Source organism: Phyllobates terribilis, unplaced genomic scaffold, assembly GCF_046119375.1.
Source record: "Phyllobates terribilis strain yellow unplaced genomic scaffold, ASM4611937v1 Scaffold_7__3_contigs__length_470593459, whole genome shotgun sequence".
NCBI classification, from domain to species: domain Eukaryota; kingdom Metazoa; phylum Chordata; class Amphibia; order Anura; family Dendrobatidae; genus Phyllobates; species Phyllobates terribilis.
The window spans coordinates 130,513,369-130,641,616 of record NW_027362767.1 but is presented as its reverse complement, the minus strand read 5'-3'; the positions used below and the strand labels follow the sequence as shown (position 1 = coordinate 130,641,616).

The 128,248-nt window shown below is 46.7% G+C and overlaps 1 protein-coding gene across 2 annotated transcripts; it reads right to left on the bottom strand.

The window, feature by feature from the left end:
- Positions 1–8,569: 8,569 nt before the first annotated feature.
- Positions 8,570–92,942, bottom strand: TEDC1 (tubulin epsilon and delta complex 1). 2 transcript variants are annotated; one of them, XM_073639148.1, is made up of 8 exons: positions 92,755–92,942; positions 88,515–88,611; positions 87,883–88,085; positions 62,922–63,080; positions 58,685–58,783; positions 48,190–48,276; positions 47,228–47,425; positions 8,570–8,931 (listed from the first exon to the last, which is right to left on the bottom strand). In XM_073639148.1, the coding sequence occupies exons 1-8, from the start codon at positions 92,872–92,874 to the stop codon at positions 8,593–8,595; spliced, it is 1,302 nt and encodes a 433-aa protein (XP_073495249.1). In that variant the 5' UTR covers positions 92,875–92,942; the 3' UTR covers positions 8,570–8,592. The 2 variants fall into 2 exon arrangements, with proteins under 2 accessions (XP_073495249.1, XP_073495250.1); XM_073639149.1 differs by having other exon boundaries at positions 92,727–92,858.
- Positions 92,943–128,248: the final 35,306 nt, after the last annotated feature.

The following is a 128,248-nucleotide window of genomic DNA, read 5'->3' as shown; positions in this document are numbered from 1 at the left end:
GGTCAGAGCGGAGCAAGGCTGCGGAGCAGTGAGCAAGGAGTCAGAGCAGGCTAGAACCGCCGGAGCGGTAAGCAAAGGAGTCAGAGCAGACTAGAACCGCCGGAGCGGTGAGCAAAGGAGTCAGAGCAGACTAGGCTGAGTAGGGGGGACAGGGCTCTGTTCACACGGAACAGACAGGAAGGGAAAGGCAGAGCCAGACACCCACAGGGTACTAGCAGAGAAGTAGCGAGTGGACCACAAACTCACAAACGGGAGTACAGAGACAACAAGCAGGAGTTAGGTACGAGTTCAGACTCTGCAGAAAAAGGAAGGGAACGGACATAGAGGCAAGACAGGTAAAGGATAGGAGAGAGTTCAGACTGGAACTGAGTGTACGGAGGAGACCGACACTGCAGCGGAATACAGGAGCGGGTCTGGGAATACGGCCCCCAGAGAGGCAGGACGAACAGGCAAGGAGCGTGTTCAGACAGGACAGACAAGATACAGGAGCGGGTCTAGGTAATCAGCCCCTAGAAGGCGGGAGGAACAGGCTAGGAGCGTGTTCAGACAGGTCAGACAAGATACAGGAACGGGTCTAGGTAATCGGCCCCTAGAAGGCAGGAGGAACAGGCTAGGAGCGTGTTCAGACAGGCCTGGAAATACAGCCTCCAGGATAGGCAGACAAGAGAACACAGAACGGGACCTGGCGCCTTCAGAGTGCAAGCACACACTGAATGAAACACTATGCTCAGGCAGGAATAGATGGGAGCAGCTGAGCTATATACCAGGTGACAGACAGCAATAGGCTGAGGACGCACAAGGGGTGTGACCCACAGCAGGTACAAAAAGCAGGAAGTGATCGGGCGCCGCCCTTAAGCAGCAGAAACAGACACAAACAGACAGCATGGAGGGAAGCCAGAGAGACATTCTGGACTGGAGATCAAGTGCGCGCTCTTGCACAGTGGGAGATGGACCACCATGCAAGGACGCCGCCAGGTATGTTACACAAATCAGTAGCAGGTGAAGAATTGGCTTTATTTATTTTTTACGCTGTTCCTCGAAAATTCCTGGTGATGAGATTACTTTATTCTTCGGGTGGGTGCGATTACAGAGATACCAGATTTATATCGTGTTTTTATGATTGACAGCTGTCACACACTAAAAGACGCTTTTTTTTGCAAAATCTAGTTTTTGCATCGCCATATTTTGAGAGCTATAATTTTTCCATATTTTGGCCGACAGTCATGTGAAGGCTTGTTTTTTGCGGGACGAGTTGATGTTTTTATTGGTAACATTTTTGGGTACGTGACATTTTTTGATCGCTTTCTATTCCGCTTTTTTGGGAGGTAAAATTAACAAAAGCCAACAATTCAGGAATTGTTTTTTGAGTTTTTTTTATGCCGTTCTGCGTGTGGTAAAAGTGATAAGGCAGCATTATTCTTCGGTTCAGTACGTTTACAGCGATACTACACTTACCGTATATTTTTTTTTAATGTTTTGGCGCTTTTACACAAAAAATTTTATAGAAAAAATATTTTTTTTTGCATCGCTTTATTCTGAAAGCTATAACTTTTTTATTTTTCGGCTGATGGAGCTGTATGGCGGCTATTTTTTTGCGGAACAAGATGACGTTTTCAGGGGTACCATTTTTATTTCCATTTTGCTTTTTGATTTTATTCCACTTTTTGTTTGGCAATATGATGAAAAAGCATAGTTTTTTGCTCCGTTTTTTATTTATTTTTATTACGGTGTGCACAGAAGGAGTTAATTAATGTGACAGTTTTATAGATCGGGTTGTTTCGGACGCGGCGATACCAAATATGTGTACTTTTTTTGTTTTTGCATAAATATACGGATTTATTGGTTTCATATTTTATTTATTTTGTGATTTATTTTTTTTTAACAGTTTGAAAACATTTTTTAGACTTTTTTTTTTTACTTAGTCCCTGTATGGGACATTAATTTTTATTTTTCTAATCACTGTTCTCATGCAATGCAATATACATGTATTGCATTGCATGTGAGCTTTGCTGACAGTTTCACACAGTCAGTGTCTCCTGCTAGACTTCAGCTGCAGGCTGTGCCTAGCAGGACACCTTACATGGCAGACCCGGAGGCGGCAGGTCCTCTCAGACATCAGGGGGCCGTCGGAGAGGTAAGTGGACGACCCCCTCTCCTCTCAATATCTTCTAAATGCCGCGATCGCTATAGATCGCGGCATCTAGAAGATAGTAAAGGGTTAACATCATTGGGACCTGATCCAATCAGGTCCCGATGATGTCCCCTGTCACTGCTACTTATCTGAACCGCAACCGCAGCGCCTGCAGGACCCTGGGGGTCCTGAGCGCTGCGGGACCACCGACCGGTTATAAACGTCGGCGCTGCACAGAGCCCAGGCAGCGCCGACGTTTATGTACAGTGGGCGGTCGGGAAGTGGTTAAATGACGAGACAGTGAATGCAAATAGAACCTAGAATAAGATATTGCATTAAGTGTCAAAGTACCATACTGCTTTTATTGTCATTACTTTTAAGATTGTGTTTACTTACATATCTTCATAACCATTTGTTCCTATAGTTAAGACTTTCTTTCTGTGGTAGAAAAATAAAATACCTTTGGTTGACAATCTCCGCATCCTCATTATCTGGGTTGCTACATCCTAGTAACCTGAAACTCAACCGAAAAAAATCAACTAGAGTGTAAGTTGGTATGCATGCCTAATAGGATCATGTTCACATTGGAAATTAAACAGACAAAACCCAAGACAGAAACAAAATGAACATATACCGTGCTGTATGTAAGTAAAAGCAATAGTGCATATAAATACATTGGGTATTTCAGAAACACAGTTTTTGATTAAAAAAAAAAAAAGAAACTTTAAAGCCATCCCACCAGTGTCAAGGTGTGTACACAAATTCTGGATGGCCCTAACCTCTAGTATTAAAACCTCACCATGCGTCATAGTGACATCAGTGTGAATAAGGGCTGAGCAGGACCAGGTCCCAAACATGAACACATAGCAAATCAATAATTAATAAAAAAAAAATAAAAATCATGGCACCTTCCCTTCAATAAGCCCCTGACCTGCTTTCAGACCATGTTTGCAACTTTGAGCTGGACATTACATTTAAGTAGCTTCCCATTTGCTGTGTGTCCATGTTCGGGATCCAGTCCTGCTCAGCCCTTATTCACACAGACATCACTAATACGCATGGTAAGGCTTTAATACTAGAGGTTAGGACCATCCCGAATTTGGGTACACCTTGACGCACGTGGGATGGCTTTATAAGGTTTTTTTTTTTTAAATCAGAAACAGTGTTTACTAAGTATCCAATGTATTTAGGTGCACTATTGCTTTTATTTATATGCTTACAGCAGGGTATATGTTAATTTTGTTTCTGTCTTAGGTTTTATCCTAGTAACCTGTTCACATTCACCAAACAGGGATAGGAGAGCAACATGCGAGGGGTCTGACAACTAATGCTAAAGTGTAAAGAGAGCCTGATGAGGAAAGGGCAAGCAGGTGGTCCTAAGTGTCAGCAGATTGTCACAAGTGGTTGTAAACTGTTGCAAGAGTCATTTTTACAACCTCTATTCAAGACATTCTGCCTTTTCATGTAAGGCTGTTGGAGCCTCCAGTCGAATTAACTTATGCAAGATTGTGTAACCATCAAGCTTGTTGCCTCCCGTGAAGGAAAAGTTCTTCATGTCACCTCTGTGTATGCCTTATATTTTTTCCCCCATCCATGAGTGGGCAAATAATAGTATTAGAGTGGCTCTCGGAAGAACAGTCTTAATTAAACCTTAAAGGGTTTATTCCAGCCTCAACAGAAACATGAATAATGTTGGACCCAGCGCAGGCCATTCTGATGTTCGGACACCCAGCAATTTAGAAGCTTTTCAAATTTGAGAATACCCCCTTAAAGTGCATGGTGGAATCCAAAGTAAAAAAACAAAACAAAACAGGTACTCATTGAATTTTTTTTCTAAGGAACCAACTTGACAATCCCATTTCTTTGAGAAAAATCATACTTTATCCTAACATCCTGACCTTTATGCATGACAATGAGTTGCTTCACCAAGGAAAATTGGAAGAGTAAATTAGGATGATTGTAGTTGATTGCGTTTTCTGCCAAGGAGTGGTGGGGGGATAAAGCCTTGGGCACTGTGCTATGTTGATGCCGCTTTCTTCATAATTTGTCGTCTGCTTATTTCTCAGAAGGAAATCTTGATGCGTTTGACCATGATAATCATACACTGAATTTTAATATAGATAAAAAAAAAAAAAAGAGCTGCGTTGTAAGTACCCAATTGAAAAGATTTTTTCATTAAAAATCACAATTACATTGCAAAATTAACACTTAAGCAAGTTACTACAGGGCAGAAAGAATACACAATCCGCTATGAAACAAGGCACGTTCTGTATAAAACAAATACATTGCATATATGTTGCAGATACTCATTAATTATTCATACATGCTAATTTCAAAGCTGAATATTTATGCAATGCGGGGTTGCTGTAGTCTTTTCAGTTTTTATTTTTTACTTCTTTTGTAAGATCAAAGCCTTTCATCGTAAATTATGTAAGACCAGCAGCAATTTATAAAGCCAGAAAATGCTGTTCCCACCGGACAATGTTTTTTGAAAACAAGTCTTTTTTCTCTTTGCTAAAATTCTTTATACTCCATAGTTTGGAAAAATCTAAAACGCAACTCAAAATTTGTACAGAATTGCAATAGGTATTAGGCTCCATTTTTCTGCTGTACAGCATCGATTCGCTTCTGAAAGCCGGAGGAGAAATAAAAATTAAAAAAAAGCAGTTTGCTATCTCTTCTGGGTAGTAGTATTATAATATTAATTTTCTAAAATTTCTCTAGTTAGGGTAAAAAGATATCATATAGCAGGTAAACGTGGAACGTAACACCTAGAAGAGGAAGTCGCTTCCATACTGTCACGGGTGTGTCAGGTGTGATAGACAGTCGTTCTGGATCCAGCTGTAGAAGGTCACTGTGCTTGGCATTGCAGACGCCTTCTTGATCCTCTCATCTATGTAGTATAGTTATATCCTTCTTCCTTTAGGACCCAGCAGCGACCTCCACCTTCTGCTGCTGAGTGACACACCCTTGCTTGGTAGTTAAAAACTCAGTCTCTCCAGAGAGTCGCCGCTGATAGTTCTATGTACCTCTGTGCAGGCTTGGAGTACTAGCAGTCGGCTAGTCTAATTTTTGGTGCCCTTGAAGGACAGTTGGCGTGATCTCTCTGGTGTCTGCTCAAGCTAAATGTATCCCCTTTGTTTTGTTTACCTGGTTTTCTTTACTTTGTAGTGGAGCCTGACTAGTGCTCACCCTGTCCGTCCCATCTAAGGGCTAGCTCTAGGGACATTCAGAGATTAGGTTCCTGCTCGGCGATAGGTGTGGAACCTATATAGGGACAATAGAGTAGGCAGGGTGATATTAGATCTGCCTAGGGGTTTCCACTCCCCCTTTCCCTAGTTGTTGGGCTCCCTTCCCCCTGTTGTACACTTGTCCCTTCCTTCACCTTGTGTGACACATACATTCCATAGTTCTAGAAAAAACAAAACCCTTGGTTCTAAAGTTAGAAGCCAAGATTTTATTAGACACCAAGGGCATGACTCCTCAAGACCGGCGTTGTTCATGCCGGTCTTGATGAGGATATAGGCTGGAATGAATCAGGACCGTCGGAGTAAAGGTGCGTACTTCTCTGTGCGCCTTGCCACAACTTACTGCAGTCCCTGCTGGTTTAAGATCTGTGGCCTAGCAAACCTCGCCACATGAATTTGATGAGTGGCGGTCACCACGCCACTGTCCCGCCTCCCCAGCTCACTTTGCCGGAGTGAAGTAAGAATGGCGTGTTGTACCAAAACTCTGAACTTTTCAAAGCTTTTTTTTTTTTTTTTTTTTTTTTGAGACCAGAATGCTGGCATAAAAGCTTTGATAAATTGGGCCCCAAATAAATAATGATCCATGCCACCAAGGTTTTTTTTTAATTTTTTTTAAATAAAAACAGGAATAGACTACCAATTATTTTTTCCATGTGCAACGGTTCAAAATAAATGTACAAGTGTGACATCTGTGTTGGTGTCTGTCCCCTCTATTCCTGCTTCAATTTTCGGCCGATGCATGGTGACTATTCAATAGACCTGTTTTGCTCCTGGGACCCGTGCCTCTGACCAGTCCAAACGTTTTGGGGTTAAATCCTTGTTAGTTTGTGCCACTTCCTGCTGGCTGTCAGTCCTGGGTGGGGCTGCTCGCTATTTAATCCCCTGAGAACCAGTTCCACTGCCAGTTATAATACAACTAGCTCTCGTGTTGTGTGCGTTTCACTTCCTGTGTCTTAGTGGATAATCTTGAATTTGACTTTGGCTTGTTACAGTCTTTTCTCCTGCATGACGATTTTGTACCTTTGATACCTCCTGGTTCTGACCTGGCTACCTGACTATTCTTCTTGCCAGCTTGCACTACCGAATTGCAGCTGACTCAATGGCCCCAGCCTAGAGGTCCTTGTGTAAGTCCAGATCCCTGTACAGGATTTAAAAGGTGAAGGCCCTGCTATCTGGAAAACAGAGTAGCCAGCATCTAGCCTGTTGGTGGCAGTCATTTTTTTTTTTTTTTAGAGCTGCCAGTTGACCACAAACACCAACACCTATCGAAAAAAATAAGCCAACAGTATAAAATGACATAGAAAAATATCTTTACTCTTATAGTAAAATTAGATCAAACCAAATATTAAAAAAAATGTTGAAAATTAGAAAAGTTTTTTTCTTGTGCAAAAAAAAAAAAAATTGTGACTTTTTGAAATGTTTAGCCACACTTACTACTGTATTTTAACTAAGTGGGTGTAACATGGGAGTGGGTGGATATGCTAATAACTTTAAAGACTTAAAATGTAATCTCACTCCAGCAAGGGGGTGCTGTCAATTTGCGTTTTCTGAGGCTGGTAACTCTAATGAACTTATCCTCTGCAGCAGAGGTAATTCTTGTGCTTTCATTTCTGGGGCAGTCATCATGAGAGCCAGTTTGAACACAGCGATTGATGGTTTTCATGACTGTACTTGAGTATACTTTGAAGGTTCTAGCATTTTTCAGGATTAATTCATCTTCATAAATCCAAAAACATACTGATAGGGTGTCACGCACGTGGATCCACTGTATCATGGTCTAGGCTTACCTTTGGAGGGGCTTGGCTGAGCAGCCACCTGGTTTTCGCTAGAGCTCCTGATGGTGGAGTTAGGTTTGAGCTGCAGGTGGCTGCCAGGTTCCACTCCAAGGGCAGTTTCCGGTATTGTGGCAGCTGACCTCAAAGGTCAGGATCGCAGACACGGACTCTGAGTCCAAAGCAGGACTGATTAGTGATGCAAGTTCAGACAGTGCGGCTAATGGAACACTTGACAGGTGGACACTGGTACTGGTTCTGGTACCACTGTATCAGCTGCAGGCTCAGGTACCGCCAGAGTGCATCAGATTCAGGTAACACAGATAACAGGAACAGGTTCACACTAGGTGGGTTCAGAAACAGGTTCAGGGACCTGACAATTAATTAGCAGGGACAAACTCAAACTAGCACTAAAGAGGGCGTTGTACGGGCACCTACCTACAGGACAGTATGCCTTAAGTACTATATGCCTCCCAGCTATTGGCTGGGGGCAGATTCAGAGTGTGCGCACTATCCGTCTAAGAGGCAGGGTGCTCGCACTAACTGCACTGCCGAGAAACCAGCGAGCCGTACACAGGACCAGGTGCAGGACAGAAAAAAGTAGCCAAGCAGCCGTGACGGTGAGTATGTTGGTGTTCCTGCTGGGAGGGAGAGTAACCGTGCAGGGACGCGGCATTAGCGTTACATAGGGAATATAGATTGTGAGCCCCAATGGGCTCAACGATACTGATATCTTTAAAGCACTGTGGAATATAATTTCGCAGTGGAATATAAGTGACTAAAATAAATAAATCTTAAAGTAATGATGTACTGTCATTCTATTTACTGAGTTAAGTGGTTCTTGTCATATTCTGGCTTAGAACAGGTGTGGAATAGGGTTCAGTACTGTATGGAACTGTGTACCAATCATGCCTGTGAAAAACACACCTGATGGTCAAATACTTTCTGATCAGGTGATTCCACATATGAACTCATGAACAGGCATACCCCTACATTGGAAGCCATTCAAGACGACTACCTGATTAAATTACTTGAGAGAAGGCCAAGTGGATGTGAAGCTGTCAGAGTAAAAGGGTAATACTTTGAGAAATCTAAGGCATAACACATATCCTGGTTTGCTTCAGATGTGTTTCTTTACTACTTGTTTCCCTATGTGTTCTTTTGTGGCTTTGCGGCCTTCAGACTGAATCTACTATGTGCACTTTACAATAAGAACAAGGAAAACCATTGCATGAACCATTATATTCACTCCAGATGGCCATTGGAGAGCAAATGTAGTATTAAAATGCGGCCAGTCAGATGGACGATAGTGAATGGAACTGATGGACTGCTCATAAAAAATAAAAGCCCCAAAAGAAATGGGAACACTTAAAAAACCATGGCAAAGAAACACAAATTCACACAACGAACTTTGCAATAGATGACAGAATTTATTATATAATTAACCTTTTCCTGGAGGAATACAAATAATACCTTCAAACTCTTCGGTAATGTCATCCAGCCATTTACGGCACTGACCTTGTAGTCCGTGATACTCTGCTTCCATTTTAAGTATTTCCTCTTGTAAACGTTTCGTCACTTCAGTGACATGGACGTTATTCGTAGAACAATCCTTATTTGTAGATGTCTGAAGCTTGGGTTCCTTAAGAAGAAGTCGATACGAGCCGTGGATATCTTTGGCTTCGGCACCCCGAGGTTTAATATGTTCCATTTTCTTTTTTACCTCTTGCTTTATTTTCGTCAGTTCCTTTTCACCAAATTCTGTTTCAGTTTCTTTAATCTGTCAAGTGCAGCATGGAGACAATACAGAAAGGAAAATTAAAAGTAATTCTAAAATAAAATATGAAAACAATGGGCTTTATGCCATGAAAACAACTTTCCGATGAATGGTAAACCTGCCTACGCCGGCAGCATTGTAAATACTCGAATGGAATGGAAATTATTAGTAAGAGAGATCATCTGTTTGATAAACAAAATGTCATTTACACTTTCTGAATGTAAATCCTCTACACTTCGGGCTAGAGGTGCGCTGCTACCAATATACATTTCCGTTCATTTCCCACTGAAAAATCAGGAAATGTCAAGTCTTTTATATAAATAAACTGAATTGCAATAAGGCATCTTTAAAATTGCTTTCTTGCTCTACTGGTCATTATTTTTAGATGTTCCCTTCTCAAAATCTTCCTCTATGTCTAAAGTTTAGCTAATTAATGGGTGACTTGTTAATAGGGGGGGGGGGGTGGCCTGTCTATGCCTACTGCTTTTCCTCAAAGGCTGTTCCCTTGTTTATGTGATCCAAAAGCTGCCCATACGCAAGCTCAAGTCCACTATTTTGGCAGGGTTGATGTGAAGGATCCCCACCTCGCCTCCCGCCTGATGTCGCTATTACGTCAGATGAGTCTGCACTTTGCACCAACTTGACAATCCGCACCCCTTGGGGACACGTAAGGTCAGATTGCTATAGTTTTACCCAGACACCCCCTGTCCGCACAGGTTCAGAAAGGTACTGAGAGTGAGAAAAAGTGGCCCATTCAGTCACTGACATGGCACCACACTCACTCACACCCCTGACAGGCTGAGAGGCCCCCCCATCACTGACCCCAGTGAAACAGAACCTTATCAGCCCGGTAGAGCCGCCACCAGTTCCTATTCGATATAAGCCCCAGTCTGTTAACGGGAATTATATTGGGCCAGAAACCAGCCCTGTTAGCATAAGAGTTAACCGAACAACAGATGTGTGGATTAATTGATGGAGATAAAAGAGCAGCCCCAGGTTAAATTATATATTTAATCGCCTTTAGGGCACACTAGGCAATACACTATATATACAATGGTTATACATATCTTTCCGCCATCTCATTCACCCCCCCAACTGACCTATCTATCAACATCAATGGCTGTCCATTCTCCCCAGTCCCTCAAGCTCGCTGCCTTGGAGTGACCCTGGACTCTGAACTCTCCTTCAAACCACATATCTAAGCCCTTTCCACTTCCTGAAGACTCCAACTCAAAAATATCTCCCGGATCTGCACATTCCTCAACCATGAATCTACAAAAACACTAGTGCACGCCCTCATCATCTCCCGCCTTGACTACTGCAACCTCCTGCTCTGTGGCCTCCCTTCCAACACTCTCACACCCCTCCAATCCATCCCAAACTCTGCTGCCCGACTAATCCACCTGTCCACCAGCCTCTCCTCTCTGTCAATCTCTTCACTGGCTCCCCATTGCTCAGAGACTCCAGTTCAAAACCCTAACCATGGCATACAAAGCAATTCACAACCTGTCTCCTCCATATATCTCTGACCTAGTCTCCCGTTACATACCCACACGCAACCTCCGATCCTCATAAGATCTCCTTCTCTACTCCCCTCTTATCTCCTCCTCCCACAATCGCATACAAGATTTCTCCTGTGCTTCCTCCCTACTCTGGAACTCTCTACCCCAACACAGACTCTCATCGACCGTGGAAACCTTCAAAAGGAGCCTGAAGACCCACCTCTTCCAACAAGCCTACAACCTGCAGTAACCACCGCTGCACGACCAGCTCTACCCTCACCTACTGTATCCTCACCCATCCCTTGTAGATTGTGAGCCCTCGCGGGCAGGGTCCTTGCTCCTCCTGTACCAGTCGCTGTCACATTGCGTTCAAGATTATTGTAATTGTTCTTGTATGTATATCCCTTTGTCACATGTAAAGTGCCATGGAATAAATGTCGCTATAATAATAATAATAATACATATATAATAGTCAGAGATGCAAATACAACAGTAATGGTACAAAAGTATGCAGATATTAAGAGTCAGTTACCAGTTAGATGAAAGGCCTGGCTTGCCGGGGAGGGGCTGCCACATGGGAGGCTTGTGGTCCCCTCTGTTGCATGACTTCTCCCCACACGATGTGTTGTTGCGGCCTCCCAGGAAAAAAAGCACTAGGTCAAGATCTGCATGAGCATTTAACTCCTCTAGGTCATTCCCCTCCTGTCCCCTGGGCTGAACCTGAATCCCCAGCAGATAATAGCTCCAAAACGTCAGATGGGTCATAACTCCTTAAAGGACTGTCCTATGGAGGCGGTTCTGGTGTCATCGGATCCAGCCGGGTCCCTGCTACGCATGGAGATTAAACACAGCCGTATTATTGGTTTCCGAATAGCTGGGCTATGTATCTCCCTAACCCTATGTGCTAGTGTCACGGTGTGTCAGATGTGACAGACAGTCGCCCTGCCGTTGGTTGCAGAAGATCTCTTCGTTTGGCATTACAGACATCTTTCTTGAATCTGTGTCACTTTAGGACCCAGCCGCTACCTCCCTCCAGCTCTGATTGACAACCTGGCCTGGGTGTTTAAATACTTTGTTTGCTGCAGGGAGGGGCCAGTGATATTCACATGTTTCCTTGTGAAGGCTTGGATCTGCTGCAGTCTGCTTACTTCCTTTCTGGTGCTAGGAGGCCATTCGGTATAATCTCTCTGAAGTCGACTCAAGCTAAGATGCTTTTCCCCGTGTGTGTCTCCCTTGTTGTCTTTAGTTGCTAGTGGGGACTGACTAGTGCTCACCCCCCCCCACTTCCCTACCCAGAGCCAAGCGCTAGGGAAATACAGGGCTTAGGTTCCTGTGCGGCAACTGGTCAGGAACCAATATAGGTACAATAAGGGAGTCAGGGTGATATCAGATCAGCCTAGGTGGTCTCCACTACCCCTTACCCCTAGTGTCTGGGCTCCCTTTCCCTCTTCCCTTTGTGTTGCACTTTGTCTTACCCACACCTTGCGTGACAGCTAGACTGAGTCGAGACCCATGCGGACATTCACCATGTCCTGGGGATCTCGGAAATCTACTTGATGTATGGCTAGGATGGATAGGATTTCCATAACTCGATATGGAATTATAGCGGCCTCAAACAAAGGAGAACGCATAACTTGGATCCACAGAGGGTCTTCCTGTAGTAGCTTACCAGCTAGCTGGTGAGGGTGTAACTCCTTTGTTTGAAGCTGGCCGGGTGTCTCTTTACAACTACATATGCTTACATGATGATTGTGAGCTGCTATTACATCCCACCACCCTTCAAAATTTGCCAGCAATTTTATTCCATGGGGTCCTCCTGACTCTTCTCCAATGGGAAATACCAAAATAGAGAGTGATCAGGATGTTGGCTTTCATTCTCAAGCATGCACACTGAGGGCAAAGCCATGAAAAATGTTCACCAACTTAACCTTCTTTGATTAAAAGCTCTGGCTTCTTTGAGCCAGAGAAGGGCGGAGAAAGATAGGAAACAAGTAGGTGGGAAGGTGCACTTAAGTGTTTAGCCACGACGAGGGTACACTGAGCGCCTGTGCTTGGTCTAAACAGTCATTGTGTGCTGACCGAGTCAATTTAACACTAGAACTACCGCATTTTTCATAATACCTATAACTACCATTAGGGGTCATTTTGACCCCCATTCAAAAGTACTGATTCTGGAGTAAAAATAACTTTTTTTTGCCAACAAATGAAAGAACATTTATTTTAACTTAGTAGGAACAGTGTTAAGATCAAGTACAGCAGTTTAAACGCATTTTCCTTTTACATGGTCATAGCATGCGGTGTCCAACAGTTAACACAAACAGTACTTTCTTCCACTTTCCCTGTGCATTTTCCACAAACTGGTTTGTTACAGCTTGCGCAAGTTTTAATTGTTTTGTTTTCGTTGCATCTTCCAACTCCACATTTTCGACGCTTGCGGATTTCTTGTCCTTTTGTTTGTGGTTCAGACATTGCGGATGATGGGCCACTTCTTGATTCCAAATAATTCTTGCGAAGGTCTAATGCCAGCTGAAGAATGAACTCCCGTCTGCTAATTTGACTCCCAGTTGCTGTTTTATAGAGTATTGTTGCGTTTATAGCTGCTAAATCAAGTACATTACAAAACACCTGAACAGGCCATCGGCGGCTTCCAGATTTTGTGGTGTACTTTCGAGCTATCTGGTCTACTGTGTCCACTCCAACCTTTGTTTTATTGTAAAATTTTACCGTTTCCGTTTTTTTTTTTTCTTGTCGTTTCCAACTGCTACATCTGGGTGAAGACTACTGAGCAAAATTACATTCTTATTTGGTTTACCTTGGTAAACTGTAAGAGTGATGTCACCATTCTTCATCAGAGTAGTCTCATATGTATTTGTTCGTAGGTTTTTTGCCAAAGATGGAATCTCTTTTCTTGCACGGTTCATCGTTCCCACAATGCTTGTTCTCTTGGCTTTCAGTGTATTGGCAAGTTTCAACGAAGTGAAAAAATTATCTGTAGTAACATTTCTTCCCTTGTTCAAAAATGGATCCATTAGTTTGAGAACAATGTGTTGTGCAAGAGACCGATCAGCCGGTCGTTGTTCATCTTTTCCCAAATATGGAAACCCATTGCAGAGGTATTTGGATTCTACGTCAGCTACCAGCCAGAATTTTATTCCAAATTTGTCCGGCTTATTGGCTATATATTGGGTGAAAGGACATCTTGATTTAGTTGGAAAAAGCTGTTCATCAACTGTCAGGTTTTGTCCAGGTTTGTAACACAGTATACAATTTCCAATGAAGCGATTCCACACTTCAGAAAATAAAGCAAACTTGTCATTCTTCAATGTATCAGATCGGGTGGATTTGATGTCAAATCGCATCAATTCTTCGAACCTACTTCTCAGCATAGTGTCTTGAAAGAAGCGAGGACCCCAAGTACTTGACCACAAGGTTTTTACAGAAAGACCATTTGCATTATATGCGCCCCTCGCATATAATATTGCAGTAAATGCATCAAGCTCGATTAGAGAAACTGTCCATTTATCATCTTCAAGTTTCTGACGAGCCTCCATTTCTATACACTTTTTTATGTGGCGAAGTATAGGTTCATCAATTAGCAACCTCCATGCACTTGATACGTTCCCATTGATGATCTCCCGTTTGGCATAAGGGGTGGGCCCAGCTGTTTCTCGTAGAATGTTTTGTTGGGACAGTCGGCCAGTAGATGCAGAAGCAATTGGGACAACTTCCCACACAGTTCCATCGCGACAAGTCTCTTTATGACCCACAGCAGGTGGAATGTCCAATGTACCTTTCTTTCTCCCTCCGTATCCAAAATATTGTGGTTGGGTCCCTCTTCCTCTACCTCTCCGCAATTGTGGTGTGGCCGTACATCTTGTTGACGTAGTAGGACGTCCATCATCCTCTCCAGAATCTTTGGTATCGTCAATTATATCACTGTTACGGCTTGAATCTGATTCTTCGGAAATATCATGAGGAAAATATTCTTCATCAGACTCTGAGTCTATTTGTTCCTGATTTTCTTCTTCTGACTCATTTTCAGATAAATTCTGAAGACATTTCAAAATTTCATCTCTTGTCAGACCTCTCTGCTTACTCATGGTTCAAATATACGTCGCAAAAAGGGACTTGTAAGATCGCAGAAGTAATAAAACGACACTGTACAAACATGCAGAGTTGTAGCTTCAACTGTAATGTTTGCTACTGAAGTGCAGACAGAAATCGCTAGAAGAGACATGGATCAAACATGTTCAGACAAGTTTAGACAAAACAAAATGCTGAATCATCCCTGATATGCAAAGACACAATTACACTCTACAACTAGGGAGAAGCACTGTGATTTTCTGTACTCTGTAATATTAGGTGACTTGCCTACTACTACTTTTATGTATGGGGTCAAATTGACCCCTTCAGTACTTCTAGGTATGAATTGTAAAATCCGGGCCCCTGAAAAAATTACAATTCATTTTTGTGTCTTAAAATATACACTACCATGAATAAATAAGTCACAAAAACTCAGAACTCATTTGTTAAAATTTTAGAAATTATAGGAAAAATAAATAGCAAAAGGGTCAAAATGACCCCTCCGGTAGTTCTAGAGTTAAAGCGTAGGCAGCTAGTGTTAATCAGTGGATGCCAGGTCCTCAGACCCACAATGACTCAAATCAAAGTGTATAAGCGCTCAAGAACCTCTGACAAGTTTTGCTGCTGATTGGGCTTCATCAGGAGAACAAAGGTTTACAGTGTGAAGTTAATATACCACTGATGAAGCCAGACTAGTAGCGAAACATGTCAAGGTGCTTGTGTGTTATGTGGCTGGCACAATAAAGGTGGGGAGTAGTGCAGACACCAAAACGTAACTCTAATTTCCACAACGGTTAAGACATAGTAATCTCAATTAGATAGCAAACGTCCACATTTTTTGGGACTGGGTATGGGTATATCACATTTAATTGAAATAATACCCAATAAAATGTGTTTTATAATGGCAGTGCATATGGTGGAAGAAGCAAATAAATTGTTCTGTCCATGCATATTGTATACTCTACCATGATTCTAAGATCTGAACCCTTTTTTTAATGAACGAGTGGTGTAGGAGCTCAATAGAAAGTTCCCTTCTTTTTAGGGATTAGTGTGTCTCAGGATTCGGACCTACACCAATGAACACTAATGACCAAGGACTACAAAATATTTAAATGTGATCTACTACGTTTGGGTAATGAGGGTTGGATATAATAGAAGTCTGAAATCTAAGACTAAACAGGGTCAAGGATAACATCTGCATGTAATTTGCATGTTCTCCATGTGTATCTGTGCTTTTCATTTGAATGTTCTAGTTTCCAAAACATTCTGGTAGGCGAGTCTTTAATTTTTTTGTGCCTTTTTCTCAATTCATTCTACCTTTTCTTTATGCAAGTTCATGCTCAGTGTTGGAAATATCTATTTGTGGAACATGAACATTAATTTGTTAATTTTCATATAAATTAGATTAATTTCGGCAATGATTTCCAGACGTTATTTTTAGCAGGCACGGTTTCAGAACGTTGAAGGTGCCAATCTGATTTTAGCTCCGTCATATTTATCACAGATATGGTAAATGTAAAAATAAACTATAATCGTCCCACAGATATGTAGCGCCCCGAGGGCTCGGCTGCTACAGGGGTATTGCACCTCTGCCAGAGGTGTGGTATTCCACTCCCAGGTAAGGATGGAGTATGGACCAGGGCTCAGTTAGCTGCATACAGGACACACACCCCATTTCCGAGGGACAGCTCAACGGTGCTCCCACTAGACAGAAGTGCAGGCACGACCGACTATGTCCCTGGCTGGAGTGGGGGGGGTGGAACACCCAGTGCTGTAGGGGCAGATAGGGGTTGGTTCCTGAGCGTAGGAAAGAGCTCATTGGTTGCTGGTCACCTGGGCTCATGGCTAGAGGGAAGTATAAAAGGGAGGAGCCATCTTAGAACAGTGTTCAGTTCAGTCTGTGAGGAGAGGAGAGCTGACAGGGAGCAGCAGCTCAGGCTGAGTGCTGCTCCAGAGGCAGGCCTAGAGAAGAGGCCGGAGCCTGAGAGGAGAAGGAGAAGTGGGCCTGGAGAAGAGGCCGAGGGAAGGAGGAGAAGACAGAACAGGAAAGAAGGAGAAGAGAGAGAGAAACAGAAGGGCTCAGGAACAAGAAGGTGGAAGGGACCCTAAGAACCCACGAGAATCCAGGGTGAAGGGTCAGGCAGATTAAGGGTACCGGATCCCAAGTTGGTGGAGGAGGAACAACCCTCAGCCAAAGACCGGTCGTCGTGATCATTTATTGGTGCGACACCTCATCAAACCTGCTAGGAAGGCACCATATAGGACAGCGGAGGACGGGGCCCACGTTTAACCGCACAAGTCCGCGGCAGCTGGACAAAAGTGGGTCACTGGTGAGGCAGGCCAGAGAAAGGATAAAAGGGGGTCCTGTGCCATGCTCCTGAACTGCCTGGGAGTTGACCGAGCCCCGCACCTGGTGGACGCAGCACGGCTCGGGCGGTCACTACCTGTACAGAAGTGACCTGGAGTACCTGAACTGTGAGTAAACGACATTGGACTGCAGTACGTTGTCTGTGTGCTCTTTCGCTCCTCCAGCACTATCAGCACGGCGACTCTCACCACCATCACTCCCACCATCCACTACACTGCCCTGGGGCCGCACTCTTCCCGTGGGGAGTCACACCATCCCAGCTGCCTTCATCATCGGCCCCAGCGGACTGCCTTGCAGCGGCGGTTCCTAATAACCGCAATCCACGGGTGGCGTAGTCGGACATTATCTGAAGCGCGTAACAGACTACCATTGGTCTGACCACCCTGAGCCACGGGATCGGGCCGCCAATACTACTCCCAGCGTCTCCCTATTGCCCGGTTCCGCGTGCCCCACGGCCCAGGGGGCGAGTCAGATACAAAATGCCACACACATAAGAAGTTAAAAAGATCTTCAAGCAACTGTCCAGTCCAGAATGGACAGTCATTGTGTGTCCTTTTGAGCTAAATTAAACATCAAAAGGATAGTCCAGGAGGAGTTCAACACTTGGTAAACCCACCAGAGCGCCAAACACTGTCAGTCTTGGGTATTGCAGTTTGGCTTCTATTCATGTAAAATTGTACTGAGCTGTAGTGTTTTGGCTTTGTATATTGTACACTTCTCCCAACTGCTGATCGGTGGGATGGTAAGAAATATTGTAGTCCTGGACAACCCCTTGAAGGGTACAGTGGATGGGCAGATGACATTATCAGCTGTGCCCACTCACTCCTTTCACATAGACTACATTGAAAATATCCAAGATGACTGTATAACTGGAAGATGCCTGAAGGGGGTTCTCCAAGAATGTAATAAAATAGCCCGTCACATAATTCAAATAACAGCCTGTCCTAGTCACGTATCAGAACAGGCTGCAGTCAGAAGAAACTCAGCTCGCTAGACCTGTGTCTCAACTGACAGAGGTGCTGTATTGTAAGCACATGTACCAGTGAGCTGCTGGAGAAGGGTTGTGACAAGAGAAAAAAAAAAAAACTTCTCTCCCCTCCTTAGCTGACTGCACATATATATATTTTTCTCCAGTCTTACTCCTCCATACTCAGTCAGCTGAGATTTATTTCTTCTCTTCTCCTGTCACAGCTCTTCTACAGCAGCTGACCAGTATATGTTTTTATGATACAGCTCCTCTGTCAGTTGAGATACAGGTCTCGGGAGAAGTGTTTCTTCAGACTGCAGGCCATCCTGACACATGACTAGGAATATCGGTCACTTGAATTTTGTGACTGGGACCATTTTATTACATTCTTAGAGAAGTTCTTTAAAATGATTGTACGAAGTTTAGATGTTATCCAGTATCCTTAGGATAGGGAATAACTTCATGATAGCTGTGGTTCTAACTTTTGGGACCACTACCAATCCCGAGAAAGGGGATCTGGAGAGCCCTGTTTGAATACAGCTGAGGTCGAGCATGCGCATATCTGCTCCACTCATTCTTAAAAAGAGTATCAAAGACCAGTTGAGCGCAGCACTCGGCCATTTTCATAAGTCCCATTAAGAATAAATTTAGCAAAGGTGCACATGCGCGACTTCTGTACACTGCTTTCTCTTCAGAGACCCGTTCTTAAGATTGATGTGGATCCCAGCAATTGAAAAGTTATTCACTATCATATGGATAGTGGAGAACTTCCAAACTTGGTTCAATCCCTTTAAATACAGCCCTGGGATCCTGGAATCAAATCTGACCAAGGACAACATCTGTCTGGAGTTTGTAAGCTCTCCCCACACTCATACTGATAAGGAATTTAGATTGTGAGCCTGAATGGGGACATCATGTGATGGACGTGTCTTGTGGCAGCTCTAAACTTTGCCTAATAGATGAGAGACCATTACAGGAGACCCTATATATTGTATCAAACATTCTTAAAAGAGAATATGTGAATGGGTTTTCTAAACTTGAAAACTTATTTCAAGAGGTACCTTAAAATTCACAATAGTACCTTCAGTTTTATGGTTTATTGATTATGATGATGTGATTAGAAGATTAGAAAGATTTCACAATAACAGTCACAGAAGGTCTTTAGGACGCCAGCCAAAAATGTCACATTGAATTCATCATACTGAATATATTAATAAGGTAGAGCTCGAATGGTATTGTCATCCTGCAACCCAAGCCATGTTTTAATTGGATGAATCCTGTACATGTTGGAGAAGATGTAGAAAAAAAAACTGTGAATGAACAAAGATAAAATTTCTTCCCAAAAAGATTGCATTTGTAGCGTACAGTCTTGTAAAAAAAAAATAAGATTCTATATAAGAATTACAATTATTATTAAATTCCAGCAGTAAATTAAATTTTCACTCATCATCACCACGGTAATCCCACGATCCCAACTGGGCGATTTTTTCCTACCCTCCAAGAGCCATACATTTGTTATTTTCCTTTTGATATAGCCATTTAAAAGGCTTGTTTTTTTTTTTTTGTTTTTTTTATATAAGATGGATGAGTTATGATTTTGAATAACACCATTTTCAACACATTGTCTGCAAATTGAGATTCTGGTTTGGCTTTTATCCTAAGTCATGTGGCAAGAAAAGTTAAAAGGTTGATATTGACTAAGATTGCTACTTCCAATAGGTGGCACTAGAGTCCTACTCCTCTTCCTCTCTGAAGAGACAATATTTGCATATTTCCCAGAGGATCATTGCAAGGCTTTAAAGTCTCCTCACCTTGGCATGTCAGGCTTGACATGTCACTCTCTGCAAGGAGAAACGTTACCCCATGGATAACATTTTATCATAAAATTGCTTTAAAACTGGAAAAAAATTCCAAGTGATGAAAGGAATAACAATAAAAAAGGAGATACCGATACGTTTTTTTTTTAGTGTTCACGGTGAAGTAAAAATAAGGTGGCAACATGATTTCCCAGAGCAGTGCGATTACATTGGTATCATACTTGTACATTATTTTTTATTTGAGAAGTAAAAAGAAAAATAATTGCAAATTTAAACAAACACTAATAGTTTGTGTCACTATTTTTGAGACGTGTAACATTTACATTTTTCTGTAATTGGGGCCGCGCGAAGACTTAGTTTAACGAAGTGAGCTGTAGATTTTATTGCTACCGCTTATGGATTAGGTGAATAAAAGACCAATATTCCTGCACAACTGCAAGACTCATCATCAATACAGAAATAATTACATTAGCTAAGGCTGTGTGCCCACGTAGCGTTTTTCAAGCGTATATGCTGCGGAATTTCCGCAGCGTAAACGCTTGAAAAACGCATGTATATCCGCACCCCATGGTCCCCAATGGCATTCCGCAATGTCAATGCCCATGCTGCAGATTTTTCCGCAGCGTATATGCTGCGGTCAAAAATCCGCAGCATGTTCATTAATTTTGCGGAAGCGCAGCGGAATCAATGTGCGGATGGTACCCAAGTCTGGATGAGAGGAGACTCTCATCCAGACCTGGGTACCAAAGAACCTGTAAAAAAAAGAATAAAATAAAGTTTATACTTATCTTCTGATGTTTTCCCTCCGTCGCGCTGTTGTCTGAAGGACCTGCCACGTCATTGAGTCATGTGACCCACCACATGACTCAATGACGTCACCGCAGGTCCTGCACACAACAGCGTGAGCCGCTCAAGCCTCCGGACGGGGCAGAGAATGCATCAGAAGGTGAGTATAAAGTTTATTTTTTTATTTTTTACCATTCTGAACAAGTTGTCAAGCACTTTTCCAAGTGATGCTTGGAGAAGTGCTTGATAACCCGCATGCGGAAATGCATGCAAAGACGCCTCACAAACGCTTCTACCTGGCGGGAAAACCGCATGTAATATCCGCATGCGATTTTCCGCCAGGGAGAAGCGTAAAAAATATGCTTCAGGTCCGCAACGTGGGCACATAGCCTAAGAGTGAACATCTACAGGAAAACAAAATGGTCTCTGTTTGCTTGCTCTATACCAAACAGGTGAATATATTTTCCCTTAAGCAGATTGGACATCTCCAGCCCACACCAGGGACATCACAATCCACAGATATGCCGTCAACCCTTGCTGCTCCAAACAGACCGCAATCTGGAAGAGTGACAGTAAAAGCTGGTTGTTTTACTCCGTGCATGCCGGAGTGCTAAAGCTGGGTGTGCGTGTGCACTAGTTTGATACAGGCGAGTGGAGGCAGCAAGAAGTGTGGTGTGGATGTGTAAACTGGCTGTGGGATGCACTTAGCTCATTGTTAAAGTCACCACGTTTGGCCGATATGAGATACGGCCACCACCTTTCAGCCCTCATATACAGTATTCTATAATGCTGTATATAAGCCCCGATCCGACCTGCAAGACAAGAAAAACGTATCTTACTTACCGGTAATGTGTTTTTTCGGAACCCATGTCGGCACCACGAGAGAGGGGATCCGCCCTTCAAGGACAGGAAACCTTCAAGATAAAAAGGGCAACGCCTCTCTCTGCCTCAGCGGATTACAGAGCATCAGAGGACACTCCAGTTAGAGTACATTAATCTTATTAAACTATATACAATTTTCACCCATGTGAACAACTCAGCACCCACCAACCGGAAGGTGATCACCATAGTAATAGCGAGGCAATATAAAGGTGCCATCATGGGTTCCGAAAAAGCACATTACGGGTAAGTAATACGAGTTTCCGTGTTTTCCTGTCACCCACGACGGCACAAGAGAATTAAAGAGAATTAAGTATGTAAGGGAGGGACCACAGCCTGCAGAACCCTTCTCCCAAACGTGACATCAGAGGAGGCGGAAAGGTCGAGTCTATAGTGATTATAGAAAGTGGACAGAGATGACCATGTGGCCGCCTTACATATTTGTTCAATGTGCACGTCCGCTCTTTCTGCCCAGGATGCAGCCATGGCTCTTGTAGAGTGAGCCTTCAGGTTGTCAGGAGGATCTCTGCCTAACCCCGTATAGGCCATCCTGATGGCTTCCTTGATCCACCTCGATAGAGTGGCTTTTGAGACCTTTGTCCCTTTTCGGGAGCCCTGAAAGGAGACAAATAGAGCCCTATCCTTCCTCCATGAGCTTGTGGATTCTAAATAGTGCATAAGGCATCTCCTAACCTCCAAGGTATGACATTTTTCATCCTTGCTATTTTTAGGTTTAGGACAGAAGAATGGTAGGGCTATCTCCTGAGACATGTGAAAGTTGGGTACAATTTTAGGTAAGAAAGCAGGGTCTGGTCTCAAAACTACTCTATACTCTAGAATGAAGGTAAAAGGTGGATCTGCAGACAGGGCCTATAACTCACTAACCCTCCGTGGTGTTGTCAAGGCCACGAGAAGTATTGTTTTATGGGTAAGTAACTTTATGGACCCTGAGCTAAGGGGCTCAAAGGGAGAGTCTGTTAATGCATTTAGCACTACGTTTAAATCCCAAGAAGGGACCCTTATTATAGGGGCTGGTGTGACTCTACCGCATGCCTTCACAAATCTAGATATCCATGTGTTACTGGCTAGATTACAATTATACAAGGCCCCTAGGGCAGAAATTTGGACCTTTAGGGTGCTAACCGCTAGGCCTTTTTCCAGCCCTTTCTGAAGAAATTCTAAAATGGTATTTACGGGAACTCTTTCCCTCCCCTCCCTCCCAGGGAGGATCTTGTAGATAAGAATTTCCTCCAGGTTCTACCATAAATCTTAGTAGTGATCAGTTTTCTACTTCCTAGAAGAGTAGTAACTAGATTTGACGAAAATCCCCGACCTTCTAGTAATGACCTCTCAAGTTCCAAGCTGCTAAGTGCAGTTCTTTCACCTGAGGATGGAATATAGGACCTTGAGCAAGGTCGGGGATCTCTGGAAGAATCCAGGGGTCCGTGATCAACATGCTTCTCAGCCAAAAGAACCATGGCCTCTTGGGCCAGAAGGGGGCTATAAGGATCACTCGTGCCTGGTCCTCCCAGACCTTCCTCAATACTGCTGGAATTAGACATGTTGTGGGGAAAGCATAAGCCAGTCTGAAATCCCATCTGCACTGGAAGGCATCTACTACCAGAGGATTTTCTGTGGGATTCAGAGAACAGAACTTTTTTAATTTGCAGTTCTGACAGGTCGCAAATAGGTCGACCGCTGGAGACCCCCACATGGCAAGTAGTTGACAGAAGACTGAATGATTTAGAGTCCATTCTCCCTGCAATAGTGGCCTGCGACTCAAAGTCTGCCTTAGTGTTGTCATCTCCTCTGATATGAAGAGCGTTTAACGAGAGGACTTTCCCTTCCACTACAGAAAATATTCTCCCCACTATCCGCATAAGGGATTTCGAGCGAGTTCCCCCCTGGTGATTCACATACGCTGTGATCTGGTTGTTGGACCATACTTTTATGTGACGTCCTTGTAAAAGGGGTAAAAAGCTGATCAGTGCATTCTCTACTGCCCGTAGTTCCCACATGTTTGAGGACTCTCCACCTCTGACCAAGTTCCCTGTATCAGGTGGTTGTCTAGGTGCGCCCCCCACCCCCAGGGGCTGGTGCCTGTGGTAATTACTCTGGTAAAAAGGGGAACCCAGGGGACACCAGCCTGGACAGTGTCCACCCTCAACCACGAATGTAGTGAACGTATTACATTGTGAGGGAGTGTCAATCCGCCCTCCAGATGACCCTGGAGGATGACTTCGTTCTTTAGGACGTTCCATTGTAACTCTCTTGCGTGAAATTGGGCCCAGCTTACTGCTGGAATGCAGGAGGTGAGAGACCCAGCAGAGACACTGCCCCCCTGAGAGTCATCACTGGATTTGTTATGGTCGCTGAAACCACATTCTTTATTTTTTCTGGTCGAGCAGGCGGCATTCTTGCTGAACTGAATCCAGAGTAAGGCCTAAAAAGATCTGAGTTGTCTGTGGAATCAATTTTGATTTTTCCAGGTTTGAACACCATTCCAAGTTTCATAAGATGGCGCACACCCGATCCACTTGAGCTAGGCAATGATCGTAAGTTCTTCCCACTATTAGGAAGTCGTCCAAGTACGGGATGATCAGTCTTCCTCCCTGAGATGAGCCGTAACCCCCGCTATAAGCTTTGTGAATATGCGGGGCACCACCGCTAGGTCGAAGGGAAGGGCTCCATATTGAAAGTGCCTGATGACTCCCTGTACAGTTACAGCCACTCTGAGGTATCTCTGAAAGTTGCGATGGATTGGCACATGATAATATGCATCCCTCATGTCCAGCACTGCCATGTAGCAACCAGGAAATAATAAACTTATCATTGATCTTATTGTTTCCATCTTAAATGATGGAATGTTCAAGAATTTATTCAGGCCCTTCAGGTTGATTATCACCCTGTATGTGTTGTCCGTTTTTTTCACAAGAAACAAGGGGGAATAGAATCCTCTCCTTTCCTCTTGTGGTGATACTTCCTGTAACACATTCTTTCTTAGGAGGTTTAATACCTCTTTCTCCAACGCCTGTTGTTCTGGCGGAGAGGATCTTATAGCAGTCAGGATTAATCTCTCTTGAAGCTGGAATTCCTGAAAAAAAAAACAACTCTGAATTTATCAATCTGAGGATTCAGTTGTTGGAAGAGATCCTTTCCCAGGCTGGGATAAAGAGTCATTTTGGGGGTTTTCGACTTTCTTGGGAGGGTCCGCCGAACAGAAAACCTTTCCCTTTCCTTGAACGATCGTCCCATCCAGGTTGTTCCGTAGATGTTCTTCTGCGGGTAAATTTCTTCCTCCAAAAAGACTTCTTGAAAGCAGAGAAGGAAGATTTGGAAAATCCCTTTTTGTTGTCCCCTGCCTTCTCAAGAATTGTGTCAAGAGTGGTACCGAAAAGGAAATCTCCTTCACACGGAAGAGAACATAATTTTCCTTTCGTCTGCATATCCCCTGGGCAACATTTTAGTCAGACTGCTCTACAGCCGGTATTAGACAGGGCCTCAGATCTAGCCGCTAATCTGGCGGAATCTGCAGAGGCATCAGCCAGGAAGGCCGTGGCTCCTTTCAATACTGGAAGAGAGGCCAAAACGGAATCCTGTGACGCGTTGTTTTTAACCAGGTCTTCTAACCTGTCTAGCCAAACCATGAGAGATCTGGAAGTACAGGTTGCGGCTATGGCTGGTTTAAACGCCCCTGTCAATGATTGCCAGGTACCCTTAAGGAAGGTATCTAGCTTTCAGTCCATAGGGTCCTTCAACATCCCAGTATCTTCTAAAGGGAGAGAAGATCTTCTAGAAGCTTTGGACACCGCAACATCCAGCTTTGGGGCTTTATTCCAGGATGAAGTGGCTTCCTCATCAAAAGGATATTTTCTTTTGAAGGAGGATGAAATGGGACCCTTCTTTTCCGGTCTATCCCACTCTTTCTTGATAAGCCCTTGCACCTAATCACTGATCGGGAAAACTATGTTTTTTCCGATCCAGAGTCCCGAACATTATGTCTTGGACCGATTTTTTTTGCCTTCTGGTCAACCAACCCATTGTGGACCTGACGGCTTTAACTGAGTTATCAACACTCTTCAGGGAAAAACAGTGACCTGCGCCTGACTCGCTATCCGAAGATGAAGAGTAGGTAGAGTCATCCAGCATTCCTTCATCAGATCCTGAATCTGAGAGGGTGGGTAGAGTTTTTGATCTACGGGTCTGGGAAGCTTCTTTTGGGTGAGAAAAGGATTTTAGTGATTTCTCGGCCTTAGTCCTAATAAGGGTTTTTAAATTCATAGCAAAGTTCGGAGTTCCCTTCGAAATGGTTTCTTCAATACACAGCTGACATTACTTTTTTTTGGCCAGTCCTTAGCCAGACCTAGTTCACACAGGGCACACACCCTGTATTTGGATTTCCTTGTACACTTTCTAGGGACATCCTGACACAGAGGGAAGAAAGAGAAAGAAGGAGAGGGAGAGAGAGACAAAAAAAGTCTACATTAATACGTAGACTTTCACGTCGCTCACTCACCACTCAGCAGATAAAAGCGGGGGGCCGGAACGGGAGGCAGGACGGTATCAAACACTTCTCCCCGGGAGACCATGGAATCGTCAATCCTGCTTGAGCTATGCCGGCTGGATCTTGAATCCTTGGTGCTGCGTGTCCCAGAACGCCCACCGCTCCTAGCCTGGGGTGGACGCTGCTCCTGGGTGAGATTCTGGCGACGAGGCTGCACCTGTGGCTGCTCTGTATCCTCCAGCTGCAGCAGCATAGTCTGCTGCTCTTGTTACTGATGCGGTGGGGAGGGCTGCTGGGAAGCCATTCTGCGGTGCACTGCACCCCTGCCTAGCCGGTGATCTACCCTTAAAGTACCATTGTGCCAGGGAGATCACCGGCCAGCGTCCCCGCAGCTTCTGGTACCTCCTCCGAATTTTACATCCGGGGATCAGAGGTCCCGGGACGCGACTTCCGGATTCGCCACTTCCGGTCGCGCCCCGCGATATCACATCCGGGATGCGGGGCTGCCGGCCACCATGCTGTGTGGGTGCTGCAAACCTCCGCCCGCACACGATACCCAGATTGTAAGCCCTCCGCGGCACTTCCAGCACGCACAGGGCCGGCCGCAGCAGAGACTGTGCCCTGCCACAACCGACCGGCCCCGGTAAGCTGCGTTCTTCTGCCGCTGTCGCCGCTGACGAGCTAGAAGGTCCCCCTCCCCATCAAGGACAGGAAACCACTGAGGCGGAGAGAGGCGCCGCCGTTTTTATTCTGAAGGGCGGATCCCCTCTCTCTCGTTGTACCGCCATGGGTGACAGAAAAAAAGAGCTTTTATTATACTAGCCTGTGGGGGGCGGTCCGAGGGGTAGCTCGCACTGGTCTGGTGCCTCACTTCTTTTGAGGCCGTCCTCCTTCTTGCTTAGTGTGGATGACGCGTCTCTAGGTCATGCACACAGGGTCCCTGGCATCGCGCTCCTACGCAAGCTACTACTTCTCTGCCCTGACTAGGGCACAGTAAAGTACTGCAGTTTACCTGTGCTGGGGCTCTTTGACCTTTCCCAGCGCCTGCGCACTGCAGTAGTTTGCTCTGCCCTCGTCAGGGCAGAGAAGTATGACTGCGCAGGACAACGATGCTGGGGACCCTGTGTGGATGACATAGGGATGCTTCATCCACACAAAGCAAGAAGAAGGACGGCATCACAAGAAGAAGGGAGGAGTCGGACGAAGATGAGAGACACCCCTCAGACTGGATCGCCCCCCCAGGCGAGTATAACAAAAGCTCTTTTTCTTGTTTTGCAGGTCAGATCAGGGGCTTATATACAGCATTATAGAATGCTGTATATGAGGGCTGAAAGGTGGTGGCCGTATCTCATACATGTTCCCTTTAAGACTACTGCAATAGGTAACTGGCTGAGAAGCAGAGTCCGATGAGAAGCAGAGTCCAATGAGAAGTCCAGAGTCCAGAAGTGTGAGAAGCAGAGTCCCCTTTTACAGTCACATCCAACTCACGAGCAGCGAGAGAGTGATTGCTCTTGACAGTAACAATTTGCGGTACAAAGTTTTGATTGCTTTTTTTTATTAAATTTTTTGGGGGATGTGAGAACAGAATCCATTTTGAGTATGTAGCTTCCATTTTGTCTTGTAACTTCTGTGTAATAGTGATAAAGTAACACTGATGGTCGGGTAAGTTTCATATTTCTATTCACGTCCCTAAAGTTACTATTGGCTCATAACTTTTCCTTTGTCTATGACACTATTTAAAGTGCCTACATGTGCAAATAAACCAGAAAACGTGGCTACACTGTATAAGGATGTGCTGTATTGATTTCCAGAGCGCTCGTAAAACAAATCGTATTAATTTGGAGTTCGAAAGGAATAGAAGAGAGTGTATTTCGCTCACAGAAATTGGTGCCGAAACCCGGGCCTAGACATTAGTGATGAGCGAGCACTAAAATGCTCGGGTCGAATATTATAAATATATAATAAATACAGTGGTGGCCAAAAGTATTGGCACCCCTGCAATTCTGTCAGATAATACTCAGTTTCTTCCTGAAAATGATTGCAATCAAAAATTCTTTGGTATAATTATCTACATTTAATTTGCTTGCAAGGAAAAAACAGAAAAGAGAATGAAGCAAAAATCAAATCATTGATCATTTCACACAAAAATCCAAAAATGGGCCAGACAAAAGTATTGGCACCCTCAGCCTAATACTTAGTTGCACAACCTTTAGCCAAAATAACTGCGAACAACCGCTACCGGTAACCATCAATGAGTTTCTTACAATGCTCTGCTGGAATTGTAGACCATTCTTCTTTGGCAAACTGCTCCAGGTCCCTGCTATTTGAAGGGTGCCTTCTCCAAAATGCCATTTTGAGATCTCTCCACAGGTGTTCTATGGGATTCAGGTCTGGACTCATTGCTGGCCACCTTAGAAGTCTCCAGTGCTTTCTCTCAAACCATTTTATAGTGCTTTTGGAAGTGTGTTTTGGGTCATTGTCCTGCTGGAAGACCCATGACCTCTGAGGGAGACCCAGCTTTTTCACACTGGGCCCTACATTATGCTGCAAAATTTGTTGGTAGTCTTCAGACTTCATAATGCCATGCACACGGTCAAGCAGTCCAGTGCCAGAGGCAGCAAAGCAACCCCAAAACATCAGGGAACCTCCGCCATGTTTGACTGTAGGGACCGTGTTCTTTTCTTTGAATGCCTCTTTTTTTTTCCTGTACACTCTATGTTGATGCTTTTTCCCAAAAAGCTCTACTTTTGTATCATCTGACCAGAGAACATTCTTCCAAAACGTTTTAGGCTTTCTCAGGTAAGTTTTAGCAAACTCCAGCCTGGCTTTTTTGTGTCTCGGGGTAAGAAGTGGGGTCTTCCTGGGTATCCTACCATACAGTCCCTTTTCATTCAGACGCCGACGGATAGTACGGGTTGACACGGTTGTACCCTCGGACTGCAGGGCAGCTTGAACTTGTTTGGATGTTAGTCGAGGTTCTTTATCCACCATCCGCACAATCTTTGCGTTGAAATCTCTCGTCAATTTTTCTTTTCCGTCCACATCTAGGGAGGTTAGCCACAGTGCCATAGCCTTTAAACTTCTTGATGACACTGCGCACGGAAGACACAGGAACATTCAGGTCTTTGGAGATGGACTTGTAGCCTTGAGATTGCTCAAGCTTCCTCACAATTTGGTTTCTCAAGTCCTCAGACAGTTCTTTGGTCTTCTTTCTTTTCTCCATGCTCAATGTGGTACACACAAGGACACAGGACAGAGGTTGAGTCAACTTTAATCCATGTTAACTGGCTGCAAGTGTGATTTAGTTATTGCCAACACCTGTTAGGTGCCACAGGTAAGTTACAGGTGCTGTTAATTACATGAATTAGAGAAGCATCACATGATTTTTCAAACAGTGCAAATACTTTTGTCCACCTCCTTTTTTAGGTTTGGTGTGGAATTGTATTCAATTTGGCTTTAGGACAATTCTTTTGTGTTTTTTCATTGAAGACAAATTAAATGAAGATAATACCAAAGAATTTGTGATTGCAAACATTTTCAGGAAGAAAATGAGTATTATCTGACAGAATTGCAGGGGTGCCAATACTTTTGGCCACCACTGTGTGTGTGTATATATATATATATATATATATATATATATATATATATATATATATATATATATATATATATATATATATATATATATATATATATATATAAATAATAATATATAAAAATTGGAATACTCGGGTGCTTGACCCGAGCAATGAGCCCAATGTAAGTCTATGGGAAACTCGAGCATTTTTCAGGCGGCTCCCCCCGACGGTCAGCAGAGGGCCTAAAAATTGCCCAAATCAATGGGAACAGTGCTCAAATAACATGTGAACAGCATGGGGAAGACCCCTGTAAGCATTTCTGACTCCCAGGTCACTGCGGTCAACAACGTTGTCAGAGTATTACGCCACTTTTACGGATTCACAATAAAACATACGAAAACAAAACCAAAATGGATTTTCCTGGGAAATATATTAAGAAACATCCTTTCCAGGGTAATGACTCGTATATAAGGCAAAATAAATCAATTCCAAAAATACTCCTCCACACCTTGAGCTATGTTCACACGTAGAGTTTTTGCACTTTTGCATTGCTCTCAAAGACAAACGCATTCACTGGGAAATGTCATTTTAACATTTTACAACCTTATCGGGCCATGTGGTGTGTGACACATCATCAGACACATGCATACAGTGCTGAAAATACATGGGAACAGCATGGGGAAGACCTCTGGAAGAATTTCTGACTCCCAGGTCACTGCCTAAAAGTGTGCCCATCATAAGTGATCCTTGGCGCATGCGAAGATGCCTCCTGCCATGCACCTGTCGTTGCAGACTTGCAACAATCACCGTCCACGTCCTTGTCCCAGTGCAGCGTTCAGTTGTCCCTACCCCATTTCTTGGAATGCAAGCGCAAGTATGCAGCCAGCCACCTACCCAACCACAGGCTGCAAAACTATACTGCCAAATTTTTGACAGCTGCTTGCACTTAAAATGTGGCCTTTTAGGCTCGTGGAAACGGAAACTTTTCATAACCTCATGCCGGCGGCGGCCGGGTGTCCATACTCTGTCCCCAGCCGCCACTATTTCTCCCGGTATCGTCTCCACCTTCCACAAGCACGGGTCCCACAACATTACCCGTGCCCTCCCCAGTGCACTTACTGGGAAGGACCGCCTAACCACAAACACGTGGACAGGTGAATGTGGCCAGGGACGGTACGGAGCCAATCCACAGCTTTTTTTTGCTGAGAGTTGTATTTAGCTCTGTGAAAGGACTGGCATATAGGGAAACCGTATCAACTCCAGCTGTCATTTCTCCGTCACCAGTTTCCACCCATTGTCACACACGACCATGCCTGGCTGTATGTTCAGCAGTGAGAGCCACAGATCAGGCTGCTGTGTTACAGCTTTCAACAACTCTGCAGCGCTGGGCGGTTTGTCAATTAAGCATGTTATCTTCAGCACAGCCTGTTGCAGCTTGGCCAATGCAGTGCTGCAGTGCATGATGTGGTCATTTCGGAGATGGAGGAGGAGGTGCATGAGCTGAACAATGTGATTACATTGAGGTTAAATTGGTGATGCTGTTTTTTTATACTAAAGAAAGATCCTATTGTTTTGTTTTTTTTACGTTATTTTTTAAGACAAATGCATTCACCGGGAAATGTCATTTTAACATTTTACAACCTCACCTGGCAATGTGGTGTGTGACACATCATCAGACACATCCGGTTTTATTTATGATGGAGGGACTCTGAAAGTCAGAAAGCCTATTTTTATAGGGACATCACACGGCCCTTACTAACAAGTGGGTCTCCTATACTGTTATTGCGTATACTGCAAGGGCTGCCAAAAATTTGGACGCAGCCCAATACCCCTTTGAAGAGACATAGAGGAGGGTCTCAGTTAAAAAAATGTTCTCATTATAAAGGAGCGGGTCTCCTATAGTGGTAATGCCCATGCTGTGACTGCAAGGGCTGCGAAAATTTGGGAAAAACCCCACTAAGAATTTAAAGACACATAGAGCAGGGTCACAGTAACAAGGTACAACATGTTCCCATTAGAAAGGAAAGGGTCTGCTATTCAGTTATAGGGTATGCAGTGAGTCCAACGGCTGACCAATTTTAGGAAAAAACCCACTAAGAATTTAAAGACACACAGAGCAGGGCCACAGTAACAAGTACAACATGTTCCTATTAGAAAGGAGAGGGTCTGCTATACAGTTATAGGGTATGCAATGAGTCCAACGGCTGACCAATTTTAGGAAAACCCCACTAAAAATTTAAAGACACTTAGAGCAGGGCCACAGTAATGACAAATTCCCATTAGAAAGGAGAGAGTCTCCCAAAGTGTTGGCCTATGCAGTGAATGCAAGGGCTGCCAAAAATTTGGAGGCACTTCAATGCCCCTTGGAAGAGATGTGGAGGAGGGCCTCATAAAAAAAAGTGTTCCCATTAGAAAGGAGCGGGCCTCCTATACTTGTAATGCCCATGTACTAAGTGTATGGGCTGACAAACATTTACCCCTGGGGGGTATACATGAACATACTGTATAAAAAATGTTTTTTTTACGGGCATCATAAACACCCTTTAAAAAATTATGTGGGTGTTGCATCACGGACCACGGTCACCCTGGTGATATGGTGGTGGAGGATGAGGAGAAGGAGGAGGACAAGAGCAAATAGCCAAAATCAGGAAGCGTATACCCATGTGTGGGTGTGAAAAGGTGCATGGGAATACACCTCCCAAGAAAAGACACTGGATTGGAGTTTATGTTACGCTGCTATCATTCGGTGGTGTTAAGAAGTCTGGCCCAATCCAGCCCTTGTTCATTTTTATAAGAGTCAGCCTGTCAGCATTTTCAGTTGACAGGCAGATGTGCTTATCAGTTATAATTCCACCAGCGGCACTAAAAACCCGCTCTGATATAACGCTGGCAGCAGGGCAGGCCAGGACCTCCAAGGCATAGAGAGACAGTTCATTCCACGTATCCAGCTTGGATACCCAATAATTATAAGGCATAGCGGAATCACGGAGGATGTTGGTACGGTAGGCAAGGTACTCCCTCAGCATCTTACCAAACTTTGCACTCCTTGTGAGAGTACGCTGCACCTCAGGACCTGTGCGATGGGAGGATCTGAGAAAACTCTCCCAGAACTTTGACAGTGTTCCCCTGCCTCTGCTGGATTGTGCGGTTTGTCACCTAAGAATATTAGCTTCAGCACAGCCTGTTGCCGCTTGGCCGAGGTAGTGCTGCAGTGCTTCCAGCTTGTGACTGATGTGGTCAATTCGGAGATGGAGGCTGAAGAGGAGGGGGAGGCTGAGGAGGATGAGGTGCAGGAGCTGTAGACCGTGGGGGCAACCCGGATTGACCTAGGGCCCGCAATCCTTGGAGTCGGGAAGACGTGTTCCGTCCCAAGGTCCGACTGGGTCCCGGCTTCCACTATGCTAACCCAGTGTGCTGTCAGCGAGATGTACCGTCCCTGCCCACAAGCACTTGTCCACGTGTCCGTGATTAGGTGGACTTTCCCGGTAACTGCATTGTTGAGGGCACGGGTAATGTTTTGGGACACGTGTGTAACGGGTCTGGGAGGCGGAACCTCTGAGCTACTATACAAGGGGGCAGTCCTTGTAAGGGAGCGGGTGGCGACCAGGGAAGACGGGCAGGAGGTCACAGCAGGTGACCGGGACAGTCTCTGAGTGAACGGGCTGGAGGTCACGGCAAGTGACCGGGGCAGTCTCTGGATGAACGGGCTGATGGTCACGGCAAGTGACCGGGGCAGTCTCTGAATAAACGGGCAGATGGTCACGGCAAGTGACCGGGGCAGTCTCTGGATGAACGGGCAGATGGTCACGGCAAGTGACCGGGGCAGTCTCTGGATGAACGGGCAGATGGTCACGGCAAGTGACTGGGGCAGTCTCTAGGTAAAGGGTTGGTACGACCTGTGGCGGCTGATGATAGACGTGAGCTCCCAGGTGAGCAGGCGAGAGTCTCTGGAAGAACGGGTGGTCACAGCGTGTGACGGCGGAGCCTCCAGGAAGACCAACAGACAGGCGGCAGATGAGCGCTCCCAGGTGAGCGGGCAGAAGACTCTGGACAGGCGGGTGGTCACGGCACGTGACGGCAGAGCCTCCAGGTAGGCTAGCGGACAGGCAGCAGATGAGCGCTCCCAGGTGAGCGAGCAGGAGTCACTGGACAGGCAGGTGGTCACAGCACGTGACGGCGGAGCCTCCAGGTAGACTAGCAGGCAGGTAGCAGGTGTGTGCTCCCAGGTGAGCGGGCAAGCTGGTCCATAGACAGACTGACAGGAGTTGGAAGGCAGACTGTCGGACCTCGGGCAAGCAGGCAGGTGGCTGATGTGCACTCCCAGGTGAGCGGGCAGACTGGTCCTTAGACAGACTGACAGGAGTAGTAAGGCAGACCGTCGGACCTCAGACTAGCAGGCAGGTAGCAGATAATCAGGCAGGAATCTGGCAGGTAACTGGCAGGCAACTGGCAGGCAACTGGCAGGTAACTGGCAACGGGACCTGAGGGCTGAAGCAGAGTAGTAAACAGTGCAACAACATTGCTCGGGCACCTCCATTTTGGAGGAGGTGCCTTATATATGGTGAAGTCCTCCGGCCATTGGCCGGGGACTCCTTAGGACGGCGCGCGCGGCCCCTTTAAGAGGGAGGGAGAGCGCGCGCGCGCCCTAAGCACAGTGGACGGGAAGGTGCGCGCGCTGCCAGCAGAGCGGGAGGAGGACGCCGGGCACGGAGCAGGGAGGTGAGGGGAACAGCGTCCCTGCCTAGCAGAGGGCAGGGACGCCGGCGCTACAACGTGCTTTTGTAATGCAGGGACGGCACACCGGGAGAAATAGTGGCGGCTGGGGATCGAGTACCGAGGGACGGCCGCCGCCATCTGGTTGCGGAATGCTTCCGTCTCCACGAGCCAAAAAGGCAACATAGTAGTCGTGAAATGTGAGAATTTAATAGTGTGGCCGGTGGGGCGTTGGCTGCATATTTGCGCTTGCGTACCAAGGAGTGGGGTATGGACAACTGACGCTGCGCTGGGACAAGGACATGGATGTGCTTCCTGATGCTGCTACTTGAGAGTGCGCAACGGCAGGTGCAGGGCAGGAGGCATCTTCGCATGCACCATGGACAGGGGAGTGGCTTGCATGCACAACAGCGGAAGAAGCAATGGTGCCACCTGCAGACACTGTTCCTGGACCCTGGGGTTCGGCCCACAAAGTCAGGTGCTTTGCTGCCATGTGCCTGATCATGCTGTTGGTGGTCAGGCTGGTCATTTTGCCACCCCTGCTGATGCTGGCCTGGCAGGTGGTGCAAATGGCCTTTTTGGGGTTTTCGGCAGAGTCTTTAAAAAACAACCAGACTCGGGAAGACCTAACAGTTGTACTGGCAACTTCCTTCGTGTTGGTGTTACGGGGAATGGTTGCCTGCCTTCTGTCTGCGGCCACCACATTGCTTCTTCCTGCCTGTTGGGGTGCTCTGCCTCCCTCCCCCTGTGTGCTGCTGTCCTTACTCTGCATGTTCTCCTGCCAGGTTGGGTCAGTTACTATATTGTCCACCACCTCGTCTTCCACTTAAGCACCCTGGTCCTCGTCCTGACTTTCTGGCAATTGTGTCTCATCATCGTCCAGCTCTTGTGAAACTTTCCCACCGTCGCCTTCACGTGACCGTGGCTGCTCAAATATTTGGGCATCGCTACACGCGATCTCCCCTTGCCCCGCTTCAAGTGGACCGGGCGAGAGGCCCGAATCTATAAATGGAAAAGTGTGGGTTCAGTTGTCTCTGGGTACTCGGCATGGTGGGAGGAAGGAGGATCAGAGAGAGGAATATGCGGTCCAGACTCACGGCTACTGAGACTTGACCGTGTGGAAGACAGGGTGGTGGTGGTGGTGGTGGCTAAGTGACTGGAAGCATTATCCGCTATCCAACCAACAAGCTTTTGACACAGCTCTGGGTTCAATAGTGGTGTGCTGCGGTCCCCTAGAAATTGGGACAGGAAAGTCAGGTGAGAAGATGTGGGTGTTTGTTGTGGCACAATTTCAGCTTGCCCACGGCCTTGTCCTCGGCCTCTGCATGCACCATTACCATCACGTCCAGTTCCCCGTCCCTTGCCTTGCCCATTTTAAATGGAGGACATTATCTTCCACGCTCACAACAAATGACTGAGTTTGGAGCGAACTTATATGTGATCCGTGTGACGGAGAAAACAGAGTTTTAAATACCTGGCCTGTACGTAAGTAGTTTGAACAGAAAACTGCTGTGAATTGCTTCACTGACACACTAAAAGGAAATTTTTAATGAAGGCCAGAAATGGCAGTATTTTCTGAAAACGTATATGTAATCCGTGTGACGGAAAAAACACTGTTTTAAATAGCTGGATTTCTAGCACTGTAATATGGAAAGGACTGGGCTGTATTCTGCAGTGCCAACAAGCAAATGGCGCAGAAAAACTGTGTTCTCTGGATTGATTTTTAAGCAAATAATGAGGATTAAGATCCAAAGAAAAGTATTCCTGGCCCCTGAGACCTGGGCCTTTGTATAGAAATATCTAACAGCAGCAGAAGGCAGAATTGGAATGGAGCCTCTTGTGCTATATGCACTGCAGTCTGCTATATACCCTGCCTGCCGGCCTATATACACTGCCTGCCTGATATCTCTGCAGATGGATTAGTTAGTCGTCAGAAGGACTGTTTGTTAAGATGGATATGTGTAATGTATGGTTTTTCTCCCTACACTACCTAATACACAAGCAAATCTCTCCCTACACTGTCTGATTCCGGAGTGACTGTGACGAGCATGGTGGCGCCAGGTCTGATACGAACCTGATGACGCTGTGCGGCCAGCCAATCACTGTAATGCCACAACCAACATGGCTACGGCATTACAGTGAGTGGCAGGCAATCCCTGCATGTTGATTAGCGCTCTAAAGAGCGCCAAACATGCAGGGAGGGGACCCGAGTTCCCGCCGAGCAACCCCGGAAATACTCGCCGAGCACCGAGCAGTAGCGAGCACGCTCGCTCATCACTACTAGACATGCATTATGCCATCTGGATCTAGAGTGAGGAGGACCCTCCAGTAAAAGTGAATTCAAAAGCTGCAACATAAGGTAAGAAGCTTAGTATTACAATTGTATTTCACTTTTACTGCGAGATGGTTCACCTCGAATCCGGGTGAGTTATTTTGCAATTAATAGTCTAGTCCAAGAACTGAGAAGAGTTACCTAAGCCTTTCTGAACTGTGTGCATGTGATGGGATCAGTGTATGAGTGTGATATGGTGGTACTTGCACTTAAAGGATTTGTGGTGTTTCTTTATCTTGTTTAGCTATTGGGACTGATCAACTCAGCAGGAAGAGTATTTTGTAGTCCATTTGCTGGTTGTATTGTATTATCTGTGGCTGAGTGTCTGACTACTTTACATTTTAGGATCTGTGGTTGTTTTGCCTGCCTATTGTACCCGTAGCTGTGTGCCTATTGTTGAATAAAGATTGTGTTAGCACGGATTTTGAGGCAAGTATGGGAAACTTGTAGAGTAAATGGAGACAGAAACCCAACGAAAAGACAGAAAAAAAAAAAAAAACTATGACTGAGTACTAAATTGGTTGATAAATTATGCTAACACAGTTTACTGAAATGGTAAGAAGCTTGTTTCCTTTAATCAGACATCTAACAGATGCAGGTCAGATATAACGGTACAGGTTGAAGACCTTGAGAAATTCGTAAATGAGAAGAGCAAGACGTGACTGCACATAATAAAGTAGTGAATGGGACAGTCAAAAGAATAGCTATTTAGTACATATGAGACTGGATATTTGCAGATGTTGACTCAGAGCAAGAGCACTGAAGTTCTACAGCATTGAGGTCTGCAACGTAGAGGGAACACCATCTTGAATTTTAAAAGCCATACCTCAGAGAAAGAGGAGATGAGAGAAAATATTTTGTCATTTGTAGATGAATTGGGAGGCCATGTTTGGATTTGCTTTGTGAATGAAAGTCATAAGTTACTTACCGGTAAAGGGATTTTTCGGAAACCATGACGGCACCACGAGAGAGGGAATCCGCCCACCAAGGACAGGAAACCTACAGGCTTAAAAGGGGCGGCCCTCCCTCTCGCCTCAGTTTGGATTACAGAGCATTGAGAGGACCGCCCGGTTAGTAGACATAGCAACACAATCATGAAACAGCATTTCTATACAACACCAGTATGTGAGAAAAAAAATGATTGATAATAGATGAGAGGTGCTCCCAAAAGGTGAAGGGAGGGAATATAAGGGTGCCGTCATGGTCTCCGAAAAATCCCGTTACCGGTAAGTAACTTATGACTTTATCGGTCGACCATGATGGCACCACGAGAGAATTGCAGAGATGAAGAAGTCTAGGGAGGGACCACCGCCTGGAGCACCCTTCTCCCAAATGTGAGGTCAGACGAACCACCCAAATCCATTCTATAGTGCCTATAGAAGGTAGATGGGGAAGACCAGGTAGCCGCCTTACATATGTCTTCCATCGAGACGCCAGACTTCTCCGCCCATGAGGTTGCCACCGCCCGGGTAGAGTGAGCCTTCAATCCCTGTGGCGCTTCCTCCCCGCTGGACACATAAGCAAGAGTAATGGCCTCCATGATCCACCTAGCTATGGTGGATCTAGAGACCTTGAGCCCTTTCCTAACCCCCTGGTAAGGAACTATCTTTCCTGAAGGGCTGGGTGACTGAAAGGTACCTAATCACACATCTTCTTACGTCTAAGGCATGAAACTATGCTTCTTTTTGATTACTTGGATTAGGACAGAATGAGGGTAGTATTACTTCCTGGAGTCTGTGGAAACGGGAAGCTACCTTAGGGAGGTATGCTGGATCCGCTCTAAGAATTATTCTATCATCCAGGACCTGAGTGAAAGGAGGGCCCGCGGCCAGAGCCTGAATATCACCAATCCTTCTAGCTGATGTTAGGGCTACCAGAAGCGCTGTTTTGAGGGAAATAGATCTAAGGGACGCTGAATCTATCGGCTCAAAAGGAGACCCAGATAACGCTTTTAGAATTAAATTCAGGTCCCAGGGTACAAATTTATTCTTGATAACCGGCCTGGATCTACCTACCACCTTTATGAAGCGAGAAACCCAATAATTTCCGGCCAGGTCACAGTTTTACAGAGCACCCAACGCTGACACTTGGACCTTAAGGGTGCTTGTTGCCAATCCCAACTAGAGGCCCCCCTGTAAGAATTCTAAAAATTTTCCCAATTGGCGCTCCTTCACCCACTGTAGAATTAGAGAAAGAAATTTTTTTTTTCCAAACTCTAGCATAAATCCTGTTGGTGACAGGTTTCCTACTATGCAATAGAGTAGTCACTAGACCCCCGGAGAATCCTTTTTGTTCTAACAGGGACCTCTCAAATTCCACACCGTCAGGTGGAGACCAGGAGCCGGAGGGTGGAGTATTGGACCCTGGCTGAGGAGATCCGGAACTTCGGGTAGGACCCAAGGATCTGAGATGGACATGTTCCTCAGGCATGAGAGCCAGGGTCTTTTGGGCCAGAAGGGGGCGATCAAGAGGACCCTCGCTTTGTCCTCGCAGATCTTTCTTAGAACCATAGGTAGGAGATTTAACGGTGGGAAGGCGTAGGCCAGACTGAAATTCCAGTGTATTTGGAGAGCGTCTACTGCCAGGGGCCTTTCTCTTGGATCTAGGGAGCATAAGAGTTTTGACCTTCCGATTTAGTTTTGTGGCGAAGAGATCCACCACCGGAAGACCCCATTTTTGGACTATCTGGGAAAAAATGTCCTGCTTTAGCTCCCATTCGCCCTGCCTTAAAGAATGACGGCTTAAAAAGTCTGCCTTTATATTTTCTCTCCCTTTGATGTAGAGGGCTGTTAAGGAGAGGAGATGGCCTTCCGAGATCTGAAAGAGATGATCCGCCACTTTCATTAGTGATCCAGCACGTGTACCCCCCTGATGGTTCACGTAAGCCACCGCTATGTTATTGTCTGACAAGATCCTAACGTTCTCTTTGTGAAGGAACGGTAAGAAATGCCCAACCGCTTTATCTACTGCTAGTAGTTCCTTAGTATTGGAGGAAAGAGTTTTCTCAGCGTCTGACCAGGACCCCTGGACAGCCATATCTCCCAGGTGGGCTCCCCATCCATGAGAGCTTGCATCAGTTGTAATTATTTTATATATTTTAAACACCCAGGGAACACCTCGAGACAGGTTTTCCAAGTTCACCCACCACTGTAAAGAGTCCACAGATCGGGGAGGTAAATGGGCACTTGGAAGGGCGGATGTCCTTAACAAGAACTCATTATGCAAGACGTCCCATTGTAAGACCCTGGAGTGGTATTGTGCCCACATAACCCCCGGAAGGCAAGATGATAGGGTACCCAGCAAGGACATTGCAGCCCTAAGGGACATGACTGGGTTTGAAAGTGCTCTTTCCACCAGCATTTTAACCCTCTGTTTCTTGGCTTCTGGAAGGAAACATATCTGGAGGTCTGAATCCAGCATGATACCCAAGAACTGTTGTATTCTCGAAGGGACTACTCTGGACTTTTCCAGATTAAGGATCCAGCCCAGATCTTCCAAGACAGAGGATACCAGTTTAAGATGATTGTGACATTGGGAGGCCGAGTCTCCGACAATCAAAAAATCATCCAGGTACGGGATAATCAAAATATTATGCTCCCGCACATGAGCCATAACTTCCGCTATCACCTTCGTAAATACCCTAGGGGCTATGGCCAGACCGAATGGCAAGGCTGCAAACTGGAAATGTCTAATTTCATCATTTATGATCAAAGCCACCCTAAGGTATTTCTGGAAGTCTCTATGTACAGGTACATGGTAATAGGCATCTTTTAGGTCTAACACTACCATGTAACAGCCTGAGAAAAGTAATTTTATTGTGGACTTGATGGATTCCATCTTAAAGGTGGGAATTAACAAAAATTTATTTAGGGCTTTAAGGTTAATAATACACCTAAAGCACCCGTCAGGCTTAGTGACCAGAAATAGCAGTGAGTAGAACCCTAGTCCCTTCTCTGCTGTCGAGACTTCTACTAGGACGGCCTTATGGACCAAGTTCAGGACCTCCGCTTGTAGGGCCGTTTGCTCCAGTGCTGAGGAACGGTTTGGGGTCAGGATGAACCTCCCACGAGGAATTCGCTGAAACTCAAATTTCAGACCGGAACCTACCAGACCAAGGATCCAATTACTAGAAGAAATCTTTGTCCAGGCAGGTAAGAAGCCAAACAGCCTCCCCCCTACCTGAGCCGCGCGTCATTGACTCGGTTTCCGGGGGCCTTGGTTAGTAGAAGAGCCGAACAGGAGCCCTTTACCTTTTGGCCTGCTGTCTTCCCATTTCTCCTGACCCCTCTGGTGTTTACTACGTAGAAACCTTCTCCTATGGAAAGAGCATTTGTACGTGGGAATAGACAGGCTAGGGAACCCCTCTTTTTGGCACTTGCTTTATCCAACAGTTCATCTAGGACCGACCCAAAGAGATGCTCCCCTTCACAAGGGATAGAGCAGAGTATTGTTCTCGCTTGAATATCCCCCGGCCAACACTTCAGCCACAGAGCTCTACGGGCTGAGTTGGACATGGCGGCTGATCTTGCTGCAAACCTGACAGAATCAGCCGATGCATCTGCCAGAAAAGCTGCTGCTCCCTGAAGAAGTGACATGTCCGCTAAAATTTCCTTCCTGGGGGTGTTGTTTTTTAGATGGGCTTCTAGTTGGTCTAGCCAAATCATTAGGGACCTGGCGGTACAGGTAGCCGCAACCGCGGGTTTCAAGGCTCCCGCAGAAGTTTCCCAGGTCCCCTTGAGGAAAGTATCAGCCTTCCTATCCAAGGGGTCTTTAAGAGCCCCCATATCATCAAAGGGGAGGGAGGAACTCTTGGACGCCTTAGCTATAGCCACGTCTATCCTGGGACCAGATCTTCCACGCCTGCGATAGGATCCCTTCATCAAGGACAGGAAACAAAACTGAGGCGAGGGGGAGGGCTGCCCCCTTTTAAGCCTGTAGGTTTCCGGTCCTTGGTGGGCGGATTCCCTCTCTCGTGGTGCTGTCATGGTCGACCGATAAATAAGGAATCCATTAAGGAGTGGTAACATGTGTCCTGAAAAGAGGGAAGGATTTAAAAGACACTTTGCAATCGGCTAAGAGGAGGACCAGGAGTTGGTTCAAACTTGCAGAACAAAGAGAGTAAGTTTTTACCTTAACATAGAGAAAGGGGGTGAGAAAGGAATGCAGCGCCCCTCACCCATTCACACGGCAAAAAGGCATATTGTCTATTACAACTAAAAACAACAAGGGGCTCACATAATGCAGCAGCGCCCCACACACATCGCAGTTAGCTGTGAATGATTTTTTCCCCCCTTCATTCTAATTATCGGAAACCAGTAGATAGAATTCCTGCAATTCTAGTATTTAATTTTACCCCATTGATTAAAATTAACTCCGGACAAATTCTTCAAATTCTTAGTTTTTTTCTTAATAGATACTTGGCAGCCAAGTCTATTATGCATGCAATTAATGGGAGATTATTAAAGCACTTGATGGTGACTTACTTATAAAACATGTTCTTTTCCGAGCCTCTGCATCCAGACTGCCAGTATTTATTTGTGTTTGTTTTATTTTTCCATGGCCATAAACAATTTACATGGACGGTGCCATCACAAGGTGCCCAAAATTCACAGATAAAAAAGGACTCCTTTCTATCTGGAGGTTGTGTTGCTTTAGTTTATAGTATGTGGACGATTTATTACTTTGCGGTCCTGATCAAACCTTATGTTAGGAGTCATCTATCTCACTTTTGTGTCCCCTAGCAGAACATGCATGCGAGACCTCAGCAGAAGGTGGTCTTCTTAGGACACTGCCTGTCTCAATGCACCAAACAGAGAAAAGGAAGGTCTGAATACAGAGGCTTACATAACCCCAAAACATTACAGGACTCAGATCTTTCCTGGGTCTGGTGTCATATTGCAGGCCATGGATACGATCAGCATCTCAACTCATTCAGCCCTTGTATGATTGCCTGTCTACACAATTCTTCCATCTGACCCCAGAAGCTGAACAAAATTTTTACTCTCAAACTACTGATTACCTCTGCCCCAGCTCTGGTTTACCTAATTATACTAAACCATTTTCTTTGTTCTGCACTGAGAGGCCGTGCTACTTCAGTACTTACTCAAAAACATGGAGAACAGCGAAGACTTGTGGCTTACTACTCAGCTAGGCTGGGTCCTGTTGCCAGGGGTGCACTCTCTTGTGTTAGAGCCATTTCTAAAGGTCACAGAAATAGTTCTTGATTGCAAGGTCACCCTTTACACTCAACATGACATTCCTGGTGTCCTCAGTCAGGTACAACCTAGACACATTGCAAAGGCTCGGCAACTTCGACTTCAATGTGTCCTTCTCATGCCCCAAAGGTAGAACTCAAGCGATGCACAGTTTTGACTCTTGCTACGCGCTCTTCACCGGATTCAAAAAGGGTGGAAAGATGGGGAAAATTAACTATTTTTACATTCTCTGACAGAGGAGGAGATAGCCGACATACATACACCCCCTGATTGTGTAGCTCTGAAGCAACAAGAAACAGCAGGGTTTGAACATGTCTCAGAGGAATCCATTGCTATATCAGATTTTGAGTTTTTTGATGATGGATCCAGATACCAAGATGCTGGTCGGTTCTATACTGGATACGCTGTGGTCACACAACATGAGGTAATAAAAGCTGAACCACTCCCTCCTCACCTATCGGTACAGGAGGCAGAGATGAAGGCACTCACTGAGGAGTGTAGAGAACCCTATAAAACCGCAGAGGGCATAAGGGCTCTAATGGAGGCTTTCCTGTTACCGCCTAAGTTTGGCATGATGAAGATAAAGCTCACACCTGAGCTGACGCTGATGAAGCCAGAGGAAGTACGTGTGCAGACGGAAGGAACCGGTGAAGAGGCCTAGAGTCGAGAGTCTAGCACCGATACAGACCAGGACCTCAGTGGCACCTGTCACTCCTGATATTCTTGATTCCCTACAGAAGGAGTGGGAGATGCAGGGAGCCCAGCTGGCTGAGGAAGGTCTGTGGAACAAGGGCGGTAAGCTTTGTCTTAATGATGGCTCAGGTAATCCATTGACTAATGCATTTGTCAATAACAGCTATGTTGGTGCTTTGGTGGCATCAGGGTTCAGTACCCAGGCAGCCAGGTACACCTAGTCTTGTATGTGTGCCCAACAACGTAGGACATACTGCAACGACCCAGCAGAAACACACCCCTCGGCCGCTCTACCCGTTCCAGAGATTGCAGATTGATTATATACAACTACCACGAGTAGGGATATGAGAGTTTGTGTTGATCTCTTTTCAGGTTGGCCTGAGGCAAATCCAGTGCAGAAAGCTATAGGATTACTGCTCAAAACCACATGAAGGAGGTGGTATGTACATATGGGGTTCTGAACTGATAACGGTGATACAGGTTCACAGCTTACACCAGAGGACATGAGGGAGATATTTGCAGTCTGGGAATTAGCAGACTTTCTACACTCTTACCACCCACAAAGTTGTGGGAAGGCGGAAAGGCTGAATGGGATATTAACCCCTTAACGACCTTGGGTCTTTCTGTTTTTGCGTTTTCATTTTTTGCTCCCCTTCTTCCCAGAGCCAGAACTTTTTTATTTTTCGGTCAATATGGCCATGTGAGGGCTTAATTTTTGCGGGACGAGTTGTACTTTTAAACACCATCACTGGTTTTACCATGTCGTGTGCAGAAAAACGGGAAAAAAATTCCAAGTGCAGCGAAACTGCAAAAAAAATGCAATTCCACAGTTGTTTTTTGGGTCCTTTTTTTACCACGTTCACTGATTGCTAAAACTGACCTGCCATTATTATTCTCCAGGTCATTACGAGTTCGTAGACACCAAACATATATAGGTTCTTTTTTTATTTAAGTGGTGAAAAAAATATCCAAAGTTTGCTAAAAAAAAAAAAAAGACACCATTTTCCGAGACCCGTAGCGTCTTCATTTTTCGTGATCTGGGGCTGGGTGAGGGCTTATTTTTTGCACGCCGTGCTGACGTTTTTATTGATACCATTTTGGGGTAGATCCGATGTTTTGATCGCCCGTTATTGCATTTTATTGCAATGTTGCAGCGACCAAAAAAACGTAATTCTGGCGTTTAGAATTTTTTTCTCGTTACGCCGTTTACTGATAGGATTAATTCTTCTTTTATATTGATAGATCAGGTGATTCTGAACTCGGCGATACCAAATATGTGTATGTGGTTTTTTTTTTATATATATATTTTATTTTGAATGGGGCGAAAGGGGGGTGATTTAAACTTTTATATATTTTTTATTTTTTTCATATTTTTAAAAACTTTTTTTTTTTTACACTTTCTGCATGCTTCAATAGTCTTCATAGGAGACTAGAAGCAGCAGCTGTCTGATTGCTTCTACTGCATACAGGTGATGAGCAGATCGCTTGTATGCAGGAGAAATGCTCACTTGCTATGAGTGCTGACCAGTAGGTGGCGCTCATAGCAATTGAGACATGACAACCACAGACGTCTGTTTCAGACCCTGGGTTGTCATGCCCACCCATTGGTGACCAGCGATCACGTGACGGGGTCACCGATGGGCAGGGCTTAGGACGCGCTTCCCGGAAGAGCGAGTTAAATGCCGCTGTCAGAGTTTGACAGCGGCATTTAACATGTTAACAGCCGCGGGTGGATCGCGATTCCACCCGCGGCTGTTGCGGGCACATGTCAGCTGTAATAATCAGCTGACATGTGCTCTGTTCAGTGTGGGCTCACCGCCGGAGTCCCCGCTGAACCGGCCTTTCCGACCTGGTGCGTACTATTACTGACCAGGTCGGAAAGGGGTTAAAGGTAAAAAAAAAATCCATAAGAAAAAAAAAGGAGATTGAGAAAAGAGCTAAAAGCAAGCATTTGGTCCATGACTTTCCAATGAGATACACACCAGGTAGAAAAATCCGATCCCTATCCAAATGAAATACTTTTTGGTTAAGCACCTAGAACAGGGTTACACTTTCTAGAGTCACTTCAGATGCAGGATGATATCGCGGCCAGCGATGTACAAGCCTTACATAATGGCCTGAACAGTGTGATAAATAGGTGTATTCTAACATTCTAGATCCTGAGTCAGTGTCTGGAGAACATGATCAGAAGTCAGGAAGCTGGGTGGTTAAACAAGGTCACGTGAGAAAGAGCCGTGAGACAAGATTTGATGGCATTCCAAGCACTCCTAACCACAGCAATTTATATGAAGCTTGAGGGAAAACACACCTGGATACAAGCAGCCATTGTAAAGAGTCACACCACCAGCAGAATGATGGTCTTATTAGTAGTGATGAGCGAGTATGTCCTGATAACCTGAGTATTTTCAGCGAGATCGGGTGTTATGTTTTAGTCGCGCTGTGTGCATGATTTGCAACTGTTTGACAGGGTTAATACATGTGAGGAATGCCTAAGAAACAGACATTCCTCACATGTACTAAAGCTGTCAAACAGTCTCAAAACATGTGCAAGGAGTGACTGAAACATAAGACCCGAGCACGCTGAAAATACTCGGGAAACACCTGAGCATGCTCGTAAATCTCGAGTAACGCGCATGCGAGCTCATCACTACTTATTACCTGTTCTAATGGGGATAGCGGCATAATTGCCCCTCACAAAGACATTGAAGGAGGTTCTGAATGATGACTGAGTTCATCAGACATCACCAGGTGCTTTTAAAAAGACATGGACATGAGTACGTCATCTAGGGACTGTTGGACTTGGACTCACAGTCCTGTGAGTTATAATACTTCTAGGGTGTAAGCAGGTGGCTCTCAGGGATCATACATGCATGTATGCAACTACTATTATTTTGTTTATTGGTATATGTAGCCGTAAAAGCGCTAAAAGAAACCTTGTCAAAAGATCACCTGGCTGTATATTGTGGACATCAGAGAAGAAGAGATCAGATCCAGTGTTGTGTTACAGTTATAGGTCTTCAGGTAGGGAACTGTAGTGAAGCAGGTGAGAAAGTCCCGAGGACCCGACTAGCGCATTCCTATATACCTACTGAAAATACCCATAATTGGTCTCAAAAGGGGGAAATGTGAAAGAACAGAATCCATTCTGAGTATGTGATCTCCATCTTGTCTTGTAACTTCTGTGTAACGGTGATCAGGTAACATTGGAGGGCGGGGAAGTTTCATATTTCTATTTACGCCCCTAAAGTTCCTATTCGCTGATAACTTTTCCTTAGTCTGTGACACTATTTAAAGCGCCTACATGTGCTAATAAACCAGAAATCCTGCCTACACCATACAAGGCGGTGCTGCATTCATTTCCCCGAGCGCTCGTAAAACAAATCTTATTAATTTGGAGTTCAAAAGGCATAGAAGAGAGTATTTCGCTCACAGAGGCAAATGGAATGACAATTCAGGCTTTACTCCCTCCCCCCATTTATAGAGTCGATCAGATTTACATAGATTGGACTTTTACAAACATGGTGATATCAAATATATATTTCTTCAACATTGATAATTTATATACATATATATAGCATTGTCAATTTCTTCATTTTTAATTTATTTTTCCAAACAACAAAGACTGGACTAGCCATTAGAGGTAAGGTACTGGCTGTATAACACAGCCGACACCTGCTGTGGCTGTATGGAGAATGGTTTCAAATTAGCCTTTTATGTTAGGAACGCCTTGGGAAAAAAATAAAAACCTTTAATACCTGGAACGCGAAGCTAAAAATGGAAGAAAAAAAAAAAAAACTTCCAAAAGAAACAGAAGTACAAACTTTTCAGCTGGTTTCCAAATATTTGCTATATAAGCTCCTACCTGTTCTTGTGATGACTTCCAGAGTATGGCGCGCTTATGGAGCTGATCTTGTGTGTCACGTAAGCACTTGCTTAACACTTTTATATCCGTGGGTATATATGGCGGTACAGAACTACTTGTGACAAATGTGCACACGGTGTCCATGTTTGTAGTAAAGATGCCATGTCCATCTTCACTTGTTGACTCCAAGACCGTGTCCTAATAAGTGATAAAAATAATAATGTCACCTAAACATATTTTATAAATATTTTGTGGGGGGTTTTTCATGGTTGAATTTTTAGGATTTTGTGTTTTTTTAGGTTTACCAAAATATCTCCGACGTACGTTTCTAAATAAGTAGGGATTTAGCGTGCAAGAACGCTGAGGAAGCTGGTATTGATGGCTGTGTCATAGGACATAGCTGAAAGGATGTAGGTCACGCCCTATCCCCCCAGCTGTTCCAACACACTTAGTGTTCTAGTGCAGAAAAAGCAAAAGGGGGGGGGGGGGTAATTTTTATTTTTTTTTACTTAAATGCAAGTATTTTGGGCTAAAAAATCCTTTTTGCAATTGGGTTTAATTAAAAATGTTGCCCCGTTGGCCTTCTATAGCCTGTGTGCTGAACTGTCTATTGCTGGCTTAAGAGGAGTTAACTGAAAATCTATCAGTCAGCTCGCTAGGACGTTGTGTCAGGGAGTTTGTAACATTTATCTGTCTTTTTCTGAGCCCTTCTCAGCTGATATATGACCAAAAACCACCTTGAATGTACCAGGAAACAGTCTTTAAAAGGCAAACGGTGCAAATTTTTTAACGAAAATCAATTACAAAAAATATTTTTAGTCCTAAATACATGAATTTAAGTGAAATAAAATAAAATGGACAACCCCTTTAATATACCAACTTCAATGATTATGGTAACTCGGCCATAGAAAGAGCATTTTTTTGCCATCTGAAAGAAGCAGAACTGCGATCCGATTCCTTACCATCCACTGCCAGTACACGGACTCGACACGCTTCCACTCAATAAAAGCCTCTAAGTAGGATATCTCAGACGCCATCGCGTGCAGCAACTAAAGAAGGAAGATAATTTATTTCGAGGATCATTAATCATACGTGTTAGTCCAATAATATTGCAAAAAAATCATATATGGAGCTCAAAAATGTCAATCTTCTCATTCTCACAATTGCCGATGGGCCTATTGTAGCCTCATACTGTAATTCCTGCTCTTTAAGGAAGAGTTTTCATTACACTCATTACCACCAGAGGCAGGGTTACAATGACAGATCCATCAATTACAATAGTTGATGCCATAGCTGACCCTGCTCCCCCTCCCTTTACAATCACCTTTGCACTTGCTCATTAGACACTTCAATTGCGGCTAATGTACAAGTGTTATTTCCTGAAACAGGAAGTTAGAGTCTAAAAAAAAGCCCCAGTGGCCAGTGTGAAAATTGCAAGATTTTTTTTTTTTTTTCATTAATTAATTATTTTTAATAAACTTTGCGATATGGAAATGAAAAAAAAAGTCAAAAATTTGTAAAAAAAATATACATTTAAAACACAAAAACCTGATTTAAACAATAGGTGATTTTCTGATGACACATTCTCTTTAAGGTGATTATTACCCCTTTTGTTATTTGTAAGACTTTGTAGGTGGCTTGCAAAAATATCATGGCATTGGACAACCCTTTCAACATTGTATTACTTTACTTCTCTTCCATTGATACTAAGTTACAACCTACATTATTGTCCAGAACTGAATTCACAATTCTGTTGGTTACCATTAGAAATAGTAACATGTCTGGCAACAAGGTTATCAACTAACAGCTTATTAAACCAGATTTATCAAGTGCCGTAAGTTTAGGAGAAGCAGGTCTGGTACCCGACTTTCAGACACAGCCAGGAACCCCCCTGGAGAGAAGGCAGAAGCAGTTTATTACCACTTCTGTCTTTTCTTTTGCTGACTTCATAGTGATCAGTGAGTGCTATGCAGCAAAAAAGATGCATCAACCCTGCCAAAGTTTCTGTGGGAACTGGTTGATCACATGACTGGCACGTCAATGAAAAAATAAAAACATTATTGCTGCTGCAAAGAGGAGAAGCAAAAAAAACAAAACAAAACTGGTCAGTCATTAATGCCTACTCAGGTCTGGTCACTAAGAGGTTAAAGTAACACTCCAGTGTTTTTTTTTTTTTTTAATTTATCCTTACACTAATTTTCTAATACATATAATTCAGCTAGTATGACCCTATTTATTGTTAAGACCCATCTAGAAATTCTCTTCATATACAATATACTTTTCTTCAGTTAGGTCATGTGATCACACTATGACTCCCTGGAAATTACGTGGCTTTATGTTCTGTGAAGGGGGTCACTATCTCAGTCAATAAAACTTCTTATGGGATGCAATTGCATGGACTGTACCACTGAAGATCTCCACAGAGGTAAGACAGAAACATCTATCACAGATAATGATGATGACTGCACAGTGCCTGTCACACAGTTATAATGTAGGAGATCACAGTTCAATCTTCCTGACTGTATACTTATAATATCTTAGCTTATGTAGGAGAATAATAAAGGATGAATACAGGGTCATGTGATGCTGTACTGATGCATCATGGGACTTACAGAAGAGTATAGAGGAGAGGGTTAGGAACCAAGGTTGAAGCAGATGGGAAGAAAACAGGAACTGCAGGGAAGCAAGTACACTATATATCAGGGCTGTGGAGTCGGTAAGCCACAGTTGCGACTCCGACTCCTGGATTTTATCAGGTTCCGACTCCGACTCCTTCATAAATGGCCAATTCGTAACAATAAATTTACTGTTGTAAAATATTAACATCGTGCTTATTCAGTTTCTCACCATCATATAAGTAATCAGACCACTTAGAGCAAAAACTATATTTATTAGAATACAATTAGAATATAGCAAATAACTTTTATAAACTTTTCTAAACTCTTGTAAGTAAATATGCAATAAACACTGTTATGCAGTTAATAAGAAGAAATCTATAAATTTGTCCTCAGAAAAAGTATTGCCTCTGTCAGATCCTCCTTCATGGATGCCCTCAAATCTGATCTAATTATTTTGAGAGCAGAAAACAACCTCTCTACACTAACTTGGGTTGGTGGCAAAGCAGTAACCACTCGGGGGGGGGCAACATCTCTGACAATGTCAGGATACAGAGGAATCGCTTGTTGCACTGTTATTTTTGATGAACGGTCAAATTTCTCAATTTCTTTTAGTGCACATAAAAAATTCTGCTGAAATGTTCTGGCTGTGTTCTTTGATGGGGATGACCACTTTTCTATGCGGGAACGCTTTGCACGGTCCTTGTGATCCAAACATTTTTCACAATTAAATTCTTCATCAGTTGATGATGAGGGTGAAGATGTGGCAGGACGACCAAATTCTTCTTGTTCCTCCTGACTGTTCTGCAACCCTTTCATCCTTACTGCTATTTCAAACAGAGCTTCTTTTCCTTTAGTTAGCTGTTGATCATCTAGAAGAATCCGATGCATTGGGTCTACATAAACAGCTGCCAAAAGAATGGTATTTTGTAATAGTAGCTCCTCTCTCCATTGATGTAGCAATGCCACTTGCAATTAACCCTCCTCTTTGGGACAGGCGAGACATCAGGTTCTTCCACTCCTTTAAGAAAATACCTGGAGTTAAGTCCTCTGCTTGTCATTTTTTAGTCACTGTACATGGGTGCTCTAGCAATTTTTCCAGCTCAGTCACCTGATTCCACGGACTTTCATTTAGCGTCAGTTGAGGGTTAGCCATGTCTACAAGAAAGGTTTTCAGTTCAACCAAGCGCTGAATCATTAAGTAAGTACTGCCCCATCGTGTGGCTTGATCAATAATTGCCCCTTTTCCAGCACGTCTCTTCAAAATTGAGTCAACTTTAGGGGTTCTGGCAACAGTAGCCAATTTTCTCACCTTGCCAATCAGTGCAGCAGCATGTCCTTCTTGCAGACTGTCTCTTATAGCCAGCTGTAGCGTATGCACAACACAGCGCATGTGATGAATGAAAGAACGGATTGACACAGTTTCAACAAGATCATCTAAACTATCATGTTGCTGTTCATCTGAGGCAACTTCAGTTTGCTCCTCAGTTACAATACTGTGTTCCTCTATTTCAAACATTTCTGTGTCTGTGGACCCAGAATGTTCGTCTAGCTGCTGGTCACCATCATTACTCTCATTCATTAGCTTAATAGTACTTATCATATTTGAAGCATTGTCAGTTACGACAGAAAGAACTTGCTCTTTAAGTTCATAGTCTTGCAGAACCTTTTCCACCAAGACCTGGAGAAACTCACTGGTGTGATGAGCTTTGGTGTCTTTTACTGCCAATGTCTTGGTAACTATTTCATTTTTGTCACAAACAAATCAGACATTGATGGCAAAATAGTTCACTCTGTGACGTGTGCAGGCATCCATTTTAAGAAACAGAAAGAGTCCCTTGAGAGTTTTTTTTAAGTTCTTACTTTTGTTTAAAAGCTTCTTCGATTACTAATTTTCTAATACTCTCTCTCTCCAGAGAAACACCAAGCTTGCGGGCCATTTCCCCATTCAGACACATAAAAGCTGGTCATGAAAATAATGAAATGGGCACACTATCCTTTACAACAAGCTCTATGATCTGTTTTTTAAATGTATCTACTGTCATTGTCACAGTAACTTTGTCACTGACAAAATATCTTGCAACTGATGGCTGCAAAGTTCTCTGCTCCTTTGTTTGGCTGGAAGAGCTGGGTACTGGTTCATTGGTTTGGATGCAGTCTCTCTCATCCACTGCTTTCAGTACTTCTGGATGAAAGCGCTGTAAATGTCTCTTTAGATTAGAAGCTCTGGTAGGAGCATTTTTATCTTTGCCTGACTATGCACTGATTTTTGCTTCACAGCATTTGTTTTCGTCTGGATCATTTGTCATACACTGACAGACATAATGTTTTCTATCTTGAGTGATGGTGAAATGTTCAAATACAGCTGATTTAATGTGACGCTTCTTTGACATTCTCAGGTTTTTAATTCTGCATTCACAATCCAAATGACAATTGTTTTTCCTAAAAACAATTGTACAAAATTATTGCCAGGTCGTACAACTGATATAGTGGTCAGTAATACTGTTATTCCTCATGTACTCACAGTTAACTGATGCAAAGTTTGTTGAAAGGATAATACTTCTTACAGTCTTCCTCTTCTGAGTAGCAGCTGTGAGATACTTGGAAGACGCACACCTAGTAAACATCTAGTCTAGAGGAGGAGCTTTACTACTAAGACTTTGCAACACATTTTCACTTTCAGTTTCATACATTGTAAGTAGGGGGGTTGGGGCAGCATGAGGTTAACCAAGTATAAGATTAGATAAGGGCAGTGGAGAACAGTGACACACAAGAAGTAAGAAATGTCTCTATCTCCAGCAGAACTGCTTATCACTGTTGTTCATAGTTTGATAGAACATATATATTTGAGTAACATTTATAAAATTCATATGAAAGTTTAATTATGAAATATTAATACATTTTTTTTTAAAGCTTGAGTCGGAGTTGGTACATTTCTACCGACTCCAACTCCACAGCCCTGCTATATATAAGAGACATGCAGAGTGTCAGACAATCAGGTGGGGGTGCAGCTATAGAAATTAAAAACCAGGGAGTGCTTTTTTAATGTAGCGAAGGTCTTGTCTTTCCTACATCAGATTACTGTTTATTTCCAGATGAAATTGTAACATTTCCCGGAATGCAAATCACAAGAAAAAGCATTTTGCAGATACTTAGCTTACAAATTAGGCGCTTGCACAATAGGAATATTATGAGAATTCCAGAACTGTGAATGCAGCTCAGGACAAAGAATCTGTCATTTGGCATTTGATATAAATAATAATGCCTGATTGGCGAGCGTTCAACGGTTTTGACTTTCACCGATCGCTACAATGAAGTGGCAATGGCATTGAAACGTTTGTGCCACTGTGCTTTTGCTATGGCTTTTTCCAGAAGTATTGTTGGCCACTAACTGTAATGGGCCACCCATAACTCATGAGGAAGCTGTGCAAAACTATCAGGAGTAGTGATGGGCGAACCCGAACGCTGAAGTTCAGGGTCTGTACCAGACACCTAGTGTTTGTACCAGACACCTAGTGTTTGTGAATGGACTCCGAACATGGACATCTCACGGAAGTCTGTGTTACTGTTCGGGTTCTGCAGCCCGAACAAAGCTTGCTGAAGGGCTGCAGCGCAGCCAATCAAGAAGCTTTTCCGATGTGGGCACTTCCGGCTCCATCACAGCCATGTCTGCGATTGGCCGATGCACCATGTGAAAAAATAATAAAAATAAAAAAGTGGGGTCCCTCTTATTTTTAATAACAAGCTCAGGTAAAGCAGACAACTGCAGTTTGCAGCCCTCAGCTGTCTGCTTTATCTTGGCTATGTTATGTTCTGCTACCAGAGCTAAGGAAAGAGAGGAGATCTGTCCCTACGATAGAACTCAGCTGAATCCCTACGATGTAACAGGGAACCTGATCCTGCGATCAGACCTGCTAAAGTCCTAAGCTAGTCTGTACGGAGACCTATAGATGTAGGGAAGGAATCCCTACAAGTACTAAGGACTGGGAGGAAAATGGGACACCTCCTAACAGAAATAGTAGCAGACAGACGAACAAACAAAATATATAGAACATAGAGGTCCGTAGACCAAGCAAACTAACAGAGTTAGATACAGAGCACAGGCTAGCTAGAAAGTAGTTAAACAATGAAGTCCAGCAAAGCCAGAAGGGCGGAGCAGGATTAAATAGGCCAACAAGGTCATGTGACCAGCAAAGGAAAAAACCTAAGAGCAAGGTTCTAACAGGCTAGTTATCAAAAATAGAGGGGCCAATAGGACACAGCTATTCCCGCTTGCCCTGGTGCATTTGTAAACGGAGTAATATTTTGGGGTTGATGTCAGCTGTGTATTGCTCACTGACATCAAGCCCAGAGGTTAGTAATGGGGCAGCGTCTATCAGACACCCCCATTACTAACCCGGTTAAGTGAATAGTTAAAAAAAAAAAAACGCAGACACACAGGAAAAAAATACTTTATTTGAAAAAAGACTCCCTCATTTACCAATTTATCAATTAAAAATAAATCCAGGAAGTTCCGACGGTAATCTAAAGTGTAATTCCCACTACATCCATCGAATCCTATGGAGTCTCGTTCTGGGAAAGTTCTCAGAACGGGACTTTATAGTTCACTCCCATTCAGCGGCAGGCATGGAAATTCTCACGCTTGTGCCGGTCGCTGACCACGAGTAACCCTATTGAGCCTCATTCTGAGAACTTTCTCAGAACGAGACTCCATAGGATTCGATGGACATTGTGGGACATTACTCTCTTGGATTACCATCGGAAATTCATGGATTTATTTTTAAATTAATTAATTGGTAAACGAGGAAGTGGGGAAGTCTTTATTCATTACTGGAATACCGTCGGAGCTTTGTGGGACCATTTTTAATAATAAATTGGTGAACCGGGGAGTATTTATTCAAAAAAACTTATTTGTTTGGTGTATTTTTTTTTAAACTATTCAATTACTGGGTTAGTAATAGGGGTGTTAGACACCGGCCCATTACTAACCTCTGGGCTTGATGTCAGCTGTCAATTCACAGCTGACATCAACCCCAAAATATTACCCTGTTTGCCAACACACCAGGGCAATCAGGAAGAGCCAGGCAAAGCGCCAGAATTATATGAAAAAAATATGATGTGCCACTTCTGGGGCAGCTGTAGGATGAAATTTGTAGGTTGGGAATGGCCCAATAACCATGGGCATTCCCAGCCTATTAATATAAGCCCGCAGCTGTCTGCTTTACCTTAGCTGGTTATTAAAAATAGGGGGACCCCATGCCACTTTTTTATTTATTTATTACTAATAAATGAATAATACTAATAAAAAAATGAAAAAAACAACGTTGGGCCCCCTGTATTTTTAATAACCAGCCAAGGAAAAGCAAACAGCGGTGAGTTGCTCTTATTATGCTGAGAAAGGAACAATATCCATGGACCTTCCCAGCCTATTAAAATCAGCCCCCAGCTGTCTGCTCTGCTTTTACTGTTTATTAAAAATCGGGACACCTTAAAAAAAAATGACATGGGGGTCCCCCCCATTTTTAATAACCAGCTAATGTAAAGCAGACAGCTGGGGGTTGATAATAATAGGCTGGGAAGGGTCAAGGATATTGGCCCCTTCCCAGCCTAATAAGACCAGTCTTCAGCTGCCCCAGAAAGGGCGCATCCAGACATGTCTATCAGACACCCCCATTACTAACCCAGTAAGTAAAAACATAAAAAAAACACACCGAAAAAACAAACAAACAAACAAAAAAAACCTCCCCAATAATTTCCCTCTTTCCCCCATTTATTGAAAAAAAATAATAATAATCCATAGGGTCCACTGTAATCCAAATGGAGGTCCCACGACGATCCCAGTCTTCTTCATCCAGTCCATGGAGCCCCGTTCAGCAAACGTAGCTCCATAGATTGGACCAGCTCCGCGAGACCCGGCTGCTGTGAACTCAGTTGACGTCAGTAAGGTTACCTCAGTTGATAGTGGCCGCTTCTCACAAGAGCAGCGCAAGTGCTGGACTGATGAGCGACCGCGCCAGTCTATGGAGCTTCGTTCTCTGAATGGGACTCCATAGACTGGACAAAGAAGACGGGGATCGTCGTGAGACCTCCATTTGGATTACGACGGACGCTGTGGATTATTATTATTATTATTTTTTAATAAATTGGGGATAGAGGGAAATTGTTGAGGAGGTTTTTTTTTTTTTCAAATAAAGATTTTTGCTCTGTGTTTTTTTTTTCTCATTTTACTTATAGATTTACTTTAGATATACTTTATCTGATAGACGCCTCTCCATTACTAACCCGGGGGCTTGATGTCAGCAGGCATTACACAGCTGATATCAACCCCACAATCCCATTACTCTGGTTGCCAGGGACCCAGGGCAATCAGGAAGAGCCAAGGCTAAGTGTCATAATTAGCGCATCTAATGGATGCACCATTACTTAGGCGGCTGAGGGCTGGTCTTATTAGGCTGGGAAGGGGCCTAATAAGCCCTATCCATGGCCCTTCCCAGTCTATTAGTATCAGCCCCTAGCTGTCTGCTTTGCCTTAGCTGGTTATTAAAAAGAAGGGGAAACCCATGTCGTAATAAGTAAATGAAAACAAACGGCGTGGGGTCCCCCATATTTTTAATAACCAGCTAAGGAAAAGCAGACAGCTGCAAGCGAATATTAATAGGCTGGGAATGCCCATGGTTATTGGGCCATTCCCAACCTACAAATATCAGCCGGCAGCCGCCCCAGAAGTTGCGCATCATATTTGATGCACCAATTCTGGCAATTAGCCTCAGCTCTTCCCGATTGCCCTGGTGCAGTGCAAATAGGGTAATTGTTTTTGGGGTTAGTAATGGAGAGTGGTCAATCAGACACCCCCATTACTAACCCAGTAGTAAAAATAAATAAAACTACACACTGAAAAAAAAAAAAACTTTTATTTGAATAAAAAATTCCCCACACTAACCCTTGGTCATAAATGTCTTAATCAAATGATCCCACGTTCATCTTCTTGGTCTCCAGCACCTGTGAATAGCCGTAAAGCTACTGCTATGCACAGGCGCCGGCTGATGACTACTCAAATCAGAGTCGCCTGCTCTCGCTGCTATCAGCGAGACCAGGCACACGATGATGGCAGAAATAGTCAGCAGTCGACGCCTGACCGCCGGTAACCTTGTCACCGCCGGTCACACGCTGTCCTCTGTGTGACAGCGTAAAAACCTGCAGCAGTCCGCGATACTGAAGTGACAGCTGCTGGGTAAGGTTTCTGCTGGTCAGAGCCACTGTTTCCCATGCTGTCACAGAGAGTTGACTTTAATGCGGTTCAAGTTCACATACCATTTTGGTACCCGAACCAAACTTTTTCCTAAAGTTCGGCGGAACCCAGCGGACCCAAACATGCACAGGTCTGCCCATCCCTAATCAGGAGTAAAGTGGCATAGCACATTTTGGTGATTGTTAGTGGTCACAAGGTTTAAATTCTTGCCAATCAAACATTGAGGACATATAGTGATAAGCCAACAATGTTTATCCAAGACAACTCCCTTCTTGACACCTATGTAGGTCACTTGTTGGGCGACAGTGTATGGAGCGGGCCCAGGAGCTGAGCCTGCACCAAATCCAGGAGATGCCGGCTCTGTTACACAGCCAGCATCTACCTATAACAACAGCGACAGGAGTTAGTGCTGATGGCTGCCGTTTAACCACTTAAATGTTGCTGTCAATTACTGACAGCAGCATTTATATGACCCAATTGCCGGTGTGCACATGCACTGGCTCGCATTAGGCCCCCTGCCCTTCTACGCATTTTATGTAATTTTGACTATATACACTGAAGTACTGCAGTATGTAGAATAAGAAATTAAATATTAAAAAAATATATAGTTTAAAAAATAAAAATATTCAAATTTCCCCCTTTTTACCCTTTTAAAGATAAAAAAAATGAAACACATTTGGTACTGCCACATCAATAAAAGTCTGCTCAAAATATGAAACAAAAAAACGCCAGAAGTGCAGTTTTTCATAGAAAAAAATGCAATAACAAGTGATTAAAACCTCAAAAAATGGTAACAATAAAAACCTCAGCTCGACCAACAAAAAACAAGCTCCTGGAAAAAGGATAGAAAAAAAAAATGAAAGTGCAAAAACGAGAAATTGCCTTGGCCGAGGTTAATAATTGAGAGCAGATGGATTGTCCTTCAGAGAGTACACGGCATAAGACCATGCATGGGCCGAGTCCTGGGGCATGCATTAGACAACACAGCCTTTTATTTCTGTCCCACTGGAGAGGGGCAATGCAGAGTAGCGTATCCTCTTTATGCATCTTTTTGCTCCTGGCAACACTTAGAAATCCATTACGTCTCCTCTCTTACATAATCATTTGTTGCATTGGCTTGGCTGGTCATTAAGGTGAATCGGTCAGCAGGTTTTTGTTAGGTAATGTGAGAGAAGCATGATGTAGGGCCAGAGAGCCTGATTCCAGGGATGTGTTACTTACTGGGCTGCTTGGTGCAGATTTGATAGAATCCCTGTTTTCTCTGCTGTAGATGTAGCAGAGCTCAGAATGCTGAGCTGTGTGAACCCCGCCCCCACCACCGATTGGCAGCTTCCTGTGTACACTGTGCATTGTGGTGGGGACGGGGTTACACAGATTAGCTGGACTGTCTGGCATGCAGCACCTAGTCTTGCAGTGATAATCTGTTGATAAAAGACTAATTGTATTGAATATTGAAACTGCAGCAAACGACGCATCCCTGGAATCAGGGTCTCTGCCCCTACATTATGCTGCTGTCAGATTACATAGCAAAAACCTGCAAAAAAAATTCCCTTCCACTTCAGGACAAGTATATTAGCCCCGGCTCTTACTTACCTTATCACAGCTTTTGGGATCTCTAACAAGCTCTGCTTCCATGAGAGACAAGTGGCCAGTGGTTTTGTCAATGTGGCAACCTTGAGTATATGAATGGATCTAAAACACAAAATAACAAAAGGTTATGGATATTCCACAAACTCCTTGTGATAATTATGCACTAATGTATTCCTGGGGGCACTATGGGATGGAGGTATGGGATCCACACCTGGCAGAGTATTTAGTAGACGCAGCATTTTTTTTTTGGGGGGGGGGGGGGGTTATAGTACGGTTTTACAAGCGTTGTGGCTGATATAACCTGGCATGTAAAGGAACTTCAATGCTTTATATTCATCTGAACAATGAATAGTCAAAATGATCAGAGAGCTCCCCGCAGGACGGAGAAAGCCATCATAATTCGGAGCCCTGCATACAAAATAAAAAAAAAGCCTTTTCCATAAGAGTTTTGCCTCTCCCCAGATGCCGCGAGCCAGCGTTTATGGCTCCCGTGCTCCCACGGCTTATATGCCACTTCAAAGCACTTCTCCATTTAGAAGCAGCTGTGTGCAGCTGATAGTCTGCCACCAATATAGGTTACCATCGCCGTCACTGGAGCCGCATTAATGAGCGACCAAACTAGTCATTCCCTAATAAAATTACTATTAGCAAGGCTGCCTCAGCAGTAGGAGCAGAAACACCCCAGGACCCGGGGAGGATTGCTATTTGGTAGAATTTCCGACATGTCAGAGCCTTTGATCGGCGGATGTCTGGCTGCGGAGATCTCCGCTAATCACTAAAAACAAATGAAGCCATTGGCTGCACGCTGCGGCCCTAAGGCTTTGCGTGGCTCTCTGAAGGGCTTTACTCAACTTACTTGATTTAGTGATTCTCAGATTTAAAAAAAAAATATTTATTAACATTATTAAAGGGAATCAGTCAGCAGTTTTTGTTATGGAATCTGATGTAGGGGCAGAGAGCCTGATTCCAGGGATGTGTCACTTACTGGGCTGCTTGGTGTAGTTTTGATACAATCCCTATTTTCTCTGCTGTAGATGTAGCAGTGCTCAGAATGCTGAGTCCTGTGTAACCCCGCCCCCACCACTGATTGGCAGCTTTCTGACAGTGTACACAGGAAGCTGCCAATCAGTGGTGGGGGCGGGGTTACACAGATTAGCCTGATTGGCCTGCACATGAGACCTAGTCCTGCTGAGAAAACACTGATTGTATTGAAACTACAACAAGCTGCTGAGCAAGTGACGCATCCCTGAAATCAGTGTCTTTGTACCTACATTATGCTGCTTTAAGATTAAAATGACAACAACCGGCTAACAGATTACTAGGCTTAGGTATACCCCCATGGATACACGCTATAACTCTATATAGCTGTAGCCTGCATTCACACAGCTTGCCATCTGAACCCAATGTCTTTCTAATATTAGGGTGAGAATGACATAGGAGACAGAAGGAAGCAGGGAAGTGTAAAAATCCCATTGTTTATGTTATAGGCAAAGATCCGAGGCCGACACTGGAATATTCTGCTGCGGATGTGCCCCAGATGGGCATTGGGACTTAATTCAGAATAGGAAAAATCTCTGGTTTTCCGTGTGGAATCCCAATTTTTTTTTTTTTAATTTTCCACTGTGGAGATATATTCAGCATAAAATTCCTTATTCATTCATATTGTGTGCTGAACAGTGGATTTGATGAAAATATAAAGTGTTTGCACCACTTGTGCTGTCTAAACTCGGCTCAGGGAGGGAAAGTAAAGCATCGTTTGTTATTCTACAACGAACCGAGTTTCTGCAGAAACATTTTCTGACAATGTGTGAACACACACTTATACTACTTAGGGTTAGTGTGTACCCTTTAGCCATGGAGACACATATCTGCTTAGTAGCTGTAGACACAAATGCAGAGGCGTACTGCCAATGGCGGCAGGCCACGCGACTGCAATGGGGCCCGTGAGCCGGGAGGCCCGGTGTCAGCGCCCGCATCAGAACCCCCCACCAGACAGCCAGTGCTGCCCACCCGACCTGTATTCAACTGTAGTGGCAGATGAAAGCAATGATGGAGGAGGGAGCGTCATGTGACAGTACCCCTCCCCCATCATTCCCCCTCTGCATCTGACACCGCGGCACAATGACATCACTTCATCGCTCCACGCTGGGTCAGGCAATGGAGCTGAGGAGACGCGCTGCAGAGACCGAAGCAGCAGGGGAACGAGGAGCGGTAAGTGTGTATTTATTTAATGTGGCTGCATTTTGCCCTATGGGGGCTGCATTAAACTGTGTGGAGGACCATGAGGAGTGCATTATATTACATGGAGGACCATGGGGGGCGCATTATATTGCATGGAGGATGCATTATATTGCATGGAGGACCATGGGGGGGCGCCTTATATTGCATGGAGGACCATGGGGGGGCGCATTAAACTATATGGAAGGCTATGTGGGCGCATTATAATATTTGGAGAGTTATGTGGGGCCATTATACTGTATGCAAGCAATTATACAGTGGGGTCCATCTTACTGTTTGGAGGGCTATGTGGGGGCCACTATACTGCATGGAAAGCTATGTGGGGTCACAGTTGGGGAACCATACTGTGTTGGGGTCACCATACTTTGCGTCAGGAGTTGAGGTGGGGTACAGTAGGGTAATTATACTGTGCATGTGGAAGAATGCACCATTGTTGTATCATACTGTGTTTGGGGGGCACTTTTGTTGGCATCATACTTTATGGGGGCAATGAAAGAGGAATCTAGGACTTCAGCAGGAGGAAAATTACTTTGTAAAGGCTGGAAAGTTGTGAGATCTGCTCTTCTGCGACCCCCACAATTATTTAATTATTTTTTGGGGGGCGAAGGGGAGGGGGCAATTAGAACTTCTGCTATGGAGCCCCATGATTTCTATTTACGCCCCTGCACAAATGGTAAGTATTTTGAAGCAATACTACTTGGAAAAATATTACATTTTTTGGGATGAGCTCTAGCAGTAATAAAACAAGAGGTCATGGCGTTCAAAAAGAGGCACCTTAAGAAACGCGCTGTAGCGCTGGCGTCCCTGCCCTCTGCTAGGCAGGGACGCTGCTCCCCTCACCGCTCTGCTGTCAGCGCGCGCTCCGTCCCGGCGTCCTCCTCCTGCTCTGCTCCGTGCCCGGCGTCCTCTCCCCGCTCTGCTGTCAGCGCGCGCTCCTTCCCGGCGTCCTCCTCCCGCTCTGCTCTCAGCGCGCGCTCCTTCCCGGCCCCTGTGCTTAGGGCGCGCGCGCGCGCGCTCCCCTCCTCTTAAAGGGGCCGCGCGCGCCGTCCTAAGGAGTCCCCGGCCAATGGCCGGAGGACTTCATCATATATAAGGCACCTCCTCCAAAATGGAGGTGCCCGAGCAATGTTGTTTGCACCTGTGTCTCACCTGTGCTTCAGCCCTCAGGTCCCGTTGCCAGTTACCTGCCAGTTACCTGCCTGATTCCTGCCAGTTACCTGCCTGATTCCTGCCTGATTCCTGCCTGAATACTTGTTACCTGTCTGCCAGTCTGAGGTCCGACGGTCTGCCTTACTACTCCTGTCAGTCTGTCTAAGGACCAGCCTGCCCGCTCACCTGGGAGCGCATATCAGCTACCTGCCTGCTTGCCTGAGGTCCGACGGTCTGCCTTACTACTCCGGTCAGTCTGTCTATGGACCAGCTTGCCCGCTCACCTGGGAGCGCTTCTCCGTTACCTGCCTGCTTGCCAGCCCGGAGGCTCCGTTGTCACGTGCTGTGACCACCAGCTATCTCAGAGACTCTTGCCCGCTCACCTGGGAGCGCATCTCCGTTACCTGCCTGCTTGCCAGCCCGGAGGTCCCGTTGTCACTTGCGGTGACCACCAGCTATTCCAGAGACTCTTGCCCGCTCACCTGGGAGCGCTTCTCCGTTACCTGCCTGCCTGCCAGCCCGGAGGCTCCGCCGTCACGTGCCGTGACCACCTGCTATTCCAGAGACTCTCGCCTGCTCACCTGGGAGCACCCATCTACCATCTGCCTGCTAGCCTACCCGGAGGCTCTGCCATCACAGGTCGTACCTACCCCTTACCCAGAGACTGCCCTGATCACTTGCCGTATCTCCCTGTCCGTTCACCCAGAGACTGCCCTGATCACTTGCCGTATCTCCCTGTCCGTTCATCCAGAGACTGCCACCCGCTCCCTTACAAGGGCCGCCCCCTTGTATAGTAGCTCAGAGGTTCCGCCTCCCGGACCCGTTACACGCGCTAGACAAACTATGTGTGTACCTGATGTAAAACCGTGCATTCCTCTAGATGTGCCGCATACAACGCTCTCCAGGAAAATCGCAGCTTGCCATTCATCCACTGGAGGAATCGGACATCGACATCTTGCTTAGAGGATATAGAAATGTCTTTAGGCTTTTGGATAGATATATCCACAGGACACTAGGAGACATAATAAGGTGTGTATTATACATACAGGATATTGGCAGCCCAGCAAAATGCTCCTTCTCCTTATTGTATCACATCAGAGTTAAAGTAGAAAATGTAAAACTGTATATATACATAAGTGCAAAAAAAGCCGGCAGCACACTGTAGGAATATCAAAAAAGTGAACAAACTTTTAAATTTGCCATGTGTGCAAAAAAATCAATGTTTTGGTACCAAAGAGCCTTTGTCAACAGAAGTTTTATTGCCTTCATAAAACAAAAAAACAACTTCTCCTGGGAACAGAGGTATAACAGCAAATAATCAGTTTACGTAACATGTGTGTCACTTTTTCCTATATTACTTAAAAAAAAATTAAAAGAAGAACAAAAATAATAATAATTGAGACATTGAGGTCGGACACTTTGATCTTCAGAAGGTTCCTCCGACAGCTAATAATTTGCAAGTACGTAGGAAATTGACCACCTCTGATAAGACTGCAGTGGTGGCCGGTAACTAGGTAACAACTAGGAAACTATACAATTAAAAATCCCTCCGTTCTGGAGAACAGAGAGGATTATGTAATAAGTGGTACCTGCAATTTTACTCATTTTGATCATGAGAAAACCTCTAAAGCAGAGGCGACAAGTCTTCATCCGGCTTCTTCTCTCCGCTCCTGCTGCTCAGATATCTGATCCTTCTCCTTCAAAATGAAAGAGCATATGGGACTATCGGAAAACTATTTTAAAGAGGGAAAGGATGAGATTGGTTTTATTAGCTTTGAGCACTCTCCAATTAACAAAAGAGGCCGAGTCAGACGAATTCCATCAATGAAACCATCTGTAATAAACTAGAAATTCACCGCGACAGGAAATTCTTCGCTGATCAGTGACTGCAGCAAAATAAAGCTCCCATCCCAATCTGTAAAATGTGTGCAGGCCAACTACTATAAAGTTTTTCCACTTATAAAAATGAAAAAAAAAAAGTTAAAAAGTTAAACCAAATTTTTGGGGGCAAAAAAATTATCTTGTGTTATCTTTTTCCAGCAGTTCGAAAGACAATGAATGGAGTGTAGGTTGAGTATGTGCACCTCTGCCGCATTCAAGACAGGGCTCTGCGAGGCCGGTTCCTGCATCTACAGCCTCGATTTAGGAAGATCCAAGCAGTCAGACGCACCCTCCATCAATGGGTTATCTCCTCTACAACAGATAACGGAGGACTTACAATTTTTAGAATAAGCCTTTAAAGCAGGGGTGGGCAATTAATATTTCTGAGGGGCCACGTGAGAGACCGTGATTATTGTGGAGGGCTGAACCAATAGGCTGAAATTAATTCTGTTCAATATTAACATTAACATATTCATTATAACTATGTATATTAAATTGTATCACTCAATATTGAGCAGAAGTATGCTGACATCTCCCAATATACCGTATGAGCTCATACACAGCCCCCTGTATACCGCAAGACCCAACACACAGGCCCTATATACCGTAAGAGCCTCCACATAGCCTCCTACATACAGTATGAGCCCCTACATAGCCCCCTATATACAGCATGAGCCCCTACATATATAGTGTGAGCCCCCACAGAGCCTCCATAGTGTGAGCCCCCACAGAGCCTCCATATACAAACAGTGGACCCCACATAGCCTCCATATATACACTGTGAACCCCACATAGCCTCCATATATACACTGTGAACCCCACACAGCCTCCATATATACACTGTGAACCCCACATAGCCTCCATATATACACTGTGAGCTCCACATAGCCTCCATATATACAGTATGAGACCCAAAGCCTCCTATATACATACAAATATACCATACACATGAAACAAAAAAACACCACATACTCGCCTCGCTCCTGTTGCCCCGGCACTCTGCTCCTGTCTTCTGTGCATTGAGTCTCAGCAGCAGTGCAATGAAATGACATCATCGAGTCTGCTGTCTCACATGCTGATTGGTGGAAGATGGAGCCAACGGCCCCTCCTCCACCAATGTATTCACCGCTGTCTGCTTCCTGAGGATGCAGATAGCGATGACAGCGTCCGGCGGAGGTTGGACAGCTAGCATGGTACAGCCCGTGGGCCAGTTTCAGCATTTTGGCTGTCTTGGTCCACAGGTCGGACTGGGACAGCCAGAGGGCCGTACGTGGCCTGCGGGTCACAGCTTGCCCAGGTCTGCTTTAAAGGGATATTCTGGTCAAAGCAAGGTATCAACTATCTAATGTAATGTCCAGTTCAGTCACCCTTCCCCCTCATAATTTGCAACTTAATTGATCAAAACCAGTGTGCATTCACAGTAACAATGGCTAAGTCTGTGACAGTGTAGCTTGCAGTATATGGAAACACAAAATTAGAATAAATTGGAGAAGTGCTTTAAAACAATAAATACATATAATGGGCAAAAAAAAACTTCATATCCCTTATCGAGAATCTACATTGGGGAAAATAAGTATTTGATCCAATGTTGAACTTTTTGGTATCAACTCCACTCACCGTGTTTGGAGGAAGAAGGATGAATACATCCTCGAGAACACCATCCCAACCGTGAAGCATGGTGGGGGAAACCGCATACTATGGGGGTGCTTTTCTGCAAAGGGGACAGGACGACTGCACCGTATTGAAGGGAGGATGGATGGGGTCATGTATCGAGACATATTGGCCAACTAACCTCCTCCACTAAGTAGTGGCTCCGTAAGAAGCATTTCAAGGTCCTGGAGTGGCCTAGGCAGTCTCCAGGCCTGAACCCAATAGAAAATCTTTGGAGGGAGCTGAAACTCAATGCTGCCCTGAAACCTGGAAGATCTGGATTAGATCTGTATGGAGAAGGGGGCCAAAATTCCTGCTACAGTGTGTGCAAACTTGGTCAAGAACTACAGGAGACTTCCGACCTCTGTAATTGCAAACAAAGGTTTCTGTACCAAATATTAAGCTGTTTTTCTAATGTATCAAATAATTAATTTGCATTTTATTGCATGAAATAAGTATGTAAAAATAATACGTGATGGATTTTTTTTAGATTCAGTCTCTCACAGGTGAACTGTACCTACGATAAAAATTACACACCTCTCCATTCTCTGTAGGTGGGAAAACGTGCAAAATTGGCAGTGTATCAAATACTTTTTCCCCACTCTATAACCAGATTTCTGCTGGTCTGAGAGCAGAAATGATAATTCCAGAGCAGGGTCACTTACTGGGCTTCTTGCTGTGGTTTTGATAAACTGCTCTCCTATCTGTTGCAGCCTGCTAGTCCTTTCAATGATAACCTCCTGCTAGCTCATCCTTCAGATTCATGAGCTGCATCAATCCCAACACCTCAACAATAACTGACTGTTTAAGCACATTGTAGACAGAAGGCTGTCAATCAGTGGTGTAGGAGGAGTACACAGAGCTCTTCGTTGAGAGGACTAGCAGAGCTGCAGCAGATAAACCTGCAGCAATAAGCTCATTATTCATGTGCTCCAGCTATCTCCACCCCCACCAATAACTGGCAGCTTTGTAACACCGCACAGTGTAGACAGAAAAGTATCAATCAATGGTGTGGGTGGCGTTATGCAGCGCTCATTATTGAGAGGACTAGCGGAGCTCCAGATGATAAAAGTGATTTTTTTAAAATCAAAACTGCAGCAAGCAGCCCAGTAAGTGACCCAGCGCTGGAATCAGTGTCTCGATTTGTGTTTTATGCTACCTCTGGGTTTGGGAATCCTATACCTAGTGACAGATTCCCTTTAAGGAGCTGGTTATAGAAAAACGGTAAGCGCTGCTGTGATATTGAAGTGTGTGTTGCTAAGTAACTAGGACGGAGCAATATTATAGTCAGTTTGGAGTTGCTAGAAAACAAGCAATATCAATATGGATAAATAGACACGGCTCAGCTTTATATATGGATATATGCGATTTTAGGAATACAGAACCAGCAAAGCCTTGAATCATTAATGGAGTGGCACTGTTGTGTGAATGGATGTGGTGTACTGTGATCTGACTACAGGGAAGGAGTGTAATAACAAGATAATATATTATGCTCATACTTTGGACGTGGCCAGGCATCCTGACAACACCTACAAGCATGCTGCAAATGCAGCTTTCACAGATCAGTTCTTGGCCTCCATTAGGATACATTACCTTACCTGAGGTCTTTTCCGGCTGCCTCCTGCTCTGACATTAGAGGTCCGTTCCTTCTTCAGCCAACATGGCCGCCGCAGTGGCATGTGGACCACAGTGGTGAGAGTGAACCATGCCTGCCCTATGCAGCACAGGATGAACGGCACGGTCCGCATCCCCGCTGCTTAAGTCTCAGCAGAAGATATTCTGGCTTAAATCCCCACGCCCTCCCTTCCATGAAAAAAGTTTTGCACAAAAAAAAAAAAAAAAGTATATTCAGCAGGTGAAAAAAAGTATTGAACACTTCACCAGTTTTTTAGTAAAAATATTTCAAAAAAGGTGCTATTGTCATGAAATTCTCACCAGATGTCGGTAACAACCCATCCAATCCACACAAGCAAAGAAATCAAACCACAGATGTCCATATATTATGTGTAATAATGAGAAATGACACAGGGAAAAAGTATTGAACGCATGAAGAAATTGAAGTGCAAAAAGCTCTGGAAAGTCATGGCACCAGATAAAATCTATTAGTAATTAGAAAACAATCCTGACACTTAGTAAAAACTAATTTCAGCTGGTTCAACTGATGGCCTATAAAAAGGTGTGTCATTACAAAGGAACATCTCATGATGGGTAAAACCAGTGAGCTGTCTCAAGACCTTTGCAACCTTATTGTAGCAAAGTATACTGATGGCATTGGTTACAGAAGAATTTCTAATCTACTCAAGTTTCCAGTGAGGACCATTGGGGCCATAATCCGGAAGTGGAAAGAACATGATTTCACCATAAACCAGACACAACCTGGTGCAAGATTTCAGATAGAGGAGTGAAAAGAATTATCAGAAGAGTTGTTCAAAAGCCAAGGACCACCTGTGGAGAGCTCCAGAAAGATCTGGAAACAGCAGGTACAATTATATATATATAAAAAAAAACACAGTAATGCTCTCGACATCCATGGCCTGTATGCACGTTCAACACACAAGACTTCATTGCTGAACAAAAAGCATGGTCAAGTGTGTTTAAAGTTTGCTCAACAACATTAGACAAGTCTGTGAAATACTGGGAGAATATAGTCTGGTCAGATGAGTTAACTCTTTGGATGCCATAATTCACACCATGTTTGAAGGCGAAAAGGCTCTGCATATCACCCCAAAAACACAATACCAACAGTGAAGTTTCAAGGTGAGAACATCATGGTGTGGGGCTGTTTTTCAGCATACAGCACTGGCAAATTTTATATAATTGAAGGAAAGATGAATAGACAAAGGTACCGAGACATTCTTGATAAAAAAAAAATAAAAATCTGCTGCCATCTACCAGGATGATGAAGATGAAACGAGAGTGGACATTTCAGTGAGATAATGATCCCAAACACACAGTCAAGGAAACGCTCAATTGATTTTAGAGAAAGAAAATAATGCTGCCAGAATGGCCCACCCAATCTTAAGGACTGGGCAATTTTTTATTCCCCCTTCGTCCAGCAGCCAAAATAGTTTTTCTTCTGCCTTTCATATATCACATGATGTACTTGGAAAATGGGGAAAAAATTCAATTTTGGTGAACTGAAGAATAAATAATTGCAATTCCATTTTTGTTTTTTTGTGGGTTTCACGTTATGGCCTTTATTGTGTAGTAAAAAATAACCTGGTAACATGATTCTCCAGGTCAATACAATTACAGCAATACAATAGAACTCAAAGAGATTCTCTCAAGAAGTAATCCAAGGAGACCGCTGTCACCACTGCAAAGTAGGAGGTGGGCGGATGGATTGGCGGGATGCAGGTCCATCAGACAGGTCAGTAGTCTCTGGCCACTGGACGGGAGGCTCACAATTGATTGATCCGGGCTGGCATCATCATTGCAGTGAGAATGCATTTTTTTTGGACTGTAGTGTTTAAAATACATTGATTCTTCCTACTTACATCTACGTAAGCCGTCACTAAGGGTTTAAACACTTATTTTTTGTATTCTTTTTTTCTTCTTCAGTTTTTACAATATTTATTAATTCCAAAACAAGACTTGAACAGGTTATCCATTGATTGCTTAGTTAATACACTGCACTACTTGTGCAGTGCCTAGCCTTTCCATGCTAGACAGCATTCAGATATCCATATTTCACGGTAAGTGTACAGAACACAATGTCTGGCCCGGCCGCAGGTCTACTGACCCAAACTCAACAGCCTCCTATATATATCTGTGAGGCTTTTCAGTTCAGGTCAGAAAACACAGATGGTCTTGAAGTTACAATCCATACACTGATATTGAAATGCAGTCCTTATACCGACAAGCCACCTATTAGAGTCTGCTTCTGCCAGCCTTAATAGAGATCAGTTGTAAGATCTCTAATTGTGTTGCATGGGAGCAGATGGGCTGACAGAAGAAGCACTCTCCCTCTGTCCTACTCCTGAGATGCTATAGTTGTGATTGATCGCTGATCTCACCAGTTCAGTCCCCACAGTTTCAGCAGGTTGCAGGCCATGGTTATGAGCCAACTAATTGACAAGTCCTATTGACGGACTTTCTTTGTCATATGAAGTGTACAGTACAGACCAAAAGTTTGGACACACCTTCTCATTTAAAGATTTTTCTGTATTTTCTTGACTATGAAAATTGTACATTCACACTGAAGGCATCAAAACTATGAATTAACACATGTGGAATTATATACGTAACAAAAAAGTGTGAAACAACTGAAAATATGTCTTATATTCTAGGTTCTTCAAAGTAGTCACCTTTTGCTTTGATGACTGCTTTTTTCACTCTTGGCATTCTCTTGATGAGCTTAAAGAGGTAGTCACCGGAAATGGTCTTCCAACAATCTTGAAGGAGTTCCCAGAGATGCTTAGCACTTGTTGCCCCTTTTGCCTTCACTCTGCGGTCCAGCTCACCCCAAACCATCTCGATTGGGTTCAGGTCTGGTGACTGTGGAGGCCAGGTCATCTGGCGTAGCACCCCATCACTCTCCCTCTTGGTCAAATAGCCCTTACACAGCCTGGAGGTGTGTTTGGGGTCATTGTCCTGTTGAAAAATAAATGATGGCCCAACTAAACGCAAACCGGATGGAATAGCATGCTGCTGCACGATGCTATGGTAGCCATGCTGGTTCAGTATGCCTTTAATTTTGAATAAATCCCCAACAGTGTCACCAGCGAAGCACCCCCACACCATCACACCTCCTCCTCAATGCTTCACGGTGGGAACCAGGCATGTAGAGTCCATCCGTTCACCTTTTCTACGTCGCACAAATACACGGTGGTTGGAACCAAAGATCTCAAATTTGGACTCATCAGACCAAAGCACAGATTTCCACTGGTCTAATGTCCATTCCTTGTGTTCTTTAGCCCAAACAAGTCTCTTCTGCTTGTTGCCTGTCCTTAGCAGTGGTTTCCTAGCAGCTATTTTACCATGAAGGCCTGCTGCACAAAGTCTCCTCTTAACAGTTGTTGTAGAGATGTGTCTGCTGCTAGAACTCTGTGTGGCATTGACCTGGTCTCTAATCTGAGCTGCTGTTAATCTGCGATTTCTGAGGCTGGTGACTTGGATAAACTTATCCTCAGAAGCAGAGGTGACTCTTGGTCTTCCTTTCCTGGGGCGGTCCTCATGTGAGCCAGTTTCTTTGTAGCGCTTGATGGTTTTTGCAACTGCACTTGGGGACACTTTCAAAGTTTTCCCAATTTTTCGGACTGACTGACCTTCAGTTCTTAAAGTAACGATGGCCACTCGTTTTTCTTTACTTAGCTGCTTTTTTCTTGCCATAATACAAATTCTAACAGTCTATTCAGTAGGACAATCAGCTGTGTATCCACCAGACTTCTGCACAACACAACTGATGGTCCCAACCCCATTTATAAGGCAAGAAACCCCACTTACTAAACCTGACAGGGCACACCTGTGAAGTGAAAACCCATTTCCGGTGACTACCTCTTGAAGCTCATCAAGAGAAAGCCAAGAGAGTGCAAAGCAGTCATCAAAGCAAAAGGTGGCTACTTTGAAGTACCTAGAATATAAAACATATTTTCAGTTGTTTCACACTTTTTTGTTAAGTATATAATTCCACGTGTTAATTCATAGTTTTGATGCCTTCAGTGTGAATGTACAATTTTCATAGTCATAAAAACACAGAAAAATCTTTAAATGAGGTGTGTCCAAACTTTTGGTCTGTACTGTATATTCATCGGCCACGACAATGGTCGCTACACTGGAGCGGGAGTGCCACCTCTGACCTGTCAGTATCCACGGCTCTTCTTTTGATTGGACAGTCATGTACATCATGCCGGAACGATGATGTTGCGCCAGGCAGCCACACACCAGTCATAGCTGACGGTATGGTGGAATGGGACGTAAATCGATTGCCACCAATTCTAGTTATTCGAACGTTGCAAATGCAAATTAGTGAGCGTCAGACCATTGCGATCCCACCCGATTCTGAAAACAGGGCTTTGAAAGGGGTTTTTTTGTGGGACTGCTTGAAAAAGCCACAGAGAATGAACAGGGCATTGATCGGTGAACTATCCCTTAATCCAGAACTTTTAATTTTGAGAAAATCTCTTTAAATAGTCAGAGAAGACAGATCTGGTTTCCCAAAGAGACACTTCCAGTTACGGTCACGTTTACCACGCAACAGATGGCAATGTGCATCCGAGCCCCGTGATGGATGGCTAAAACAGTAGGAAGTAAATTCTTGGAGATGTACGAATACCTTTCAGAAAGCCGTGCAGATGCCTTTTTTTTTTCTTCCCGCCTCTGATTACCATTTTTCAGCTCTACTCACTCGCACACATATGCACTTAAAGCCGCATGCAGTCATTTATATAAAGCGGGACTTTATACGCGAACAATGTCGCCAGTGGCGAAAAACAGCAAGTAGCGAAAAATAGAATGGCAGCCGTATAATTATGTCAAATCACTTATGTACAGCATGTACATTTTATAATACGGCCCCTGTGCCAGCGAAAATCCGGAGAAAACAACCTTTTCGAGCACCCACTCTCTTCGCACAGCGTGAGCAGGCATGAACCTTTAGTGGTTTCTATAGAAATGCTTCATAATGACGATCAACGGGGAGCTGTGTCACAAAAAAGAAAGGCTGCTCTAAATGCTGCAGCGACGACATCTGACAGTCCCAAATCCTGCTAATAAACTCGCAGACCAATTATCTGCATTACAGGCGAATATTCAGCGCAGTCGTTAGGAAAAACGCCTTTTAATTACTTCTAGTTGCCTGGACTGCAGAAATAAAAAACACGGAATTAAAGGGCTTTTCCTAGTAGTGCACATGTGCTACAATCGCATCGATCACTATCTCCGTCAGCCCCATAGAAGAGAATGACATAGTAGTGACTAACAGGACTGACACTCCGCTCACACCGGGGTCTTTGGGACTCCTGCCCCGATGTTAAATCTGTTCCCATAGACTGAAGAAAGTGGCACTGCGCATGTGCAACATCCACTCCGATCAGAGTTCTTCTTGCTGCAGTCGTGCAGCGAGACTGAATGGAGGGTTGGTGCTTACTGATCTGTGGAGGTCCTAGCGGTGGGACGCAAATGTCGATCACCTATGCGTCCACTGCTGGGGAATGGTCACCTATACAATACAAGGAAGGTTAGAGACCACCAGAACGGCTGCCGCTTATACAAATCATCTCTCCATGCCAAGAAGGAGACCCTGCTCTATGGTGTCCTATGCCCCCTAATAAGATACGAGACGTCCCCTTCACCCTTTTAAAGGACTCAGACAATTCTTAACTTTTTTTTTTCATTTTTTTCCTTCCCCTTTTCAAATACTGTGTAATTTTTCCATCAACCTATACGTATGAGGACTTTTTTTTTCTTTTTTTTTTGCGGTAAGACTTGTAGTTTTGAAAGAGACACCATCAATTTTACCATATACTGTAGCGTTCATTTAAAATGGTGAAAAAAGAAAACAACAACTTTAAATTGCGCCATTTTTTCTTGTGTTTTAATTTTACGATGTCCACTGTGCGGTAAAAATGACCTGACCGAACGATTCTCCAGGTCAGTAAGATAAGGGTGACCCCAAAACTTGCATAGGTTTTTTTTTTAAGTTATTTTTTTGGTTTTTAGCATTCAAAAAAAAATCTGAACTGTGTAAAAATAAAATTTGTTTGTGTTGCCGATTTCAACTTTTTAATTTTACATATGACTAGTGATGAGTGAGTATGTTCGGTTAACCCTCTCGGTGAGTATGCTCGGGCGAGTACCGAGTATCTTCAGCGTGCTCGGTGATGTGTTTGAATCACTCCCGTGTGCATGATTTGCGACTGTTTGACAGCTTTATTACATGTGAGGAATGTGAAAGAAACAAGCATTCCTCACACAGGAGTGATTCAAACATATCAGCGAGTACGCTGAAGATACTCGGTACTCACACGAGTATACTCGCCTAGAGGGTTAACCGAACATACTCGCTCATCACTACATATGACGTTTTGATCAGTTCTTGCATTCTTTTTAATGTTTTGATTTAAATGTCCAATTGCAATTTTGGAGTTTCACCTTTCCTTTTTTTTTTTTTTCTTCTCTTTACAACAATTACCTATTGGGTTAGTCCATTTTATATTTTGATAGGTTGGATTTCTATGAAAGCGACATTAAGAAATAGGATTTTTTTTTACATTATTTTATTTTTAACTCTGAAAAAAGAAGGTTGGATCGAATTTTTATGTGTTTTTTCCTTCATTTTTTACATTCTTTAAAACTTTTTCCCAGTAAGTAAAAATCTCTGTCTTCTATGACACCCATCATTGGAGAATTAACAAGACAGACATAGGGGACCTTCAGCAGGCCCCCGGCTTTCATGGCAGCCCATAAGCTCCTTGCAATTGCCTCATGTGGGAATGGGTACCAGAATGAACACCTGGATCATGACACTTAAATGCCAGTCAGTGATTGACTGCAGCATCTAAGACGTTGACTGCAGCATCTAAGACGTTGACTGCAGCATCTAAGACGTTGACTGCAGCATCTAAGACGTTGACTGCAGCGATCAGCAGTAGCTCTGATTGCTGCTGTTAAATACAGATGCCAGCTATGCAGTACAGCTGTGGTCACCCCTGTGTGGAGCGGGCTCAGTTCTTGAGCCTGCAACAAACACTGTGACTTGCTACATGATGTATATATCCGTCACGGAACGTTAAGGAGTTAAAATAACTTTTCCAAAAAATAATATACTCCATGCTACAAACAGACCGGAGCATTGATCGCACGGCTGCAGTTTTCGTAAAATATCTAAGTTGCTATACGGACATGAAATATCCATTAAGCGCGGCTTACTTATGTACATACAGGAGTCTCCCTGGACTAAGACGAGAGAGTCTTTGGTGGCGTTTCCCATAATCAGGTCACTGATTATATTTTTCGAGTGGCTGCTGTAATCTGAATGGTCATTGGGGGTTACACCACATCTTTTTAAAAGCTCCCAAATCTGAAGGGAATAGCATTCAGAGGCACTTGTGTGTAGGTCTGAGAAGGACAGGCGGAAAGAGAGAAACATTAGGGCACTGAGAAACAAGTGCCTGCACAGAGATCACCAGGGATATCCGTCATTGGAAATCTCCTATGGGTGGGGGGACGATTAAGCGGATCTGGGGCGGCGATTCTTCTATGTAGAGGGCACCAAGCAATCAATCATTGCCACAATGCATACTGGCTACAGCAAATGTAGAGGTTTAAAGGAGTATTCCCATCTCAGACATTTATGGAACATCCACAGTATAGTAATGGGTCCAACACTGGAACCGGACATATATTGAAAAAAAAAAAATGAAAGGGATCGTCACCCTTTTGGACCTTTTTTTTTTACTTAATTGCATGCATCTTTGATTAAAATGTATTTTTGCAATTGCATTTCAGTAAAAATTTTGCATCGTTTGGCTATTACAGACCATAAGGCTATGTTCACACATTGCATTTTTTTGCTGCTTTTTTATGCAAATTTTAAGCTGTGTTTTACAGAGCCAACAAAGGCTATGAGATTTCATGAATCTCATGCACACACACATTGCTTTTTTCCCTGATTGATTTGGAAAACTGCTGGGTTTTGCAAACTGCAGCATGTCACTTCTTTCAGTGTTTTTTCACCCATAGAAAGCAATGGGTGAGTACAAAAACGCAGATGTAAGGTTTTGCTGCGTTTTTGGTGCAAAAACCTGAGGAAGTTGAATCATGTTTTTTTTTTGATGCACTAAACTTTATCAGCATGCACAAAAGACAAATGTACCCAATAAAAGCGCAGCAAAACCTGCGTTTTGTAAGCTGCTTCTTTACTGCCAAGAGAGCAGGTTTTGCCTGCGGAAAAAAAAAACGCAGCAAAAACGCAACGTGTGAACATAGCCTAAAAAGGTCATCCCTTGAAGTGGCTGAGCAGGCGTGGCTCGCTCCATTCACTTCTATAGGAGTGCGCTTGCTTGGCTATTGTCGGAAATCCCACTGGAGTGAGCCGAGAGCACGGCACACGAGCAGCCACCTCTCCATTCACAGCACAGCACTAATCTCCAGAGAGGTGCGAGTCCCAAAGACATTTAAAGGGGCTGTCCATATTAAAAGACTTTTTTTTTTTACTTAAATGTATTTATATTGGCTTAAAAATGTTTGGCAGCACCAATCACAGCCGTCACAATGGGTGGGGTGATCGTGACATCACTTCTCCTGATTAACCCCTTAGGAACTGATTAGCTGAACAATAGTTTATGACCAATCAAAGGGGTTAATCAAAAATAGCAATCTCGGCTCTGCACGCCATCTTTACCTCAGAGTTGGCGTGCAGAGAGGTAGGGAGAACCTCTATGTTCGGACAGTAGTTGACCACTTCAGGAGAAAATTTGCTGAGGCGTACAACCCCCGAAAGGGGCATCGCTATAGATGAATCTCTGGTTCATTTCGAAGGGAGGCTACAATTCCGACAATACCACGTACGGAATAAAACTGTACAAGTTGTGTGAGAGTACCTCAGAGTACACCCACAGGTTTAGGGTCTCTGAAGAGAAGGACACCCAGGTTGACCCCTCTGAATGCCCTCCTGTCCTGGGAGTAAGCGAGAAAATTGTGTGGGGTTTCTGCACCCACTTAGGATGATCATCTCTATGTAGATAACTTTTACACCAGCATCGTACTCTTCAAGACCCTCTCTGTCAGAGGTACAGCTGCATGCGGCACCGTGTGAAAAAAAATCAGAGGCCTCCCTAAGCCACTAATTGGGAAACTGCTGAGAAAGGGCGAAAGCAGAGCCCAATGTAGTGACAACCTGCTGGTGGTCAAGTATAAGGACAAGAGGGATGTCCTTATGACCACCATACACCGTGACAACAGCTCCCTTGTCACTGTCCGAGGTACCACAACACAAGTCCCAAAGCCAGATTGTATCTTGGATTATAATAAATCCATGGGGGGTGTAGATCTCTCAGATCAGGTTCTCAAACCATACAGTGCCATGCGAAAAGCTAAAGTATGGTACAAAAAAATTGGCCGTACACATTGTACAATGCTTTTGTACTGTTTCGATCTGCAGGCAATACTGGGACCTTCCTTCAGTTTCAGGAGGTAGTCATCAAGGCCCTAATGCTTGGCACTCAGGAAGGTGAGGGTCCAAGTACTTCTAAAATGGATAGTCCTCTATCGTCCCAGGTCAACATTTTCCAGGAGAGGTTTCCCAAACTGCAAGGAACTGAAGATCACAAAAAAGGTGCAGAGAATGCTCCAAAAGGGGAATCCGAAAAGGCACAATTTACCATTGTGAAACCTTCCCTTTGCATTAAAGAAGTTGTGCACTACTTTAGATTACCCCCCCAATGTATCCCCCCGGGGCCCCTAAGACTTTTTGTAAACACCTTCCGTTGCTGATAACGCCTGTGAGCGGCGCCATCGATGGCCGCGCTCAGGCATCACGTGACCCCGCGCTGACGTCATGACAAGTGAGGCGTGACTCAGCGCTGGGATCCCCGCAGTGGCTGATGGGTTGTGGGCGGGGTTACCCCCCGCGTCACACCCTGCATCCACCGCTTGGGGAGAGGCAGAGAGCGCGGTGGATGCTGAATGTGAAGCAGGGGGGGGGGGGGGGAACCCCGCCCACAGCCTGGCATCCACCTGGAACCAGGAAGACAGAGACCCCCGGCTGCTGCCAGCACTTGTCGTGACATCAGCGGATGTCAGAGCCGGCTGCAGCCGGGGGTCACGTGATGCCTGTGAGCGGCCAGTGATAGCGCCACTCACAGGCATTATCTGCAACAGAAGGTATTTACAATAACTCTTAGGGGCCCATTGGGGGGGGGTAATCTAAAGTACTGGACAACCCCTTTAAGAAATCAAAGCGTACCACACGTCAATAAAATTTGTTTTTACTCTGTTGACACAACACACTTTTATAATCCGATGTACTCTGCACAATTCACTCATACCACCAGATTATAAATTCATACACCAGTAAAACCAAAGACATTATAATCATTAATAAAAACCTATGCCTCTAGATAAATTCCTTGAGGGGTGTAGTTTCCAAAATACGGTCACTTGTGGGGGGTTTCCACTGTTTAGGCACATCAGGGGCTCTCCAAACGCGACATGACGCTCACATACAATTCCATCAAAGTCTGCGTTACAAAACACCACTCTTTCCCTTCTGAGCCCTTATGTGCGCCCAAACAGTAGTTTCTCTCTACATATGGGATATCAGCGTACTCCGGAGAAAATAGACACCAAAAGTTTGTTGTTCAATTTCTCATGTTACCCTAGTGAAAATAAAAAAATTGGGGCTAAAAGATAATTTTTGTGACTAAAAAGTAAAATGTTACTTTTTTCCTTCCACATTCCATTAATTCCTGTGAAGCACCTGAAGGGTTAATAAACCTCTTGAATGTGGTTTTGAGCACCTTGAGGGGTGCAGTTTTTAGAATGGTGTCACTTTTGAGCATTTTCTGTCATACAGACCCCTCAAAGTCACTTCAAATGTGATGTGGACCCTAAAAAAAATGGTTTTGTAAATTTTGTTGTAAAAATGAGAAATCGCTGGTCAACTTTTAACCTTTATAACTTCCTAACAACAAAAAAAAAAATTAGGTTTACAAAATTGTGCTGAGACATGAGGGAAATGTTATTTATTAACTATTTTGTGTGACAGATCTCTCTGATTTAAAGGAGTTGGCGAGTACTTTTTAGGATTGCCCCAATCGATGGACCCTGTGCCCCTGAGTGTTTTTCTAATTACCTCCTGCTGTCCTTCTTACCTGTGAGCAGCGCTATCGCTGACCACTCATGTCACGTCAAATTTCGGCTGAAGCCGGGGGTGACTTACTTCTGCGTTCCACGGTGAGTGATGGGCTGTGGGTGGGGTTACCCCACGGGTCACAACCAGCATCCACCGCATGCTCTCCCTCTCCTCCTTCATTGGGAAAGCATGCGGTGGATGTTGGTTGGGACGTGCAGGGTAACCCCACCCACAGCCCAGCGTCCACCGCGTCACTGATGTCACGCCTCACTTGACGTGACATCAGCATGGGGTCACGTGATGCCTAAGAGCGGCCAGCGGTAGCGCCGCTCACAGGCAAGAAGGACAGCAGGAGGTAATTAGAAAAACACTTAGGGGTACAGGGTCCATGAATTGGGGCAATCATAAAAAGTAGTGGTCAACTCCTTTGAGGGCATAAAAAAATAAAAGTTTGAAAATTGCTAAATTTTCCAAATTTTTCCACAAATAAACTCCAGTCATATTGAAGAAATTTTACTACTATCATGAAGTACAATATGTCACGAAGAAACAGTCTCAGAATCAGTGGGATCCATTGAAGGGTTCAGAGTTATTATCTCATAAAGTGACAGTGGTCAGAATTGGAAAAAATGGCCAGGTCAAGAAGGTGAAAACAGACTTTGGGGTGAAGGGCTTAACTGAGAATCCATCAGTGAGCTCGTTCTGACAGTTTTAGGCTATGTTCACAAGTTGAGTTTTTGATGAGTTTTTTTTTCTTTTCTGCATTTTTTTATGCAAACTAAAAGTTGCAATTTACAGTAACAGGAAAGCTATGAGATTTCAGAAATCTCATGTACACATTTTTTTCTTCCTGACTGAATAAGAAAACTGTTGGGTTTTTACAAACTGCAGCATGTCACTTCTTTCAGTGTTTTTGCAGTGTTTTTTCACCCATAGAAAGCATTAAGCGCAAAAACGCAGGTAACACGTTTTGCTGCGTTTTTAGTGAAAAAAAAACAACAACGCATGTACAGCAGTATGTCAAACACATTTATTTTTGTAATTTTCCCACGTTTAAACCATAATGTCTTGGTCTCATCACCTGACAATGGCAGTTTAGGATTAGTACAGTTTAATTAAATTAGTGGTGATGTGTACAAAGAAACATTGGCCGACCAAGGTGTGAAATTGAACAATACCTGATCAACTAAATGGCCCACAAAAGTGTCCTACAAACTTAATGCTCTGCCAATGTCTTAGGTAAACTATTCCCCACCAATTCCCCTCCCCCTGCTGAAACATTTGTAATTGTGTATTTTTTCATGAACTCATGAGCTTTTTTTGTTCAGAATAGTCACTAGTTTTTCAGACATAAAAATCTTTTTCCACTAAATAATTTGATCAATTTGCCCTTTTTTTCCAAAAATGGTTTTATGGTTTCACTTATGTCTTGCATTGGTGACCTGTATTCATGTGTAGCATTGGCATCTCTGCCCCCTGCTAGGCAGAGACGCCGTCCTCCTGGTCCGGCGTCTTCCGGCCCTTCTGCTGCTGCTGGTGCATGCAGCTTCCCGGGCACTGTGCTTAGGGCGCTCGCTCGCTCCCTCCCTCTTAAAGGGGCCGTGCGCGCCGTCCTAAAAAGTCCCCGGCCAATGGCCAGAGGACTTTCCCCATTTAAAGCACCTAATCGAATATAGAGGCGCCCGTGCAACGTTGTTGCTCTGTGATTCTTACTGTTGCTTCAGCCCTCAGGTCCCCCTGCAAGTCAGTCCTGTCCGCCAGTCTGACTACTATCCAGCCCAACAGTCTGTCTACAGTCCAGTCCGCCAGTTTGTCTATCGGCTCTGCCGCCTGCTTACCTGGAAGCACCTGCCTGTTACCTGCCGTGCCCGCCACCCTGCCTACCTGGAAGCACCTGCCAGTTACCCATTGTGCTCGCCAGCCTGCCTGCCCAGAACACCCGTCTGGCCATCAGCCTGCTTGTCTACCTGGACCACCCGTCAGCCTGCCTGCCATGCTCTTCCGCTGGACCGGTCAGTTCCTGCCTTCTGACCCGTGAGAGTCACCTGCTCTCATACAAGGTCGGTCCCAAAGTGGCACCTGGTTCCCCTGCTTGGTCCCTCGCTGGTTCACGGAGTCGATTGAGCCGCCGTGCGACCTTGGTCAGGCTGAGTAGGTACTTAGTCACGCCTCTCTGGTCCCTCCTTGCACCGCAGCACAGAGGTTCCACCACCCGGATCCATAACATCTGCTTCCACCACAGAAGCATAGCTGAACTTGGGGGATTCTGAAAAACACAGCAAACCCTGCTTTTTTGCAAGCAGCTTCTTTACTGCCCAGAGAGCAGGTTTTGCACACAGAAAAAAAACGCAGCAAAAACAAAGTGTGAACACATTAAGTATTTGGTACAGAAATTTCTAAACAATATCTGCATCTCTTGGCAGAAAAAAATGCAGCATATAGTATGTGGGTTTTTTTGTGCAGATTTTTCCCACTCATAGCAGGAGTGAAACTGCAGCAAAAACGCTGAAGGAATTGACACACTGCAAATTTAAATCTGCACCAAATCTGCAAGTCACAAATAAGCAGTGTGTGCATGAGACTTCAGGATTCTCAGTCACTTTACTGGAGTCAGGAAACCCTTCAGGTTTTTGTGCAAAACTGTGCAGAAGTTTGTTACTCTTATTTGTCGTCTATTTCTGAGCTTCTCAGTTGATGTATGACCAAAGACCACACCAAAGTTGAATGTGTCGGGAAACCAAAAGCCTGTAAAAGCCAAACTGTACAACGTTTTTATGAAACCAAATTGCACAAATAATTTTTTAGCCCCATATACATTCATTTAAATAAAAATATCCCCGGGGTGGACAACCCCTTTAGGACATACAATATGCTGTGGCTATTCCAGAAATGTTTCACATTGCTCATGAAAGAAAAATCCTTTCCATGTGACACTTTAAGGATTACAGATGTCAAAGAAGGCATCTCTAGTAACCCTGTTTCATAATATAACAGATAGATAGATAGGATAGATAGATAGATAGGATAGATAGATAGATAGGATAGATAGATAGATAGGATAGATAGATAGATAGGATAGATAGATAGGATAGATAGATAGATTAGATAGATAGATAGGATAGATAGATAGGATAGATAGATAGATAGGATAGATAGGATAGATAGATAGGATAGATAGATAGGATAGATAGATAGGATAGATAGATAGGATAGATAGATAGGATAGATAGATAGGATAGATAGATAGGATAGATAGATAGGATAGATAGATAGGATAGATAGATAGGATAGATAGATAGGATAGATAGATAGGATAGATAGATAGGATAGATAGATAGGATAGATAGATAGGATAGATAGATAGGATAGATAGATAGGATAGATAGATAGGATAGATAGATAGGATAGATAGATAGGATAGATAGATAGGATAGATAGATAGGATAGATAGATAGGATAGATAGATAGGATAGATAGATAGGATAGATAGATAGGATAGATAGATAGGATAGATAGATAGGATAGATAGATAGGATAGATAGATAGGATAGATAGATAGGATAGATAGATAGATAGGATAGATAGATAGGATAGATAGATAGATAGGATAGATAGATAGATAGGATAGATAGATAGATAGATAGGATAGATAGATAGATAGGATAGATAGATAGATAGATAGGATAGATAGATAGGATAGATATGCCAGAGTCTCTTTCTGAATGGAGATTGCACGGGTCAGCTAGGAAAGCTGAGCAGTCTGCATCTTGGAGCTGCAGAGAATCATGTGGGAGCAGCAGCTTGTTCAGTGTGAACTGTGTCCGGAGTTGAACACTTCTGTTTGGCGCTGGAAGCTGCTGGAGCTCAGGCTCAAGAGGGTGATCCTGAAACATGGTAGGATCGTGCCTCTTTTGTGTAAGGACTGTAATTTGTTTGGGTGAGCTCGCACTTAAATAACATATACCGTATTTTTCGGACTATAAGACACACCAGACCATAAAACGCACCTAGGTTTTAGAGGTGGAAAATATAAAAAAAAATTGAAGCAAAAAATGTGGTCATGATGCACTGTTAAGGGGGAGGGGGTCTGCTGCTGACACTGTTATAGGGGTAATGTCCCCCAATTCTGTACTAATATCCCCCATCCTGGTATATATGACCACCTCCTTCATCCCCCCATACCCTGGTATGTGCGGCACCCCTTCACTCCCCCCCATACCCTGGTATGTGCGGCACCCCTTCATCCCCCCCATACCCTGGTATGTGCGGCACCCCTTCATCCCCCCCATACCCTGGTATGTGCGGCACCCCTTCATCCCCCCCATACCCTGGTATGTGCGGCACCCCTTCATCCCCCCCATACCCTGGTATGTGCGGCACCCCTTCATCCCCCCCATACCCTGGTATGTGCGGCACCCCTTCATCCCCCCCATACCCTGGTATGTGCGGCACCCCTTCATCCCCCCCATACCCTGGTATGTGCGGCACCCCTTCATCCCCCCATACCCTGGTATGTGCGGCACCCCTTCATCCCCCCATACCCTGGTATGTGCGGCACCCCTTCATCCCCCCATACCCTGGTATGTGCGGCACCCCTTCATCCCCCCATATCCTGGTATGTACGGCACCCCTTCATCCCCCATATCCTGGTATGTACGGCACCCCTTCATCCCCCAATCCTGGTATGCTTGGCACCCCTTCATCCCCAATCCTGGTATGCCTGGCACCCCCTGATCCCCATCACGCTGCACACACAAAAATAAACAAACAATCATATTCACCTCCTCTCTCCTCCAGTGCTGTGTCCCGCTCTGCTGTTGACACTCTCACTGTGTGAGCCGCACATGGCGTTACTGCCATGCGACCTCACTTAGATGCTGTGCCGGAATAGTCACTGCTCTCTACGCCGGGACTCTGTGCGTGGGGAGTAGTGACCATTCACCCACCTTAATAGCACGCACACTGTAGCCGCAGCACGTCTCCTGCTGCGGCAGGCGGTGCCCGCTGTTAAAGACCATGAATATTCACTGCAACCCATGGGAGTGGATTGTTGTGAATATTCATGGACTTTAATAGCGGGCACACAGACCGCAGAGCGGCAGCAGTGTGCGCGCTATTAAGGAAAATTAATATTCATTGCTCTCCACGTCCATGGGCATGGGGAGCAATGAATATTGATTTTCTTTAGCAGCGGCACAGCGCAAGCTGCAGCAGGCGGCTGCTGCCTCCTGTGCCCCGCTCATCCCCCGCTGCTGCTCCCCCCACAGCCATAGGTATAGAGTATGGGGCACAGTTCGGACTATAAGACGCACCCCCCACTTTCCTCCAAAATTTTAGAGGAAAAAAGTGCGTCTTATAGTCCGAAAAATAAGGCATGTGCCCTGCTAAAGGCACTGTTTAATTGCTGTGACACCTTTGTGCCCAGTAGAGGCTGTTTTAGTTTTGAATCCCTTGGAGTTTTATGAAAGCAATAAAACTGCGTATGGCACAGTCCTTGTTGCTATGGGTACCCGCCCGCTTCAGGAACAAACAATCCAAGGTATAGCTTTCCTTCACATGACAAAAAACACCTCCCAGAGCTTTCACCTCCAGACCCACCCCACACCAAACGCTCTAAAAGGCTGGGAATTTATCCTCTGACCTCCTCCCTCTCTACAGGTGTTTAATCACCCTAGCACTAAAGATGGCTGATTAACTCCTCTTATTCCTTTCTGTGCTGGAACATTTTTCCCTATGTTTATATTACTGGAGCTAACAATCTCAGGGCTACATAACTCAACTTCAGTACTTTGCCAGTGACTTTGTCGCCACATATATTATACACACAGCGTAACTCCAAGTCAATAACACTTCTGTGAGATCTACCTGTTCAGTTATGAAGCAACACTGATTGTGAATCAATTTCTCCTGCTGTTGTGCGAATCGAACAGACAACTGATAGAAATGATTTTCTAATTGCCTGACACCCATATAAAGGAGTGGTTCTGCAGGTGGTGACCACAGACCATTCCTCTGTCCTCATCCTTTTTGGCTGATGTTTTGGTCACTTTTGCATTTTGTCATTGCTCTCACCCCTAGAGGTACAGTAGCATGAGGCGGTGTCTACAACCCACAGAAGTTGCTCAGGTAGTGCAGCTCATCCAGGATGGCACATCAATGCGAGCTGTGGCAAGAAGGGTAGCTGTGTCTGTCAGCGTAGTGTCCAGCGCATGGAGCAGATACCAGGAGACAGGCCAATACACAAGAAGACGTGGAGGGGGCCGTAGGAGGGCAACAACCCAGCAGCAGGAGCGCTACATCCTCTTTTGTGCAGGAGGAACAGGAGGAGCTCTGCTAGAGCCCTGCAAAATGACCTCCAGCAGGCCACAAATGTGCATGTGTCTGTTCAAAGTGTGGTATGAGGGCCCGACGTCCACAAGTGGATGTTGTGCTTACAACCCAATTGGCATTTGCCAGAAAACACCAAGATTGGCAAAGTCGCCACTGGCGCCCTGTGCTCTTCACGCATGAGAGCAGGTTCACACTGAGCACATGTGACAGACGTGACAGAGTCTGGAGACGCCGTGGAGAGCGATCTGCTGCCTGCAACATCCTTCAGCATGACCGGTTTGGCACCGGGTCAGTGACGGTGTGGGGTGGCATTTCTTTGGAGGTCCACACAGCGCACCATGTGCTCGTCAGAGGTACTCCTCCAAAGACATACTGATAGGGAATCCAGATTGTGAGCCCCGATGGGGACAGCGACGATAATGTATGTAAAGCGCAGCGGAATATGTTAGAACTATATAAAAATAAAGATTATTATTATTATTATTACCCCGACTGCCATTAGATACCGGAATGAGATCCTCAGACCCATTGTGAGACCATATGCTGGTGCGGTTGGCCCTGGGCTCCTTCTGATGCATGACAATGCCAGACCTCATGTGGCTGGAGTGTGTCAGCAGTTCCTGCATTGTGAAGGCCTTGATGCTTTGGACTGGCCCACCCGTTCCCCAGACCTGAATCCAATCGAGAAAATCATGTCTCGTTCCATCCACCAACGACATGTTGCACCACAGACTGTCCAGGAGGTGACTGATGCATTAATCCAAGTCTTGGAGGAGATCCCACAGGAAACCATCCACAACCTCATCAGGAGCATGCCCAGGCGTGGTAGGGAGGTCATACAGGCACGTGGAGGCCACACACAATACTCAGCCTCATCAGGAGCATGCCCAGGCGTTGTAGGGAGGTCATACAGGCACGTGGAGGCCACACACAATACTGAGCCTCATCAGGAGCATGCCCAGGTGTTGTAGGGAGGTCATACAGGCACGTGGAGGCCACACACAATACTGAGCCTCATCAGGAGCATGCCCAGGTGTTGTAGGGAGGTCATACAGGCACGTGGAGGCCACACACAATACTCAGCCTCATCAGGAGCATGCCCAGGCATTGTAGGGAGGTCATACAGGCACGTGGAGGCCACACACAATACTCAGCCTCATCAGGAGCATGCCCAGGCGTTGTAGGGAGGTCATACAGGCACGTGGAGGCCACACACAATACTCAGCCTCATCAGGAGCATGCCCAGGCGTTGTAGGGAGGTCATACAGGCACGTGGAGGCCACACACAATACTCAGCCTCATCAGGAGCATATCCAGGCGTTGTAGGGAGGTCATACAGGCAAGTGGAGGCCACACACAATACTGAGCATCATTTCCTTGTTTTGAGGCATTTCCACAGAAGTTGCATCAGCCGGTAGTTTGATTTTCCACTTAGATTTTGAGTATCATTCCAAATCCAGACCTCCATGGGATATTAAAAATTATTAATGTAAGTCAAAATTATGTTTTATTGTTCTCAATGCATTCCACTATGTAATGAATAAAGATTTGCAACTGGAATATTTCATTCAGTGATATCTAGGACGTTGGATTTTAGTGTTCCTTTTATTTTTTTGGGCAGCGTAAATACAGGTGCTTCTCACAAAATTAGAATATAATCAAAAAGTTAATTTATTTCAGTTCTTCAATACAAAAAGTGAAACTCGTATATTATATAGAGTCATTACAGAGTGATCTATTTCAAGTGTTTATTCCTGTTAATGTTGATTATGGATTACAGCCAATGAAAACACAAAAGTCATTATCTCAGTAAATTAGAATACTTTATAACAACAGCTTGAAAAATGTTTTTAAAATCCAAAATGTCCTACTGAAATGTATGTTCAGTCGATGCACTCAGTACTTGGTCGGGGCTCCTTTTGCATTAATTACTGCATCAATGCGGCAATGTGGCATGGAGGCGATCAGCCTGTGGCTGCTGAGGTGTTATGGAAGCCCAGGTGGCTTTGATAGCAGCCTTCAGCTCGTCTGCATTGTTGGGTCTGGGGTCTCTCATCTTCCTCTTGACAATACCCCATAGATTCTCTATAATAGATTCTCTATGGGGTTAAGGTCAGGCGAGTTTGCTGCCAATCAAGCACAGTGGTACTGTTGTGTGTAAACCAGGTATTGGTACTTTTGGCCGTGTGGACAGGGGCCAAGTCCTGCTGGAGAATGACATTTCCATCTCCATAAAGCTTGTCGGCAGAGGGAAGCATGAAGTGCTGTAAAATGTCCTGGTAGACGGCTGCGCTGACTTTGGTCTTGATAAAACACAGTGGACCTACACCAGCAGATGACATGGCTCCTCAAACCATCACTGATTGTGGAGACTTCACACTAGACCTCCAGCAGCTTGGATTGTGGCCTCTCCACTCTTCCTCCAGACTCTGGGACCTTGTGGAGTGTGTCAATGACTGCCTTCTGGACATCTATCAAGTCAGCAGTCTTCCCCATGATTGTGGAGCCTACTGAAACAAACTAAGGGACCTTTTTAAACTCTTGGGAAGCCTTTGAAGGTATTTTTTAATTATTCTAATTTATTGACATAACGACTTTTGTGTTTTCATTGGCTGTAATCCATAATCATCAACATTAACAGAAATAAACACGTGAAATAGATCACTGTTTGTAATGACTCTATATAATACAGGAGTTTCACTTTTTGTATTGAAGAACTGAAATAAATTAACTTTTTCATGATATTCTAATTTAGTGAGATGCAGCTGTATCATTGGAGGAAGGTTTCTTGAGCAGTAACATCTACCTTTGATTGCCAAGGGTATCTAAAAAGTTTCAGTTGTGTAGAGACAGAATTTATTTAAGGTGTAAATCATACATATACAAAAAATTAAAGGGGCTCTCCGGTACCATTCACTTTTGCATTGAGAAGTGAGCAATGCTGATGACTGTGCCAGATTGGGTGCATGGTCCGCAAGTATCATGCACTTGTCCTTTTCATTAGACTCATGTGTATGTGTATCCTAACAGGCACCTAAGCTCACATCTTCGCTATAGGTGCTGCTCATCTCCTGATGTGGAAATGAGTGGTGTCGGAGAACCCTAACAAGGGTGTCAGCACATGGTACCATCTAATGCAGATTAGCGAGCCTCTACATACCTGGCATATTGTAATGTGATCTCCCACTTTAACGCTCTTCTTTTTCAAAAGGATTTCAAGTATCGGCACTTTATGTAAAAGCCACGAAAAAGCCAACAGTATTTCCCTGCTGCCGTCTTCCCCGTCATCAGGGAGGTTGTACAATCCTGGCCTTCCGTATCCTTGAATCTGAAGTACACTCTTCACATATTTTACACGGTCAGCTGTAAAACAGAAGAGAATTACATAAGTGAGCAGCTTTCATCTGCATAATCACTACAGGACTAGGTGTCTCCTGGTCCAACCTCGCCCCACCAATTAGCAGCTTTCTGCCTATTCACAGCATACACAGGAAGCTGCCAATCAGGCATGTAGGCGGGGTTATACTCAGCTCAGCATTCAGAGCTCTGCTAGATCTACAGCAGAGAAAACGGGGGTTCTATCAAAACTGCTGCACCCAGTAAACTAAGTGACACATTGATGGAATCAGGTTCTCTGCCGCTACATCATGGTACATAGAAAGAAAACTATTGACAGATTCCCTTTAAGCTGAAGTCTGGAGCTGGGGCCATATATTGCGATCTGTGCACGGTCTATATTTCCAAAACCTGGGAAATCAACCTATATGGGAGGTCCAAGAAGTGTTGACGTACCCATCTCTATCTTCTCATGTGTTGGGGGTGATGAATCGGGTTTGCCTGGAAAGATTTGCCGCAGCAAGGAGAAGAGCAGGCTCCAAAATTCAGAGGCCTATGAAGTAAAAGAACGACACAAGTATCAATAACTAATATACAGAAACTCACGAACTGTATGCAACCTAGAAGTCCCACTCTCAGATCTGTTTGGTGGGCTTCTAGCCAACAACGAATGGGGCACGCATACCTCTGCTCGATTAAGGACTGGGCTGCAGAGCCTGATTCCTGGGATTAGAGCACAGCCTCATGATCTCTGGGGGTCCCAGCGGTCAATCCTGCACCAATCAATGAGTTATTCCCTGTGGATAAGGGATAACTTACAAACCCGGGCCACATACCCCTGTTCCTCACCAGGCACATTTTCGTAGATGTACTTTAAAGAAATGTCAATTTTTTTCTCGTATGAATATTTGAATAATTATTGCATTATTATTTGTGATACTCAGGATGCAATTTCTATATTATTTTTTGGCCAATATCGGTGGGAAAATAAGGTTTATACATGTTTGTTTTTCACGACCTCGAAAATACAATTTGAATTCTGTTCCCCCTTCTTTAACAATTATATTTATATCGGATAAGTGTTTTTGTTTTTACGAGGGCAGGGCTAGTGACAATGATTTGATTTGGCAGCGGATTTTTTTGTTACCTACGTTTTTATTTCTTTTTCATGTATTTCACATATTGTGCCCCCCCTCCGCTCATAAAATCATAAAAGACCTATGGGGGCATTTCAACATTTAAAAACTTAGTTTTTTAATCTGATTTCCTCTGTAACTGGGCTGGTATATTAGCCCCAGTTACAGGGGAAATGGAGCCTACTGGCTGAATAGCAGAGCTGACTGGTTCTCTGCGGACCCTGCAGCTCCTGCTCTATACCCAGCGATCACATGATTGCTGGGTCTGGAGGAGGAAGAGTCGTTATAGCTTCCCATTGCTGTATAGAGAGTACTTCTTCAGCGCTGTTTATTTAGTGAACCAGGAGACAGACATGGTGACAAACTGTCTCTGCCTTCTCTATAGCCACAGAACCTAAGATAAAAACAAAATGGACAAAATACACTATAAGAATATTAATAGTACATGTAAATAACATAGGATACTTAGTTAACATTGTTTCTATCAAAAAAAGCATAACAGCCATCCCACCACGACAAGGTGTACCCAATCCGGATGGTACCAAACTCTTGAAGTTCACCTCACTGTGTCAGCAGACGTAGAAATAGATAAGGACAGAGTAGGATCTGGTCCCAACTATGCGGCAACCCCGTCTATTTTGACGACTGCTGGCGCGTAGCGAGGTGAATTACAAAAGTAAGATACTGTCCCGAATAGGGTCACCTTGTCGTGGTGGGATGGCTTTTATGCTTTTTTGATCAAGATAGAGTTAACTAAGTCTTCTGTTATTTACATGCACTATTACTATTAACTCACTACAGGGTATTTGCTCATTTTGTTTAGGTTCTGTTTGTTGAAGGGAATCTGTCACCCCCCTGGGACGTATATATAACCTATTAATATGGGCATACAGGTGACAGAAATGTTAATCTAGTCCTACAAGTATGCCTCATATTAATGATCTTGTTTTGTGAAATCTTACATTTTTTCTTGATGTTATTGATGTCTTTTAGGTCCCGGGCCCTGAAAGGAAACCCTGCCTCCTGTCTTCATTATATTAGTACAGCCCTCCCCTGCACGTCAGTGTCCCGTGACATGCAGTTGCGGCATGGTACTCCCGCGCCTCCACGATCTTCAATTCTATGGAAGAAAGTCTCCGTGACTCGCCGGCGCGTGCGCAGAAGATCACGGAATACACTAGTCTGATCTTCTGCGCAGACGATAACGAGTCACGGAGACTTTCTCGCATAGAAGGGAGGATCAAGGAAGGAGTTCTACGTGCAGGTGGGAGATTACAGCACAGGACACTGTGACGTGCAGGGGAGAGGGGTACTATCATAATGAAGACAGGAGGCGGAGATTACTTTCGGACCCGGGGTCTGGAGGGAATCATTAACATAGATAAAATATAACATTTCGCAAAACAAGACCATTAATATGAGGCATACAGGTATGACTAGATTAACATTCCTATCACCTGTGTGCCCATATTAATAGGTTATATAGGTCCCAGGAGTGACAGATTCCCTGTAAATGGCCAGAGTGTGAATGCGCACCTATGCATTTGACTTATACTAACATAAGCTCTGGCTCATTTTTTTGGTTTTGCTTCTCTACGGGAAGTCTGGCTGTGTCTGACAGGTAGACCTCCGCTTCCACAGCAGTGACATTCCAGTACATCACTGCAGAGTAGAACGCAGATCGTTTGGATTTTTATCGTTTATGAAGCATTTAAAGGAGCAGTAGACCTAAAAATAAATGAATGACTGAATTGAAGGGATTATCAGGGCCCTCACTGCAGACGTCATGCTGATTGACAGCTGGCTTTCCGCTGCGTTAGGTTGAGAACGGCCGTCAATCAACCTGCATAACCCCTTTAAAAAAGAAATACAGTTGTCCTCACTATTTATTAGTCTGCACCACCTAAACTCTGACAGTCTTGCACAAATCCAGCACTTAAAGGGGTTGTCCACTATTGGAGAAAATTTTCTTACTTAAACACGTGCATTTGGGTGTAAAAATCATTTTTGCAATTGGGTTCCATTAAGAATTTTGCACCGTTTGCCTTCTATAGCTTCTGCGGTGCACTGTCTGTCTATTGCTGGCTGCAGAATGAGGTAACTGAGAATCCGTCAGTGAGCTCTGAAGGAGTTTGTAACTCTTATCTCTGTTTTTCTGAACTCCTTAGCTGATTTGTGACCATAGACCACATCAACATTGAATATACCGGGAAACAAAGACTGTAAAAGTAAAACTGCAAAATTTTAATGAAACCGAAGCGTAGAAATGATTTTTAGACTGAAAAAAAAAGCCCTTTTAATAACCCGCAGATTTGTTCCATCTTCGGCTGCTGAGATGAAGGGAGGGTGAACCATCTTTTGCCTGCTGCAGACAAGCAGTGGGGGGGGGGGGGCGGAGGCTCCTGCTGCAGACAACCAGTGGGGAGGGGGGTGGGACGGAGGCTCCTGCTGCAGACAAGCAGGGGGGGGGGGGGGACGGAGGCTCCTGCTGCAGACAAGCAGGGGGGAGACGGAGGCTCCTGCTGCAGACAACCAGTGGGGCGACGGGGGCTCCTGCTGCAGACAACCAGTGGGGGGACGGGGGCTCCTGCTGCAGACAACCAGTGGGGGGACGGGGGCTCCTGCTGCAGACAACCAGTGGGGGGACGGGGGCTCCTGCTGCAGACAACCAGTGGGGGGACGGAGGCTCCTGCTGCAGACAACCAGTGGGGGGACGGAGGCTCCTGCTGCAGACAACCAGTGGGGGGACGGAGGCTCCTGCTGCAGACAACCAGTGGGGGGACGGAGGCTCCTGCTGCAGACAACCAGTGGGGGGACGGAGGCTCCTGCTGCAGACAACCAGTGGGGGGACGGAGGCTCCTGCTGCAGACAACCAGTGGGGGGACGGAGGCTCCTGCTGCAGACAACCAGTGGGGGGACGGAGGCTCCTGCTGCAGACAACCAGTGGGGGGACGGAGGCTCCTGCTGCAGACAACCAGTGGGGGGACGGAGGCTCCTGCTGCAGACAACCAGTGGGGGGACGGAGGCTCCTGCTGCAGACAACCAGTGGGGGGACGGAGGCTCCTGCTGCAGACAACCAGTGGGGGGACGGAGGCTCCTGCTGCAGACAACCAGTGGAGGGACGGAGGCTCCTGCTGCAGACAAGTTGTGGGGGGTGAGGCTCCTGCTGCAGACAAGTTGTGGGGGGGAGGGGGGACGGAGGCTCCTGCTGCAGACAAGTTGTGGGGGGGAGGGGGGACGGAGGCTTCTGCTGCAGACAAGTTGTCTTACAGCCACACACATAGCACAGTGATGAGGAGGACATGGCTGAGCTCACGTGTCACATAGACCTCCTTAGTGTAATGGTGATGTTAGACTATATGGGTCACAGGCGAGTCCTAGCTCTCCCTCTGGTGCTGTGGTGGGTCACTGTCGGTGGTGTCAGGGACTACGGCCTAGAAATCCTAGAGCAGCCAATCAGATAACACCAATCATTTTTTCTAACACTGTCGTAAAATAAAAGGAGTGAGCTGATTGGTTGCCCTATACTTGCCTCCCATAGTGATGACCACGTCTCTTACCGCCTCGGGTCGGTTAAACTTTGATTTCCGTAACATTTCAGGATCCCAACATGACCCAGAAGCGGATAAGACCCGACACAGGGCGCCCAGAGCCTCCCTCAGATTGTTCGCCCGCTTCATCTTGTTGATTTGAACGCCCACCACTGTCAAAGGTTGCTGGGCAACGCAGACTAAGGCGGAAAGACGCCGGAAGTGAACATAGGGACACGTGACTCACTGTGCGGAGACAGAGGCCATATTTGTTACTGGCACATGTGCTGCCCATAATAGTGCGGGGTTAATAATGACCACAATACTGCAGGTATGACGTGAACATATTATACGAATCAGCTCTTGTCACCCCTGAGCAGTCATAATATGAGAAAATATCCACCTAAGTGCCCCATAATACACCCACAGTTCTCCATAATACGCTCACAGTGCCCCATAATACACCCACAGTTCCCCATAATACGCCCACAGTGCCCCATAATACACCCACAGTTCCCCATAATACGCTCACAGTGCCCCATAATACACCCACAGTGCCCCATAATACGCCCACAGTGCCCCATAATACGCCCACAGTGCCCCATAATACACCCACAGTTCCCCATAATACGCCCACAGTTCCCCATAATACGCCCACAGTTCCCCATAATACACCCACAGTTCCCCATAATACGCCCACAGTGCCCCATAATACACCCACAGTGCCCCATAATACATCCCACAGTTCCCCATAATACGCCCACAGTGCCCCATAATACGCCCACAGTTCCCCATAATACGCCCACAGTGCCCCATAATACACCCACAGTTCCCCATAATACGCCCACAGTGCCCCATAATACGCCCACAGTTCCCCATAATACGCCCACAGTGCCCCATAATACGCCCACAGTTCCCCATAATACGCCCACAGTGCCCCATAATACGCCCACAGTTCCCCATAATACGCCCACAGTGCCCCATAATACGCCCACAGTGCCCCATAATACGCCCACAGTTCCCCATAATACGCCCACAGTTCCCCATAATACGCCCACAGTTCCCCATAATACGCCCACAGTGCCCCATAATACGCCCACAGTTCCCCATAATACGCCCACAGTTCCCCATAATACGCCCACAGTTCCCCATAATACGCCCACAGTGCCCCATAATACGCCCACAGTGCCCCATAATACGCCCACAGTGCCCCATAATACGCCCACAGTGCCCCATAATACGCCCACAGTGCCCCATAATACACCCACAGTGCCCCATAATACGCCCACAGTGCCCCATAATACGCCCACAGTGCCCCATAATACGCCCACAGTGCTCCATAATACGCCCACAGTGCCCCATAATACGCCCACAGTGCCCATAATACGCCCACAGTGCCCCATAATACGCCCACAGTTCCCCATAATACGCCCACAGTTCCCCATAATACACCCACAGTTCCCCATAATACACCCACAGTTCCCCATAATACACCCACAGTTCCCCATAATACGCCCACAGTTCCCCATAATACGCCCACAGTTCCCCATAATACGCCCACAGTTCCCCATAATACGCCCACAGTGCCCCATAATACGCCCACAGTGCCCCATAATACGCCCACAGTTCCCCATAATACGCCCACAGTTCCCCATAATACGCCCACAGTGCCCCATACTACACCCCACAGTGCCCCATAATACACCCACAGTTCCCCATAATACGCCCACAGTGCCGCATAATACACCCCACAGTGCCACATAATACACCCCACAGTGCCCCATAATACACCTCAGTGCCCCATAATACACCTCAGTGCCCCATAATACACCCCACAGTGCCCCATAATACACCCCACAGTGCCCCATAATACACCCCACAGTGCCCCATAATACACCTCAGTGCCCCATAATACACCTCAGTGCCCCATAATACACCTCAGTGCCCCATAATACACCCCACAGTGCCCCATAATACACCCCACAGTGCCCCATAATACACCCCACAGTGCCCCATAATACACCCCACAGTGCCCCATAATACACCCCACAGTGCCCCATAATACACCTCAGTGCCCCCATAATACACCGCAGTGCCCCATAATACACCTCAGTGCCCCATAATACACCCCACAGTGCCCCATAATACACCCCACAGTGCCCCATAATACACTCACAGTGCCCCATAATATACCCCACAGTGCCCCATAATACACCTCAGTGCCCCATAATACACCCACAGTGCCCCATAATATACCACACAGTGCCCCATAATACGCCCACAGTTCCCCATAATACGCCCACAGTGCCCCATAATACACCCACAGTTCCCCATAATACACCCACAGTTCCCCATAATACACCCACAGTGCCCCATAATACACCCACAGTGCCCCATAATACACCCACAGTGCCCCATAATACACCCACAGTTCCCCATAATATACCCACAGTTCCCCATAATATACCCACAGTTCCCCATAATATACCCACAGTTCCCCATAATATGCCCACAGTTCCCCATAATACGCCCACAGTGCCCCATAATACGCCCACAGTGCCCCATAATACGCCCACAGTGCCCCATAATACGCCCACAGTTCCCCATAATACGCCCACAGTTCCCCATAATACGCCCACAGTTCCCCATAATACGCTCACAGTGCCCCATACTACACCCCACAGTGCCCCATAATACGCCCACAGTTCCCCATAATACGCCCACAGTTCCCCATAATACGCCCACAGTGCCGCATAATACACCCCACAGTGCCGCATAATACACCCCACAGTGCCCCATAATACACCTCAGTGCCCCATAATACACCTCAGTGCCCCATAATACACCCCACAGTGCCCCATAATACACCCCACAGTGCCCCATAATACACCCCACAGTGCCCCATAATACACTCACAGTGCCCCATAATATACCCCACAGTGCCCCATAATACACCTCAGTGCCCCATAATACACCCACAGTGCAACATAATATACCACACAGTGCCCCATAATACACCTCAGTGCCCCATAATATACCCCACAGTGCCCCATAATATACCCCACAGTGCCCCATAATATACCCCACAGTGCCCCATAATATACCCCACAGTGCCCCATAATACACCTCAGTGCCCCATAATACACCCCACAGTGCCCCATAATACACCCCACAGTGCCCCATAATACACCCCACAGTGCCCCATGACACACCCACAGTGCCCCATGACACACCCACAGTGCCCCATAATACACCCCACAGTGCCCCATAATACACCTCAGTGCCCCATAATACACCCCACCGTGCCCCATAATAAACCTCAGTGCCCCCATAATACACCTCAATGCCCCATAATACACCCCACAGTGCCCCATAATACACCCCACAGTGCCCCATTATACACCCACAGTGCCCCATTATACACCCACAGTGCCCCATAATACGCCCACAGTTCCCCATAATACGCCCACAGTGCCGCATAATACACCCCACAGTGCCCCATAATACACCTCAGTGCCCCATAATACACCTCAGTGCCCCATAATACACCCCACAGTGCCCCATTATACACCCCACAGTGCCCCATTATACACCCCACAGTGCCCCATTATACACCCCACAGTGCCCCATAATACACCTCAGTGCCCCATAATACACCCACAGTGCCCCATAATACACCCCACAGTGCCCCATAATACACCCACAGTGCCCCATAATATACCCCACAGTGCCCCATAATACACCCACAGTGCCCCATAATATACCCCACAGTGCCCCATAATATACCCCACAGTGCCCCATAATACACCCCACAGTGCCCCATAATACACCCCACAGTGCCCCATAATACACCCCACAGTGCCCCATAATACACCCCACAGTGCCCCATGATACACCCCACAGTGCCCCATGATACACCCCACAGTGCCCCATAATACACCCCACAGTGCCCCATAATACACCTCAGTGCCCCATAATACACCCCACCGTGCCCCATAATAAACCTCAGTGCCCCCATAATACACCTCAATGCCCCATAATACACCCCACAGTGCCCCATAATACACCTCAGTGCCCCATAATACAAATCAGTGCCCCATAATACATCCCACAGTGCCCCATAATACACCTCAGTGCCCCATAATACACCTCAGTGCCCCATTATACACCCACAGTGCCCCATAATCCACCCCACAGTGCCCCATAATACACCTCAGTGCCCCATAATACACCCACAGTGCCCCATAATACACCCACAGTGCCCCATAATACACCCACAGTGCCCCATAATATACCCCACAGTGCCCCATAATACACCTCAGTGCCCCATAATACACCTCAGTGCCCCATAATACACCCCACAGTGCCCCATAATACACCCCACAGTGCCCCATAAAACACCTGTGACCCATGATACACCCCTCAGTGCCCCATGATACACCCACAGTGCCCCATGATACACCCACAGTGCCCCATAATGCACCCCACAGTGCCCCATAATGCACCCCACAGTGCCCCATAATACACCCCACCGTGCCCCATAATAAACCTCAGTGCCCCCATAATACACCCCACAGTGCCCTATAATACACCCCATCGTGCCCCATAATGAACCTCCTTGCCCCATAATACATCCCACAGTGCCCCATAATACATCCCACAGTGCACCATAATAAATCTCAGTGCCCCATAATACACCTCAGTGCCCCATAATACACCACAGTGCCCCATAATACACCTCAGTGCCCCATAATACACCCCACCGTGCCCCATAATAAACCTCAGTGCCCCCATAATACACCTCAATGCCCCATAATACACCCCACAGTGCCCCATAATACACCCCATCATGCCCCTTAATAAACCTCATTGCCCCATAATACAGCCCACAGTGCCCCATAATACATCCCACAGTGCACCATAATAAATCGCAGTGCCCCCATAATACACCCCAGTGCCCCATAATACACCCCACAGTGCCCCATAATACACCCCACAGTGCCCCATAACACACCCCACAGTGCCCCATAATAAACCCCACAGTGCCCCATAATGCAATCCACAGTTCCCCATAATACACCTCAGTGCCCCATAATACGCCCCACAGTGCCCCATAATACGCCCCACAGTGCCCCATAATACACCCCACAGTGCCCCATAATACACCCCACTGTGCCCCATAATAAACCTCAGTGCCCCCATAATACACCCCACAGTGCCCCATAATACACCCCACAGTGCCCCATAATACACCCCACCGTGCCCCATAATACACCTCAGTGCCCCCATAATACACCTCAGTGCCCCCATAATACACATCAGTGCCCCATAATACACCCCACAGTGCCCCATAATACACCCCACAGTGCTCCATAATAAACCTCAGTGCCCCATAATACATCCCACAGTGCCCCATAATACACCTCAGTGCCCCATAATACATCCCACAGTGCCCCATAATACATCCCACAGTGCACCATAATAAACCTCAGTGCCCCATAATACACCCCACAGTGCTCCATAATAAACATCAGTGCCCCATAATACAACCCACAGTGCCCCATAATACAACCCACAGTGCCCCATAATATACCTCAGTGCCCCATAATACACCTCAGTGCCCCATAATACACTCCACAGTGCCCCATAATACATCCCTCAGTGCCCCATAATACATCCCACAGTGCCCCATAATACTCCTCAGTGCCCCATAATACACCGCACAGTGCCCCATAATTCACCACAGTGCCCCATAATGCACCCCACAGTGCCCCATAATTCACCACAGTGCCCCATAATACACCCCACAGTGCCCCATAATTAACCTCAGTGCCCCATAAAACATCCCACAGTGCCCCATAATACACCTAAATGCCCCGTAATAAACCTCAGTGCCCCATAATACATCCCACAGTGCCCCATAATACACCCCACAGTGCCCCATAATACACCTCAGTGCCCCATAATACACCCCACAGTGCCCCATAATAAACCTCAGTGCCCCATAATACATCCCACAGTGCCCCATAATACACCTCAGTGCCCCCATAATACACCTCAGTGCCCCCATAATACACCTCAGTGCCCCATAATACATCCCACAGTGCCCCATAATACAACCCACAGTGCCCCATAATAAACCTCAGTGCCCAATAATACACCCCACAGTACTCCATAATAAACCTCAGTGCCCCATAATACATCCCACATTGCCCCATAATAAACATCAGTGCCCCATAATACACCTCAGTGCCCCATAATACACCTCAGTGCCCCATAATACGCCCACAGTGCCCCATAATACACCCCATAGTGCCCCATAATACACCCCACAGTGCCCCATAATACACCTCAGTGCCCCATTATACACCCACAGTGCCCCATTATACACCCACAGTGCCCCATTATGCACCCACAGTGCCCCATAATACACCCCACAGTGCCCCATAATACACCTCAGTGCCCCATAATACATCCCACAGTGCCCCATAATGCACCTCAGTGCCCCATAATACATCCCACAGTGCCCCATAATACACCTCAGTGCCCCATTATACACCCACAGTGCCCCATAATACACCCCACAGTGCCCCATAATACACCCCACAGTGCCCCATATTATACCCACAGTGCCCCATAATATACCCCACAGTGCCCCATAATACACCCACAGTGCCCCATAATACACCCACAGTGCCCCATAATATACCCCACAGTGCCCCATAATATACCCCACAGTGCCCCATAATACACCCCACAGTGCCCCATAATACACCCCACAGTGCCCCATAATTAACCTCAGTGCCCCATAATACATCCCACAGTGCCCCATAATTCACCACAGTGCCCCATAATACACCCCACAGTGCCCCATAATTAACCTCAATGCCCCATAAAACATCCCACAGTGCCCCATAATGAACCTCAGTGCCCCATAATAAACCTCAGTGCCCCATAATACATCCCACAGTGCCCCATAATACAACCCACAGTGCCCCATAATACACCTCAGTGCCCCATAATACACCCCACAGTGCCCCATAATAAACCTCAGTGCCCCATAATACATCCCTCAGTGCCCCATAATACACCTCAGTGCCCCATAATACACCCACAGTGCTCCATAATAAACCTCAGTGCCCGATAATACAACCCACAGTGCCCCATAATACACCTCAGTGCCCCCATAATACACCTCAGTGCCCCCATAATACACCCACAGTGCTCCATAATAAACCTCAGTGCCCGATAATACAACCCACAGTGCCCCATAATACACCTCAGTGCCCCCATAATACACCTCAGTGCCCCATAATACACCCCACAGTGCCCCATAATACAACCCACAGTGCCCCATAATAAACCTCAGTGTCCAATAATACACCCCACAGTACTCCATAATAAACCTCAGTGCCCCATAATACATCCCACAGTGCCCCATAATAAAAATCAGTGCCCCATAATAAAACCCACAGTGCCCCATAATACACCTCAGTGCCCCATAATATGCCCACAATGCTCCATATTACACCCCATAGTGCCCCATAATACACCCCACAGTGCCCCATTATACACCCACAGTGCCCCATTATACACCCACAGTGCCCCATTATACACCCACAGTGCCCCATTATACACCCACAGTGCCCCATAATACACCTCAGTGCCCCATAATACATCCCTCAGTGCCCCATAATACATCCCACAGTGCCCCATAATACACCTCAGTGCCCCATTATACACCCACAGTGCCCCATAATACACCCCACAGTGCCCCATAATACACCCCACAGTGCCCCATAATATACCCACAGTGCCCTATAATACACCCACAGTGCCCCATAATATACCCCACAGTGCCCCATAATATACCCCACAGTGCCCCATAATATACCCCACAGTGCCCCATAATACACCCCACAGTGCCCCATAATAAACCTCAGTGCCCCATAATACATCCCACAGTGCCCCATAATACAACCCACAGTGCCCCATAATACACCTCAGTGCCCCATAATACACCCCACAGTGCCCCATAATAAACCTCAGTGCCCCATAATACACCTCAGTGCCCCATAATACACCCACAGTGCTCCATAATACAACCCACAGTGCCCCATAATACACCTCAGTGCCCCCATAATACACCTCAGTGCCCCCATATTACACCTCAGTGCCCCATAATACACCCCACAGTGCCCCATAATACACCCCACAGTGCCCCATAATACACCCACAGTGCCCCATTATACACCCACAGTGCCCCATTATACACCCACAGTGCCCCATAATACACCTCAGTGCCCCATAATACATCCCACAGTGCCGCATAATACACCTCAGTGCCCCATAATACATCCCACAGTGCCCCATAATACACCTCAGTGCCCCATTATACACCCCACAGTGCCCCATAATACACCACAGTGCCCCATAATACACCACAGTGCCCCATAATACACCTCAGTGCCCCATAATACACCCACAGTGCCCCATAATACACCCACAGTGCCCCATAATACACCCACAGTGCCCCATAATACAACCCACAGTGCCCCATAATACACCCCACAGTGCCCCATAAAACACCTGTGCCCCATGATACACCCCACAGTGCCCCATAATACACCCCACAGTGCCCCATAATACACCCCACAGTGCCCCATAATACACCCCACAGTGCCCCATAATACACCTCAGTGCCCCATAATACACCCCACCGTGCCCCATAATAAACCTCAGTGCCCCCATAATACACCTCAATGCCCCATAATACACCCAACAGTGCCCCATAATACACCCCATCGTGCCCCATAATAAACCTCCTTCCCCATAATACATCCCACAGTGCCCCATAATACATCCCACAGTGCACCATAATAAATCGCAGTGCCCCATAATACACCCCACAGTGCCTCATAATACACTCCACAGTGCCCCATAATAAACCTCAGTGCCCCATAATACATCCCACAGTGCCCCATAATACTCCTCAGTGCCCCATAATACACCGCACAGTGCCCCATAATTCACCACAGTGCCCCATAATGCACCCCACAGGGCCCCATAATTCACCACAGTGCCCCATAATACACCCCACAGTGCCCCATAATTAACCTCAGTGCCCCATAAAACATCCCACAGTGCCCCATAATACATCTAAATGCCCCATAATAAACCTCAGTGCCCCATAATACATCCCACAGTGCCCCATAATACAACCCACAGTGCCCCATAATACACCCCACAGTGCCCCATAATACATCCCACAGTGCCCCATAATACATCCCACAGTGCCCCATAATACATCCCACAGTGCCCCATAATACATCCCACAGTGCCCCATAATACACCCACAGTGCTCCATAATACAACCCACAGTGCCCCATAATACACCTCAGTGCCCCCATAATACACCTCAGTGCCCCCATAATACACCTCAGTGCCCCATAATACACCCCACAGTGCCCCATAATACAACCCACAGTGCCCCATAATAAACCTCAGTGCCCAATAATACACCCCACAGTACTCCATAATAAACCTCAGTGCCCCATAATACATCCCACAGTGCCCCATAATAAACATCAGTGCCCCATAATACACCTCAGTGCCCCATAATACACCTCAGTGCCCCATAATACGCCCACAGTGCCCCATATTACACCCCATAGTGCCCCATAATACACCCCACAGTGCCCCATAATACACCTCAGTGCCCCATTATACACCCACAGTGCCCCATAATACACCCCACAGTGCCCAATAATACACCTCAGTGCCTCATAATACATCCCACAGTGCCCCATAATACACCTCAGTGCCCCATAATACATCCCACAGTGCCCCATAATACACCTCAGTGCCCCATTATACACCCACAGTGCCCCATAATACACCCCACAGTGCCCCATAATACACCTCAGTGCCCCATATTATACCCACAGTGCCCCATAATATACCCCACAGTGCCCCATAATATACCCCACAGTGCCCCATAATATACCCCACAGTGCCCCATAATTCACCACAGTGCCCCATAATTCACCACAGTGCCCCATAATACACCCCACAGTGCCCCATAATTAACCTCAGTGCCCCATAATACATCCCACAGTGCCCCATAATTCACCACAGTGCCCCATAATACACCCCACAGTGCCCCATAATTAACCTCAATGCCCCATAAAACATCCCACAGTGCCCCATAATGAACCTCAGTGCCCCATAATAAACCTCAGTGCCCCATAATAAACCTCAGTGCCCCATAATACATCCCACAGTGCCCCATAATACAACCCACAGTGCCCCATAATACACCTCAGTGCCCCATAATACACCCCACAGTGCCCCATAATAAACCTCAGTGCCCCATAATACATCCCACAGTGCCCCATAATACACCTCATTGCCCCATAATACACCCACAGTGCTCCATAATAAACCTCAGTGCCCGATAATACAACCCACAGTGCCCCATAATACACCTCAGTGCCCCCATAATACACCTCAGTGCCCCCATAATACACCTCAGTGCCCCCATAATACACCTCAGTGCCCCATAATACAACCCACAGTGCCCCATAATAAACCTCAGTGTCCAATAACACACCCCACAGTACTCCATAATAAACCTCAGTGCCCCATAATACATCCCACAGTGCCCCATAATAAAAATCAGTGCCCCATAATAAAACCCACAGTGCCCCATAATACACCTCAGTGCCCCATAATACATCCCTCAGTGCCCCATAATACATCCCACAGTGCCCCATAATACACCTCAGTGCCCCATTATACACCCACAGTGCCCCATAATACACCCCACAGTGCCCCATAATACACCCCACAGTGCCCCATAATATACCCACAGTGCCCTATAATACACCCACAGTGCCCCATAATATACCCCACAGTGCCCCATAATATACCCCACAGTGCCCCATAATATACCCCACAGTGCCCCATAATACACCCCACAGTGCCCCATAATAAACCTCAGTGCCCCATAATACATCCCACAGTGCCCCATAATACAACCCACAGTGCCCCATAATACACCTCAGTGCCCCATAATACACCCCACAGTGCCCCATAATAAACCTCAGTGCCCCATAATACACCTCAGTGCCCCATAATACACCCACAGTGCTCCATAATACAACCCACAGTGCCCCATAATACACCTCAGTGCCCCCATAATACACCTCAGTGCCCCCATATTACACCTCAGTGCCCCATAATACACCCCACAGTGCCCCATAATACACCCACAGTGCCCCATTATACACCCACAGTGCCCCATTATACACCCACAGTGCCCCATAATACACCTCAGTGCCCCATAATACATCCCACAGTGCCGCATAATACACCTCAGTGCCCCATAATACATCCCACAGTGCCCCATAATACACCTCAGTGCCCCATTATACACCCCACAGTGCCCCATAATACACCACAGTGCCCCATAATACACCACAGTGCCCCATAATACACCTCAGTGCCCCATAATACACCCACAGTGCCCCATAATACACCCACAGTGCCCCATAATACACCCACAGTGCCCCATAATACAACCCACAGTGCCCCATAATACACCCCACAGTGCCCCATAAAACACCTGTGCCCCATGATACACCCCACAGTGCCCCATAATACACCCCACAGTGCCCCATAATACACCCCACAGTGCCCCATAATACACCCCACAGTGCCCCATAATACACCTCAGTGCCCCATAATACACCCCACCGTGCCCCATAATAAACCTCAGTGCCCCCATAATACACCTCAATGCCCCATAATACACCCAACAGTGCCCCATAATACACCCCATCGTGCCCCATAATAAACCTCCTTCCCCATAATACATCCCACAGTGCCCCATAATACATCCCACAGTGCACCATAATAAATCGCAGTGCCCCATAATACACCCCACAGTGCCTCATAATACACTCCACAGTGCCCCATAATAAACCTCAGTGCCCCATAATACATCCCACAGTGCCCCATAATACTCCTCAGTGCCCCATAATACACCGTACAGTGCCCCATAATTCACCACAGTGCCCCATAATGCACCCCACAGGGCCCCATAATTCACCACAGTGCCCCATAATACACCCCACAGTGCCCCATAATTAACCTCAGTGCCCCATAAAACATCCCACAGTGCCCCATAATACATCTAAATGCCCCATAATAAACCTCAGTGCCCCATAATACATCCCACAGTGCCCCATAATACAACCCACAGTGCCCCATAATACACCCCACAGTGCCCCATAATACATCCCACAGTGCCCCATAATACATCCCACAGTGCCCCATAATACATCCCACAGTGCCCCATAATACACCCACAGTGCTCCATAATACAACCCACAGTGCCCCATAATACACCTCAGTGCCCCCATAATACACCTCAGTGCCCCCATAATACACCTCAGTGCCCCATAATACACCCCACAGTGCCCCATAATACAACCCACAGTGCCCCATAATAAACCTCAGTGCCCAATAATACACCCCACAGTACTCCATAATAAACCTCAGTGCCCCATAATACATCCCACAGTGCCCCATAATAAACATCAGTGCCCCATAATACACCTCAGTGCCCCATAATACACCTCAGTGCCCCATAATACGCCCACAGTGCCCCATATTACACTCCATAGTGCCCCATAATACACCCCACAGTGCCCCATAATACACCTCAGTGCCCCATTATACACCCACAGTGCCCCATAATACACCCCACAGTGCCCAATAATACACCTCAGTGCCTCATAATACATCCCACAGTGCCCCATAATACACCTCAGTGCCCCATAATACATCCCACAGTGCCCCATAATACACCTCAGTGCCCCATTATACACCCACAGTGCCCCATAATACACCCCACAGTGCCCCATAATACACCTCAGTGCCCCATATTATACCCACAGTGCCCCATAATATACCCCACAGTGCCCCATAATATACCCCACAGTGCCCCATAATATACCCCACAGTGCCCCATAATTCACCACAGTGCCCCATAATTCACCACAGTGCCCCATAATACACCCCACAGTGCCCCATAATTAACCTCAGTGCCCCATAATACATCCCACAGTGCCCCATAATTCACCACAGTGCCCCATAATACACCCCACAGTGCCCCATAATTAACCTCAATGCCCCATAAAACATCCCACAGTGCCCCATAATGAACCTCAGTGCCCCATAATAAACCTCAGTGCCCCATAATAAACCTCAGTGCCCCATAATACATCCCACAGTGCCCCATAATACAACCCACAGTGCCCCATAATACACCTCAGTGCCCCATAATACACCCCACAGTGCCCCATAATAAACCTCAGTGCCCCATAATACATCCCACAGTGCCCCATAATACACCTCATTGCCCCATAATACACCCACAGTGCTCCATAATAAACCTCAGTGCCCGATAATACAACCCACAGTGCCCCATAATACACCTCAGTGCCCCCATAATACACCTCAGTGCCCCCATAATACACCTCAGTGCCCCCATAATACACCTCAGTGCCCCATAATACAACCCACAGTGCCCCATAATAAACCTCAGTGTCCAATAATACACCCCACAGTACTCCATATTAAACCTCAGTGCCCCATAATACATCCCACAGTGCCCCATAATAAAAATCAGTGCCCCATAATAAAACCCACAGTGCCCCATAATACACCTCAGTGCCCCATAATATGCCCACAATGCCCCATATTACACCCCATAGTGCCCCATAATACACCCCATAGTGCCCCATTATACACCCACAGTGCCCCATTATACACCCACAGTGCCCCATTATACACCCACAGTGCCCCATTATACACCTCAGTGCCCCATAATACATCCCTCAGTGCCCCATAATACACCCACAGTGCCCCATAATACACCCACAGTGCCCCATAATATACCCCACAGTGCCCCATAATATACCCCACAGTGCCCCATAATACACCCCACAGTGCCCCATAATACACCCCACAGTGCCCCATAATACAACCCACAGTGCCCCATAATACAACCCACAGTGCCCCATAATACAACCCTCAGTGCCCCATAATACACCTCAGTGCCCCATAATACACCTCAGTGCCCCATAATACACCCACAGTGCTCCATAATAAACCTCAGTGCCCGATAATACAACCCACAGTGCCCCCATAATACACCTCAGTGCCCCCATAATACACCTCAGTGCCCCCATATTACACCTCAGTGCCCCATAATACACCCCACAGTGCCCCATAATACACCCCACAGTGCCCCATAATACACCCCACAGTGCACCATAATACACCCACAGTGCCCCATAATACACCCCACAGTGCCCCATAATACACCTCAGTGCCCCATAATACACCTCAGTGCCGCATAATACACCTCAGTGCCCCATAATACATCCCACAGTGCCCCATAATACACCTCAGTGCCCCATTATACACCCCACAGTGCCCCATAATACACCCCACAGTGCCCCATAATACACCCCACAGTGCCCCATAATACACCTCAGTGCCCCATAATACACCCACAGTGCCCCATAATACACCCACAGTGCCCCATAATACACCCACAGTGCCCCATAATATACCCCACAGTGCCCCATAATATACCCCACAGTGCCCCATAATACACCCCACAGTGCCCCATAATACACCCCACAGTGCCCCCATAATACACCTCAGTGCCCCCATAATACACCTCAGTGCCCCCATAATACACCTCAGTGCCCCCATAATACACCTCAGTGCCCCATAATACAACCCACAGTGCCCCATAATAAACCTCAGTGTCCAATAATACACCCCACAGTACTCCATAATAAACCTCAGTGCCCCATAATACATCCCACAGTGCCCCATAATAAAAATCAGTGCCCCATAATAAAACCCACAGTGCCCCATAATACACCTCAGTGCCCCATAATATGCCCACAATGCCCCATATTACACCCCATAGTGCCCCATAATACACCCCACAGTGCCCCATTATACACCCACATTGCCCCATTATACACCCTCAGTGCCCCATTATACACCCACAGTGCCCCATTATACACCTCAGTGCCCCATAATACATCCCTCAGTGCCCCATAATACACCCACAGTGCCCCATAATATACCCCACAGTGCCCCATAATATACCCCACAGTGCCCCATAATACACCCCACAGTGCCCCATAATTAACCTCAGTGCCCCATAATACAACCCACAGTGCCCCATAATACAACCCACAGTGCCCCATAATACACCTCAGTGCCCCATAATACACCTCAGTGCCCCATAATACACCCACAGTGCTCCATAATAAACCTCAGTGCCCGATAATACAACCCACAGTGCCCCATAATACACCTCAGTGCCCCCATAATACACCTCAGTGCCCCCATATTACACCTCAGTGCCCCATAATACACCCCACAGTGCCCCATAATACACCCCACAGTGCACCATAATACACCTCAGTGCCCCATTATACACCCACAGTGCCCCATAATACACCCCACAGTGCCCCATAATACACCTCAGTGCCCCATAATACATCCCACAGTGCCGCATAATACACCTCAGTGCCCCATAATACATCCCACAGTGCCCCATAATACACCTCAGTGCCCCATTATACACCCACAGTGCCCCATAATACACCCCACAGTGCCCCATAATACACCCCACAGTGCCCCATAATACACCTCAGTGCCCCATAATACACCCACAGTGCCCCATAATACACCCACAGTGCCCCATAATATACCCCACAGTGCCCCATAATATACCCCACAGTGCCCCATAATACACCCCACAGTGCCCCATAATACACCCCACAGTGCCCCATAATACAACCCACAGTGCCCCATAATACACCCCACAGTGCCCCATAAAACACCTGTGCCCCATGATACACCCCACAGTGCCCCATGATACACCCCAGTGCCCCATAATACACCCCACAGTGCCCCATAATACACCCCACAGTGCCCCATAATACACCCCACCGTGCCCCATAATAAACCTCAGTGCCCCCATAATACACCTCAATGCCCCATAAGACACCCAACAGTGCCCCATAATACACCCCATCGTGCCCCATAATAAACCTCCTTCCCCATAATACATCCCACAGTGCCCCATAATACATCCCACAGTGCACCATAATAAATCGCAGTGCCTCATAATACACCCCACAGTGCCTCATAATACACCCCACAGTGCCCCATAATACACCTCAGTGCCCCATAATACACCCCACCGTGCCCCATAATACACCCCATCGTGCCCCATAATACACCTCATCGTGCCCCATAATAAACCTCAGTGCCCCCATAATACACCCCACAGTGCCCCATAATACACCTCAGTGCCCCATAATAAACCTCAGTGCCCCATAATACATCCCACACTGCCCCATAATACACCTCAGTGCCCCATAATACACCCACAGTGCTCCATAATAAACCTCAATGCCCGATAATACAACCCACAGTGCCCCATAATACACATCAGTGCCCCCATAATACACCTCAGTGCCCCATAATACAACCCACAGTGCCCCATAATAAACCTCAGTGCCCAATAATTCACCCCACAGTACTCCATAATAAACCTCAGTGCCGCATAATACATCCCACAGTGCCCCATAATAAACATCAGTGCCCCATAATACAACCCACAGTGCCTCATAATACACCTCAGTGCCGTATAATACGCCCACAGTGCCCCATAATACACCCCACAGTGCCCCATAATACACCTCAGTGCCCCATTATACACCCACAGTGCCCCATAATACACCTCAGTGCCCCATAATACATCCCACAGTGCCCCATAATACACCTCAGTGCCCCATAATACATCCCACAGTGCCCCATAATACACCTCAGTGCCCCATTATACACCCACAGTGCCCCATAATCCACCCCACAGTGCCCCATAATACACCTCAGTGCCCCATAATACACCCACAGTGCCCCATAATATACCCACAGTGCCCCATAATACACCCCACAGTGCCCCATAATACACCGCACAGTGCCCCATAATACACCCCACAGTGCCCCATAATACACCCCACAGTGCCCCATAATACACCCCACAGTGCCCCATAATACAACCCACAGTGCCCCATAATACACCCCACAGTGCCCCATAAAACACCTGTGCCCCATAATACACCCCACAGTGCCCCATGATACACCCACAGTGCCCCATGATACACCCACAGTGCCCCATAATGCACCCCACAGTGCCCCATAATACACCCCACCGTGCCCCATAATAAACCTCAGTGCCCCCATAATGAACCTCCTTGCCCCATAATACATCCCACAGTGCCCCATAATACATCCCACAGTGCACCATAATAAATCTCAGTGCCCCATATTACACCTCAGTGCCCCATAATACACCCCACAGTGCCTCATAATACACCCCACAGTGCCCCATAATACACCTCAGTGCCCCATAATACACCCCACCGTGCCCCATAATAAACCTCAGTGCCCCCATAATACACCTCAATGCCCCATAATACACCCCACAGTGCCCCATAATACACCCCATCGTGCCCCATAATACACCTCATCGTGCCCCATAATAAACCTCAGTGCCCCCATAATACACCCCACAGTGCCCCATAATACACCCCACCGTGCCCCATAATAAACCTCAGTGCCCCCATAATACACCTCAATGCCCCATAATACACCCCACAGTGCCCCATAATACACCCCATCATGCCCCTTAATAAACCTCATTGCCCCATAATACAGCCCACAGTGCCCCATAATACATCCCACAGTGCCCCATAATAAATCCCAGTGCCCCCATAATACACCCCAGTGCCCCATAATACACCCCACAGTGCCCCATAACACACCCCACAGTGCCCCATAACACACCCCACAGTGCCCCATAATAAACCCCACAGTGCCCCATAATGCAATCCACAGTTCCCCATAATACACCTCAGTGCCCCATAATACGCCCCACAGTGCCCCATAATACGCCCCACAGTGCCCCATAATACACCCCACAGTGCCCCATAATACACCCCACTGTGCCCCATAATAAACCTCAGTGCCCCCATAATACTCCCCACAGTGCCCCATAATACACCCCATCTTGCCCCATATTAAACCTCATTGCCGCATAATACACCCCACAGTGCCCCATAATACACCCCACCGTGCCCCATAATACACCTCAGTGCCCCCATAATACACCTCAGTGCCCCCATAATACACCCCAGAGTGCCCCATAATACACCCCACTGTGCCCCATAATACACTCCACTGTGCCCCATAATAAACCTCAGTGCCCCATAATACATCCCACAGTGCCCCATAATACACCTCAGTGCCCCATAATACATCCCACAGTGCCCCATAATACATCCCACAGTGCACCATAATAAACCTCAGTGCCCCATAATACACCCCACAGTGCTCCATAATAAACATCAGTGCCCCATAATACAACCCACAGTGCCCCATAATATACCTCAGTGCCCCATAATACACCTCAGTGCCCCATAATACACTCCACAGTGCCCCATAATAAACCTCAGTGCCCCATAATACATCCCACAGTGCCCCATAATACTCCTCAGTGCCCCATAATACACCGCACAGTGCCCCATAATTCACCACAGTGCCCCATAATGCACCCCACAGTGCCCCATAATTCACCACAGTGCCCCATAATACACCCCACAGTGCCCCATAATTAACCTCTGTGCCCCATAAAACATCCCACAGTGCCCCATAATACACCTAAATGCCCCATAATAAACCTCAGTGCCCCATAATACATCCCACAGTGCCCCATAATACAACCCACAGTGCCCCATAATACACCTCAGTGCCCCATAGTACACCCCACAGTGCCCCATAATAAACCTCAGTGCCCCATAATACATCCCACAGTGCCCCATAATACACCTCAGTGCCCCATAATACACCCACAGTGCTCCATAATAAACCTCAGTGCCCGATAACACAACCCACAGTGCCCCATAATACACCTCAGTGCCCCCATAATACACCTCAGTGCCCCCATAATACACCTCAGTGCCCCATAATACACCCCACAGTGCCCCATAATACAACCCACAGTGCCCCATAATAAACCTCAGTGCCCAATAATACACCCCACAGTACTCCATAATAAACCTCAGTGCCCCATAATACATCCCACATTGCCCCATAATACACCTCAGTGCCCCATAATACACCTCAGTGCCCCATAATACACCTCAGTGCCCCATAATACGCCCACAGTGCCCCATATTACACCCCATAGTGCCCCATATTACACCCCATAGTGCCCCATAATACACCCCACAGTGCCCCATAATACACCTCAGTGCCCCATTATACACCCACAGTGCCCCATAATACACCCCACAGTGCCCCATAATACACCTCAGTGCCCCATAATACATCCCACAGTGCCCCATAATACACCTTAGTGCCCCATAATACATCCCACAGTGCCCCATAATACACCTCAGTTCCCCATTATACACCTCAGTGCCCCATATTATACCCACAGTGCCCCATATTATACCCACAGTGCCCCATAATACACCCCACAGTGCCCCATAATACACCCTACCGTGCCCCATAATACAGCCCACAGTGCCCCATAATACACCGCGGTGCCCCATAATACACCACAGTGCCCCATAATACACCCCACAGTGCCCCATAATACACCACGGTGCCCCATAATACATCCCACAGTGCCCCATAATACACTCCACCGTGCCCAATAATACACCGCGCAATGCCCCACAGTACACCGCAGTGCCCCATAATACACCATGTTGCCTCATAATACACCCCACCGTGCCCCAGAATCCACCCCGCAATGCCCCACAATACACCCCACAGTGCCCCATAATACACCAGTGCCCCATAATACACACCACAGTGCCCCATAACACACCACAGTGCCCCATAATACACCCAACAGTGCCCCATAATACACCCCATCGTGCCACATAATACACCCCGCAATGCCCCACAATACAAACCCACAGTGCCCCATAATACACCCCACAGTGCCCCATAATACACCCCACCGTGCCCCATAATACACCCCGCAATGCCCCACAATACACCCCACAGCGCCCCATAATACACCCCATAGTGCACCATAATACACCCCACAGTGCACCATGATACACCCCTCAGTGCACCATAATACACCCCACAGTGCCCCATAATAAACCTCAGTGCCCAATAATACACCCCACAGTACTCCATAATAAACCTCAGTGCCCCATTATACATCCCACAGTGCCCCATAATACAACCCACAGTGCCCCATAATACAACCCACAGTGCCCCATAATACACCTCAGTGCCCCATAATAAACCTCAGTGCCCCATAATACATCCGACAGTGCCCCATAATACACCTCAGTGCCCCATAATACAACCCACAGTGCCCCATAATACACCTCAGTGCCCCATAATACACCCCACAGTGCCCCATAATATACTTTAGTGCCCCATAATACACCCCACAGTGCCCCATATTACACCCCACAGTGCCCCATATTACACCCCATAGTGCCCCATAATACACCCCACAGTGCCCCATAATACACCCCACAGTGCCCCATAATACACCACAGTGCCCCATAATAAACTCCACAGTGCCCCATAATACACCCCACAGTGCCCCATAATACACCAGTGCCCCATAATACACCAGCGCCCCATAATACACCAGTGCCCCATAACACACCGCAGTGCCCCATAATACACCCAACAGTGCCCCATAATACACCCCATCGTGCCACATAATACACCCCGCAATGCCCCACAACACAAACCCACAGTGCCCCATAATACACCCCACAGTGCCCCATAATACACCAGTGCCCCAAAATACACCCCGCAATGCCCCACAATACACCCCACAGCGCCCCATAATACACCCCATAGTGCACCATAATACACCCCTCAGTGCACCATAATACACCCCTCAGTGCACCATAATACACCCCTCAGTGCACCATAATACACCCCACAGTGCCCCATAATACAACCCACAGTGCCCCATAATAAACCTCAGTGCCCAATAATACACCCCACAGTACTCCATAATAAACCTCAGTGCCCCATAATACATCCCACAGTGCCCCATAATACACCTCAGTGCCCCATAATACAACCCACAGTTCTCCATGATACAACCCACAGTTACCCATAATGCACCTCATTGCCCCATAATACATCCGACAGTGCCCCATAATACACCTCAGTGCCCCATAATACACCCCACAGTGCCCCATATTACACACCATAGTGCCCTATAATACACCGCACAGTGCTCCATAATACACCGCACAGTGCTCCATAATACACCCCACAGTGCCCCATAATACACCCTAGTGCCCCATAATACATCCCACAGTGCCCCATAATACTCCCCACCGTGCCCCATAATACATCCAGCAATGCCCCATAACACACCGCAGTGCCCCATAATACACCACGGTGCCCCATAATACACACCACAGTGCCCTATAATACACCCCGCAATGCCCCACAATACACCCCACAGTGCCCCATAATACACCCCACAGTGCCCCATAACACACCGCAGTGCCCCATAATAAACCCCACAGTGCCCCATAATAAACCCCACAGTGCCCCATAATACACCCCACAGTGCCCCATAATACACCCCACAGTGCCCCATAATATGCCCCACAATGCAACCCAACAGTGCCCCATAATACACCCCACAGTGAACCATAATACACCCCACAGTGCCCCATAATACACCCCACCGTGCCCCATAATACACCCCGCAATGCCCCACAATGCACCCGACAGTGCCCCATAATACAGCCCACCGTGCCCCATAATACACCACAGTGGCCCATAATACACCGCGGTGCCCCATAATACACCACAGTGCCCCATAATACACCCCAAAGTGCCCCATAATACACCTCAAAGTGCCCCATAATACACCTCAAAGTGCCCCATAATACACCACGGTGCCCCATAATACACCCCACCGTGCCCCATAATACACCCCACAATGCCCCACAATACACCGCAGTGCCCCATAACTCACCGCAGTGCCCCATAATACACCACGGTGCCCCATAATACACCCCACCGTGCCCCACAATACACCCCGCAATGCCCCACAATACACCCCACAGTGCCCCATAATACACCAGTGCCCCATAATACACCCCGCAGTGCCCCATAACACACCGCAGTGCCCCATAATACACCACAGTGCCCCATAATACACCCAACAGTACCCCATAATACACCCCATCGTGCCACATAATACACCCTGCAATGCCCCACAATACAAGCCCACAGTGCCCCATAATACACCCCACCGTGCCCCATAATACACCCCGCAATGCCCCACAATACACCCCACAGCGCACCATAATACACCCCACTGTGCCCCATAATACACCCCGCAATGCCCCACAATACACCCCACAGTGCCCCATAATACACCCCACCGTGCCCCATAATACACCACAGTGCCCCATAGTACAGTGCCCCATAATACACCAGTGCCCCATAATACACCAGTGCCCCATAATACACCCCACAGTGCCCCATAATACACCCCACCGTGTCACATAATACACCCCGCAATGCCCCACAATACTACCCCACAGTGCCCCTTAATACACCCCACAGTGCCCCATAATATACCCCACCGTGCCCCATAATACACCCCGCAATGCCCCACAATACACCCCACAGTGCCCCATAATACACTAGTGCCCCATAATACAACCCACAGTTCTCCATGATACAACCCACAGTTACCCATAATGCACCTCATTGCCCCATAATACATCCGACAGTGCCCCATAATACACCTCAGTGCCCCATAATACACCCCACAGTGCCCCATAATATACTTTAGTGCCCCATAATACACCCCACAGTGCCTCATAATACACCCCACAGTGCCCCATATTACACCCCACAGTGCCCCATATTACACACCATAGTGCCCTATAATACACCGCACAGTGCTCCATAATACACCCCACAGTGCCCCATAATACACCCCAGTGCCCCATAATACATCCCACAGTGCCCCATAATACTCCCCACCGTGCCCCATAATACATCCAGCAATGCCCCATAACACACCGCAGTGCCCCATAATACACCACGGTGCCCCATAATACACACCACAGTGCCCTATAATACACCCCGCAATGCCCCACAATACACCCCACAGTGCCCCATAATACACCCCACAGTGCCCCATAACACACCGCAGTGCCCCATAATACACCACAGTGCCCCATAATACACCCCACAGTGCCCCATAATACACCCCACAGTGCCCCATAATACACCCCACCGTGCCCCATAATATGCCCCACAATGCAACCCAACAGTGCCCCATAATACACCCCACAGTGCCCTATAATACACCACACCGTGCCCCATAATACACCCCGCAATGCCCCACAATGCACCCGACAGTGCCCCATAATACAGCCCACCGTGCCCCATAATACACCACAGTGGCCCATAATACACCTCGATGCCCCATAATACACCACAGTGCCCCATAATACACCCCAAAGTGCCCCATAATACACCTCAAAGTGCCCCATAATACACCACGGTGCCCCATAATACACCCCACCGTGCCCCATAAAACACCCCACAATGCCCCATAACTCACCGCAGTGCCCCATAACTCACCGCAGTGCCCCATAATACACCACGGTGCCCCATAATACACCCAACAGTACCCCATAATACACCCCATCGTGCCACATAATACACCCTGCAATGCCCCACAATACAAGCCCACAGTGCCCCATAATACACCCCACAGTGCCCCATTATACACCCCACCGTGCCCCATAATACACCCCGCAATGCCCCACAATACACCCCACAGCGCACCATAATACACCCCACTGTGCCCCATAATACACCCCGCAATGCCCCACAATACACCCCACAGTGCCCCATAATACACCCCACCGTGCCCCATAATACACCCCACAGTGCCCCATAATACACCACAGTGCCCCATAGTACACAGTGCCCCATAATACACCAGTGCCCCATAATACACCCCACAGTGCCCCATAATACACCCCACCGTGTCACATAATACACCCCGCAATGCCCCACAATACTACCCCACAGTGCCCCTTAATACACCCCACAGTGCCCCATAATACACCCCACCGTGCCCCATAATACACCCCGCAATGCCCCACAAAATACCCCACAGTGCCCCATAATACACTAGTGCCCCATAATACACCCCACAGTGCCCCATAGCACACCGCAGTGCCCCATAATAAACCCCACAGTGCCCCATAATACACCCCACCGTGCCCCATAATACACCCCACAATACAACCCCACAGTGCCCCATAATAAACCCCACAGTGCCCCATAATACACCCCACCATGCCCCATAATACACCCCGCAATGCCCCACAATACACCCCACAGTGCCCCATAATACACCCCACCGTGCCCCATAATACACCCCACAGTGCCCCATAATACACCCCACTGCCCCATAATACACCGCAGTACCCCATAATACACCACGGTGCCCCATAATACACCCCACAGTGCCCCATAATACACCACAGTGCCCCATACTACTCCCCACAGTGCCCCATAATACATCCCGCAATGCCCCACAATACACCCCACAGTGCACCATAATATACCACTGCCCCATGATACAACACAGTGCCCCATAATACACTCCACAGTGCCCCATAATACACCCCACAGTGCCCCATAATACACCACAGTGCCCCATAATACACCCCACCGTGCCCATAATACACCCCACAATGCCCCATAATACACCCCACAGTGCCCCATAATACACCCCACCGTGCCCCATAATACAACCCACAATGCCCCACAATACACCCCACCATGCTCGATAATACACCCCACAGTGCCCCATAACACACCCCAGTGCCCCATAATACACCACAGTGCCCCATAATACACCAGTGCCCCATAATACACCCCACAGTGCCCCATAACACACCGCAGTGCCCCATAATACACCAGTGCCCCATAATACACCACAGTGCCCCATAATACATCCCACCGTGCCCCATAATACACCCCACAACGCCCCACAATACAACCCCACAGTGCCCCATAATACACCCCACAGTGCCCCATACTACACCCCACAGTGCCCCATAATACATCCCGCAATGCCCCACAATAAACCCCACAGTGCCCCATAATACACCACAGTGCCCCATAATACACCACAGTGCCCCATAATACACCCCACAGTGCTCCATAATACACCACAGTGCCCCATAATACACCCCACAGTGCCCCATAATACACCTCACCGTGCCCCATAATACACCCCACAATGCCCCACAATACAACCCCACAGTGCCCCATAATACACCCCACAGTGCACCATAATACACCCCACCGTGCCCCATAATACACCCCACAGTGTCCCATAATACACCCCACCATGCCCCATAATACACCCCACAGTGCCCCATAATACACCACAGTGCCCCATAATACACCCCACAGTGCCGCATAACACACCAGTGCCCCATAATACACCACAGTGCCCGATAATACACCAGTGCCCCATAATACACCCCACAGTGCCCCATAACACACCGCAGTGCCCCATAATATACCTCACAGTGCCCCATAATACACCCCACAGTGCCCCATAATACATCCACCGTGCCCCATAATACACCCCGCAATGCCCCACAATACACCTCACAGTACCCCATAATACACCCCATAGTGCACCATAATACACCCCACAATGCACCATAATACACCCCTCAGTGCACCATAATGCACCCCACCGTGCCCCATAATACACCCCGCAATGCCCCACAATACACCCCACAGTGCCCCATAATACACCCCACAGTGCCCCATAATACACCACAGTGCCCCATAATACAGCAAGGTGCCCCATAATACATCCCACAGTGCCCCATAATACACCCCGCAATGCCCCACAATACACCGCAGTGCCCCATAACTCACCGCAGTGCCCCATAATACACCACGGTGCCCCATAATACACCCCACTGTGCCCCATAATACACCCCGCAATGCCCCACAGTACACCCCACAGTGCCCCATAACACACTCCAGTGCCCCATAATGCACCACAGTGTCCCATAATAAACCCCACAGTTCCCCATAATGCACCACAGTGCCCATAATACACCCCACCGTGCCCAATAATACACCCCACAATGCCCCACAGTACACCCCACAGTGCCCCATAATACACCAGTGCCCCATAATACACCCCACAGTGCCCCATAACACACCGCAGTGCCCCATAATGCACCACAGTGTCCCATAATAAACCCCACAGTTCCCCATAATGCACCACAGTGCCCATAATACACCCCACCGTGCCCCATAATACACCCCACAATGCCCCACAATACACCCCACAGTGCCCCATAATACTCCCCACCGTGCCCCATAATACACCCAACAGTGCCCCATAATACACCACAGTGCCCCATAATACACCGCAGTGCCCCATAATACACCACGGTGCCCCATAATACACCACAGTGTCCCATAATACACCCCACCGTGCCCCATAATACACCCCACAATGCACCACAATACAACCCCACAGTGCCCCATAATACACCACTGTGCCCCATACTACACCCCACAGTGCCCCATAATACATCCCGCAATGCCCCAAGATTCAGTCCACAGTGCCCCATAATGCACCAGTGCCCCATAATACACCACAGTGCCCCATAATACACCCCACAGTGCCCCATAATACACCACAGTGCCCCATAATACACCCCACCGTGCCCCATAATACACCCCACAATACAACCCCACAGTGCCCCATAATACACCCCACCGTGCCCCATAATACACCCCACCGTGCCCCATAATACACCCCACCGTTCCCCATAATACACCACAGTGCCCCTTAATACACAGTGCCCCATAATACACCAGTGCCCCATAATACACCCCACCTTGCCCCATAACACACCGCAGTGTCCCATAATACACCACAGTGCCCCATAATACACCCAACAGTGCCCCATAATACACCCAATCGTGCCACATAATACACCCCGCAATGCCCCACAATTCAACCCCACAGTGCCCCATAATACACCCCACAGTGCCCCTTAATACACCCCACCGTGCCCCATAATACACCCCACAATGCCCCATAATACACCCCACAATGCCCCACAATACACCCCACAGCGCCCCATAATACACCCCATAATGCACCATAATACACCCCACAGTGCCCCATAACACACCGCAGTGCCCCATAATGCACCACAGTGCCACATAATAAACCCCACAGTTCCCCATAATACACCAAAGTGCCCCATAATACACCCCACCGTGCCCCATAATACACCCCACAATGCCCCACAATACAACCCCACAGTGCCCCATAATACACCCCACAGTGCGCCATAATACACCCCACAGTGCCCCATAATACACCCCGCAATGCCCCACAATACACCCCACAGTGCCCCATAATACACCCCACAGTGCCCCATAATACACCACAGTGCCCCATAATACACCACAGTGCCCCATAATACACCGCAGTGCCCCATAATACACCACGGTGCCCCATAATACACCCCACAGTGCCCCATAATACACCACGGTGCCCCATAATACACCCCACAGTGCCCCATAATACACCACAGTGCCCCATAATACACCCCACTGTGCCCCATAATACACCCCACAGTGCCCCATAATACACCCCACAGTGCCCCATAATACACCCCACAGTGCCCTATAAAACACCCCACAGTGACCCATATTACACCCCACAGTGCCCCATATTACACCCCATAGTGCCCTATAATACACCGCACAGTGCTCCATAATACACCCCACAGTGCCCCATAATACACCCCAGTGCCCCATAATACATCCCACAGTGCCCCATAATACTCCCCACCGTGCCCCATAATACATCCAGCAATGCCCCATAACACTCCGCAGTGCCCCGTAATACACCACGGTGCCCCATAATACACCCCACAGTGCCCCATAATACACCCCGCAATGCCCCACAATACACCCCACAGTGCCCCATAATACACCAGTGCCCCATAATACACCCCACAGTGCCCCATAACACACCGCAGTGCCCCATAATACACCACAGTGCCCCATAATAAACCCCACAGTGCCCCATAATACACCCCACAGTGCCCCATAATACACCCCACCGTGCCCCATAATACACCCCACCGTGCCCCATAATACACCCCACAGTGCCCCATAATACACCCCACCGTGCCCCATAATACACCCCGCAATGCCCCACAATGCACCCGACAGTGCCTCATAATACAGCCCACCGTGCCCCATAATACAACGCGGTGCCCCATAATACACCACAGTGCCCCATAATAGACCCCAAAGTGCCCCATAATACACCCCAAAGTGCCCCATAATACACCACGGTGCCCCATAATACACCCCACCGTGCCCTATAAAACACCCCACAATGCCCCACAATACACCGCAGTGCCCCATAACTCACCGCAGTGCCCCATAATACACCACGGTGCCCCATAATACACCCCACCGTGCCCTACAATACACCCCGCAATGCCCCACAATACACCCCACAGTGCCCCATAATACACCAGTGCCCCATAATACACCCCACAGTGCCCCGTAAAACACCACAGTGCCCCATAATACACCCAACAGTGCCCCATAATACACCCCATCGTGCCACATAATACACCCCGCAATGCCCCACAATACAACCCCACAGTGCAACATAATACACCCCACAGTGCCCCATTATACACCCCACCGTGCCCCATAATACACCCCGCAATGCCCCACAATACAACCCCACAGCGCCCCATAATACACCCCACAGTGCACCATAATACACCCCACAGTGCACCATAATACACCCCACAGTGCACCATAATACACCCCACCGTGCCCCATAATACACCCCACAGTGCCCCATAATACACCCCACCGTGCCCCATAATACACCACAGTGCCCCATAATACACCACAGTGCCCCATAGTACACAGTGCCCCATAATACACCAGTGCCCCATAATACATCCCACAGTGCCACATAACACACTGCAGTGCCCCATAATACACCACAGTGCCCCATAATACACCCCACAGTGCCCCATAATACACCCCGCAATGCCCCACAATACTACCCCACAGTGCCCCTTAATACACCAAACAGTGCCCCATAATACACCCCACCGTGCCCCATAATACACCCCGCAATGCCCCATAATACACTAGTGCCCCATAATACACCCCACAGTGCCCCATAGCACACTGCAGTGCCCCATAATAAACCCCACAGTGCCCCATAATACACCACAGTGCCGCATAATACACCCCACCGTGCCCCATAATACACCCCACAATACAACCCCACAGTGCCCCATAATACACCCCACAGTGCCCCATAATACACCGCAGTGCCCCATAATACACCGCAGTGCCCCATAAATCACCACGGTGCCCCATAATACACCCCACAGTGCCCCATAATACACCACAGTGCCCCATACTACACCCCACAGTGCCCCATAATACATCCCGCAATGCCCCACAATACACCCCACAGTGCCCCATAATACACCAGTGCCCCATAATACACCACAGTGCCCCATAATACACCCCACAGTGCCCCATAATACACCACAGTGCCCCATAATACACCACAGTGCCCCATAATACACCGCAGTGCCCCATAATACACCACAGTGCCCCATAATACACCGCAGTGTCCCATAATACACCACGGTGCCCCATAATACACCCCACAGTGCCCCATAATACACCACAGTGCCCCATACTACACCCCACAGTGCCCCATAATACATCCCGCAATGCCCCACAATACACCCCACAGTGCCCCATAATACACCAGTGCCCCATAATACACCACAGTGCCCCATAATACACCCCACAGTGCCCCATAATACACCACAGTGCCCCATAATACACCGCAGTGCCCCATAATACACCAGTGCCCTATAATACACCACAGTGCCCCATAATACACCCCACAGTGTCCCATAATACACCACAGTGCCCCATAATACACCCCACCGTGCCCATAATACACCCCACAATGCCCCACAATACAACCCCACAGTGCCCCATAATACACCCCACCGTGCCCCATAATACACCCCGAAATGCCCCACAATACACCCCACAGTGTCCCATAATACACCCCACCATGCCCCATAATACACCCCACAGTACCCCATAATACACCACAGTACCCCATAATACACCCCACAGTGCCCCATAATACACCAGTGCCCCATAATACACCAATGCCCCATAATACACCCCACAATGCCCCACAATACAACCCCACAGTGCCCCATAATACACCCCACAGTGCCCCATACTACACCCCACCGTGCCCCATAATACATCCCGCAATGTCCCACGATACACCCCACAGTGCCCCATATTACACCAGTGCCCCATAATACACCAGAGTGCCCCATAACACACCCCACAGTGCCCCATAATACAACACAGTGCCCCATAATACACCCCACCGTGCCCCATAATACACCCCACAATGCCCCACAATACAACCCCACAGTGCCCCATAATACACCCCACAGTGCCCCATAATACACCCCACCGTGCCCCATAATACACTCCACAGTGTCCCATAATACACCCCACCAGGCCCCATAATACACCCCACAGTGCCCCATAATACACCACAGTGCCCCATAATACACCGCAGTGCCCCATAATACACCAGTGCCCCATAATACACCACAGTGCCCGATAATACACCAGTGCCCCATAATACACCCCACAGTGCCCCATAACACACCGCAGTGCCCCATAATATACCCCACAGTGCCCCATAATACACCCCACAGTGCCCCATAATACACCCCACCGTGCCCCATAATACACCCCGCAATGCCCCACAATACACCTCACAGCGCCCCATAATACAACCCATAGTGCACCATAATACACCCCACAATGCACTATAATACACCCCTCAGTGCACCATAATGCACCCCACCGTGCCCCATAATACACCCCGCAATGCCACACAATACACCCCACAGTGCCCCATAATACACCCCACAGTGCCCCATAATACACCACAGTGCCCCATAATACACCGCAGTGCCCCATAATACACCAAGGTGCCCCATAATACATCCCACAGTGCCCCATAATACACCCCACCGTGCCCCATAATACACCCCGCAATGCCCCACAATACACCGCAGTGCCCCATAATACACCAGTGCCCCATAATACACCCCGCAATGCCCCACAATACACCGCAGTGCCCCATAATACACCACGTTGCCCCATAATACACCCCGCAATGCCCCACAATACACCCCACAGTGCCCCATAATACACCAGTGCCCCATAATACACCCCACAGTGCCCCATAACACACCGCAGTGCCCCATAATGCATCACAGTGCCCCATAATGCATCACAGTGCCCCATAATAAACCCCACAGTTCCCCATAATACACCCCACCGTGCCCCATAATACACCCCACAATGCCCCACAATACAACCCCACAGTGCCCCATAAAACACCCCATAGTGCCCCATAATACACCCCACCGTGCCCCATAATACACCCCACAATGCCCCACAATACACCCCACAGTGCCCCATAATACACCCCACCGTGCCCCATAATACACCACGGTGCTCCATAATACACCACAGTGTCCCATAATACACCCCACCGTGCCCCATAATACACCCCACAATGCCCCACAATACAACCCCACAGTGCCCCATACTATACATCACAGTGCCCCATACTACACCCCACAGTGCCCCATAATACACCACAGTGCCCCATAATACACCCCACAGTGCCCCATAATACACCCCACAGTGCCCCATAATACACCACAGTGCCCCATAATACACCACAGTGCCCCATAATACACCCCACCGTGCCCCATAATACACCCCACAATGCCCCACAATACAACCCCACAGTGCCCCATAATACACCCCACCGTGCCCCATAATACACCCCACCGTGCCCCATAATACACCCCACAGTGCCCCATAATACACCACAGTGCCCCATAATACACCCCCACAGTGCCCCATAATACACCCCCACAGTGCCCCATAATACACCCCACAGTGCCCCATAATACACCCCGCAATGCCCCATAATACACCCCGCAATGCCCCATAATACACCCCACAGTGCCCCATAATACACCCCACCGTGCCCCATAATACACCCCACAGTGCCCCATATTACACCACAGTGCCCCATAATACACCGCAGTGCCCCATAATACACCACGGTGCCCCATAATACACCCCACAGTGCCCCATAATACACCACAGTGCCCCATAATACACCCCACCGTGCACCATAATACACCCCACAATGCCCCACAATACAACCCCACAGTGCCCCATAATACACCACAGTGCCCCATACTACACCCCACAGTGCCCCATAATACATCCCGCAATGCCCCACAATACACTCCACAGTGCCCCATAATACACCAGTGCCCCATAATACACCACAGTGCCCCATAATTCACCCCACAATGCCCCACAATACAACCCCACAATGCCCCACAATACAACCCCACAGTGCCCCATAATACACCCCACCGTGCCCCATAATGCACCCCGCAATGCCCCACAATACACCCCACAGTGCCCCATAATACACCCCACAGTGCCCCATAATACACCCCACAGTGCCCCATAATACACCCCACCATGCCCCATAATACACCCCACAGTGCCCCATAATACACCACAGTGCCCCATAATACACCCCACAGTGCCCCATAATACACCCCACAGTGCCCCATAACACACCGCAGTGCCCCTTAATACACCACAGTGCCCCTTAATACACCCAACAGTGCCCCATAATACACCCCATCGTGCCACATAATACACCCCGCAATGCCCCACAATACAACCCCACAGTGCCCCATAATACAACCCATAGTGCCCCATAATACACCCCACCGTGCCCCATAATACACCCCACAATACACCCCACCGTGCCCCATAATACACCCCACCGTGCCCCATAATACACCCAACAGTGCCCCATAATACACCGCAGTGCCCCATAATACACCACGGTGCCCCATAATACACCACAGTGTCCCATAATACACCCCACCGTGCCCCATAAAACACCCCACAATACAACCCCACAGTGCCCCATAATACACCACAGTGCCCCATACTACACCCCACAGTGCCCCATAATACATCCCGCAATGCCCCACAATACACTCCACAGTGCCCCATAATACACCACAGTGCCCCATAATACACCCCACAGTGCCCCATAATACACCACAGTGCCCCATAATATTCCCAACCGTACCCCATAATACACCCCACAATGCCCCACAATACAACCCCACAGTGCCCCATAATACACCCCACAGTGCCCCATAATACACCCCACAGTGCCCCATAATACACCACAGTGCCCCATAATACACCCCACCGTGCCCATAATATACCCCACAATGCCCCACAATACAACCCCACAGTGCCCCATAATACACCCCACCGTGCCCCATAATACACCGCGCAATTCCCCACAATACACCCCACAGTGTCCCATAATACACCCCACCATGCCCCATAATACACCCCACAGTACCCCATAATACACCACAGTGCCCCATAATAAACCCCACAGTGCCCTATAACACACCGCAGTGCCCCATAATACACCAGTGCCCCATAATACACCACAGTGCCCCATAATACACCAGTGCCCCATATTACACCCCACAGTGCCCCATAACACACCACAGTGCCCCATAATACACCAGTGCCCCATAATACACCACAGTGCCCCATAATACACCCCACAATGCCCCACAATACAACCCCACAGTGCCCCATAATACACCCCACAGTGCCCCATAATACACCCCACAGTGCCCCACAATACACCCCACAGTGCCCCGTAATACACCAGTGCCCCATAATACACCAGTGCCCCATAATACACCACAGTTCCCCATAATACACCCCACCGTGCCCCATAATACACCCCACAATGCCCCACAATACAACCCCACAGTGCCCCATAATACACCCCACAGTGCCCCATAATACACCCCACCGTGCCCCATAATACACTCCACAGTGTCCCATAATACACCCCACCATGCCCCATAATACACCCCACAGTGCCCCATAATACACCCCACAGTGCCCCATAATACACCACAGTGCCCCATAATACACCGCAGTGCCCCATAATACACCAGTGCCCCATAATACACCACAGTGCCCGATAATACACCAGTGCCCCATAATACACCCCACCGTGCCCCATAACACACCGCAGTGCCCCATAATATACCCCACAGTGCCCCATAATACACCCCACAGTGCCCCATAATACACCCCACCGTGCCCCATAATACACCCCGCAATGCCCCACAATACACCTCACAGCGCCCCATAATACACCCCATAGTGCACCATAATACACCCCACAATGCACTATAATACACCCCTCAGTGCACCATAATGCACCCCACTGTGCCCCATAATACACCCCGCAATGCCACACAATACACCCCACAGTGCCCCATAATACACCCCACAGTGCCCCATAATACACCACAGTGCCCCATAATACACCGCAGTGCCCCATAATACACCAAGGTGCCCCATAATACATCCCACAGTGCCCTATAATACACCCCACCGTGCCCCATAATACACCCCGCAATGCCCCACAATACACCGCAGTGCCCCATAATACACCAGTGCCCCATAATACACCCCGCAATGCCCCACAATACACCGCAGTGCCCCATAATACACCACGGTGCCCCATAATACACCCCACTGTGCCCCATAATACACCCCGCAATGCCCCACAATACACCCCACAGTGCCCCATAATACACCAGTGCCCCATAATACACCCCACAGTGCCCCATAACAAACCGCAGTGCCCCATAATGCATCACAGTGCCCCATAATGCATCACAGTGCCCCATAATAAACCCCACAGTTCCCCATAATACACCCCACCGTGCCCCATAATACACCCCACAATGCCCCACAATACAACCCCACAGTGCCCCATAAAACACCCCATAGTGCCCCATAATACACCCCACCGTGCCCCATAATACACCCCACAATGCCCCACAATACACCCCACAGTGCCCCATAATACACCCCACCGTGCCCCATAATACACTCAACAGTGCCCCATAATACACTCAACAGTGCCCCATAATACACCGCAGTGCCCCATAATACACCACGGTGCCCCATAATACACCACAGTGTCCCATAATACACCCCACCGTGCCCCATAATACACCCCACAATGCCCCACAATACA

Coding starts and splice junctions, on each gene's coding strand:
- TEDC1 (XM_073639148.1), bottom strand. CDS start 92,874: ATGAAGCGGGCGAACAATCTGAGGGAGGCTCTGGGCGCCCTGTGTCGG. Junction 88,086..88,514: donor ACATGAGAAGATAGAGATGG/GTACGTCAACAC, acceptor TCTGTTTTACAG/CTGACCGTGTAAAATATGTG. Junction 63,081..87,882: donor ATCACATTACAATATGCCAG/GTATGTAGAGGC, acceptor TATGTCTCCTAG/TGTCCTGTGGATATATCTAT.